Genomic DNA, 106,355 nt, shown 5'->3' on the forward strand with positions numbered 1-106,355 from the left:
ACCCCGAGGCATATGGATGCATCTTCTGTAGCTTTGTATTTCTTCTTCATTCAGAGGGAGCAGCAGGGTGGCACTGGGGTACTGAATATTTTCTGACTTCTGTCCCACAATAGGGACTATCCGTTTCGAAAATACTCGTTTTTCGCGTTCCTTCAGTAGTGCATGTACGTTACCATCTCATTCCTTCCCCACTTGAAGACCAAAAGCTTCTGTGCCGTCACCTTTTGCATTAGGGCGATATACAAGATTCTGAATCCTCGAATGTGGAAACTGCGTGAACATTGAAAAATAAGGTCTTTGGTAATTATATAAACCTCCCAAGGGTCATCCCCTGGTTGATTGCTAGGGGAATGGATCTGCCCGATACCACTTCTCTTCGCCTTCTACAGGACAGACCACACCTAGAACCAGACTGTTAAGTATGTCTATTTCTCCTCCATGAAAAGAGTGAGTTCAACCTCCACTCTTTCTTGTCATATACACAGTGATGATTGTTCACAGAGAGACAGTATTGTATTCAGAGGTAGCTGAAAGTGGGTCCCTTGGTATTGCTGGGACTATATTTCTACTTCTCTTGTTTTTCGACTTTTGGAAATTTCTCTCTACTTATGCATAGATTACTCTTTAACTAGTTAATGCTGTATTTTTCTCTCTTTCCTGTTGTTTGGCTCTCCTGTAATCCTATTCACTATCGTGGTCTCATTGATGTTTTTTTCCAGCTTGCAGCGGTCTAACTTACTTTGTCAGGGAGACGTTCAACTTGCCTTTGTCCCACTGAATTACATTGGACCCAAGAAAACCACTAGGCGCAAACTGATTACAATTGCGACTTGTGCTGACTCCGCCTATCTTGGACAGATTTTTTTCACAGGAACTGCAAGTTTTCTTTTGGGTTTTATCCCATTGACTTACATTGGCTTTTGCAAACAATCTGAAAACCCTAAGCAAAACACTGCATTCTGAACTCTAAACCACTTTACTTACCTGAATATCTACTGACGTCTTGTAGACAATCTCCTATAGTGGTTTTATGGCTCTTTTTCTGGACTTTAGGACTTTTTAATTTAAACCCTGGAGTGAGTGAGCCTTTTTTCTCTCTCTCATGTGTTTTGACCTGATTTGGATTATGTGTGTCCTTTGTTTTTGGAGTCTGACAAACTGCATAGGCATCTACTTTTTGTATGGTGATACACAGCACCTTCAGTGCAGTGTCACAGAGAAATCCTTTAGATATCTCTGAAGGTTTAAATACCTTTTCTTGTGTGAACTACTACCTTTTCTCTTTGTAGGTCCAGAACACACCATCCTGTGTGGAGTGCTGGGGGGTTACTTAGTAGCCCCTCATCCTACCCTACTCGTAACCCTACTTGTAACATTTTTTATGTTATCCTCACTACTTTAAATGGCTGGTGGCAGTGGTTTAATTTTCCTACCATGGTGCTTTTCTACCACAGGCTGAATCCTCAGCTGCAGTATAGCACCCATGGGGGACCATTTTGTCAAAATCACCACAGTCTTTTTTGCCATTTTCCAGTTGTGAGGTCTTTCTTGGGTTTTACTCTGCGCACCAAGCCAGGTTTAAGCCCTTTGCTCGATTTGCCTTTGGCGGGCAGCAGTACTGAAATCTGCCTCTGGCTCCAGTGTGTCTGGAAGGGCAGGAAGTGAGGGAGGTTCCCGAATATGTCCTGTCCTTTGTCGTTAGGAATGCCTGAATGCACATAGTCCTAATTGGCTGGCTGACTGTCTTTTCAGGACAGCCACCCTGCGGTTTGAGTGACAGCTAGGCTGTGCATAAATGGGAGAAACCTGCTTAAAAGGCGAGGGTTTTGGGACTGAAGACACTGGGAAGAACAACCCGATGAAGAAACTGAACGAAGTTTGCTGCATCCTCCTGGTCCTTTGAATTGCCCGGTGAAGCCCTGCTGCTGTGCAAAACTCCTTTTTCTGATCAACAAGATAAGCTCCGGAAGGGCCTTCTTCCCTTGGGTTACTGAACCAACTAACCATGAGACGAACTCCACTGGACCACCTTTCCCGACTGGCTGTACTTCTTTGCTGCGGCAGGAACTTAGTGCCAGGGGTCGAGAAATCCATAGTCCAGTGCAAGGTCTGCAATCCGGCCATAAACTCCAGGAGTCTCCTAAGGAACCTCTAGAAGCAGGACGACCAGCACTCGAGTCCCCTCACCAGAGTGCAGGACTCAGCCCCAAAAGGACGCCAATATGACACTAAAGTGTCGTAGATTTCCTAAGGAAAACGCTTTTTAAAAAAAAGACTGGGGGTTCCAAGCCTGACAACAGGGAGTATTCTAAGCATGTGAATCCATGAAAGACCCAATGCTGGAGAAGCGAAGGAAGCCAAACCGGTATCCAAGATCCACGGTGGTGCTGTTTACCAAGCGCTGAAACCGCAAAATGCCGCTGATCCGACAAATAACCCGTAGCTGCCGCAGATTTCTGAATTGCTGCCACAGGAGTCCTCCAGACGTCCTATCTCTTGACCCTGCGACTGAGGTCCAGGAACCCAAGATCACTGCAACTAGACAGACGCCAGCTGGACTACTCTTCTTCTAACCAAAGGTACTGTACTGACTTGGGGTATGATGATATTTTATTTATATCACGCTCGTACACAAGTGTTTCAGAGCGCGACCAAGCAAAGGGAGGGGAACAAGGGAGAACAAAAAATAAAAACAACAATCTTACTAGGCCCAGTGACATTAAGAACACTCAAGTACATGGAGAAGGAAAAGGGGGAAAGTGCGTGGAAGGGGGAAAGGTGGAAAGTGCAGAACAGAGGAGAGAAAAGAATAAGTTAAATAAATGAATAAATACAGGCAATGAAAAAGTGGTAGTGCAGCCAGCTGGGGACAAGAGGGGCAAAGGCAGAAGCGAAGAGGAAGGTCATGAGGTGCGCCTGGAACCGGAGATGGTTCTCCTCAAGTTTCAAGGTGGCCGGTAGGCTGTTCCAAAGGGAGGCCCCAGCCGAAGACAGAGATCTGCCCCCTGCTCGTTTCTTTGGAAAACTTACATCAGTGTCCTTAGCTTTGCTCTTCTCAGTTGAGACTTGCAGTAGCTACTTTGCTAGAGTTGATGTCAGCTCTACCCTTAACAAGTGTACCAGCTTGTGACCCTACAAGTGATTTTCCTTCAACAAACTCTCTAACTTTGTGCATGACTTTGTTATCTAAGAAGTGCCTCAACTCCATAGACTGCTCCAATTGACCTTGGCTGTCCTGGCTCCCTGCAGACTCTTTCTAGTCCATTTGACTTTGATATTTACTGTCCCTCAGAGGTGATAACGTGTTTTATTTTAACTACTATTGCTGGGAAAGGTTTTTGTCTAGACTTCATTGGAAGATTTAAGTGCTCACATGCTCTGAGAACCTGTTTAACCGTTTTCCTTCCTCTACCTTTTCCTTTCTGCAAACCTCAGAATCATCTGCAAAGTGTACTAGTGATAAATGCCATTACTGTCTTTATTAGTGAAGTCACCTCAGGGTTTAGGCAGTGTTTAAAAAGCATCTCTAAAGAGTATCTACTAGCTTTGTGTTGATTCTGGAAAGGTATATTTAATTGTTACCTATATTGCCCTTTTTAAAGAATATTTAAAAAAGGATGTTAAATAAATAAATAACTATAACTAAAACCTTGAGTCCATGTGTTACTTGCCCTTTTTAAAGAATATTTAAAAAAGGATGTTAAATAAATAAATAACTATAACTAAAACCTTGAGTCCATGTGTTACTTGGCTACTTGTATTTGTGAATTTCATTGCTACAGCTCTACAACTCACATTTACCCCTCTTGAGATAAGCCTGGCTGCTCAGTCACACTACCAACTTGTGTAGTACAGGCCTATAACAAAAGGTGGGTTACCTAATACCAAGTGGACAAGGGTTGTGTAGTCTGCCACAGGGTTACTACATCAATTCTTGCCTAACACTCCCAAGGAGCCAAATGTATATAGAGAAGACCTGCAACATAGGTATGCATTGATCTTCCTAAAATCAGGGTCTAGGAAAATACTTCTATTACTTCCTAAGACCTAAACGGGAGATGACACTTCAAGGCTGATGGAGGGTGCTGTATCATGGTGGATGCTGCCCCTGTCCAAAATTGCACCACTGTGGCAGAAGTGGACAGCAGTGAATGTCTACAGTTTAAGCCCTAGGGGTGGACAAAGCCAGCACTGGACATCTCAGTTGCTAAACTGTATGTAGCTGCCAAGCAGCTCCCCAGAGAAAGCCCCAGAATAGTCAGTGAATAAGGCCCAAAGGGCACCCTGGAATTGCCTCTAGCAGCTCTTTTAGAGATTCTGAGGCAGAAGGTCCTGTAAAACAGCCAACAGTGGGGGGAAGACATGGGGAATGTGGCACCCACTGCTGGGTGCCCACGATGAAACAAAGGAAGACTTACCTTTCACCCTTGCATGGTCATTAGCTGTGTTCACTCAATCACAAACAAGGGCAGCAAAGTACAGTTGCCAGGCTACTGTATTTCACAACACTAGACACTCAGTTTTGGCAGCCTCCGGGAAAAACTGGAAACTCTTCGCCAAAATGGCTACAACATGTGCAGCCGCTATAAAATACACTGCCATCAACCAGACCCAGTACAACTGTGTTGATGCACGTTTGGTGTAACCACACCTTTATAGGCCATGAGGCTCCCCAAAGGGGCCACACATATAAAAGAGCTACATCCCCACACATCCCCAGTGCGATCAGGTTGCAAATGACGGGATAATGGTCACAGTATCAAAGAACACAAGAAGAAAATGCAATAAACCCCAATAATGGGAAACACGTAGACTTTCCATTTTACCCATGTAGTCTAGCACCCATCCTTACAGAAATAAATCTGTACTATAGATGTTCTGATAACTAGTTTTACATCGCGTTTGCTTCCTTGCCAATTGGTAGCATTGTAAATAAGAGTTATCATTATAGAAATCAATTGAACTTTATTTATCAACTTTGCGGGGGTGACATGCAGAGTTAGCCCTGCATAAAATGTGAACATGTGACTTGTATCCTGGACACACATAAGAGCAGCATGTACCTCAAGGTGGTGACTGAACATAGGTGTGAGTGGGGAGAAACATTCAGGGTTCTAAGCTTAACTTCGTGAGATAAGACTGCAGCTGAGAAAACGCAAGGCAAATAGGGAGTTAGCTTACCAAAGACATGATATGAGAGACAGGGTGAGGGTTGAGTACTGTAGTGCGGGAAGAGAAAAGAGTTGTCAATTCACAAAAATATGCTTATGGGCTACCAAGACACTTTGTCGGGGTGATTTCAACAGAAGAGGTGAGTACAAGAATACCTTTTTACTGCTCATCTTCCTTTCTCATCCTTCTGACCCACTCCCTTTTTCTGTACCACCGCAGCTACCTGAAATGGCCTTTAGACAGCATGAGTCACAGTCCCACTGTGAATCATGTCATGTCCCTCCTTTTCACTTCTATATGCCAAGAGAGCATTTTAAAGGTCCTCTAGAGTAGAGTAGGCATTATATGAAGTTACCAACATAATCTCCTGGATGGGTAGTCTACGCAGGTATTTGCTATCCAGATAAGAATCTACTACACTAGCAGTGGCATAATTTTTCATCCAATCTGTGGTATTCTTATTTGCAAACAAGTTAACTTAAAGAGCTTGTGATAGTTTCATTCATACACATTGGACCTTATTACGGTCTTGGCAGTAAGCCTGCCGGAGCTACTGGCGGGTTGTCGCCGGACCTGTAATATTTTACTGGTGCCTGATTTCCTGGTGCCACCAGGAGATTACAACTGCGGTGGCCCGGGAAGTCAGGCACTGGTAAACTGTAAGACCCCATTCCCATAAAGACCCATAGTTGCTAACGGTGCCAGTGCTTACGTGACCAGTCTGCCTACCTGGCCACAGTGCCCTGCAGGGTCAGACCTGTCGAGCTAAGTGGCCACGGCAGGCAGACTCAAGAGTTTACCGATCCGGAAACAAGGGTGCCGGTGAGCGTACCCACACACTTGTTTCCGGACCAGCAAATTCTTAATGAGGCCCAATTATCTGCAACGTGCAACGATTCTTAGCTCTCAGCTGTAACAAAACACCAACTTCTCTTGTTTATCATTTGAATTCTGTAATTGATCTGCTGAAACATGAAGCGTATAGACAAATGCGCCATTCAGCAAATCTAGATAACCCAGAATGTGGTGAGACTGCTAATCATACCATCAAAAGACTAGCGTATTCAGTAAATAAAGCCATGCATGAAGAGCTAGTTTATCGAACTGATTACGAATACCAGATTGGATGGTTGCTTCAAGTAATTATGGTTTGTTTGCAACTAAAGCTTAATTAAATCTTGCTGGGATCGCCCTTGGGGCATTGGCAATCCTATAGCAGGTGCCTTATGTGACATTTAATGGAGCTACCATTAACATCCCCAGTCAAGAACAGAACTCGCTCAATTGCATAAATAACTGATTCCATTTAATCTATTGAACAGTGGAGACACTAAGGGCCTGATTCTCAACTGGGTGGCAATTGCCAAAAATGTTGTTAAAAGGGCTAATGACATTTTCGGTAATTACACCCTATTCTAAAGGTGGCACAATATTCCGAAGTCGGAATGATTGCGCCACTTTAGGAATATGGGTGCCGGTTGCTAGGAAGGGCTGGAAATCAACCTAGCAACCGGCACTCTCGTTAACTATGCATTTGATTGGTTATTCTTGTGGCACTTCTCCAATTTCGCAAGCGCTTGAAATTGGCCCTGAACTACAGTACACAATTGGTGCCTTACGGAGGAGTCCTACAAGAAGGCCTTGTTTGGTGTGAATGGAAGTGTCCATATACACCCGTGTTGTATATGGACACTTTCATGTACACCAAAGCAAGCAGCTTCAACGTTGCTGCAACGTTGAAGCTGATTTCTTTGGTGTACATGAAAGTGTTCATATACACCCGTGTTGTATATGAACACTTTCATTTACACCAAAGCGAGCAGCTTCAACGTTGCAGGATGCAATGTTGAAGCTTCTCGCTTTAAATGAAAGTGTTCATATATACTGCAGGGGTGTATATGAACACTTATTTAAACCAATGCCAGCAGCTTCAACGTTACATTCTGCAACGTTGAAGCTGCTGGCTTTGATGTAAATGAAAGTGTTCATGTGGGTGTATATGAACACTTTCATTTACACCAAAGCTAGCAGCTTCAACGTTGCAGAATGCAACGTTGAAGCTGCTTGCTTTAAATGAAAGTATTCATATACACCCACATGAACACTTTCATTTACATCAAAGCCAGCAGCTTCAACATCCTGCAATGGTGAAGCTGCTCACTTTGGTATCAGCAGCATTTTTGTTAAATAACGATTCCCTCGTTATGTAACGAAAGAATGCTGCCGAGATTCTGCAATCGGCCTGCTTCCATTAGAAACAGGTGGATTACAGCGAAAGCACTGTCGTGCTTTGCGAAGACGCCCAGTCCCACATGAGAATAGCAGTGGTGCCTGGGCGCCAAGATGAGAATCGGCCCTAAGAGACAAACAGCCTCACTTTTATGGGGCAGAGTGGTAAACCGGAGCATAGAAGAACAGTGTAATGCTTTTACGCCTCTGCCCCATTTAGCAGCAGTGACAAGACGGAGGAGGAGCACAGACTTGAGAAAAGATCTGCGATGTTCATTCCTCCTCTGCATGCCAGTGCATTTCCTTTCAAGCCGTATGGCATTTTCATGCAGGCCTGAAACGAATGAATTCCTATGGAAAATGCCTAGCTGTAGCACCTGCTAAATGTCAGGTGGATTCCATAGGAATCCATTCATAAATGTCCCCAGGCCAAGCGAAATTTGCAGGAATACTACTGGTTTTACTCTTTAGTGTTTCACTCAGTCTCGGGAACTTTTACAATTGCATGCAGGGCACCAAGCAATACGTTAGTGCAAACATTTGTGGGCCCACCATGTAATTTATATTTTTTAATAAATTGACCCTGAAGGTGATGCCACCTAACCACGGCCCTTATAATTATGGCTTGCACCACACTCCTCATAAAAGGCAATTTGCTGCAATCCTCTCTGCAGAGAAACAGAGTCATAGATACTCACTGCCATCTGTGCCCTGGAGCATATCACCAGCCTGTACATCTTGCAGACCTCCTTTGCCAAAGGCAGTAACAGGACATGCTCCGGTGGGATTCATCACGGTTACAAAAGTAAAAATTTGAAGGAACTGTGCAACAAAGGGGTGGACCAGAGTTGGTTTCAAACTTTTTTTAATGCAGCGTCATGAAAGCAAAATAAAAATGGTACAATCTATTTATCACTTCCAATACAGAACGATGGAATACAGTTGATCATTATTAAAAAAAGAACAGTCAGAAGGTGGCTTCAGAGCAGTTTTAAGGAAAAAAGATAGTGAACATTAAAATGTCTTTAGATATACCAATGAGGTAGGACTTATTACGTAAGTGTACCTAGGCTGCAACTCCTACTTTTCTGCACTAATGGAAAAGTTATAAAATGCTTTAAAACTACTGTTGGCTTCCAGTGAAGAATTACAATGCATGATAATGTAAAAAACAAAATCTCAAGTTCTCCTTCTAGCGAACAGGCCAGATTCTCACTAGAAGCTGGGCTGTCCGACAAGTTGAAATCAGATTAGCAGTATGAAAATACTCATATGAACTACTCAGCGGTGCTCCAAATATCTTTTTAAAGTCGGCCATTGGAAGGATGATCTTGAACCAGGAAGGACAGTTACTCGTGAGCTGAGGACAAGAAGCAGGCACAACATGTAAAGGTACTTTAAGGAAACATTGTTCTAGCATCCACTCCGAATTAGGCTGTAGAGCAGAAGACCCCAAAGCGTGCAGGTATAGGGTGCCACACTATCCAGTATCAGATCATACAGAGAAAGTAAGGCGAGTGGCGTCTGAGTTACACCAACTGAAGATAAAACAATGTGGGCATCCCAATAAGGTAATGTTCACTCAAAATGTTTTGCTCCCCTTCCTGTTACGAATAAGCAATGTTACTGCACAAGATCAATTTGAAAAGGTCTGGTTATCCCAGTGGGTGACCTATTTAAATGATCTAGCAGTTTACGTTAATAAATCTCTAGAAAGCATTAAAGAAATCCAATCATGGGGTGGGCCATAATATTTAAAATATGTGTATTTTAACAAAGTGATTGCCCTTTCCTGCACACCTGTGCAGGAGAATAAGGCATATGAAAAAGGAGACAGCATATATTAGCAGCTTCAAGGAAAAATGCCTAAAGTGTATATGGTGCAGTAAAATAGCGTTCACTTACCATTAGTTGTAACTATCTCTGTAGGATCCTCCTCCAGACTGGTCATAACCGCCACTCCTGCTAATGTAGAAATAGTTTTAGACTGTTAAAAGCAGCCACTTTCAAGTAGGACACTCAAAAAACCAATTCCTGCCTCATTCATGGGACTACTAATGAGCAAGGTAGATCTTCCCCTCAAATGTCAGGGGGCTCTTGTTGTGAGTGTTTACCCGTTGGATTTGTGCTCTTGGATGTTTGTGCTGGTAGCATGCCAATTCAATATCAATGGAGCCATGTCTTTTAAGGTACTCTACAGCACTCCATTCCAACATGTTGTGCAAGGAGGCTGAAGTTGCTTTGATGCAAAATGTTGGGGTCAATGTAAAACACCGGATCAAGTCTCCAAGAACTACATTAGTATACAGAAAACCTTTGACAGACATCAATTAAAAAAGAACAGGATTGTACCAATGGGTATGCGGCTTTAATGAGCAGTTCACACTGATGGGCAACAAATGCAGATCACCAAACAGAGCTACTCAAATGATGTTATGCTCACTCATCTACTGGCTTCACGACAGGTGTGCCACTGCATCACATTCCCTTTATTAGAGAAGAGGATCGTTTTGTTGTCACCATTCACACAGAACCAAGCTTTTTACTCCTTCCTGGTTGCAGTTGGACTAACATTTTGACTAAAGTGATGTTTGTTGTTGGTCCTTCATATTTACAGGTTATTAAAAAGCCAGCATCACTTGGCCAAGAATAATTTTGTCTTCAGACGTACTTCTACTGGAGAAAAGCCATCTTTTATTTTGATGCTCTAGATTACAACAAATCATTAAGTGTTGGGATCTCTGTGCATCAATCTGATTGTGTTGTTTTTTCCACTGAACATGCGTGCAGTAGTTATGTATAATTTCAAGTAAATGTAGCACTTGTTTGAAAGGCGTGCAAAGAGGTTCTTCAGGTAGCAGAAGCCAAGAGACCACGCGGGGGCTACAGTGCCTGGTATAAGAAACTTTAACATAACATAAGTACCAAAAACCACTGACATCATGGTAACGTTGCATTCTTTTGTATAACATGGCTACATTTCACGAGAAGGGTTTATATATGTAAACACTTCTAACAAGTCCTCTAACCATGAGTCATACTGCTATATGAAGAAAATGATTCTATCAGACCCTTAAACATATGTTGCATTTCCTATGCTGCTATGTTCTTAAGTAGGTACAATAAACAAATTAAACCTATAGCAGCAAGGGTTTCAGCAGGCACTTGCCAATTGGCCCTGTATTACAAAAAATACAAATACTTTTTTAGTTCATAATGGCAACAAAAACAGTTGCCAGGTCAATAGGTTAACAGTAAGATGCGAGTTTATGTAACTGAAAGTCAACTACTATTGGGTGCCAGGAGTAAAGTAACTAATTCTTCAAAAATGTTTCAAAACTTTGCAGTTGTAGAACGTGTTAGGGACAATTCTTATTTCTGTGCTAATTCCCTTCAACCTTAGAGACCCCCAGCTATTTTGCTGGACTGGAGTGAGTGAGCCCTTTTTCTCCCTTTTACCATGTATTTTGATCTAATTTGGATTATTTCCTTTGTTTTTGGAGTCTGAGAAACTCCATAGGAATCTACTCTTTGTATGGCGACACACAGCACCCTCAGTGCAGTTTCAGAGAAAACCTTTAGATTTCTCTTAAGGTTTAAATACCTTTTCTTGGGTAAACTACAGTTCCCAAGAATAGTGAAGTGAAATTGACTTTACTTACTTTTTCTCTTCGTAGGTCCAGCACACACCGTCTTATGTGGAGTGCTGGGGGGTTCCTTGGTAGCCCCTTATTCCTACTTACTCACGTAACATTTTTTATGTTACCCTTACGACTTGTTATGGCTGGTGGCAGTGGTTTAATTTTCCTACTATTGTGCTTTTCTACTGCAGACTGAATCCTCAGCTGCAGTGTAGCACCCATGGGCGACCATTTTGTCAAAATGGCCCCAATCTTCTTTTTTCGCCATTTCTTGCTTGTGAGGTCATTCATGGGTTTTACTCTGCACGCCAAACCAGGTTTAACCCTTTTGTCCGGTTTCCCTTTGACAGGCTTCAGTACTGAAACCTGCCTCTGGCACCAGTGTGTCTGGCAGGGCAGGAAGCGAGGGAGGTGCTTGAAACTCCTTGTCCTTAGTCTCCTTGGTAACATGAATTCACCCAGTCATGATTGGCTGGCTGGCTACCAGCCACCCTGCTGTGTGAGTGACAGCTTGGCTGTGCATGAATGGGAGAAACCTGCATAAAAGGCGAGCCTTCTTGAACTTAAGACAGATTTGACCACTGGAAGAAACATCCGATGAAGGCATCCTGACAAGAAGCTTGCTGCATCCTCCTGGACCGTTGAACTGCCCGGTGAAGCCCTGCTTCTGTGCTGAAACACCTTTTCCGAATCGACTAGAGAAGTTCCAGAGAAGGCGACTTCTTCCCTTGGGTTGGTGGGACCAACTAACCCCAAGACGAACTTTGCTGGAAGACCTTCCCCAACTGGCCGTACTTCTTTGCTGCTGCTGGAACCAAGTGCCAGGGGTCGAGACATCCGTAGTCGAGTGCATCGTCTTTAAGCTGGACCAAAGCTCCAGGAAGATCCTGAGGACCCTCCCGAAGTAGGACGACTGAAGCTCGAGTCACCTCATCAGAGTGCTGGACTCAAGGAGTGAAGAAAGCCCATCTTGCGTCCAAAATGCGCGGTGGTGCTATTTGCCGGGAGCTGAAACCGCAAAGCGCCACTGAACTGAAAAGGGCCCGTAGATGCCGCCAACCTCTGAACTGCTGTGCAGATGTACTCCCTCTTGTCCCCACGACTGAGGCCCAGGAACACAGGATCTGCAAGTCTGCAACCAGGATAATAATCAGCTGGAGCCACTTCTTATAATCTAAAGTACTGTTCTGACTAAGGGCCCTCTTTGTCTGTAGCTTGCTTGTCTCCGTTCAGATTTGCAGTAGCTGCCTTTCTAGAGTTAGTCTAGCTCTAACCTTTCACAAGTGTAACAGCTTGTGGCCCAACAGTGATTTTCTACAACAAACTCTCTAACTTTGTGCAAGACCTTTTGCCTCAGCCCCATAGACTTCGCTCCAAATTGACTTTGGCTGTCCTGGCTCCCTGCAGACACTTCTAACCCATTGACTTTGATTCTTACTGTCCCTCATAGGTGATACATTGGTTTTTAACTAATATTGCTGGGAAAAGTTTTTATCTAGACTTCATTGGGAGATTTAAAAGTGCTCACATACTCTGAGAACCTGTTAACCGTTTTCCTTCCATTAATCTTGCATTGTTCCAACCTCAGTATTTGACCAAGTACAAAAGTGATAGATAAATGCCAATACCGCCCTAGTTAGTGAAGTCACCTCACGGTGTAGGAAGTGTATATGAAGCATCTCTAAAGCTTTGGCTTGATTCTGAGAACGTATTGTGAAGTGGATTTATATTGTTGCACATGGCCCTTTTTAAAGAATGCTTATGCTTATTTAAAACTGACTGTTAAATAAATAATTATTTTACTCGGAATCCTTGAGTTTAAGTGTTAAAGGAATACTTGTATTTATAGATTTCGATGATACAGCTCACATTTACCCCTCTTGAGATACGTCTGGCTGCTCAGTCACACTACAAACTTGTGTAGTACAGACCTATACCAATAGGTGGGTTACCTAATACCAAGAGGACAAGACTAGTGTAGTCTCCCACAGGGTTACTGCATACAATCTTGCTTAACAGAATCAGTTATTTTAACCGTATTGGTTTTCAGACATTTCCATCTCCATTTTGGAATACGTATTGTTTAAAAGTAGTATCTGTTTTTTTCACTAGTATTGTCCTGCTTTTCTTTTTAGAGACACCAAAAAAATGCCAGTCAAAGCATTTTTACATATTAACCAAGGAAGCATGCTCATTTGAGTGTGCCCTTTCATGTTAGGCTGACTGCACTGCAGGTTTTTCTGCAGTCTAGAAAGGGTGATCACCTTCCTGCTCACTGCCTATTCGGGCCTGGTAGGGCATCACTGCCACCTCATAGTGCATACTCAGGTCTTGCCCTTTGTTTATCCTGTCCTGCCCTTGTACTTTTGTGAATACAGAGAAGGAAACAACTTATCTCGGTCTTTACTGGACTGAATTCAATTGTAAAAAAAAAAAAAAAAAAGTAATCCATGAAGCCCTATTTATAACTGCAACCGTTTGGGTAGGGCAGTTCCCAAAGGGAGGAAAGGGCACTGCTGCAGTAACAGTAGACTCTGCTCTCAGACCCAGAGATACATCAGTGTCACTTCACCCAGCAAATAAGCACTGTGCTTACATTAGAAACAGTGGGCCCATCGTGTGGGCCTGTATGTAATTCTTTCTCCCCCATTGACATCCTCCTACAGAACAAATGATGATGACAAGCCATGATGCGGGATCAACATTGAACGAGTAAGGTAAAGCAAGACTGGGGCAGAGAAAATAAGTAGGAAGCAGAGGTGGGTGCAGGAACTGTATTTTAGAGAGGGAAGGGAACAAAACGGAAAATATAATCAAGAGAGATTTAAGGAAAGCCTAGTTGTGTGCCTGGTTGGAGATAATAAAAGGGACACTTTCGCGAAGAAGAAACAGAGGGTGCAAGAGAAAGAACGCATATCTGGAAAAGCAGATTCACAAACGGTAGGGAGAACGTGTAAAGAGGGAGGTGGGAACCTGAAAAACTTGGAAAGGGGAAAGAAGAATACCAGAGAAAGCATAAATGGCGAAAGATTGAGAAACAGAAAAAGAGAATTCAGACAACAAAGGGAAAGTGGGAAAATATGGGAAGGAGGGAGAAAGATTAAAAGTAGTAATATAAAGAACAAAGTAGTATCCATAATGAGTGAGACAGTAGGAGTGAGAAAAGAAAGATATAAGGGAGTGTGCCAGAGAGCGTAGTCCATGATGAAACCTGGCCTATCAACTCCAAAAATGCCTATCCCTTAACCATACTAGGTAGGAGACTGCCAGCTATCGCCAAAGTTTGGCTCTCATAACATGGTGGTTTGTACATTAATCAACTTACAATAGCTATTGTAGATTGTGCAGAGGTATTTCTCATGTTAGAAAGGACTCATCGCCTTATCACAGATGCAACAAAATAAAACCCAAGTTTCATAAACTAATTAATCTGAGCCTTCAAGTCTGCAAAATGCCTTTAGCTGTATGAGTGGGAGGGAGATGTCATGCCGGAGGGATCGAAAAACAACTCGAAGCCAGGCTCAAAAGGTTATTTAGTTGTTATTAAACAACACAAAAGGCAAAGGGATTAGGCAAAACTGAAAATAAGGTACTGAGGAACATTGAATTGTGACTAACAAATCCGGCTTTCTAGAGGACTGTACTCAGTCCTTCCATCTCTTCCTTACACTCTGCCAATTGGCAGTGATTGGTCACACACAATCTCTGGAGTTGAAGTTTTCTGGCACCCCTTTGTCTTGCGGTTTGAAGCTTGTGTTTTGCATAGGTTGTCATGATGTAATTCTCCTCTGTAGGGGCAACCACCATCTCTGATGCTTAGGGTCTTTTGGATGTGAGCAAGACATCAAGTCTCCTTGCGATCTTAGACAAGACTGCGGCGAGTCCTCAGACTGTCAAGCATAACCCTTTTGGTGATGGTGGCAGGCACTAACACAGCAGCCACCAGCACTCAGGCGTCAGCCTCTGCCTTGACTCTTCTCTCTGAAACCACCACTTGAACTCTCTGCCTTTATCCTCAGGCTGCTCATTTTTGTTCTCCCCGGTGATTCAAAATGCTGTGCCCCTTCTCTCTTCCTCCTGGTCAAACCAACTAGCGTGCCCCCTTTTCAGGCTTTATGCTAATACCTCTGTTTTCGTCCTCCTCTCCACTCCATGTTTTCTTTCCCACCTCCACCTACACATGATGTGTTCTCATCTTTTCCTACACTGTGCTCTACACCTCTTTCACCACCTTCTCTGCCACCTCTTTACCACTTCTAACCTCATTGCTGCTCCACCATGCCCTCTCCTACTCTCTACAAATCCAACACAGGACTCCCACACCTGTCCCAACCTTTTGTGGCCTATAATGGTAAAGTAGTTTGGTTCATGAATGTCCTGATTGGTCAATTAATTTCAAGGTAGGCTTCCGGGCTCAGCAGGCGTGATTTGAGTACTCACTTCTGTAGTATGAGGCCCAAGCTGTTCTCCATTGCATTACTTATGACAGCACGGCCCCACAGTTTCATAGCGGTAGGCCGTAAATCTTGACATGCTGCCCACTGGTTGCTCTAAGCCTGTAGACAATCTTCTTTCATGGGATTTGGTGAGTGTTCACGTCACTTTCTATGGTCATCTGTAAACCACAGTTACAGGCACCTGCACAGACAGCATATGGAATGCCTTTCGCCACCACTCAAACCATCTGCTATTTGCTGTGTTTGTCTGGCTCCCGGGACTCCAGCGGTCCAATCGGTGTATGCACTTGGAAGTTTCTAGATTGTTTAAATGTATTCTCTCACTAACTCCAGCTCCCCATGGAGATAATGTTAATACGAGCTGGTCGTCTAACACATACGCCATACTTTGTAACAAGGCAGACAGTTACCTTCTGCAGAAAGGGAGAGGACCCCACATTAAAGGGCGGGGGAGTTCCCTGGATTAGGGATTGATTAAGGAGACAGAGCTCGATGCAATATTTCCTCCAAACTACTGACAACTATATGCGCCCCCTTTTTCCCTGTTGCCAGTTAGCTGAGGGGAGCAGGAACATTCTCTTCCCGTGTTACATATTAAGATATCAGTTTTATGGTATCTTTTCTGTCTGCTTCTACCCATATTTCTTTGGTTGGTCATTGTATCTATTTTTATCCACATTTATTTCCAATTAAAAATATATATATAAATTTCCAAAAATAACAACATCACTGTGACAGCGACAGCCCTCCAATATTCCAAATAAGATGCTCGACTCAAATAACTGAGTAGGTTTAAAAATGTATGTTATTAGAAAAGCGGTATGCTAGAAGAAATACACCATGAAAGACGCATTTCGCACCAATCTTGGTGCTTGTTCACATACACGTGTGATTTGTTAATTCAACTCTAAATAAAATGTAGTTCCAGATGTGACACATATCAAAGAGGTTAAGAGATGTTTTATGGCGGCCATCTTGGAGTGGCTATACTCATCACCCACGTGCTTCATGCAACAAAATAAAATGCTCTACAAATGACATGAAATTACTTGTTAAGCGCTTAGTGTGAAAAGAGTATTACATTCTGTGTAAACAATTTTAGTATAGAGATCAATTAGCTTCTAGGTGAACTGAAATTCTGTTCATCCCAGTTTGCATTGTGAAATATTCTAGCATAGCGCTTATCACAATGTAGGTATATATAAAAATGAAAGATTGTTGCAAATAGCTAATTAAAAGACATACATTGGGCCTCATTACAAAGTGGGCGGTAAGGGATTGCCGGCAACGGTAAGGGCACCGGTGCCGGTATTCCCTTAGTGCCCTACTACGAGGTTGGTTTTACCAGGCGTTATGGAAGGGACCCGTTAAGGGACTTCAGAGCTAATAATGGTACCGCAATTTGCGGTACCGTTATTAGCACCTTCCCCTTTGTCCCCTATGGGGGCTGAAATGGGAATGGGGAATGGCTTTTTCAATGGGGATTTACTGGTCCCGCAAAGGTCGGAATAGACCGGTAAGTCCCCATTGAACGAGACCTGATACGGTACCGGTATTGGAGGTAGTCATGGCGCTAATAGTGCCAAGACTACCTCCAACCTCGTAATGAGGCCCACTGTCATGTAGAATGAATGGGACGCATTATCAAAAACCTTAAATCTTACCAAATATAAAATTCCTACACTGGGGTTACAGAACTTTGCATGAAGTGTTCGCACAGTGCAAAACCTAATAAGGCTGGACATATTCCCTACTGTCACAAGATAAAAGGTTATATAATGCCATACCTATGAGAGCAGTGAGTATGTTACAACTATCTAACATAGAGCATGTAAAAATAGTAAATTGCAAGAGTATACATTATACAAATATTGCACGACAAGAGCCTGTTTCTAGTACAAGCGAAACAAGGAACAAGTTACTTACCTGTAACTGTTGTTCTCCAGCATGGGTCTGGCATGGATTCACATGCTCATGAATATTCCCCGTCGTCAGGCTGGGAATCCTCGGTAAAGAAAAAACCAGTATCAGTTTCGTTTCTGATCTGTCTTTCGTAGTAATAACCAATCACTGGTCTCTGCGTCATACTGACCACAGCCAATGACTGCCCTCTACCTAAGCACCGCCTCTGGCAGCCATCTTCAGATTTGGAAGCACGTAAAGTGGCAGTATGACCAAGTGAAGAGCCGCAGAGGGGTAGGCGGGAGGGTTCGCATGTGAATCCATGCCAGACCCATGCTGGAGAACAACAGTTACAGGTAAGTAACTTGTTCCTTCTCCAGCATGGGGTCTGGCATGGATTCACATGCTCATGAATAAAGAATACATAGCAGTACACACATGCACAACCACGGGAGGTGGCAAAGGCTCAACATTAAGCATTACATCAAACTCAACATTAAGCATCTTACCTCCTCACCAGGCTCACCTCAGGCGAACAGGTTGCGCAGCACTGCTTGGCCGACCCTGGACTCCTCCCTGGAATCCCGGTCGACGCAGTAGAATTTCGTGAAGGTGTGCGTCGACCTCCACGTAGCAGCCCTGCATATGTCCAGCAGGGGCACACCAGAAGGAACGCCGAGTAGCTGCGATCGCTCTGGTGGAATGGGCTCTCGGACGGCCAGGCAGCGGTCGGTTTGCCAACCGATGACAGTACATGATACAGCCGGAGAGCCATCTGGAAATGGAAGCCTTCGAGAGAGCCTTCCCCTGATTGACAGGTCCAAAGTTCACAAAGAGTTGTGACGTCTTCCGAAAACACTTCGTGCGGTCCACGTAGAACTTCAGCGCTCTAGCCACATCCAGCGAGTTCAAAGTCCTCTCAGCCGGCGACGAAGGCGACGGGAAGAACACAGGCAACACCAAGGGTTCGTTGAGATGGAAGTCCGACGGTACCTTGGGCATGAAGGAGGGGTGCGTCCTGAGCACTACCCTCGTGTCGTGGAAAGTCAAGTACGGGGCCTTGCAGGAAAGGGCCTGGATCTCTCCCACTCGTCGTGCGGAGGTGATGGCCACAAGAAAAGCTGTTTTCCACGATAGAAACTTCAACGGGGCCGAGTGCAGAGGCTCGAACGGAGGTCCCATGAGCTTGGTCAGCACCACGTTGAGCTCCCACGCCGGGGCCGGAGCCTTCACCGGCGGGAACGATCTGAACAGTCCCTTCATGAACTCTTTCACCAGACGATGAGACCACAAGGACGTCCGCCCCGTGGTTCTGGTGTATCGGGAGATCGCAGCAAGATGAATCTTGATGGACGCGTGTGCCAGACCAGCTTTGGCCAGCGTCAGCAGGTACGGCAGTACTTGGGGAGCCGTAATCCGTAGAGGGTTAATCTTCTGTGCGTGGCACCAGACAGAGAACCTCTTCCATTTGTGTCCGTAGCATTTAAGAGTCGAGGACGCCCTGGCCTTTGCAAGAACCTCTCTGCAATCGGCCGGTATGTCGTATCCTCCAAACTCTAGCGCTGCAGGAGCCAGGCCTGCAAGTTCAGCGACTTCGGGTCGTGGTGGAGGATGGCGCCTCCTTCCCTGGAGAGTAGATCCGCGTCCGCCGGCAGCTTGATCGGCGGGGACGCTGACAAGTCCAGCAAGTCCGGGAACCATATCTGCCTCGGCCACGCAGGTGCGACGAGGATCATCCTGCACCGTGACCTCTTGAGCTGGTTGACGAGCCGGATTAGCAGAGGCAAGGGAGGGAACGCGTAGAGGAACAGGCCCTCCCAGGGGAACGAGAAAGCATCGCCCATGCTCCTCGTCTGGGGAAACCTGCTGGCGAACCTCCGGCACTTGGTGTTCGTCGCCGTCGCAAACAGGTCGATCTGGGGTGTGCCCCACCGTCGGAAGAGGCGATCCACCAGATCCTGCCGTAGTTCCCACTCGTGGCACGAGCGCAGCTCCCTGCTGAGTGAGTCGGCGATGGTGTTTTTTATCCCTGCCAGATGAAACGGCACCAGAAAAATCCCTTGGGCGACGGCCCAATGCCACAGGTCCTGCGCCTCCTTGGACAGCGCTGGGGACCTGGTTCCGCCCTGTTTCCTGATGTAAAACATGGTGGTGGTGTTGTCGGTGAAGATCCTCACCACCTTGCCCTTGAGGGACGGAAGGAAGGACCTGAGGGCCCAAAACACTGCACGGAGCTCCAGGACGTTGATATGCAGGGACTTCTCCGTCGGGAGCCAGAGTCCCCTTGCGTGCAGATTTTCGGTGTGTGCTCCCCACCCTTCCAGGGAGGCATCCGTGGTCACAGTCTCCTGGTGGGCTGGGGTCTGGAAGTCCATGCCCGCCGTCAGATGCGCGCGGGTGCCCCACCACCGTATCGCTCGTCGGAAACTCTCGTCGAGCTTGATCCTTTCCTCGAAGCTGCCCGTCGTCTGGATCCAGCGCGCATCCAGGAATTCTTGCAACGGGCGCATCCGGAGCCTGCACATGGGAATGAGGTAGATGCAGGAAGACATCATCCCGAGGAGGGACTTGATGGACCTCACTTTGGCCGCGTCGGCCACCAACATCCGTTGCACCTTGCCCAAGATGGTCCTGGTCCTCTCCTCCGACGGGGAGGCCAGAAGGGACACTGTGTCGAGCCTCGCTCCCAGAAACAGTGCGACTTGCGCGGGCACCAGGTGGGATTTGGCGTAATTCACGGAGAATCCCAGGTCCGTGAGGAGTTGGACGGTCCTTGCCGTGTGGACCACGGCGAGCTCCCTCGTCTTGGCGCGGATGAGCCAGTCGTCCAGGTAGGGGAAGACGTGAATCCCCTCGCGGCGCAGCTGCGCCGCCACCGGTGCGAGGCACTTGGTGAATACCCTGGGTGCCGACCGTAGTCCGAAGGGAAGGGCTTTGAACTGGTAATGACGCCCCTGGACCACGAACCTGAGGAATTTTCGGTGCCCCTTTAGGATGGGAATGTGGAAGTAGGCATCCTCCAAATCCAACGACGATAGGAAGTCTCCTTCCTCCAGCTGCCCCAGGACGTGCTGGAGGGTGACCATCCGGAACTTCTGCGCCTTGATGAACTTGTTCAGACGTCGCAGGTCTAGGATGGGGCGCCATCCTCCCGTCTTCTTCTTCACGAGGAAGTATCTCGAGTAGACTCCGGAGCCCCGAAGCCTCTTTGGGACGAGTTCGATGGCGCCCTTTCTGAGCATCGCCTTTACCTCCAGGAGAAGTTGAGGGACGTGAAGTTCTTTCCTGGCCACGGGGGGGACGCGCGGGCACCTTCTTTGAAACTCGAGCGCGTGGCCCCGGGCCAGGGCGTCCAGCACCCAACGGTCGGTGGAGATGGACTCCCACACGCTGACGAAGCCCGCCAGCCGGCCTCCCACCGGGGTGCTTCGGTGGGGGCCCGACCCCACGGCCGGTTCAATCCTGCTTGGACGCGGCCTTGCCGCCTTGACCTCCTTGGCGACGACGGCGGGGTCCGCTAGACTTGCCTCGTCCTCTGTAGGCCTCTTGCGACGACGAGCGGGCCGATTGACGGTAGGAAGCGAAACCGCCGCCGGAACCTTTGGAGGCGCCCTTGCCTCCGCCGCTCCGAAAGGGCGTCCGTCGTTGCTGCAGAACTCCAAGGGCCCGGGCCGTCTCAGTATCCGCCTTGATGGCCTGAAGGGAATCGTCCACTGTCTTCCCAAACAGGTTGTTCCCGTCGAAGGGCATGTCCAGGACTCTGGTCTGGACGTCCTGCCGGAAGTCCGTAGCTTTGAGCCATCCACGACGTCGAAGGCAAACGCCGTTGCCCAGCTGGCGGAACCCAGTGTCGGCGATGTCCGTCGCCACGGTGATGGCGTGGTCCGAGGCCACCTCACCTTCCTGCAGGATCTCCAGGGCCTCCGCCCTCTTGTCGTCCGGCAGAAAATCCAGCAGGGGAGCTATCTTGTACCACAGCTCCCTGTCGTAGCGAGCCACGATAGCCAAGGCGTTGGCCGCTTTAATCGTCGTCGCTGCCGACGAGATGACTCTACGTCCCATAGCATCCAATTTCTTTCCCTCGCCGTACGGCGGGGAAGTCGATGTGGAGGCCGCACCCCCCCCCGCTTTCTTCCTGGCTGCCGCGGAGACGACGGAATCCGGGATAGGCTGCGCCCGGAGGCATAGGGGGGCCGTGTCCGGGACCCGGTACTTTTTCTCGTACCGGTCTCTTCTAGCTGGCGTCGTGGAAGGGTTCTTGAGGAGGGAAAGGCCCTCATCCCAAATGTCGTCCAACAGAGGCACTGCGAGGACCGTCTTCCTCTTGGCCTCGCGCCGCTGATAAAGGAAGCCTTCCTTTTTCTTCTCCTCAGGGCAGAGTTGGAAAAGCTCGGAAGCCCTGGAGATCATGGAGTGGAAAGATCCGATCTCGTCGGGCGGAGAAGCCCTGGTGGGAGGCGACGACGGAATATCCTCGTCGTATGCCTCGTCGTCCGTACCCGTCGCTGCCGTGTCAGTCCCCGTATCATCCCCTCGGGTGGACGGGGAGGAGGGCTGGACGGGGCGCGACGGTTGAAAAGGAGGTGGTGGATGGATCCTTCTTTTCTTGGTAGGGGGAACACCAGAAGGTCCCGGTTCTGGATCCCCCGACGGGAGAGGTTCCTCCGTCGGTAACGGTAGCCTCGTCCTTATCTCGGAGCATAAGGACTGTATGGCCAACAAAATGGCCGCCGAGTTGTCTTGCGGCGCTGGCAGAGGGGAATCCGACGGGCGAGCAGGGGCCCCGTCGGTATCCTCGACGATGTCGTCGTCGTCACCTGCGTCGGGGTCCATTCCGACGGGCTGGCCTTCTTCCACGCCTAGGCCGTGGCTTAAGACCTCGATCAGCTCCTCTTCTGAGGTTGAGGCCGAATCTACGACGACGCCCTGCCCCCCCTTCTTCTTCCCCACGGAGGGTTTCACGGGGGTCCTATCGATGGGCACAAAAGAATACTCCCTCCGAGGAGGCAGGGAGATTCTGGGCCCTGAGGTCGCCACCACTGGTGCAGCCTCCACAGGCTGAGCCAGGGCCGCCGCGACCGTTTCGATAGAGGGCTTGGTCGGATGGATCAAGGCCTTCACCACCTTAGGTGCGCTCACCGCCTTATCCTTGAGGGAGGGGGCACTGCCACGCTCCTCCTCTGCCTTAGAGCTCGACCGGGGCCTCTCCAGGAGCTTCGCCGGGTGCTCGGCCTTCCTCTTACCCGACCCAGAGCGTTGGCTCGTGGTTGATGGTGCCGGGGAGGGTGCGCCCTGCCTGGCGCCCGTAGAGCCCGACCGTTCGGCGCTCCCGGTGCCAGCGGACTCGCGGTGCTTGGCCTTATGTTGGGCCCCCGTCGCCGGGGCGCCCTGAAAGGTCTTAGAAGACCGCTCGGATTTCTTCTTCTTCTCGCCAGACGGGCTCTTACCCTCCAGCCAGTTGGCGAGACGTTGATGGCGGTCCTTCATGGTCCGTTCCGACATGTTGCCGCAAAACGCACAGTCCTTCTCCACGTGCGTCTTGTCCTCATGAAGGCAGTAAAGGCAGAAAGAGTGTTCGTCCTCCTTAAAGACGTTCTGCAGCTGGCATCCAGGGCAGACCCTGAACAGCTTTCCGGGCGTCGAGCTTCCCTTCTCCTGGGCCATCTCCGAGACCGGGCCTGAGAAGCTTCTGGAGTCCTCCGAAGTGTAGCTCGACGAAATCTTCACCCTTGAGGGGCGCAGACGAATCCGACACGGGTCCCCTTTGATCGGATGTAGGATCGGTGGAGCTTGAGGCTCTTTTGACCGAAAGAATCGAAGTTTTTGTGAAAAAAGCGCGAAAAATAGCACTAACGCTCGAGAGCAATAGCACGAGGATCCCAACACATGAACGTGCGGTAAAAATCTGAAGATGGCTGCCAGAGGCGGTGCTTAGGTAGAGGGCAGTCATTGGCTGTGGTCAGTATGACGCAGAGACCAGTGATTGGTTATTACTACGAAAGACAGATCAGAAACGAAACTGATACTGGTTTTTTCTTTACCAAGGATTCCCAGCCTGACGACGGGGAATATTCATGAGCATGTGAATCCATGCCAGACCCCATGCTGGAGAAATAAAATGCCTCTTGTCCATGTGCGCTGGGGGGGTTCCAGTCCATACCACCACCATAACCCCGACCCCTGAGTGTGCAATGTATATATCTGCTGGTACCGCTGTCTCTTCCACGGCACCTGTGAGGCTCTCGTCTGACCTGTGTGCAACCAAGAAAACTCAAATCTCACAACTGGAGCCAGGGGAACGGATTGGAAAACAGACATGAAAAGGACTGGGATTTTTCCTGTCCAAAAGAGATGAGACACCCAGCACCGACCTACCAACCTGTAGGCTGCACGCACAGAGGGTAAATACATAAATAGATTTTACTGAGTAAAGATTAACATAATAAATAGAGGGGTGGGTAAATCAAGTTGCTGTGATGTGAGCCCCACTGGACGTGGCTCTCTTCACCCGCTCAGCGCTAACCGCTGACTCCTTGTTTACATTCCAACGCCACCTCCTCACTCCTGGCGCGTGTCGGCTTCTTGTGGCATGTAATATGAAGCTGATACTACATATCCTCCCTTCTTCACAGTGATTCCCGAACACTTGGATGCACTCTTCTCAGTCAAATAAGTACTCAGCAAGTCGTTGAGGTCTGCGATAGGATCTTCCGCACTTCGGGCGACGAACGCTTGCTGTGTTTTCCCCAGGAAAGGAAAAATCGGAACTCCGTTCCCTTCCCCAATCACTACACATGTCCAACACTCTGTTTCCTTACAGGTGGTACATTCGGGTCACTCACAGCTAAGTTCTTGTTTGACTCTTCAACTGAGGCACCTGACACACCCTTCACCGCACATACTCTTTCCATGTTCCATACACGTCCATCATCTACCCTCAGAGCGTGTTTGAACATTTCCACCACTGCTGTAGGTTTGGGCCATCCCTAAGAGCAAGGGGTAGCTTGATTCTCACTGTGTCTCCTACAACGGGTGAAATGTTTTTAGACCTCGTTACACCCGTACTATCATGTGCCAATTTATTTTTAACTTGAACACTCCTGATGCGTTCCTTGACACATCCAGGTCTCACGTTTGTCCCTGTACTTCTTCCTAACCAGGGCAGTATCAGCTTGGTATTGATCTTTGGTCGTACATTCAAAGGTGGGATGATTTTGTCTCCACGCATCAACAAACCCTTGTGGACACTCAATTCGCTTTTGACGTTCCAATAAGGTGCTAGGCCTGCTTCTCAAAGACAGCTTCTTTTTTTTTTTGTTTCCACTACTGTCTCGTATTATTTCTTACAACTTGTTCAGAGACTCATCTTCCCTCATCGCCCTCTCCCACTCTTCTTGTGGGAATCAGTGCGGTATTTATGTTGAAACCTACTTCCTCATCAAGGTCTTCCTTGTCAAGATTCCATTACATTTGTGAGTATGGATAGACAATCAGCTGACCTATTCATGATGCTGGGTACATATCTGACCACGTAATTCAATTCTTGCATCTGTGTGACCCACCTTCTGAGTCGTCCAGACACCTTATCCAAACCCTTCGATGTGAATATTTCTACTAGGGGTTTGTGGTCAGTGTGGAACTCGAAATCTGTACCCCATATGAAATTTCTAAATTTGTCAGCTGCCCATTTAATGACGAAGGCTTCCTTTTCGATGGTGGCATATGTTCTTTCGGCATTCTTCAATAACCTAGACGCAAATGCTAGAGGAATTCCTTGCCACTGCTTTTTTGAATGAGGACGGCACCTAACCCTACGTTGCTGGCGTCGGTGGTGACAATGGTCTTACAATCACTTCTGAAATATTGCAGAACGGAAGCTTTGGCTAAGGCTGACTTGGGACCCTGCAAACATGTATTTCCGCTTGATAAGTTCGCGCATACACACAGTATGTTCTGCAAAGTTTTGAATGAACTTTGAATAATATTTGGCCATCCCAATAAAAGTGCGGACTTCCTCTTTGGAAGTAGGCCTGGGCATCTTCTCAATTGCGTCGAATAATTGCTTCTTAGGACGTACGCCCTCTGCTGAAATAATGTGACCCAAATATTCATTTCATCTCTGTACTGTTGATTTTGCACTTCTCTCTGCTTAGTCATACCTGCACCGTCTAGTCTTTGAAACACATATTTCAGCCTCTCATTGTGGCGTTCCAGATTGTCGGCATGCACAAGTATATCCTCTTGGAAACATATAATTCCATCTATGCCATCGAACAACCCGTGCATTATCTTCTGAAAGACCAACGCCGCGGAAACTAAGCCAAAAAGCATTCTCTTGTATTGCAACAATCCATCCGGCATTATGAATGCAGTGAGGGTTCTTGATTCTCGATGCAGTTTAACTTGATGGCAGGCAGACATTAGATCTAACGTGAATATTGGGAAGCAGGTGTCTCTCTGGAATCACACATTTGTTTAATTCACGCATGTCAACACATATTCTGAGTTTCCCTGTTTTCTTTCTTAGGGCGACCAAAGGCAAGAGACCCATTTGCTTGCATCTATTCTCTCGATGATGCCTTTTGATTCCAATTTTCTCAATTCGATTTTAACTTCATCTCTCATGGACAGGCGAATGCCTCATAGCTTTTGCACAACGGGTTGATGAACCTCCTTCATCTGAATCTTGTGGACAAATCCATGCAGGCATCCAATTTCATTTTGAAATACTCCTTCAATTGCGCTCTGCATCACATCATTTGCATCTTATTGGGTTCTGCATCTCTCCACAGGAAATACCGACTCCTCTGCGTTGGGATCCAGTCTGACTTTGAGTTTTTGTTGGTGAGTCCAACTCAATAAGGAGTCCTCCCTTTTCATGTAACATCGATTTTTCCTTTAGCTGTTCTCCCTTTGAATTTCAGATCACCCAACCGATTATATTGATCGCCTCTGTATGCTTTAGGGTTGATGTCAGTTTCATGAAGATACTTCTGTTTAGACTGGTCCCAATGGCTTTTTGGTAGCAATGTGTATTTCTATCATCATATCTATCTCAGTGCCGTCTATGATTATTGGGGATTTAGGACCTTCGATTTCCTGTTCATCTTCATCCTTATGCACATTCTTCTTCCTCTCCCTCGCTGTGCTCATCACCAATATAATTTGTGGTTGCCTTCTTTACTTTGCAACACTTTGATAGATGTCCTCTTCCTTTGCATAACTTGCAAATAATTTTCAGGGCCGGGCTTTCGAGGTCATCCGCCCAGTGGCCTATGTTGTCACACCTGTAACACCTGCTAGGACTGCTCATAAGCCCTCGAAATGATGCTTTATCTCTTCTCTTTTCTGCGACCTGCTCTGCGTCCCCTTTCATGGTACCTTCTTCCTAAGGAGTCGTCCACAGGCATAATATTATCGCTGGTACTTGTGACGTGTGCATGCATGGTTTTTTGTTTGGCGTCGTTGTTGGGGATGTTCATGTTTTTCACTCTGCCTTTTAACATCTTGATGCAGATATCAGTGTGCTCCACTTCCTTTGCCACTCGTAATACTACATCCAGCGACATCCCCCGACCAAAGTCTCTCTTACTTTAGGGTTATTGCACTCAAGCGTAAATTGGTCCCTAAGATGCTCATCTAGTCGGTCGTTGAAATTGCATGTTCTTGCCAATTTCCTTAAACTTGTAATATACTGCTCCATACTCTCGTACTGAGCTTTTTATCATAGTGCTTGGCAATCTTCTTCACAGTTTTCTCATATTCATTGATGTTAGCTCCTTCCTCTTCAGTGAGATCTGGTAAGTCTTCGAACAACTTTTCCTGACCTGCTGGCTCCAAACAGTGTAGTAGGAGGGATTTCCGCCTTTCTATACTGCAGTTTTGTCCGCAAACTATGTTTGCGTATTGTTCAAATTACTTTATCCACCTTTTCCATTGGATGGTGGGTTCACCAACTTCGGGCAAGAAAAATACTGGGGGCGGCACACTGCTAAAAGCCATATTGAGCTGGGGTCATCAGGGATGTCCGTGCTGGGATTATGATACTGAAAATGTATGTATAGAGTCTTTGCCAGTTCTGGAGAAGATTGCAGGTATTGGTAAAGCTGTGGCTTGCAGTGGAGCCTGTTTGTGTTGGTCTGTTATGGTTCCAAAATCAGATGCAGACTGTTGAAATTGGCTTCAGTCACGTGCTTGGTTCGTTGATCATAGGTATCTTTCTTGTTGGGTGGGCACATGAAAGGCGTTCAGCACAGTGTAAAGTCTCTATTAGTATTGGGCTCTTACTACGTGCGGCGGTAACCCCTTTACAGTGGAGGTTTTAATGTGACTCCTTTTCCAGTGCACTTCTATTATGTGGAGGTGGTAATCCTCATGTTTGGTACGTGAACGTATTGCGTAAGTGTGGGCAGGGTGGCGGCAGCATTATTTGAGGTGAGGTTTGAGGGAACTTCTCGATGCCGCACCATCGCTTCTGCTAGGCGGCACCGTGGAGGAAGATATATGTCTCAGCCCGACAAGGGTAAGATGTGCGTGGCTGGCTGCAGTGGGCTCTCTGAAGCGATTTGTGAATCCTCGTCGCCACTTGTAGGATGCACGCGCAGAGGGTCAATACATAAATAGACTTTATTGAGTAAAGATTAACATAATTAATAGAGGGGTGGGTAAATGAAGTTGCTGTGATATGAGCCCCACTGGACATGGCTCTCTTCATCCGCCCTGCGCTAACCGCAGACTCCTTGTTTACATTCCAACGCCGCCTCCTCGTGGCATGTAATATGAAGCTGATACTACACAACCCTAGACGGATCCCATGGGAATTGTGGGAAAACAGAAAACGAACTGGGTGTGAGAAGAGCCTGCAGGGAAGTCACAGAAATCATCCCCAAACACAAATAGAAAACGCCCTCACCCGTGCATGGTGAATGCAACAAGGAAAACAAGCAGCATAGGTGCATGGCTGTCACGCTGCAAATGGTGATTGTGAAGGGGTGAAGGGGTGGGCCTTTTTAAAGCAGCTTAGCCAGAGATTGGCCAATGGGAGCATTTCACCAGTGGGACCTGTGGGCGCCGGGAGAAGTGTTGGAAGAGGGAAGGCTGGGCTATAAAAGCACAGCCAGCACAGAGGAGATTAAAAGATGTTCAGGTGGGGCAAGTGAAATGGTGGTGGATCAAGAGACCAAGCAGAGGGCGGACGATGGAGAAGTGTGCTGAGGCGACTGTGACAGTGTTTTGTGTGAGTGCAGGTATGGTATTGTGTGTTTATTTATTTACCTACACATTAAGGCTTTGTATATCATATAACATCAAGTCTAAAAACACACAAAATCTAAAACAGTTCACTCTATATATTTACACAGTTAAAAAGGGCTATAGTGCCTACAGACAAGTTGCTAAGAATACTCGGACATAAATCCTAAAATGTCATCATGTGAAAGATTAAATTCACATCATTTCCATTTAAAAAGTTTGGTCCACATTTCGTCAACATGTACAGGATCACATGAGTTGTCATATGCTTTCAAATATTTCCAACGTAATTGATTCAGACTCTCAACAGTGACATAAAATGTGTTCTGCAGTTTAAATTTTCGCAACACCACATAGTCTACATCATCGGTATTGTGTGTGCGAGAGGTACCAATTGTGTGTAGTGAAGTGAGGTTGTGTGTGAAAGCAGAGTGAAGATAGAGAGGGAGAAAGAAAGCATAGATGGGATTTGAGAGAGACTGAGTGATCGAAAGAAGGTATGATTATAAGGTGTGAAGAGAGTGCAAGGAGGAAGTGGGGTAGTTGTAAGGGCAATGCAATTCATTGTCTACCTTCCCCTGTCCCCACCCTGTTTGCCGTGTGGGTGCCATGAAACAGTTTTGCTAATTGCATAAGAACCTAACAATTGACCAAAAAATAAATAAAATGAAACAGGAAGAGGAAGCATAGTTGGAGGAGAGTGGTGGAGAGTTTGACAAGATGTCTTTCCTTCAATGTTCTTATTCAGCCCACTTGATGAGTCTGTTTTCTCTGTTAACCACTCAGGAGGCGTTCACACTTAAAAACACTGACCTGGTGCGGAGCACGCGCGGTTTGCGGTCAGTGGGTTTGGTACTGGCGGTGTTGGCAGAGAACGCCTACAACGTTATTACATTTTGCCCAGAAATAACGTGTTGGCTTCAGGAGTCTTTGCTTCAATTTTCTTATTCAGTCCATTTGAGGAGTCTGTTCTCTCTGCTAACCACTGAGGAGGTGTGCACACTTCAACACTGACCCGAGGCAGAGCACGGGCAGTGTGTTTGGCATGAGGCGATGGCAGCTGGCTCTTCAACCGGGGAATAAAAAACTTTGGAACTTTGCAACAAATTTTGGCGAATAGATTATTTCTGTGTACAAAATGGCGTGATCCCACAACACTTTGGTCTCCCCTCCGCCGCACAAGACAGCGGTGAGAAATGTGACTTAGACATTGTGGTGGATTAATCTACTGTATGGCATACACTTTATGCACCAACATGCCAAGTAGAAGAGTGATATCTATGACTAATAAGCCAACTGGTAATATAATTAAAGACACTCTGACAGGCGCAGTACGAGATACTATGGACCAACGGGAGGAAGCCAATGATATTATTAACTTGGATGAAACACTATTGATGATTAAAGAATGGAGTAATCCAAATCCAACATGCTCCTTGACCCAGGTGGTAGTAGGAGGGAAACAACCAGAGACCTATGTTCAGCAACAATATATACCGAGTAAAAATGTGGGTGTAAGCTCAATGGTCATTAAGGGTACAGATCAAGAGATAGGTACGACTATAAAAACCTTATCAACCACTGTGCAACAAACACTGATACAAATCAAAGAGTCACTTCCTAATCTCTATACGCCAGTTGAAAACTGAATGCCTAATGACCCGGAAGACTCTTGCTCCTTGGATCACTTAGATCCAGAAGACTTGGAGAATTGCCCACATAAAGACCTTATATTGAATGTGTCTCTACTAGCGCCAACTGAATCCCGAGCATTAGCAAAACAAGTGCGCCTCTCATTGGAACTTGAGACGGCCCACTCATGTAATCGGGACAGAAGAGAGAGCGTATGTCTGCAATGGACTTGGATCGGACTCAGACATTATTTCTGGCCTAATCATCCCCGACAGACCCTACAATAAGAAAAGATTATACTGGGGCCCTTAAACAACAAAATATGAAGCACAACACCTCTACACAAACTATGGGCCAAGAGGGGAATGCTCCATTAGGGTCCGAATTAAGTCATCAGAACACACAAGTAAATGCAATAAACAAAGAGGTAGTCGATATATTGTCCTTCCCTAGATTGCCAAGGATCTTGGACACAATGGATAAAGGCCATGATACCTTACAATATGAATTACGAGAAGTAAGGTGGACTTTGAAAGACCCCACATCCAAAATGTTTGTTTATTTGTTTTATTACTTGTAATGCACGCCAGACCCGAGGGCATCAGGGCGCAGGAGGCAACAAGAGGAGAATTTTCAGCTTGGGTTACATTGCAGTGTAGTCATATATAGGTATAAATTATACAGTCAAAGGAACAAGGAGTCATGTACAGGTATAAGATATGCAGGTAGAGTATACAGCAAAACAATTGCAGGATATTTACAGACATATTTACAGACAGGAAGTTAGGGAGGGGTGGGCAAAGAGGGTGTCGTGGGTAGTGAGTCAAGGTGTTACAGTCATTTTCCTTGAGCCGGTGGATGAGGTTGAGTCTAAATTGTAGTTATGATTGATTAGCCCTAAGGGCAGGGGGGAGGGTGTTCCAGTGTTGTGCCGCTTTTACTGGGAAGCTACTTCCCCCAGTTTTGACACGTTTGAATCTAGGCACCGTCAAGAGGTTCAAATTGGCAGTTTTAGTGGGTCGGTTAGAGGACTGTCTCTGAAATCTATTAATGAGTTATTGCGGGGCGGTGTTGTTGAGGCATTTATGGATGAGGGATGCTATTTTGAGTGAGATTTTGTGTTTTGTGGTGAGCCAGTTGTGGGCTCTCCTTATGTCAGATATATGGGCTTTTTTAGGGATGCTCAGTGCTGCTTTGAGAGCATTTTTTTGTAAAATCTGGATGTTGTTGGTGATGTATTTTTTGCTCCCTAGATATAGGGCGTTACAATAATCCAGTTTTGACAAAATTAGAGCTCCTGCCAGGGTGGTACAGCTGTTAGAGGAGAGGAAAGGTTTAGCTGCTCTGATTAATTTGCATGTGTAGGCTGTTGAGGACACAGAGTTGACCTGTTTGTTGAGTGTGAGGGTGGCATCTAGATAGTAGCCTAGAGTTTTAACTTCTTTGACTACCCTAATGGTATTGCCACATATAATGAAGCTAGAGTAGTTGGGACCGAGTTTGTTGATGGTGGGGGTGGTGCCAAAGATTATGAGTTCCGTCTTGTCATCATTCAGGAATTGACCATGAGGGGCCATCCATGCCTGGATGATGAGGTCCTCTCTGTTCACCAAGGCCAAATCCTTGTTGTGATCTCCCGGCAACGGTAGGTGGATCTGGGTATCATCGGCATAGTTAGTGTAGGTGATACCGAGACCATCGAGATCATCAAAAAGGGGCTTTGTTAATATGTTGTACAAGATGGGGGAGACGCACAAGCTCTGGGGCACTCCGCAGGTGATGGGTATGGGGTCAGCGGACGCAGCTAAAGAAAAGACATGCATAGTCCTGTTGTTTAGGAAAGATTGAATCCAGCCTATTGTCTCCTCGCTGGCCCAAGAGGTGGCAGGGGGTACCGACGGGGAAGCAGGGGTCTGTTGGAGCCACAGCGTACCCTGTCCATATGAACCCACAGGAAAGTTGCCCTGCGCAAATGAAGGGTAGACTGTAGGCCACGTATCTGGTTGTAACCAGTCCCACCTTGACACTCGTTCTTCACGGAATTCGTGGAATGGAGTCGGACGGGTGCCCCTGTCTGGTGCGGCGGCCATTTTGCCGAGCTGCCTGCCACGTTCCTGCGATGTGTTGCCCAGCCAACTGGGTCCGGCCTCGTCCAAGACTCTCGCTTGTGGATCACGAGGCCTACCCTGCTCCTCGGGTCTCAGCCCGGTAGGTGTGACACTCTGAACCCGGGGGTCAGTAGAGATGCGTTTAGGCACCCCATCGGACGTATTGCCAGTATTAGGGTGTAGCCCCTCGGACATATTGCCGGAGTTAGGGCATAGCCCCTCAGCCATTGCGCCTGTAAAAGGGCGTAGCGCCTCAAGTGTAGACCCGGTACAAAAACCTTCCGGTCCCTCACCACTGCTCCCGGGAGGATCCGAGGACCCCTCGACCCGAAGGCCGGTAGCTGTAGCAGCCTCGGTGCATGTGCCGGTAGAAGGACCTGGCCGGTTCCTCCCGCGCGGTGAAGTCTCTGGGAAGCAGTCTCCCTTGCGGAGTGCGCTGGAAAATATCGGCTCTGAGGACAGCGAGTCACACGCCGAACATGATTGCCAACTGTGGTCTGGGCCAAGGCAACGTAGGCATAGGGCATGGGGGTCTGAAGTGGGGGAAGAGCCTGTTGCAGGATGGACACCTTCTGAACCCTGTAGAGGTTGACATGCGCCGCAGAGGAGCGTGACGCCAGAGGACCGAGTACCTGAATGATAGAAAAGACAAAAAAGACAAAGAGAAGAAGTATCCGCGCGTGGAATTACATGGCCGAAGCCAAACCCAGGAGCGCTGGTGAATTGGGCCCGTTCCCGTCGACGCAGAAAAGGGGACTGAGGTGTGGCGCTGGAGGGCCGATTCAAGGCAGCGCATGCTCCTTGGGCAGCGCCCCAGCACGCCTCTAGATTTAAAGGGGTAGAAGGTTTTTTCTGGTGAAAAAGGTTCAGTCTCCCGTCCCTTGGAAGGGACGCCCATACAGTATGAAGGAAAGGGGATGGGACGTAGGAATAAATCATTGATAGCGAGATGATGTGATGATGATTTTTAATTACTTGATTGTGATGCTTTATGTGTTTTTTTAAACATTTGGTCACCATGTGAAAAGTTTATAAATAAACTGTAAAACAAAAAATAAATGTTTAATAACGCACAGTAAAACTACTCTCTTCATCTCTGAAATAGGACAGCCCAGCAGAATAATATTAATAATTTATTTTTTAGATAGAGCTTTTATCTAAAGTGCTTCACATAGGACATATTTACATACATTAATATTATTACCCAATCGAAATTGGTACTCATTTATTGACCTCGGAAGGATAAAATGCTGAGTTGGTCTTGCCAGGATTGGGACTTGCGACCTGCAGGTCAAACACAGATCACAGCAACAAGCGTTTAACCTGCTGCGCCATCTTACCTGTCAGCAACTAACCCTGTCATGAACTCTTGAATTCATGAGGAACAAGAGGGGGCTTATCTGCAGTGTGTGATAGGACAATCTAGGCCTTGTAGATACCTGACGAAGATGTTCAGTTCATTGCTCTGAACACTTTCCTGCTGCTCCTCTCTTCTATTTTCGTCCGATCTATCAACATTTCTAATCAATCTGTTTTGCAGTCTGGGACAAAATCTAGGTCGGTCACTCTTGGTCCTACAGCAGATAAATATACCTTACTTTTAAGTCCCTCTTGCCCCGTTAACCTGTACAATAGCTTCTGTGCAAGCTAAACTGTACCATAAACTGCACACCCAATTAAATATTTTTAGATGTTCTGCAAGAGGGACTACTTACACCGGGAGCCTCAAAATGTGTAAACTTCAGCAAGAACCTTATTATTTGTTATCCCAGGTTCAAGTCTGCCTTTGGTCCCAGCATGATAATGAAATGATCACATACACAAAATATAGCCCCTTAGATCGTGCCAAACCCCCTTCCACAGAACCCCATGGAACATGTTGGGAAGTCAGGAATATATATCCTGTTTGAGTGCCCATTTTCATATTTTCTGTGCTAGCTTGGACACATTTGGAGAATGTGTGCCCCCCTGCTTGTTGATATAGAACATTGCAGTGGTGCTGTCTGTGAGAATTTGTACCGACTGATTTGTGAGGAGTGCTTTGAAGGCTTGGAGCCCTCTGAAAACAGATGTTCCAGCAAGTTGATGTGGTTCTGTGCTGTGATGTGAGTCCATAGACCATGTGCTGTGAGATGAAGGTGATGGGCCCGCCACCCGGAGAGTTATGCGTCTGTTGTAACTACCGCTTGCACCGCCGGGTCGTGGAAGGGTTTTCCCTTCAACAGATTCTTCATTGTCCACCAGTGTAGAGCTTGTACTAGTGTTGGCGAAAAGACCACTGCATCTGGCGTATGCGCAATCGTGAATGTGGGACAAGATGCCATCATGCCGAGCAAACGCATAGCTTTGCGTACGCTTAGCTGGTGACCGGCTTGATACTGAGGTATTTGCAGCAGTATGTTTTGGATTCTTTCCTTTGATGGAAAGACTAGCCCTTCCTCTGTGTTTATGACAGCTCCTAAGAACTGTTTGGTCTTGTTTTGTGCAAGGCTTGATTTTTTCTCGTTTATCGAGAAGCCCAATTGGAAAAGAAGGTTGATCGTTCTTTGTGTATTTTGCTTACAAATTTGGGGTGTCTCCCCCGTGATTAGCCAGTCGTCCCAGTACCTTGGTGAGTACCCTTGGAGCAGATGCTATGTCGAAGGGTAGGACCTTGGATTGGTAGTGCTGGTTTGCTATCTTGAAACGCAAGAATTTTCTGTGCACTGGGAACATTGAAATATGAAAATAGCCATCTTTCATATCCAAGGTTGCCATGTAGTCCCCTGTAGTCCCCTTGATTTAGCAGTGGGATTACTTTCTGTAGCATTGTCATGCTGAACTTTTGTGGCTTTGCAAAGTATTTTTTAGGGCACAGATCTAATACGGGGCGCATTGTAAGATCTTTTTTGGGCACAATGAAGTACATTGAATAGAAACCCTTGTTTACCAGGTTCGCCAGGACGATTCCGAAGGTGTCCTTTAACAGCAGCGCTGCAACCTCTTCCAGAGGTATGCACTGTTCCTCCTTTGTGGTGGTTCATTTTCGCAGGGGATGATAGGAGGGTCATTGCAGTAGCTCCATGCAATAACTGCCCGCTACGGTAGAAAGCACCCACTTGTCCAAGGTGATTCCCTCCCATGCATGGGTGAAGTGTGTTATGCATCCTCCTACTGGAGTGACATGGGAGGGGACCTGAATCTGGTGGTCATTGCTTTGAGGGTGTGGATCCACCACTGCAAGAGGTGGATCTGCCCCGGCCGCGAGATCTCCACTGGCCCCTCTGGAAGCCTTGTGAGGATTGGCCTTGATTGGAACCCCAGGATGAACCCTGACTTTGGTTGTACCCGAAACCCCTCTGAGAGTTGTGTCCCCTGACGCGACGAAAATTAAATCCGCCCCTTTGACCAGAGGGTTTGTTGGTGAGCTGGCCCAAAGACTTTAGTGCATCCTTTACTGCCTTGCCGAATAGAACATTAGGCTCGATCTGGATATTGAGGAGGGTTGCTTGTGTCTCTAATTTAAAGCCTGACTGGCGCAGTGATGCGTGGTGCTTTATAAGTGTGCCCTCTGTGATAATTCTTCCAGCATTATCCGCTGCATCTAAATTATTTTATAAAATGCAGTTAGACACAGCCTTCCCTTACGCTACTGCAAGGGACAGTTGGGATTTTAATGGCTCTGGGGCTGAGGACATTAATGTGGCTATTCTCCCACTTGTGGCAGTTGTAGCTGGCCAGTAGAGTGCTGTTGTTGGCAATTCTTGCCTGATATGCTGCAGAGGTGGCCATTTTCTTACAGAAAGTGTATATTTTTTTGCTCTCTTTATCGGGTGGTGCCTCTGCTGAAGCGAGAGGTGTTCCCACCCTTTTCCTTGTCGTGTTAACGACCAATGAGTCTGGCTTTAATTGACTCCTGATGTAGAGGGGGTGCAAGGGCGCGGGACAGAATATTTTTTCAATGCAGGGGTTTACTGCCCGCCTTAGGTTAGGGGTTACTAGAGGGGGTTGTATTCTTGTGTGTACGGATTGCAATAAGGGGATAAAGTGGGCTACTGCTTTCTTTTCACCCAATATGTCTTTGACAAAATCTTTGTCGACCTGTGTTTCCTGTGTCTGAATTTGAAAGTGATCAGCTACATTTAGTAGCCTTTAGTTGAATTGGAGTTGGTTATCCACCGGTAAGTCTGCCACCGACGGGTCTACATGATCTGGAGAAGGTAAGACGTAAAAGTCTTCTTCGTCGTCATCATAATAATGATCTACCTCCCCTATGTCCCCCTGATCCTCGGAATCTGTATTGGGGTCATAGAGATCAAATTGGTCTGGGTCATGCTGAGGGATGTCTGCTTGAAGGGTGTCTGGCCGGGCTCTTTTTGCAGGGTGTTGTGACAGTGTCGCTCCTCTAGCTGGTGGCGTGACCTGTACGTTTCCTATGGCTTGAGGTTTTTCTCGAATAAAATCGGCCAAAAAGGACATGCGTCTCATTACTCTGTATATATCTTCAGTAGACCACTGTGACGAACTTGGGATAGTTGCAGGAGTGGAAGGTAGCTCAGGTGTAGGCTGCCTCTTGTGTTTCATAGTTTCAGACATAGTCCCCTCCACTTGGTTAACACTCTCTTTCTCCCTATGGGATACACTATCTTTCTCCCTATGGGATTTGTGGCTCTTCGATGTGTGGTCTTTCAAAGTCCGCCCTTTCAGCAGTGTTTCAGGGACATGTTTTTTTACAAGATGAGACCATTTCAAAGTCTCCAGGGATTTAGCCGATTTCGACGTGAATGTCGAGTGTCATTTTTCGGCGGATGAACAAGCCGGGGCCACGTCTCTCGACGTTCGGTCTTCGGCGATAGTATTGGACACAGCGTCCATATCGGATCTATCTCTCGACTTTGGCGGCATGTCATGAGGCGAACGCTATCGCGAATGCCCGAGGACAGGGTACTGGTGGACCTTCCCCTCGACGCTGTGTGTGGCCGTGTAGCTGGTGTTGACTTCGATTTATGGCCTTGGGTTGTGTGCTTTGTGTGGGATGACTTGTCTGTGCTGATGCCGCTGGGTGTTGTCCCCGTAACAGCGCCGTCAGCCTGTCTGGTGGGGTCGGGGGCTTGCACGTGGGAATCCAATGGTTCCCTTTCGCCTTCGTCGTCACTGAAGACGCTGATGCTGCCGTCGCTAGAAGCACCCTCAACGTCTATGGCGGCCTCGGCCTGCATGGCATGGTGGGCCCAGCGCTTTGTTTTTCGGGCCTTTAGGGAGTTGGGCTTAAAAAGCTTGCAAGCTTTACAGTGGCCTTCGTGATCCCTCGGAAAATAGATGTTGCAAATGTTTTGTTACAAGTGCGACAAAATTTAAAAGGTGTATTTTCCATGTCTAATTGGAAGTGCAGCTTGGCGATTAGAAAAGGGAGAAGGGGAAATATGCATTCTCTTAGTTAGCTAAGATATGTACCACCCCCACTCGCCCTACTGTATGGGCTGAGGCCCAGACAGGTCTTCCAAGGCTGTGTGGAGGGTTGTCGAGGCAAGTTCTGCGTCCAACACAGTTTGTCCTCGAAACCGTTGTCAAAGTTCAGTTGTCGAGGAACCGCTATAACAGGACAGAAAGAGTAACTAGCTCTAATTTCTTTGATAATAAATGGAGTTAGCCGAAAAGGAACTCCGCTTTTAGCGTCCGACAATGATGGCAGAAAAAAACAATCTGAGGGACCTCGACGCATGCAGGACCATAGGTACAGTGGACGTCACACTAGGGATAGTATTAGGCCCTGTCGATGCCGCTTTTCAAGTTTCGAAAACAACAACTGTAATACTCTGCAGCTTCCACTAGATGTCGGCCTATGCATAGCATGTGATCTAAGCAGGTTCCACAAGCCTCAGAAATATATATATATACATATATATATACACACAACAGGGAATAAATTACTTGGTGTAATTGTACAAATTAAGTAAAGAAATCAAATGTATTTTGTGAAATGGAAATGTCATGTTATAAGTTGTTGTTGTAAATACCATGTAAATCTTCCTGCGGAAAAATGTGTGTAAAAAGTACCAAAACTCTTTCTATCTTTTATTAGAGAACTAACCTCCTCAACTTCCAGCCTGGAGGTGAGAGTGGAGTCCAGTGAGAACCCCAGGGACCTGGAAAGGAAGAAAGAAAGGGGGTGCTGTGCCACGCCCTCCAACCCAAAGATGGAAGGGGAGGCTGGAGTGCCCACTCCCAAAAGAAGGAAGAAAAGAGGGTGCCATGCCATACCCCCAACCCTGAAATGGAAGGAGACAGGAGTGCCCACTCCCTGATGAAGGATATTACGCCCAATGAAACCCCACTTTGCCGTGCTCTTTTTCTTCCCCAACAAAGAGTCATGGAAGAACACGGGGGGCGGCATGTGGGGTGCATTTAAAGGCCCCACACAGAAGTCCCTTTCACATGAGTAGCAAGATTTGAAAGACTGAAACAAATACAGCCTGGCCTTTGTTTTTGCTTTTCAAGTAAAATTAAAGAGCCATGTGGAAAGGGGCCTACCTGTCATTACCAATGGATAAACAGCATTTTAATTTACAAAAGAAGGAGGAATCAAAGATCCCTGTCACATGGAAAACAGGATTTTTAAACATTGAAAACAAAAATGGCCTGCACATGTGTGTGCACATAAAAACGTTTTTAAAAAGCAAAAGTGAAAAAAATATCACTGCTCACAGGAAAATAAATGTCAGGAAAACAAAACATGATGTGCAGGTTGACCAAAAGCAATGTATATTATGTTTCACCTACCAAAACCTCCAGTGAAGAGCTACTTTGTCTTCATGGAAAACGGTAGCCCAAGGCAGACTCTTTTGCTGGCTGTGGGAAAACGTCACAAGAAAAACTCCCACTCTCAGCCTGGATGTCACATCTCCCATTTAATGACCAAATGCAATAAATGTCCTGCTAAAGGTGTCGAAATTCAGTGCTCTCCAGACCTATTAGCTCTGAAAGCATTGACTTCAAGAAAAAGTCACCCTTGGCTGGAGCACGAATAATATGTGTGAAAATGGAGGCACCCACTTCAAAGAGCAAACTTCCAACACAAAGGAGATTGATAAAAAAAAAAAAAAACTGTGGGCACAGGCTGGCCCAGTGAAAACAAATGGCCGGAAGGCAGGAGTCTGGGCCATTTGTCCCACATGAAGAATCACAATTCATTTAAAAGGATTATTATCTTTTAGGCCTTTTTCTCAGCCATCATAAGGCGATGGATTTCATCTATGTACCATTTTTATGTCATTTCCAGGCGATTTTGGGGATATAAAATTCATCCACGTGCGACTCATGGAACTGTAATGGCTATGATGTGCTTCTGGCTGATATGAACATGTTCCAAATGTGAGAGTTGGTGAGCGGGTGAAAATGAAATTAGGGATATGCTTAATAACTTACATATTCATATCTGTTGTGCTTTTTATGGAAATGGCAGAAAGATGCTAAATGGCCGTGGTCAGCTTATCTAATTCCCCATGATTAGCAGATACAGAAAATATGTTTAGTCTGGCAGTTGCTTGTAAAATTATGAAGTTGTGATACATAACTAGTTTTTTGCCAAAGATTTGAAAGGACAACAAAGGATGATGACAAATGGAAATTGCCATATGTTGCTCCAGACCCCTAAATCGATCCCGATTTGGAGGCTGTTTTTGGGAGGAGAGAGATGGGTAACGGTCCAATCCTAGTGGCAAGGATTATTGCAGGGTACTTCCCCAAGATTGTATAATTGGTGGTCTCATCGCTGCTATATAAGGGGGACTGCACTAGGACAAAGGGACAGAAAAAGGAGAACGACAGGAAGGAAAAAGGAGAAGGAGGGGAACAGACAGACAAGAGACAGGCCATCAGAAAGGCTGCTGAAATCTACCATCTGACAGCTGAAAGGAGACACCAGAGGAGATTGCTGAGAGTGCTGGGTCCTATGGTGGAGCAGGAGGACATCTTTGAGAGTGGAGTGACCAGACCCCTACCCTATTTTTCCACAGTGTCCTGAGATGCATCTGGCTTTCCTCAACCTTAAACAGAAGCTTGCTATGTAAGTAGTACTGAGCCCTGAGAAATCAAAAGGTGGGGGAGTCTGCTTGCCTTGAATCCCTTCCCTTTATAATGGGCAGGGGGGGCAACACTGTGTAGATCCTTAGCATATTTAACCAAAAGTATTAATTTAATTAATTTCCCATTTGGCAGAACACTACAGGGTGAATTTTGTTAAAATTCTTAATTAATAAAGCTCACTTCCCAGTGTGCACTAAAAACGATAGCCTATACATTAATTGGCTAATCCTTGTTGTCCAGCTGACCCCGACATCTTTAAGGAAGAGGGGTATCTTTGTGCTTAAATCAGTCCAACCTTTTTATCCAGCTTCCCCAACACAGACGCTGTTCAGTAAGGGGGGGTCTGAAATCCAAAATGCACCAAATCATTCCAATATTTCTGTCTGACTTCCAACATAGCCCAAAGCAAGGGGGGTCTGAAAAACAAACTGCTAAATCACCCTGTGTTTATTTCCAACCAAAAGTGTGGGTGAAATCATAATTGCCATTTGAATTTGAACCAATCTTGAAATCCTACCGCTAGCCTTTTAAGCCGGCAGGAAAATCAAAATCGCACAACATCACATGATAACTGCCTTTGTGACTGATCAGTGTAATTATTTCAGGTATTGAAATTTGCAGAAAGGGAAGAATTGTGATTGTGTTCTTTTTAACCCACTTTTGTGATTTATTTATGCTCAGGCAAGTTGATTGTGCTGTGCCACGAATAAAGTGGTTTTTGTCATTTTCGTGCTAATTTCTATTACTTTTAATTTAAATAAATACCAATATTTCCCGTGCACCAGCCTGGTTCTTGGCTCATTGTTAGCTCAGGGGAGAGGGATCCATGGGGCATGATATGTGTCTGAGAGAAGGAACTCACTGTGTTGAGGGTGGCTTCTCAATAAAGCGTTACACTCCCTTAGCTGATTGGTAGGAAAGAGGGACTCCACCTGAAGGCAAGACATCATTCGAATGTCTGCGATGCGCCAACGTTTAAAATTAAAAGGCAATTGGCCTGCTGATGATAGAAGCCACCACTACTTAGCTCAGGCACTCTTTGCAGCCTTTTTCTAGAACTAATATATTTCCTTCTGAACTATTTCAAGTGCTACATTGATGTGGTAAGTCCATCTACAGCATCTTCTGATTATGTAATTTGGATGTGATTGGTTTGTTCTAAAGGAAATGAGCGCATACAGGTCAAGTTAACACTTTATTTTTTTTTATTTGGGTCTTTAGAGGGCACTACATCCTGCAGACATCGAGGCGCTATAGCAGAGTTTAAGAAGGCTTTATTTAGGGTTACAAAGAAGCCGCCCAATGAAAGACTTGTTACAGTGCAGAGTCAATGGTTACTTAGTAGCCGAAATACATGTTATACAATCAGACAAAGAGATTTGTTTTGATGGCATTGCGAAAGGCAGAGTGTGATTCAATAAGCCTGATTTGGGGTTGCAAGGAGTTCCAGAGTGTGGGGGTCACCGTCGGGAAACTGGAGCCGCCTGCACAAACTTTTTGTGTTCTGGGAACGGATAACAGGTTGGAATAAGGAGTTCTGGATGGTCTAAGAGTGGTGGGTTTGGTGATCCTTTGCGCAAGGTATGGGGGGCCAAGTCATGGAGACACTTCTGAGTAAGGGCGAGAGCCTTAAAGATGATCCTTTCCTTAACTGGAAGCCAGTGGACCTGTCTTCGGAGCTCTGAGATGTGTTCTCTACACGAGAGACCAGTGGCGGCTCTGGGCACGGTGTTTTGTACAATTTGGAGCTTGGCAACATTCTTGACTGGTGTGCCTACGAGCAGAGCGTTACAGTAATCAAGCCTGGAGCGGATTATGGCCCTGGCGATGGTGAGGCAATTTTGTTGGGACAGGAAAGGTCTAACTGAGTTGATGAGTTTGGCGTGGTAGGCGGAGGTGGATGCTGTGGCGTTAACCTGTCAAGTCAGGTTCCAGGTAGAAACCTAAGGTTTTAATGGATGGTGATACGGCGATGGGGATATTGTCAATGGTGAAGGAGGAGTATTGGTTGTCCAACTTGCTCAAGGTGGAGGGGGAGTCAGTTTTCTGCCATCCATGATTGGATTGTTGTGTATATAGAGTCCAGTGTGTTCTGGTCGGACAGGTAGTCACACAATAGGGGGATGAGTACCTGGGTGTCATCCGCATAGTTTGTATATGAGAGACCCAGGGAGTCCAAGATTTTAAACAGTGGCCTTGTGAAGAGGTTGTAGAGGGTGGGGGCAGTGCATGAGCCTTGCAGAACCCCACATTTGATGGTGCTGGCGTCAGCGCACGAAGAGTCAGAGAAGACTTTCATTACTCTGGCCTTGAGGAAGGAGGCAATCCAGTTGCAAGCACGGTCGGAGAAGTTGGCTACTGAGGAGAGGTGCTGGCATAGAGTTTTGTGGTTGACCAGATCAAAGGCCGCCGACATGTCCAGGAGCAGAAGGAGCGCAGGTTTGCCTGCGTCTCTGAGGTCATCAATCTGTTTTTTTAGGTCAAGGAGAGCCGTTTCAGTCCCATGACGTGGCCTGAACCCTGATAGTCTTAAGTCCTAGGAGATGATTGTCTTCTAGGAATTTCTGTATTTGCAGGTAAGCTACTTTATCCAAAATTTTTAATAGGAAGGGGACGGTGGTGATGGGCCTGTAATTAACTGGGATGGAGTGGTCAAGTGAGGGCTTTTTAAGGAGTGGACAAACCCACGCTTCCTTTAGTCCCAATGGGACGTAGCCAGATCGAAAAGAGGCATTAATAAATGTGGTGATGATAGGGGCTAGGGAAGGTGCACAGTCCTTGATGGCTTGTGCTGGGCAGGCATCGCCTTTGCAATTGGAAGGTTTGATGGAGCGGAGGAGTGTGATGACCTGCGTCTCACTCATGTCTTGAAAGTCAAACAGGGGGGAGTTAGTAGAGCTGGCTGCTGGGTTACCTTGACTGCTGGCGACCAGTTTGGTGAGATTACCGTTGGTGGGCAAGGATTTTGGCCTGCAAAGTTTCCAGTTTGTTTAGCATGGCGGAATGGATGGAGTTGCACCAAGTTTCATTCCTCACGATAAGTGACGGAGGGGAGGAGTGGGTCTCAAGCTCTCTGAATATGGCAAAGATTTTTCTAGTTCCATATTTAACATTGGCTATCCTTGTATTGAAGGGGGCGACATTGGCATTGGTGATGGCGATTTTGTATTGTTTAGAGATAAATTTGAAGGCGATTCTGGTAGCCTCTGTGGGGTTGTTAATCCAGTGGTGAGTGCTGCCCTTTTTCTCCCACGCATCTGTAGGAGATCCTGGGTGAACCAGGCATTGGAATGCTTAATTCTTTTGGCTTTTTCGGGGGTGAGTTGGGAATCATTTTGGAAGGGAAGGTTTTAGTACTGTCAACATGGGAGCATTTGAGAGGTAATCCCTTAGCAGGGTCATTCACCTCGTTGGCAGTGGCAATTTGACAGTGATGATTTTACATTCTGGTGGTATAATTTCATGAAAGACTGGCATGCAATCATCCCTCAGACATCACCTATTTATAAAAAGGAAGCCAATTTCACTTCCAACCAAGGTATCCAGCTGGGTCCGCTACAAATCTGGTGTTAAGATATACATATTTATAGTTAGGCCTCAAGGGTGGAAAGAGGTTGAGTAATATTTTCAAGGTTCCAAAGAGTACCCAATCCGGTTATAAAAAGGCCATATGTAGTGACCCCTGCCAAGTCCTAGTCTTGGATGGGCACAAGGTGTGTCTTCGCCCACCATTGGGGCACCCGGGGCAAGATTGCAAAGTGGGGGTTTAACCCTCCCACCCCCAAGTTCGATCACAGTTAAAAATAGCAGCACTAGTAGATTTAGAAATATTTTGCAGAGACAACTGAAAAAAATAGGTAGATTCCCATTTTCAAACCACCAAAAAGTAAACATACAAAATCTATCCATAAAAGCCTAATGGCTACAGGGCACATATCACTCGTCAGACACAAATTCATACATTACCAGATTAGAACAAGCAAAGTCTTAATATGCAAGCATGTGTTGCTAGCCACTAAGAAAAGGTTCAGAATGTATAGAAATTATGCACTGGTTCAGGTATTCATATACCTGCTGTAATAGTCCCTGGATCCACCGCTATAACCACCTCTCCTGGATTCGAACCGGCTACTACCATAACTGTCACCATCTAAAAGCAAATTGGAGAATTAAAAGAGTAAGAATTAAGCCCATAAAAATATAACACTGCTGTGTCCTTGAATCCTAGGCCATAACCGTTCAGTAGAAATTGCCAGCAAATCAGACATGCGCCCCTTAGTGAGCAACAATGCTTCTCTGCTGGTGGAAGTCAACCAGACTGCTTCATGTATCATTACAAAATGTTAAAAGGAAATTACTCCGTACCCTTACCCCCACCATACCCTTCTACAGTGAGATCATCTGCACTACCTACAAACCCGCCACCCCAAGCCATACCCACCTAATATCCTCCACCGGCACCATGAAGCATCTTGCCGCTAAGGGTTTAATATAAATCACCAATAAAAAAAAGTCTTGCCTCTTCCACTGCCGCCACGGTAGTAGCCTCTGCCACCACCAGATCCTCCTCTGTAGCCACCACGGCTTCTGTCTGGCGTTTTTCCTGCCTGATCAACTCTGATCTGACGCCCATCAATAGTCTGTGGAAGGCCAAACATATTTGTATATTATATGAGAACAGTAAAATATTAAGAAACATGTTTCAAATTCTGAGCATGCACTCCATTTCAATGGAACTAATTAGCAGCTGGAAAAAGCCTGCCAGAAAACTTAACAGATGAGAAGGTTATTTCTGTCACTACTGTGAGGATGATCAACGAGTCAGTGCTTGGGTGTGGGGACACCCCATTTCGAGACACTGACACTTATGGATTTCTCATGACACCTCTGCTATGTAGAAGGCCCAGAAAATGTCATATTGCAGAGAGGTGTAATATATGCCACCATTGTAAGCCCTCACCAATGCATTTTTACAGATTGTGCCTTAGTTCATCACACCCAATGCCTCTTTCACCAACACTGCCTTCTCCAGCTTCCAATCCCTACTAAATGACTGATTCTCCTCTCACTTCCCACTGCTTACTTTCACCCCTAAGTCTCAGCATCCTCACCCATGGGTCACTCCATTCTTACGCTCTCTCTGCAGAGACATGTGTCAGCTGCTGTGCAAATTGAGGGGGACCCACTCGCATGAGGACCTGCACCTCTACCTCTGCCCTGAACTCTCTTGATAGAGCAAAAAGGAAACTCTACCTAGCCTCTCACTCCAACCATCCTCCCGGCTACAGGGCACCCTTAACCCACTCCTCCTAAGTCTATGACTATCAACTATACTCTCACAGCTAATGGCCTAGCTAAATATTTTTCTGTAAACATTTCCAGAATAAGACACTCTCCTGATCTTGCACGTGCTCCCTCCTCCTACATTTTACACTCTGCCTACTCTACCATCATCCTCTGCCTTAGTCACACTAATACTGACATAGTCCTATCTCTTCTTGTGCCCCATTAGACCCTCTTTCTCCTCAGTTAGTCAACCCTATTGCCCCTTCAGTGGCCTCTCACCTCGCTAAACTCTTCGATCTGTCCTTCGACTCTACTTGCTTTCCCTCTGTTGTCAAAAAAGCCAGTAATCCCTATCCTAAAAAGCAAGGGCGGACCCGAACATACCGGATATCTTTCGCCCTGTGTCTCTCCATCCACACTACTCTAAAGTGATTGTAATATAATTGTAAAGTAATGACCTTTCATTATAATTTTTTGCAGTGAGCGCATCCTAAGTAGGGAGGTAACAGCAGACCCCCTTCCTGAATCAGGTGATTACGTATCACTAGAATCATGTACAAGGTAAGACAGAGTGTCTGTTTACTCTGCATTGTTTTTGAAATATCTAGCAGTTTGGGAATAGAGGTACACTGCACCATATGGACAATATTTAGATACACATCATTTTATTGTAGATTCTCCTGTACACATGATTGAAAAACAATAAATAGTGGAGCACCTCACTGAGTATTCACAATTTCTTGCAATTACCACATGGTAAGACCTCCTCATGTTTCCTATTAGTCTTTAGCCGCAGCATATACATAACATACAGGTGGTGCTTAGCTAAATACTATTATGTTTCTGAAAAATTCAGTGAACCATTTTGCTTTCAGAAAGGCACTGAAAACATATTTGTTTTAGGATTATGGTTGTTGGGTATGCTGATCTCTCTCCTTTCCCAGCGCCATGATGCCCTAGGGAGAACGAGTCTTAGAACAATATTGTCCCCAATTAGAGGCAAATCCACTTTCAACCGAAGCAGAGCATTCGGGGAACGCTGCGGTAATGAGAGTAAGTTCATTAAAAACGTATTGTTCACAGTTTCTAAGGGCACATGTCTCGAAATGCCCCCAGATGTCTACACCATACAAGGCTACTGCTTTTGCCTGTTTTTGGTACATTTCAAAGGCAGGTGAAACAGCACCCTTACCATACGTATAGTAAATGTTATTCACACCCCGACTGTATTTATCCAGAGTAGCTTGAGACTTGTCCACCTGGACACACCAGGAGCTAGACTCAGAAAACTGGATACCCAAATAAACAAAGTATATGCTTGCCTGAACAACAAATCTGTGATTCAGTTGCCTTTTCGATATCATGGGGGCATTGAAGTTGAATAATTTAGATAGATGTCATTCGAGAACTGAAAGGCAAGAGTAAGTCAAAAGAGATCAGAAACACCGAGGATCACCACAAATTCAGTAAATTACTGAAAACCTGGCTCTTCAAAACCACAGACTCAACCTGAAAATCGAAACAACAGGGAAAAAAAAGAATGACGGAACTGGAAAGGACACTAACATCCCTAGAAATGATAGGGAACCTCCCGCAATGCCGGACAGGTGACACAGAAAAGACAGAAACACAGGTGACACCCACTGAGACAGTCAACTACTCCAGCCAATCCCTTCACTCTACCTCAGTTGCTACCATGTACCAAAATATCAATTGGATTGCAGGGGCACTGGCAATCGCCACACTAGCTGATAGTTGGACATTGGCAGGTGAGGAGGACAGGAGGGGTTATGATGGAGGCTGATGCAGTTTAGATGCAGGCTTACCTGCACTGGCCACAATTGCAGGTAAGGAGGACAGGAGGGGTTATGATGGAGGCTGGTTGAGGTGGGGGCCAGATGTGAAAGAGAGCATAGTGCAAGATGGACCCAGATAAGGACAGAATAGCATCAGCAAAGACTTCTAAAGATGCCAACTAACAAATGTTACTAACAATTTCCACCTCTGAACACACCTCTCAAACACCTAACCAAACACAAACACAAACCTACAGCACAACAAACCGCACAAACCTCACTACACTGCAACTACAAAACAAAAACACATAGACCTCCACAACAGTACACGACGACTACCGGCTGCAAACACCCCAGGCCCAGCCAACGGACCCACCGGGCTGTGGCCGTCAACAGCACATCACTGCTCTCTTGCCCTTTTCCTGCATCCTCCCACTAACTCACCCTCCCATCCTTTTCCAGAGCTGCCAGTGCGCCAGGGGACCACTCCGGTGGTGATAGTGCGCGGTACAAATGTCCTTTAACATTAACATTAACACTTAGGGCTCATGGCCTTGATATGTTGGCTCCTATTACCATAAAAGTCAATCCCAAGATATGAGCACTGTGACGAATCCTGAGGTATAATCAATGCTTTATGTGGGGAAGCCCTATCCCATGAGGCCAGGGAGGTGAGACAACAACCCTATAGTCCCCCTGGGGGTGGTACACAGCAGGAGGATCTCATGGGGAGTAGGGCCACATTGAGAGTAGTAACAATTCTGGGAAAAGGCGGTACCACTTTGACCCTAACACCTCACCTCATAAACCCTCCATTTCCACACTACCTTGTGCCCCCATGTATTTTTGTTGAATATCCCAAGTAGGGACCACTGGAATGAGGAAGAGGCCTAGAGCAATGAAGATCATGAATGCGAACAAACACACCCGCTCTTGTCTCTTGAATGATCCCATTGGCAAGCTGTCCTCCAAACCAGAAGGGAAGCGAACAATGGTGTCTTCGGCTCGGAACGGACAAGAGAGCTTGGCAGGCTATGCACAGAGGAGCAGAGCAGAGAAGCAGACAGTGTCGGGGAGAGAGGCGCACTCACGGGAGACCCACGATGCAGAAGGCAGACCGGAGAAGAGGGAAAATACTTGCCGGTGAACGAGGGTGCTACAGTGCAGTGAAATCACTGCGGAACTGCAGAGATGCGCAGAAGACCGGGGAAGGTCCCGTTGAACCAGAGAAGTTGCAGAATATCCTGGGAGACCAACGAACAACCAGAGGGTGATGGCCAAGACCCTTAAAAGTGCTAGGGTGGCTAAGCCCGGGGTTGGAGACACCAAGAGGATACACAAGGTCCAAAAGTACTGAACACATCTTTACCGGGACAGAGTAACAAGTTGAAGGGGGTCTGGGACCCATTTTGAGGGAAACGCTTCCCGAACAGAAGTAAAGAAGAATACGGATGGTACTCATAGACCTTAGCAGGAGTGTAAACCAAGGCTGTGGTTTGAAGAGAAGTCAGATAAAGAGAACTTGTGAGAGTAACCAAGTGAGGAGGGTCTGGGACCCATACTGGGGAAATGCAACCCTAACAGCAATAAAGAGGAATACAAATCTTGCATGTACTGGCAGGAGAGTAAACCAACGATGTGGCTCGAAGCAAAGTCAGAGAAAGAAAACTGTGAGAACGAAAACACAGAGAACCCTATTTGGCAGGAGAGTGGACCAGGGGGGTAGGGGGGGGGGGGGGGGGCGGGTGGGCGGTCTACTGAGAACAGGGTCTGGAACCAGTGGCAATTGAGAGGAAGATCTGAAGCTATTATTATTCGTCGCAGTACCTGGAAGTCGGGTCTGCTCACAAAGAGTCTGGGATCCTCAACACTAACTAACTAACTAAATAAAGAGGTTCTTGTATAGCGCAATCACCCACCCAAAGGTCTCAGGGCGCTTACATAACAACACAAACAGATAACATAAATTGGAAAATAAATGGAAAAAAGAAACGGCCGCGATGGCGATTAACACATCCTGAGAGAAAGCCAGAGATCTTTAGGGCAAACGGTGGTGATTAGATATCAAAAAGAAAGGTTTTAAGACGTTTTCTGAATTGTTGCAATGTGGTGGACTGTTTAAGGTGGAGAGGGATTATGTTCCAATTCTTAGGGCCCCAGGCCCCAAAGCTTGCTTCACCCACTTTCTTCAGAAGGGTACGAGGTTGTGCCAATAGCAAGAGACTGTTTGAGCGTAGCGTGCGCTTTGGAATCGCTGTCTGTAGCCTAGTTTTTAGATATTCCGGGGCTTTGCCTGAAAGACATTTAAAAACTATAACTAGTCCTTTGAATTTAAGCCATTGCTCTATAGAGAGCCAGTGTAACTTTCTTCGATGTTCTGAGATGTGCGTTTGGCGACTTAGGCCACATACAGCTCAAACAGCTCCGTTCTGTATAGTTTGGAGACTCCTAATGTTTCTTTTTGAGGTGCCTATCAGGAGGCTGTTGCAGTAATCCAGCTTGGTGTTAATTATGGCTGCTGCAATGGATGCTCTATTACCTTCGGACAGATATGGTCTTATTTGCCATAAGAGATGTGTGAAAAAGCTGCAAGATGACTTGAGGTAGGATACGTGCTTCTGAAAGTATCAAAATATACTCACAGCGTTTTTACAGAATCTGATACATGAATGTTGTTACCGCCAATTACGAAGGCTGTGTAGTCTGTGTCTATGTTTTTGTGCCTAAAAGGTGTACTGATAATCTGTTTTTTTATCATTGAGTGTGAGAGAGTTAAGAGCCATCCATTTTTGAATGGTATCATAAATTTCATTTACAGTAGCCAAATCATCCTTGTAGACACCAGATAGATTAATCACTATCTGCGTGTCGTCGGCGTAGTTAGCAAATTGTATGCCCATTGATTTCAGTAAATCACATAGGCATTTGATGTAGATATTAAAAAGTAGTGGGGATAAGCAAGATCCCTGTGGGACACCACAGGTCACAGGAATTTTTTGAGATTTAAAAGATCCCTTCGAGACACAAGCATTCCTAGGACCCAGGAAGGATTTTAGCCACCATACCGCTTCGGGAGAGCATAGGCCGGTTTTTTGGAGTCTATCAGCAAGTAATTCATGGTCGACTAGGTCGAAGGCAGAGGAGAGATCCAGCAGGAGCAGTAAAGCAGAGTTACCCTCCTCAAGTATCTCCGTTATATTGGCCTTAAGATCCAATAACGCCGTCTCAGTTCCATGGTTGGCTCTAAAACCAGACTGTTCCCTTGCAAGAATGTTATTATTTTCGACAAATTTCTCCAGCTGGATATAGGCTATTTTGTCCAGTATTTTAAGTATAAAGGGAACATTTGTGGTGGTATGATAGTTCTCGGGTAGCAAAGGATCAAGATTGTCCTTCACAGCTTGGAAAAGGCATCCAGGCTATTCTTACTTATCGCAGGGCGTCAGAGCCAGGTCTACCAAGCAAAGACAAGGATCAATCTCATAAACCAAAGACACAGAGACAATATGGATAAAACATGGAAAGACTCAGGGGAAAAGAATCAACCCCTTGAGCCTTGGTGAAATTGATTTCTTTTCTGCACCTTTTTCGAACTTTTATTTGAAACTACAAAGCGCGGCTGCAGTTGGCCAGCCAAAAGACATTTCCCTTTTCGCCTTATGTTGAGTTTAGCTTGTGAGGGTAGATTAGGATTCGGACACAGGACGGCAAACTTTTCTTTGGGCATTCTGACACAGACATTTTCATTAGCTAGTTTTGTTGAGGCTGGGAAACACCTCCTAGAGGGAGGGTTAGTTAGGATTTCCTCCAACCTCCCCCCCCCCCGTTTTTGTTATTAATAAAGTCTTTGCCAATCAACATGCCACCCTTGTGTCCGAGTCTTACTCCTGTACCCTCACAGCACATATTTTGTATAATTTGTTTAATGAAATCTTGTGGTCAAGATGTCTGCCTCCTTACATGGAAATGTTCCTATATCATTCTGATTTTTAAAAAGGGGAGCGGTCGGATCCTACCAACTATAGACGATGCTGCAAGTACAATCTTTGCATCTGTATTGTTGCGAGAGTTGGAATTGTGGGTCAAGAAACTCAATATTTTGAGTGTTTTCTAGGTATGTTTCTGTTAGAGATTGGGCAAATCTCTCAATGGACTCACTTACGAGTCTCAGCTTTGAAGTATACCATAGGAGCAGTGTATGTAGCCTCTACGGATCGGTCTCGTGCATTCAACAGGGTCAACTGGCAAAGACTCTGGTAGAAATTACTCATGTGGGGAGTGCCTGGTCCGTTGTTAAAGGCAATTTCCCTACTTTCTTCTGACACCTATGTGCCGATTAGATTGGCAAGGGAGGGGGAATTGACTTGCCCCATTAATACATTGGTGGGGCTTAGACAAGGGTGCGTGATGGACCCTCTACTTTAAATTTCCTATATCTCTGATATCAAGTTCCCGTGGGAGTTACTGAACTCCTTTCCGGTAAGATTGGGTACTCTAAAATTACATTGGCTTGCTTTCACTGATGATATCATGCTTTCAGATCAAACCCCGATCGGATTTCAGAGAAAGCTGTCGCCATTTGCTCGATATGCAGAGGATAACAACCTATTGGTGAATGCAAAATAATTCCAGATGGTCATCTTCACCTGCAAGCATAAGCCAAAGACTATGTCCTGGGCTATGGATACAGCAAGCCTTGAGCGTGCTTATCATATAAATTATTTGAGATTTGATATTGCAAATAATAATTCCTAATAAAATATTTGCCCTTAATAGCACACATGAAACCGATCAGTTTGGCCGTGTGTAATTTCACACGAATTTGGGTTGTTTGCCTGTAACGGAAATGTTTGCGGCCAAAAAAACTGTAGCTAACTTGCCCGTTACGGTCAAACAACCCATCAATTAGGAATACTCTCCCCCCATCCCCAACAACTTACCTATTTGCTGCACGCCCCCTTGGGTGCTGCCGCCAACTCCCCTGACTCCCTGCGACACCGGTAATCTGCAGTCTGCTAGTAGGGGCAGTGAACGACGGGCAGACGCCACCTGCCTGGAGTTCAGGCCTCTACCGGCAGAGTAATCACTGAAGCACCCGGCAACATTAATAACGGTCGCACCGGCGGGTTAACGTTAGACTCGTAATGAGGATCTATGTCTTTATCTGATAGAAATTGTCCTCTCTACAATAATAAAAGTTTAGAAACATTAAAATATATTTTACTTTATTGTAAAGTTACAACATCAATTAAGCATAAGCACTTTAGAATCCTAGATAATTCCCATACTGTTTTGGGGAAGAAACGTTATGGGCCAATTGGATGATAGGGGGCAGTATTTCACGGTTGTTAAGCTTATATTGGATGTTATTAGAGATATTTAAGATGCTGCAAGTTAAGATTTAGTTTTCTAATTTACTAACATGTATTCTTCATTTTTTCTTTTTTTAGCTTTTACATTCTGATGACTTGATGAAATTAAAATTTCCATTTGATTGTGTATTTTCTAAACATTTTATGTGTGACATTATGGAATGGAACTACGTGAAAAGGTTTAATTTTGTAAACCAACTCACTAATAAATTGTTTTAAAAACAATGTTTTTGACACTGGATTTGAGTGCCTCTGGTGGTTTGTTGCAGCCTATGTGTGAAAAGATTCTTAAAGCTAGCAGAGTAACAGTGTTTTTCATACCACAATCTCAGACATAGGGCCTCATTACACGGATGGCGGTAAGGATTTACCGGTACCAGTAAAATACTGGTACCGGTAAATCCTTACCGCCTTACTACGAGGTCCCTTTGCGGGTTGGGGGATTTAACGCCTGCTTTTTGCAGGCGTTAAAAACCAACCCGCAAAGGGACCCAGGGAGCTAATTACGGTACCGCAATTTGCGGCACCGTAATTAGCGCCTTCCCCATTCCCATTATGCCCTATGGGGCAAAAATGGGAATGGGGAAGGGCAATGGTGGAAGGGGGAATTACCGCCCCGCCAACCTTGGAATGGGGCGGTAATTCCCCTTTCCGCCAAGGCAGTGCCGGTATTTTACCGGCATGAACAATGGCGCTAATAGCGCCATGGTTCTCCGCCATCCGTGTAATGAGGCCCTTAGACTTTTTAAGTGTTATCACATTTGATTCAAAATATTACAACTGTGTACCCCAGCAGCCCTGAGGCAGATTAAGATGTAAATATAAGCCATGTCTTGATATGCCATTGTGGCTTCTGAAATTATTTTCTTGCCTCCAGAACTTGGCAGCAACATCCTTGTGCCCCTGATCCACCGGAGGAGGCAGGGTCCATCTAAGAGACAGGTCAGGTCCTTCCTGTCTGACCCGGTCTGGGCCTTGAAGGCTATGGGCCCGCTAACACTTCTCTGGTTCTGGCCGTCACTGCTGCTCTGCAGCGCTCCTTTGATCTTTCATCCCGGTCTAGTGCTCCTAAGGTAAGAGCAACAACGAGTGTTATTCTCTCAAACTGCTTCCTGATCTGCCTTGCACCGGGTATACCCCACCCTTACTACTGCTGCACACACTCTGTTGCCTCTGCTCTTCACCCGCCTGAGTCCCAGCACACCCTCAGCTAGTAGCATGTTCCTGGTGCGCATTCCACTCCACTTGGCCGCTGCAGCTTCCCTCACATGCACTCCACCTTGGTGGTAACCCCTCCAATACCCATGCCCGGGTCTGGAGCCCTCCCTCCCCAACTACATTCCATGATTTCATGTGCCCCCCCCCCGGTCGGAGCCTGTCCTTTTTCCTTGTACTTTCCCCCTCTGCAACTCATGTCCGCACTACTCGCACGATGCTCCGATGACTGTCAGTCTACCTTGGTCTTGTAACCCCCGACTGCAATTTGAACTCTTGTGCGTTTCCATCTCTGCACCCTCCACTGTGCACTGCACTTTGTGCTCTCTGGGATTCGAACTCTGGTGTATTTTGTTCTACATCAACTTCAACTGAACACCTCGCCCCCCGTTTTTCATTGCACTTTGCACTTGTGTGCTGTCTGGGCCATTTAGAATCTAGGTGCCTTTCCATCTCTGCATCCTTCAGTTTGGTACTGCATATGTGTGCCTCTTTCGGTTTTCCGCTTTTCTATCTCGCTATCTTGTCCGTCCCTTCTCCCCTTCCTCTCATTTATATCATTGTCATTTATATAACAGCACTCTCTGAAATGCCGTCATGCCTAGTACGACAGTTTTGTTTTATGTTTACTTCGTCATCTTGTCTGCCCTTCACCCTCCCTAGCGCTTTGCACTCTCTGAAATCCCATCAGGCCTAGTACGACAGTTTTGTTTTATGTTTTGTAAAACAGTCTCTCGTGTTCTGTGGCCGTGCCATTATTAACACTTATAGCACTTGCCCATTCCGAGTGACTCAAGGCCCAATAAGAACATTTTATTGCATTTACCCCTTGTTCCCTCCCCTGCCTTGAAGCGCTTTGAAACACTGTTTATGTGTATAGGTGCTATAAAAATGACCAATAAATAAATAAATATACAGCCACAAGCATTGCATGTCATTATTGTTAGCTTGGTGAGTAGAAACTCATTCTTGACTGGTCCTGGTGTGCATTAACTGTCTGGCCTGGGTGTACCCACAACCACATGTTGGTTCCTGCCCAGTAAGTCTCTTTTATCCCCGTAAGAGGGTTGACACCTACCTCCAGGGAACAGAAACCACCCATGGGAGATTTGCCCGTAATCAAGTGCTTTAAAGACAGTCCTGTCAATAGCCACCTCACACCAGGATGCAGATTGCTGGATTCCTTTTGATGTAGGCAGACATGAGGAGCGATTCAGTCCACAAAGGGATCTCAGCATCTTGGATTTTGTTAAGGCTCCCAAACTTCCTGTGACCCACCTTGTCCCCCAGACTTCTTGCAGTTAAGGCACTCTGGATATGAAATCGCAAGACAGGGGACACATGTTACAGCAGCCAGGAGTTGACCAAGTGGTGGCTGCTGAGTTTTTTCATTGGTGGGGCGTAAACGTTTCCCATGAATATGTGAGAGTGACTAAGCCTAGCAAGGGAGACGGAACCAACCAAGGGTATCCAGTGATTTTAACGAAAACCTTTTATTCGAGGCATGTTTTACCGAAAAGAGTACCGGAACAATACTGCATTTAAAATATATGTATAGGGGTAGTGTTATAAGGGGATAAAACAGGTGAGGAGGGAGTTTGGGGGGTTAAAAACACGGGGAAACGGAAAGGCTTGCGGTGGTAAGCCCCCCAAATAAAAAAATAAAATGTAAAAAAATTGGTTTTTTTCAGTAAATTAGCTTTGGTAAAAAATGGTTTGAATAAAAAGTTGTAGGTAAAATCACAAAGAACCCCAACCAATAGAGGCTCTGGGAGGGGTCCCCCAGAAGACAATTTTAAATATTGGGTTAAAATCATGCATTTTCAGCAAACTTTCTGTGAGAAATTGGGTAAAAAGCCACAGTTGTCAATCAGTTTTGTAGGTGAACACACGAAAAAATGCAATATATTCAAATCACCAGCAGTGCACAGAAGTATTTTCCAACTCATTTTCATGATGCCATTGACCACAATATATGCCAGTTCAAAAACCTATTTGATGCTGCCTGTGCCCAAACGTGCCCATAGAGGCTGCGCCAATAAATGCGAGTATTTACAAATAAGAACATACTCCTGTTGAATTTACCACTATAAAAGACCATGCCACGGTAAATGGCATTTTATAGTGACGAACTACGTGTGGCCCGCACTGGCCAGTCCAGACTAGAGCCACCAATGTGAGCCAGGACCAGATACAAACACTTATCATGTTGCCTTCACCTGTAATGCCCACTAGAAAATGCCATGCCACAGCAAAGAAATGTGTCTATGAGTCATCAAGACTCAAAGGTCAGGGAACATTGCGGACTGCAGTCTAAGCTCCCCCCTCGTCAATGCCCATACGTGAAACCGGCCATGTCAGTGCTGGGCAGGTACATGTGAGTGACTTAAGACCAGGACCAGAAGAGGTAAGGGAAATGACGCGTACATCTATAGCTCATCTCCCCTGCGAGACAGTGGTAAAACAGCAGCATATTTAGAGAGAGAGAACTGCACAGGGATATAGAGAGACACCGCGAGATTGGGCCACAGTTAGAGGGAGAACAGGAGAGACACAGGGGCAGAGGGTAATGAGAGCGAGGCAAAGAAATACAAATCATAGTCATTGGTTGATAGGGAAATAAAGATGAAAATAGCAAGTGAGGAGGGCACTGAAAGAGACGGAGAAGTTGGGAAAACAAGAAACTATTTGAAACCGGGTACAAAAACCGAGCAGTATGAAAGTAGGAGACAAAAGAGACATAGTACTTCCAGTTTTATTCCTTCAATTGCATGAATGCCGAGACTGTGCGTGTTTTCAGCATGCTAAAACAGGATTCGAACATAGGTTGTTAGGTTGCCAGTACTCCACACAGACCATGACCACATGGAACGTCAATGAACCTGACTAATATTTCTGGCCTTGACATTTTTTTTTGTTGAAAAGGACGATTCCTATAAAATTGCTGTCAAAATGAAGGGTTTTCAGCTTTTAATATGGTCTTTGCAACGCAAATGCCAAAACGAGATATTTTACACAGGTTCAGTGCAATTCCTAAGCTGGCAAATTGACGATTCTGAGCTACCACTCTTAAAACACGTAAAGCCATTCATACAACTGACGGGAAAAAGGTCAACTTTATCAAAAAAAGTGTTGTAACCCGGCCCTCTAAACTCACGTGCGTAGGCTCAACTTGTCGGCACGAGAATGATAAAGGCTGGGACTAGGCAGGGAAGAGTGTGTCAAGTAAGGGTCCATTAGGGCCGGGAATGAGAAATTAATGGAAGGATTCATGAAGGGAGGTCTGGGAACTCCCTGCAAGTATTACAATTAGTCTGCAAGAGGGGTAGAAGGAGGTGGAGAGGTATGACGGAACTGCAAAGTGGTGCAACTTGCAAAGAAAGGTAGGGATCAGCAGGTGAACAAGAAATGCAGAGAGTCAGAGCAGTACACAATCAGTAGGTTTCAAAGACTATTGAGAGAATAGGAGAGAGGATGTTGGTTTCCGCGGAGGCCATCGGCTCGAACGGTTTGTGCGCCAGGGACCCAACACTATGTTGAAGTCCCACACCGGGTGCAGCCTCTTGACATGCGGGTAAAGCCTTGCAAGCCCATTCAGATGTTTTTTGACAATAGGATTGGAGGAGGAGAAGATACCCTCCTCCGAGTTCCTGTAAGCTCCGATGGTTACAAGGTATGTGCGGCAGGTGTCAACCTGCACACCCGAGTGGGCGAGGCATGCCGAGAAGGAGAGCATGTCGTCCAAAGTGCATGCCAGGGGATCCATTCCCTTAGAGTCTGCCCAGTGGCAGAATCTGGTCCACTTGCTTTAATACTGGGCCCTGGTAGCCTTGCTCCTTGCGCCCTGTATGATCTCCAGATTAGCCTGTGAGAGGCTGAGGTGCCGCAGTGTTACCTGCTCAGGTACCACACTGTGAGAGCTAGTTTCTGTGGCACTGGGTGAATGACTCTGCCCCCCTGCTGCGCCAAAAGATGTACAGAGCCTGTCGGGGGCATCTCAGATAGGCTGAGCAGCTCCGAAAACCATGGCCTGACTGGCCACCATGGAGCTATTAGAATGATGTTGAGTTGGCGAGACTCCTTGATTTTGCAAATTACTCTGTGAATCAGCAGCTTGGGCGGGAAGGCGTAAGCCAATAATGCCGTTCCACTGAAGCCGAAATGCGTCGCCCAGAGAGCCGGGGCCCTGTCCCGGCCAGGAGGTGCACTGAGGGCACTTCTTGTTGTGCCAGGTGGAAAAGAGATCCACCTGGGGATGACCCCACCTGTTGAATATCTCCTGAATAACGGGTTGTTTAGCTGCCACTCATAATTGTCAGTTCCCAGCCTGCTGAGCCTGTCCGCCTTCAGGTTGGATTCCCTCGGGAGGTGGACTGCCTTGAGGTAGATGTCATTTTCCAGGGCACACTCCCACATGCTGATTGCCAGTCTGCACAGAGGAGGGGATCTGGTGCCTTCCTGCTTGTTGACATAGTACATGCTGTTCGAGTTGTCTGTCTGGATGGGGACAAACTTCCCCTTCAGAAGTGGTAGGAATGCCTTGAGCGCTAGCCAGATGGCGCTCAGCTCTAGCCAAATGATGTGTAATTCCCGCTCCTGTCGAGTCCAGGTGCTGTGGACCGAGAGATCGTCCAGGATCGTCCTCGAGCGAGGAATCCGTGGTGACGGTGGCCTGTGGAGGGGGCGGCCGGAAGGGCTTGTCCGTCCGTAGGTTGCAGTCCGTGAACCACCATGTTAGTTCCGGGTGGAAAGATGGAGGAACGTTGATTATCTCGGATTGAGAGCCCCGTTCTTGGTTCCATGAGGCCGCGAAGTGCAGCTGAATCCTCCTCAGCCTCAGTCTTGTATGCGGAACAGCTATTAGGACTTCTGCCAATAGACCCAGGAGATGTTGGTACCACCATGCCGAGGTCACCTCTCTGCTGAGGAAGTGAATGGTGGCTCTCTTGATGTCTGAAATACCGTCTCTGAGTGTGTTTCCCAGATGAGGCCCAAGAATGTGAGAGTCTGCGTGGGCTGCAACTGTGACTTCTTGAGATGGAGTGTGAATCCCAGATCGTGAAGTGTGTTCATAAGGGCATGAGAAGAGTGGTGAACCACTTCCAGAGATGTAGCCCTGACGAGCCAGTCGTCGAGGTATCGGTAGATGTGGAGGCCCTGCACTCTGAAGAGGGCCGCCACCGTATTCATGAGCCTGGTAAAGACCCTGGCGACCGAGTTGAGGCCAAAAGGAAGGACGATGGTAGCCCATGATCCTGAACCGTAGGAAAGAACGATGTGGCTTCCAAAACGGGATGTGTAAGTACGCGTCCTTCAGATCCAGGGAGCATATCCAGCCTCCCTTGCACAATGTCTCTGCTAGGACAGCTGGCGTAACCATCTTGAATTTTTGCAGGGGTAAGGAGAGGTTGAGGGTGGAAAGGCCCGCCTGATTCTTCTTCTGAATGGCAAAAATCCTGGAGTAAAAGCCCAAGCCTCGCTGAGAGGCTGGGACTTCCTCCACTGCCTGGCTCTCTACGAGCAACTGGATCTCCGCCAAAAGAGTTGCTGTCCCAACATATGGGAGTGGAGCGCATGAGAGGCTGGGATAAGGAAGCGGTACCAAGTGGATACTACGAAGAGAATCCAGCGGTCCGTGAAATTCTGGCGCCAGAAATGTGCGTGGAGAGCAAGCCTGCCCCCGACTGGAGACACGTGGACTGGAAGGCGCGTGTCATGCTTTCTTTCCCACAGAGGCTGTCGCGGAGTAGGGTAACTGGAAAAAGCCTTTACCCCCCCCCTTTTTGTTGCTTGCGCCAGTTCTGAGACGGCGAGCGGTCCAGCTGCCTGGATCTCCGTTCCTGGTAGCCGCAGAACCCTCCGTATGTACGTCCTGTCGGAGCGCTGCTGAGATTGGGTGTACTATTTGGGCGTGGTCTTTGTCAGGATGGATAAAGACTTGGCCGTTTGTGAGCTGTTTTTCTTCTTGCCCAGCTCTTCGTCCGTGGAGGAGTGGAAGAGGTCTCCCCCCTCGAACGGTAGATCTAATATGCGTTCCTGGACGTCCAGGTTGAATTTTGTTGCCCGGAGCCAAGCTGTCCTTCTCATGTCCGTGGCGATACAGATGGCACGGCCAGAGGTGTCAATATGGACCACAGTGGATTCTATGAGGTTGTGCGCCACCAGCTTGACCTCGGCCAGCCCCGCCTTAAAGCGTGATTGGCTCTGCATAGGGAGTTCTGGGAGAAAGTCTGCAATTTCCCGCCATAACCTTTGGTTGGCGGCAGCCAGCATGGCATCGGTGTTGACCTGACGAAGATGCAAGGACGCGTTGGAATATAGCTTCTTCCCATAAGCCTTCAAGATCTGTCATGATGCCTACCTCCAAGGAGCCAGGTCCGACCCAGCAACCCCAGAGGCAGGCATAATTTCCCCCATGGGAGTGCCAGCAGGCCCAAGCTGGGGCCCTTTGGACTCAGTCCTGGCGCCTTAGGTGCCAGGCTCATGTTGGACCTCTGTCCTGGCGCCTTAGGCGCGAGGCTCATAAAGCTGGACATGTGTTCAAGTGTTTTAATGTGCACTTACCTGATGCAGACCATGCTGCCACATCCAGGCCCTCTTGAGGCCTGAATAGGAACTACTTTACCTGTTGGACTACTTTCCACCCGGGTGTGGTCGGGGAAGGATACATACCTGATCGGAGGAAGGATACACACTTGGAACTTCTTCCAAAGCTATTTAAACCACACCCGATCAGCAACTCACGCTTCGCATTGTTCTGCTCCTCGCAGCTGGACGCTCACCGTGTCAGCTCCTGCATCTGGACTTCAGCCACGCCTGTCAGCATCCTGGGTCACCTGCAAAGGGAGACAAGAGACCTACCAGCTAATCTGCACCACAGAGACATCACCGACGATCCTGAAAGGGAAGACAGCATTTTTAAAAGCATTTTGTTACGATCCCTGCAGCGCTGCATTTCACTCACCTTTCCTGGGTTCCTCCATCTTCAGCAGCGATCATCCGGATACACAGCCACTTCCCAGAGCCTAGAGAAAAAGACAAGAATAAGAGGTGAGAGAAGGAAGGGAATAGGAAAAGCTCTGTTTCCTTCTAAGACTTACCTGTTGGGTCATTCCCATTTCATTTCGGGTCTTGCTGCTTCCAAGCAGGACCCCGGCCCCTATGGGGAAAAAAGACAAAGACATTAGATGAGCGAATGCAAAAACATTACCTGAGCGCTCATCTAGGACTTACCAGATCTTTACTGGAACTGCACGTTTCACTTCGGGTCGGCGCCATATCTCCGGCATTCCGAACCCCGGCCCCTATGGGGAAAAGACATCAACATCAGCGCTTTGTTGCAAGAAGTCTCCAAAGGAATCTTCATTCATCACCTGAAAAAAGACAACAAACATTATTATTTAAAGCTTGAACTTTTGAACTTGCAACAGAACTTTTACAGCGCCTTACCAGTATAATCAAGCTTACCTAAACTCCCATCCAACCTCAATCCAGTGAAGTAACTGGGTTCAACGCGCCCCTGCGTCAGAAGCAGGATGGAGAGCTCGTCCTTTCAGACCCTAAGGTGAGACTTCACGGGGAATCGTGGAAGGGTATCATGGAGGGTTGGAAGAGAGTGGGAGGCTTGAGCGTAACTCAGTCAGTAGGTAATACTCCCTTTTCACGCACAGGGGAATATTCCTGCGAGCCGGAGAAGCCAGAGTAGAGGGCCCTTCCTGTCCATCTTCAGAGTCCTGCGCTTCACCATTGAAGAAGCATCAGCACTCGAAGCCAGACCTGCGCCTCCGTGGGAATCAGGTGAGCGTTACAAGATCTTCTCCTCTTTGCCTAGCAGCTCTGCAGAGGAGGAGGCTGAGGACGACTGAGGCTTGAAGTATAGTGATGCTGCAGCGATCACTGAGGAGTGTGGTTGAGGATGGGCAGAGAGCAAGAGTGTATCCCGCTCCATCTGCCTGTGCTTTGCGTCCAGGCGTCGACTGACCGGCTGTGCCGAGCGGGGCTTGAGCCAACCCTTCTTGGTGAGGGAGGTTTGCAGTGAAATCTCCGTTTTGGCAGAGGGGCGTCATGTGAGGACTTCAGCCAGGACCCCCTCTGCCAGCTACTCGACCTTGGCCGGGGAGGAGTGTGACGTCTGAGGACCGAGTACCTAAATGATAAAAAAGACAAAAAAGACCAAGAGAAGTATCCGTGCGTGGAATTACATGGCCGAAGCCAAACCCAGGAGCGCTGGTGAATTTGTCCCGTTCCCGTCGATGCGGAAAAGGGGCTGAGGTGTGGCGCCGGAGGGCAGAGTCAGGGCAGTGCATGCTCCCTGGGCCTCTAAATTTAAAGGGGAAGAAGGTTTTTTCTGGTGAAAAAGGTTCCGTCTCCCGTCCCTTACGCCCAAGCATTATGGAGGAAAGGGGACGGGGCGTAAGAGTACTGGCAATTTATAAGTAACCTGTGAAGTGGTTTGGCAAAACAAAACACATTCTGTTCACTGCTTTACTTCAAAATGAAAAGGTAAAGCAGACAGCATATTAAAGATGACTCTTAATTTTAAACACAATAAATGGGCAGATAGTTTGCATTTCAGATTGCTTTCCTGCTGACCACTGGGGTGGTGGCAATTGGCACTTTGTGCGTGGCTATGTTTGAACCTGATAGAGTGAGGGGCCTGGAGCTAGGATGGGGCCAGGACACAAGAATGTGAGAGCCAGAGAGACAGGGATGACTGACATGGAGAGCAAGCACGAGACAGTGCGGGTCACAGGGTGACTAAGGGGCATTAGAGAGGCTCAGGATAGGGACAGAATAGCTCGGATGATGGGCACTACGAGAAAGTGAGGGTCAGGGAGAACCAGGGATAGAGTGAGGGGCTTGAGGCAGGGGGGAAGCATGGGGAGGAAGAGTGGCAGAGTCACCATGACTTGCCATGAACTTACCTCCTCGAGGCGAGTAGGTCCATGGGTGCTTGGTTTCTTGCATAGCCACTTGCTGAGCTCAACTGGGCTCAGACTACTCCACACCCGCCCAGTCACAGCAGCTCCACACACCCCTGTTCCCCGTACATATCACATTTCAAAACAGCCAATAAAATGTGAGGATGTTTCACTAACATTGAGTCAAAACGAAAGTGACAAAAGAAGCTGTGCTATTTGAGCATGAATCAGACTGGTATGGCCACACCTCTGGCACACCGCCAGACGCCTGATCTAAATATTATAGGAACACTTACAATATCTGCACAACGCTTTTGAGCATCATGCAAGATGTGGAAAACGCGATTATAATGGGATGCGCCCCTGCGCCTGCACACCATAACCAGGCCCACCCACAATTATTTATTTAATTTAGAAAGAATAAACCTGCAGCATGGACTGACGAGTGCTTACCTGCAGTGTGCAGTCAGATTCAGTGCACACTGCAGAGGCTATCTGCATTATGGGGAACGGTGCCCCCGCCCTAAACAACCCCATGCCACTCATTGGACCCTTAACTACAGGGTTGTTGTTTACCAATCCTCTTGAGCCTTTGTCTTTACAACGGTTGGGGGGGGAGGAGGGTGGAGAGCTCCTCGTTAGCAGATTCATCTTTGGAAACTGCTTGAAGAAAGACTTACTGGAACCTGAATGGCAATACAGTCTACTCCAAAATCCTCTGCCAGAGAAATCGAGACCAGGAGCTCCAAGGAAATTGTCTTCCCAATCATCCGCACGGGCGTATTTGGGATGACAAACTTCCTGGACAAGGGTTTCTGAGACACTGACACCCAGTACCCTGCCCGCTGGAGTGGCAGAACCATGCAGGTGCTCTATATAAACCTGGGAAAGGTTGATTGGGAAGGGCAGAAAAAAGGACTTACTTTGGCACACTGAGTCCCTAGAATGGGTTTCCCAGCAACCAAAGAAGCGAGAAAGCAATCCTCGTCTCCCCCTGTATCTCTGAACCGCCTCCAAGCCATTTTGGAAAACTTCGGCACGGTCCAGGCTGCAGCAAGGGAACAACCAGTCATCTTAGACCTAGACTCTAAACCACAACTGCTTCTCTGAGTTCTCTTGATGCCATCTCTACATCTGAGACCCACCAAGTCTTCTAGTATCCCCAACTCTACACCGCCTGCTGGCTACCAGCATCTCTGAGCTCCAAACAACAATGCAGTCCCCCAACACTGTTGAGCCTGTCAAGCTGCTTGCTGCCAATGGCAGGTTTTCCCTTCTATGCATCCGAGTCCACTGCGTATACAAGTGCTGCAGACTCGCCTGTCATCTACCAGCTTCTTCGACCCTCAAGCAATCATTGCTGCTGAACTGAACCAAATCGTTGGAACCTTTCGCCAATGCTCCTAGAGTGGACCCTCAAAGCTCCCTGACTCAAGGTTTGATAATGAAAATCCTGGCTGGCTGCTGATGAGACCCAAAGACAGGACATCATGTATTTGAAGAGGCCCTTTCCCAGTGGTCCACCTTAAAGGACCCCAGTGTCTAGCTAGTGTCAGACATACTCAAACACTTTGACTTTTGCTGCTGAAATCTTTGCCTGAGCACTCCTATTTACAAACCCAGAATGCCCTTGTATTCTGAAAATCTACTTCTCTGTTTTCCCTTTACAGGGTTGGGCCATGGTGTTTTTATTAGTTGTGTGCATTTTTGCTACTTTATTTAAAGATCCTAATTTTAAAGAACCTTTGTTGAACATTCCTTTATTTTGGTAACACCCCACAGTGTTTGGATTGCTTCTGTCGCAGCTCATAAACCTTCTGAAAAGTACAGCCTGCCCTCAGTTGGCACTACAGAGACAAAGGTATACCTATTGGGCTATGCCGGTTTCAGCTTTATGATGGCGATTGCTGCTGGTTTAGTTGTAGTGTGGGGCTAAGTTGCCACTTTAGCCACTCCTTATCCCTGTACTCCTGCAGAGCAGTTGTCCTTTCGTCACACATCTGGGCTGGCAAGACCTGTGCAGAACGAAGAAAAGGCCTTAATGCCCTCTTCAGTACAATAATACTCCTGTCTTGGTTGAAGGGGCAAGGGATTCCAGCACTGAAGCATTGGCAGTAGCTACAACAAGTGCATTGGTAGGCCTGAAGGATAACAGAGTGCCAGAAGAAACCAAACTGACTGTCACTAAACAAACCCGCAGCAAGTTCATAATCCTGGAGAGCAGCTTTGGGGTCTGCAGGGGGGACAGCCGGGACATGTGCAACACACATGACACCTTCTCTTTTGGATGCCATATCAGACACATTTGTATACCTTACATCAAACATTATAACCAAAAATGCGACTTAAAAACCACACATCACAAAGGACAATAAATCATCTAATACGGACAGGTGGTCCAGGCGGACCACGCCCTGCGCCCTTCAGGAAAGTGCATGGTGGTGAAGCCCTATTCCCTCCCCACCATGCCCCGTTGTGTGGGGGGGGCGATCCAAGGAGGCCGACTATTTGTTACAAAACTTGCCTCTTAACCCCACCCCACACCCTCTCCCCTGCCGGGACCGCCGGCAGCAGTCCATGAATTCTGCACAGCGGCATACTGCGCCATCCACTACCCATAATTCCAGCTCCGGAGTCTAATGTCTCTGTGGTCCTCCTCATTCCCCTCCTACCCCCCCTCCGAACTGCGACATTCAGGGTGGGTGGGATGGAAAAGTACTCTGGTGGAGGCAGGGCGCCAGCACGGGCCCGGACGCAGGAACACAGCAGCATGAAATCCCCCAGGGTAAGGCAGAGAACTGTGCTCCTTTGCACTCTTGCCCCCCCTGTCATGGGGCATTTTGCGCCACTGTGCGCCTCTGCCAGGCTACAACCCACGAAACCTGCCTGTCCTCCAACTGCGGAGCTGGTTCCACTTGGCGCCTCCAGCTTCCTGTCCGCCCCAGCCCCTCCCACGACTTCCAGCCGTCCCCCGAATCGCCCAACCCGGCTACTTTTACCATTCCACCACCCACACGGGGCCTAGTACACACATTCCCTTACCTATCTCAGAGGTCAGCGGTTGAGGAAAAATGCCACTGTAGACTGTGGCTCTGGACCCCTTCCTTTTGCCTGCATGTGCTGAAGACAACTCTATAGGGACACAATTGCAATTCCAGCAATGAAAACACAAATGCACCATATGTGAGACAGACTGTACGGGTCTGCAGCTGAGAGGGTGCATGTGCACCGCCATTATGCTTTGAAACCAGTGACATGCATCATGCGACCTCTGGTGGTAAGAGAAAGGAATTTAGAAAAAGTTTAATATAGTTATGAAAAAAACTAAAACATTTGGTTTAAAAAAACAGTAGTCTGCAGGGCAAGGCCTTAAAAAGAAAAAACACAAAACTAGTCACAAAACACAAAATGGTACAGAGAGAGTGGAAGATTGCACCCAAAATAGCAGAAAAGACTGCTAGATAGGAAAAAAGAAACGGACCGTTAAACATGTCATTCTATTTGATAAGGTACCCTTAGTGCTTCAAAACAAATTAAACATTTTCCATGAGTACTGTGTTCTGAACAATATGACAATCAATTCAGCTAAATCTCATATTATAGCCTTTTTTTTTTTTATTTGCATTTAGTTCATTTACAAGAATAATTTCGAGTAGAACCTTTGCAAAAGAACAAGTTAAAATCCATGTAAAAAAGAAAAAGAAAATTTTAAACATTTGAAATTACACATTTTTTTTGCATTAGTACACAATACTTTAAAATACTTCAAGATACAATTTAAAATACAGGTGCAAGAGAAAATATATCAATCAATTTACCAACTAGACATTTCATTCTCCAGTCAAAATAAGTTCTTTTTCTATATGCTTACAAAAACTTACTAATTCATAAATTAAACGGTTGTGAGTTCCTTGCATCATGCGAGACCATAAAGATCATAAAATCGACCAACTATAATCATAATTCAAGAGTCGATGAAAACAGAACCACTACTTATCCCTGGTTATGTTACTTTTAACTCATTAGCTAAGAGACATCTATCAGGCCGCCCATCTGGGGGCTTATCGATTGCAATAAATACTTAATTTAAAGCCCAACCTAATCTAGTTTGGAACTCTCCGAGTTTACTAGGGGTTCATCTTAATATACCCTCAATCAGATATCCATCATTAATTATCATCTCACTATATTGGAACCCTGCCAATTTAACTATTGAAGAGATGTTTGATGATCTTGAAGCAGAACTGTGAGATCATCCTTGGTGGCGATTTTAATTGTGACTGTAGAAATGTGAATGAAACTAGCCTATCTAAACTCGCAACCCTAGCATGCATTAGAGGAGCCAAGTTTAGAGAACTCTTAACTGATTGGGACATGGATCTCTTGGCAACACACGATATGAAATCAAAAATTACATGGGAAAGAGGAGTTAAGAAGTCAATGATAGATTTTATCTTTGTATCTCGTAATCTTATAGCTTACATGGCCCCATTAGTAATAGAGCCTATATTGATCGGTGATCATGCACAACTTATAACATCATTGAAATTGAAATGTCAAATGCTAGGGGCAAATAGTTCACTAACAGCAGTAGAAGTTGATCGCCCTCAGCACTCAATCAGGTGGAACAATGCCTTGTGCGATCAGATTGTTAAACACATATCTCGAGAAACACTGCGAGTTGACTAATATGGTGCCAACTTAAGAATAAAATTATCTGATAGGGATTACTCCAAAATAGTTGACACCGTTTTGCTCAAATTTTGTAAAAACCACAGTAGTGTGAAACATACACACATCTACGATCAGAAATGTAAACTGTTGAAAAGGGAAAAAACAAAGCACTAAGACAACTAAAATATAATGTTTTAGGCACTGAAAGTCTCAGAGAAAGGCGGAATCAAATCATCTCACAGTACAAACAAAACTTAAGATTCGCCCGGATCTCGAGACACAATGAAGAGAACTGTACTTTAATCCGTGCCATCACTTCACATGACACTCGAGTTATATGGCGTACTCTAAAAGCTGACCCAAAAAATGTCGTGCCATCTATGCAGAATTGTATTTCTGATCAGACATGGCAGACGTATATAACTGCAAAATATCAACTACCTTATAAGTTCCAATTTCTTCCTGGTATATTGCTAGACTCTACCAGGATCCCTCGGTTTAATTGGAGCATTAGAGACATAATTTGGTCAATCTCGAGGCTGTCGTATTCTAAGGCTGCAGGACCAGACGGGCTTCCCCCTTGTCTCTATAAAGCGGACCCTGCCATGTGGGCAGAAATTATAAATACCAAATTCGAAACCATCTTTAACTCTGGGGAAATTCCACCATCTTGGTTAACTGCAAACATAGTCCCGATATTTAAGAGGGGTGATCCTTCCTGTCCTGAAAATTATCGCCCGATTTCTCTAATCGACACCGAGGCTAAAATCTTTGCGATTCTACTTCTTCACGATTTGGAGAAAATTATTGAGTCCAAGGGTCTTTATTCTAAATTTCAAACGGGTTTCAGAAAGAATACGAGTACCACTCTAAATGCAACTATCCTTGCACACGTTATTGCTGGAGCAAAAAATTATAGCCTTTACGAACAAGAAGAAAACTTTGAGATTTAAGTATGTCGTAAACTCACAACCAATCATGATGAGGGAAGAGATCATGTATTTGGGTTGCCATATATCAAATGGCATGTCTGTCGGCAAGTGGCGCACAGTGCTGGATACCAAGCTTAACCATCTATCTGCCCAGATGCGAATTATTTTCTCTAGGTATTGTAGATACTCCCTTATGCCACTGCTGTACTATTACACCATGAAAGTAGCGCCTATTTTACTCTACACCTTGGATGCCTGTTTGTTGAATATGGGGCCATTATTAAATCTTCTGCAAGGCAGAATTTGGAAAAGGGTCTTAGGTCACCCTGGTTATTTGCCTAATGCAATTCTCCTACATGAATTGGGACTATATCCCCTGGCAGCCAAATATGATTGGCGTATGATAATCTCATTTAATAAAATGATCTCGCCTCCAGCCAATTCTCTTTATGAGGATTTTAGGTTAATGCTTATTGAAGAACACCCGGCATCTATTGTCGAATTTAAGCTACGTATGTCTGCGATTTTGAGAACTTTGAATATGTCGCAGCAGGACCTAATTGACTCTCCGGGGAAAGCCAAAACTAGATTCTTTAGGAATGCATAGGCGCGTAATTCTGACTTAATCTCAGGCTACTCTTCATTTAGCACTTATGCAAAATTTAGCCATGCCATTTCTCCACGCTTGCCCTATGTCTTGCGTTTTCCTGACAAATATGCTAGAAGGACATACATGAGATTCCGCCTGGATCTCATCCATACGGGATCTCGTATCAGGAATTTGTCAGGTTATAAAGAGTTGTGGCAGTGTGAGCGTTGCCAGTTTTGTTCCATAGCTGGGGAATCTGAAGTTTTGGAACATTTTCTTATGTATTGCACACACTTTGAGCAACATAGGATTCGCTGCTTGGGACCTTTTTTGGTTTCATACTCCAGCTTTGAGCGCCATTTGATTTGGCTGCGCTGTATGTGGGGCCAGTCTAATTCCATCATGCTAGCAACTGTACGACTTGTGAACATGATTGAGGAAGACCTCTCGCTATTAAACAAATCCATGTATACTGTGAAGGCCATAGATGCCGTACTGGCACCTAAATCGTATTTATACCATCAATTGCATTATAACTGGCATCATGGAGTTTGGTATCATAAAAGGAGAGACAAGCGTTCCTCTCTATTGATGACCACAGGTGAGATTTTTGAATGTATATGAATATTCTTCTAAATTGACGACTCAGTAAATTTTAATTATAAAGAGTCTACTAGTGTGGTGGAGGAAACTGAAATTATTATGAAAAAAAACTTGGGAAAAAATAAATAATTAGTTTCAGATTGTATTATATTTAAATATATGTTTATGAATTTTAGATTTGTTGTATTATAACCTTTGATGTATAAGTAGTTTTATATCTTGTGTTTTATACAAAAGAATACTTTGATTTTGTTATGAAATGTGTAATTTTATTTTACACATTTTTGTAAAGGTGTAAATTAAATTTTGCTACCAAAAACAAATCAAAAAGAAAAAAAAAAGAAACGGACCGTTGTCGTTCTGGGGCCTATTGTATAGAGGGGGCTCATCACTGGCACATACAGAGAGTTCACATACTGCGATTCCATTTTCCAAATGTTTAGCAACTATGGTCAATTCCTGTGGAGTATTTTTCCAGCTAGACCTGCTGCAGAAGAAGCATGGATAACCAATGGACAAGGAGTTATTAAAGCCACAACTATATGCTGAAGAACCACTTGAAATTAAAAAGGTACTCAACCATGATTCCAAGCAATACTTTTTAAAAAGGGCAGTGTTATGGGCAGTGCTCAAAGCATATCTTTTTGGTGGTCAAAGAGCGTTGCCAATGTAGGTAGGTCAGAGCTTCTGAGATTCCATTAGCTTACCAACTGGGAGCAGTGTGGAGCAGTGTACAGAAAACCAAGACCTACCTTTCAGAGGTGGAGTGGGGCAGACTAGAGAGAGGACAACAGTTATTTTGACTAAATTAAATGTTCACCCAGAGTTTTTTAATGTACTTCATTTATCTTTAAAGGAAGTAAATGTTTTCTGCACAAGGAAAGGCAAGTTTAAACCTAAAAAGTGGTTAAATCTTAGGATGTTCGCTCCTAATCGATATGGTTAGCCACAGGATGACAGGCAATTCTAGGGTTTACTCTGTACTAGCGGTTGTACAATGATGGTGTTCCCCATATGAAAGTAGACTGGACCAGTCTCCACTCACGCATAATAACTACTGCACCAGATATATACAAATCTCGCCCCTTTTCCTCTCTATGTTTAAATGGTCCTGGTCATTGTAGCCTGTAACTATTGGCCCTGTGACTCGTTAATGCCCTCGCAGCACAGAGATTATTGCTTAAGTGCTGTTCGGTAGAAGAAATTCCAGCAGATCTGTTAAGGATTCCAAGTCAAGATTGTTCCAGTTTCTTTTCCTTGTGGTGTGTGATATTGCATTTCCGGGTAGTATGCAAGTTTGAAGTTTCATGGAGAATGGTATCAGGTAGTGATTGCTCCATACCATTGGTATCGGTGCGGCAGTTACACAGAGCCCTTCTCTGCAGAAGATTGAATCCAAGGTGTTTGCAGCATTGTGGATTGATCCGTTTACTATTTGCTTAAAGTGAAGGGTTTCAGGAGGGCACACAGTGAGTTAGCTGTGGTTTCATTCTCTCTTTCAAACTAGATGTTGAAGTCTCGCAGGATGATTAGTTTATCCTAGTAGGTAGAAAGGTTGGTGACTGAGTCAGTGAATTTCATTGCATATTTTGGGTTGTAGGACGGCGGCCTGTAGATCAGAAGGAACACTATGTCGATGAGGGTTGATCTTGAAGAGGAGGGATTTGCAGTCTTCTATTTCAGCTGAGGAGAGTGGCGCAGCGCAGATGTGCTCTTTGTGCATCATTGTGATTCCGCCTCCTCTTGGGTTTGCTCTATTGGTATGTTTTAGTTTGAAATTGTCCAGTATGGCTTTCTGCATGATTGTCTTGTAGTTATCTGCTAGCCAGGTTTCTGTGAGGAAACGTATGTCTGCGCCTCCCTCGCTTCGGAGATCTTACATTTCTGTTTTGTGTTTTGCTATAGCACTTACATTGAGTATGCTGCAGTGCAGTTAGTCTCTTGGGCGTTGTCTATTTTTTCGTGTGTCCTAGCCGGTGTGGTTTTTGTCAGGTTTTCATTGCTTGGAATTCTCTCTTGGATGGGGCTGTTAGTTGAAATTGTTCTTGGGTGTTCTGTCTCCTCTTTGAATAGTCCAATTAGGTTGATGGCAGGGTTGCTTAGTTTTGGTTTGTGCCAGCTGAGTGGTTATTTGTGTGTGGGCACTTTTTTCCAGTCTTTGGTGATGTAGGGAGTGTTAATAGTTATGGACACGAGCTTGACCCTGATTCTTATTGGGGTATTGTCGAAAGTGTTTTCCGAGTTATTGTGTTTTGCGTTTTGGTATTTATGGTTTGGCGTCCTGGTGGGATCCAGGTTTGTTTAGGTTCTTGCTTGTGGGGTATTTGACGGTTGTCTGATATTTATTGAGTTGGAATCATTGGTGGAGAAGTACCGTGGGATGTATTCTGTGTTTGCTCTTTTCTTGTTCTGTATCCTTAGACCGTTAAGAGGTGTCCCCACTGGGTACCAAGGTGTTCTAAATTGTGGTGGGTTGAGGTTACCCACCTGTTTCTGTTTTCCTTTCTTGCTTCTTTGACTTTCATGTATCGAGGCATGTCCGTGGTATGTGTTTATTATTTGGGTTAAGTTTGTGATGTATGTTGTTTTCCTGGGCCGTGTGCCCTCTTGGGTAGGTTATTTCCTTGTCTCCAGTTATGTTTCTATGCTTTCCCAGCTTCCTTTAGGCTGGTGTGTGCCATGCTGTATATAAATCTGCTTCACTGTGGTGCAGGCCTCTATATTCTCTGTATTGAGTCGGGTACATAAGGGCAAGGCCTCTGTGTGTTGTTCCAGTATTGCTTCACAGTGGCAAAGGCCTCTCTGCGGTCGTTGGTTTTTGTGCTGGTGTCGGGTTCACACAGATGAAGATTCCTTGTGGTCACCCTGGGCTGCCTTGTGGTGGCGAAGGTCTCTCTGTGGTTGTTGGGTTTTGTGCTAGAGTGTGGGTGCCCAGGGTTGATGACCGGTCAATGGTGATCAAGTGCTAGGTTGTGGGTTGTAGATGGACTAATGTCAGGTCTGCCCTATGGGGAAATGTACAACGCACTGTAATTGGGCGTAGTAACGGCCCGTAGGGTTTGGGTCTGAAGTCGTGTTGGGAATTGAGCTGTGGAGTGTAGATTCAAACAGTGGCTGGGACCAACCTTTGTGCACATCAAGTATTAAACAGTCACAACATCTAGATGCAGCAAGAATTAAACAGCGAGGCAGACCATGAGGCTAAGTAAGAGTGCAGCAGAATTGAAAGCAGTCACGCTGTGTAGTTTGAGTGTAGCAAGGTTCAAACAGTGGCTATGTCAGAATAGTAACTCAAACCACTGTTTGCAGCAAGAATTAGAGCAGTCACAATGTGTACTTCAGAATGCAGCAAGCATATCGGCGAGAGGAATCACCAGCATGTTAACCTTTGGGTGCAGCAGAATTTAAAGCAGTCACGGTGTGTGGTTTGAGTGTAGCAAGATTTAAACAGTTGCACGGTGCAACAGTGACTTAAACCTTTGTGCGCAGCAAAGAGTTGAACAGTCACAATGAGTAATTCTGAATGTGGCAAAATTAAACAGCGAGAGGAGTCAACATGAGATTAAAGCTTCGGGCGCAGCAGAATTTTCAGAAGATACAATGTGTTGTTTGGCATAGCCTTAAATACGTCTCACTTTAAGAGTGTGAATTCTGTGACTCTTCAACTTCACACATGCTTCTATAACAATTAAAAATGATATCCAAATGTTTCTTTGCCTTTTGGAGATATGTGTGAATCTTATTTTATACAATCATGTCAAAAGCTGAATGAGCCAGGGTTATGAATACATTGTAAGTGAGATGATGGTGCCTTCAATTAGGATGATACTAATCTAAATTGTTTTATATACACAAATATATATTATATATGCCCAATGCAGAGGTTCTGCCACACTTCTGCCATCCACCCATTCGCATAGGCTCACACACTACATATGCACATTAAAGAGAAACAGAGAGATTATGGAGGACAGCTCTGGATTCTTGCAATTGCCGATATGCTGCTGCAGATAGCCCTCCGAGGCAGGAAGCAGGAGGTGGTATTAAGCACCTCTCCCTTCCCGATTCCTGATATTTCTGGTGGCTCCGGTGCACCAACTTGCAGACCCAGGCTCTCAAAGCACAGGGAAACGCTGGAGCACCCCTTCACACTTTTTTGAAAGCAGTAAGCCTGTCTCTGTAAGCCTACTGGGCCATCCAGTGCTCGAGAAGCAAAAGGCCCTCGGCCTTGCATGGCGCATTGCCCATGGACGCCCCAATATTGTAATCTGAAGGAAACCACCTTTCCCTAACAATATAAAACCAGCCCAGGAGCGCATCCGCAGCTCCTCGCTGCAGCTGGGGAGCCCATAGTATTTTCAAGGGGTTGGCTTCAATAACGAATAGCATGTCAGCGCCTCGTCGCCCATTATAAACCAGCCGTCCACTGGAGTTTTGGAATGTGTATTGAGTAGCATTAGGAAACAGCTAGACATGTAAAAGCATAAATGGTCATATAAAAAAAAGATAAAAAATAATGATTTGAATTTCATTTGGAAGTTACATTTATGGCACACTATTCAATTGCTCCTGCTTCCACAGGGGTCGTTTCAGCTCGCAGAATGATGCTCGATACCCAGTAGCTGCTTTTAGCTCCTTCTCATTAAATCTTTATTTCGATCCCTGCATTTCCCAACTAGTCTAAAATTCACAGTAAAACTATGTATTTTCATTTTACCAAGCAAAGGTTAAAAAACAAAGCTCACCTTTCCATTCATAGCCTGCAATGCATCCATGGCGTCATCTTTACACTCAAAAGTGATAAAACCAAACCCTCTGGACTTGCCTGTCTCCCGGTCTTTTACTACCACAACTGAAAGAAGAAAAGAAAAGGGGGGAAATGTTATTATGAACCATCTGTTATGCCAGCCAGCCTAGTAGTGGAATGATTATTTTACGATATACTCCATACAAGGCTAATAGGAGGAGTCACTTCGGGAGACAATTGACAGTTTTATAATTATGAACTACTACGTTACGCCCCCTTTGCTCCATGCTTGTGGAAGGTTGCCTCGAAAGGGGTTGGAACTGGAGGTTGAGGCAGAGCAGTAAAGAATTCAATATAAAACAAGCATTGGCAATGCCAACAGTTTTGACTTTTGTGTTGGCATGGGAAAGGCACGTGCCGGGCGCTGTCTTAGTGGCATTAACTGGACAGTGATGGTAGCAGTTCCAAAATGGTACAAGTACTTGGGCATCTAATAGCTATGTCTGGCAAATGCCTAATACGTATACAGAAGCCAAAACTGTTGGTTTTGCCAATGCTGTTTTTAACAGGACTATGGTGACGGACGCACAGAGTACTTATAAATCAAGTGGCTGAAGGCAGACCTGGTGAAGAAATTTGTATTACACCAGTAGCAAGTTTACAGCTCCAATTAAGTCACAGGCCTCATTACAAGTTTGCCGGTATCTTGCCAGTAAATCGGGCAGGTCATTGGCAAACAGTAATACCGATACCGGCGCCTGATCTATCTGAATTACTAGCAGATTACAGGTGCTGGCCCTGGTATGTTAATCCCCATTCTATAGGCCTGCATGGGGGGATTGTCAGTATCACCGGAAATACTGGTGCCAGTAATACCAGCTGTTATTTGCCGCTGGGGGGCCTGACTTACCTCCAAGCTCTTGGCTGGAGTCCGAACACCCCACCGGCAAACTTGTAGTTTGCCAGTCTGGAAATGTGCAAGTAACTGGAATTATCAGCACGTTAATTCCAAACTTGTAATGATGCCCAAACAACTCTCACAAGAGTGCTTTGAAAAAACACTGACAAGCGAGTGCAACGTTTGATGGTACGGCTTGATTAAAGCAAGCTCAAAGAATTCCCATGAAGAGATGTTTTAGGTGGGGAGGGGCAGGAACTGGGTGGGAATGGCCATAGGGATTAGCATGACCATGGGCAATAAATGGTTGGCAAATAACCAAACAGCACCTACAAGCTGTGTGTGCCTCTCCATATGCCATTTCTCCCTATTTGTACTCTGATGCAATAGTTTTGGTTTATAGACAATCGCCACCTAATAGCCCAAACTAAAATGAATGCAGGTGTGACATGTACAGAACCCTCTGTTGACATGCTCCCTGCTCTAAACACCAATCCGTGTGTACATAACATAACGTGTATTTGTGGAGCACGCGTTCACCCTCAGAGGGGCATCTTGGGGCTATTGACAGATAACATATGTTTATTAGCAGGAGCTTTTTGTGGAGCAGTGTACGTTTTTCATGTGACACACCTACATTTTCTCATTAGTAACCAGCTCTATGGCCAGGGTTAAGGATTTTATAGAGTGCAGTCCTGTGGTAGACATTTTTCTGCAGTGGACATGCATTCACATGTGAATCTATAAAAGATACTGATGCTGGGGAACAGGTGAAACATCTAAGTAACCTTTTCCTTCTCCAGCATTGGATTTTTCCTAAATTCACATGTTTCAATACAATACATAGCAGTACATAAACATACTTCGCTGCATATAATGCAAAACGTGAGGATGATAGATCTCTCCTTTGGGTGACAAAACGTGAGGAGGATAAAGCTCTCCTTTAGGTGAAAACATGTCAAAGGACTGCTTGTCCAACTTTGGACTCCTCCATTGAGTTTCTTTTGTTGGTACAGTAAAACATGGTATAGGTATGAAGGGACCTCCAGAGGAGCATCGGAGAAGAAGGCAGCAGTAGATGAGACAGCCCTTGTGGAATGTACCTTAGGCTGACCTGGAAGCGGCCTGTTAGCAACTTGGTGGCAAAAGGAAATGTAAGAAGAAAGACATCTGAAGATGGAAGACTTAGACTTTTCCCATAGCAGTCTGACCAATTGCCACAAACAGTTGTGAGGTCTTCCATAATGGCTCGGTATGGGCAGCATAGTACCTAAGAACTCACATGACACCCAGAGAGGAAGCATTCAGCAGGCTTAGAAGGACAGACGAAGAACACTGGCACCACCAGAGGCTCCTTCTGGTTAAACAAAGACGGTACTTTAGGCATGAACGTAAGGGTCATCATCATAAGGACTGTGCATCTGGGGAAAACAAAATAGGGTGGTTTGGAGGATAGAGCCTGGACTTCGCCAACCCTCCTGGCTGAGGTGATGGCGACCAAGGCATCTGTTTTCCATGAAAGGAACTTAAAGTCCGGCCTTATGTAAAAAGCTCAAATGGATGGTCCATTCATTTGAAGAGTATGAAATTAAGTTCCCCTGCAGTAGCGGGTGCATGCATTGGTGGAAAGGCACTAAAGGGTCCCATAAGAAATTCCTTGATGGATCGATGGGACCACATTGATTGCATTAGCTGAGGAGTGCGTGAAACGAGATATCGTGGCCAAGTAAACCCGATAGAGGCATGGGCTCTTGAGTAAGTACTCCAGAACATGTTGCGTTTGGAAGTGGAGAGCATCCACCCCAAGAGCAGCACACCACACAGTGAAGCCTTTCCATTTACTGTTATAGCATGAGAGGGCAACAGGCGCTCGAGCCTTCGCCAAGATGTCTCTGCAGTTCTGGGGCATGTCAATGTGGGCGACCTCTAGGGATGCAGGAGATAGCAATATAAGAGTTTTGGTATGAGCGGGAACGGGGCAAAAAGTCCATAGGAACTGGTCTCTCCTCCGAAACATGAAGGCATCGCCCAGGCTGCCCGGTAGCAGGAACCTGCTAACGAATGCAGGCAACTTTAACCTGTCCTTGGTGCCAAAGAGATCTATGTCTGGTGTCTCCTATATCTGGAATGGTCTCACGTTGTTACCATAAAGTAAATTACTATGTGGTAATTTACTTTGTGAACATTACATTGGCAGCTTACTTTCTAATGTATTTTTTTGTGGGTTAAAGGGCTAAAGGGGTAGTGGGCAGAGGTTTGGAGTAAGGGTTATAGTGAAATGGGGTGGGGCTTTGAGGGGACCTTACATTTCGAAGTAAACTGCAGAAGTTATTTCCACAAAGTAAATTACCACAAGTAATTTACTTTGTGGAAATGACATGGAACCGTCTGGAATAGAAGTAGAACTTGACTGCGGGGGTGTTCCCACCACTCATGGCAAGAACGGAGTTCACTTCTGAGGGGATTTGCCATGAAATTGTGGATATCTGGCAGGTGGAACAGGGATAGGAACATCCCATGCAAAATGGTCTACTTCCATAGAGACTGGCTATGGGTGGCAGGAAAGGAGATCTGGTGCCGCCCTGTTCCCAAATATAGAACATGGTGTCTGTGTTTTCTGTGAACACACGAACCACCTTCCCTTGGCATGTGGGGTAGGAAGTACTTCAAAGCCCAGAAGGATGCCCTTAGTCGAGGACTGATGTGCAGGGACTTTTTCTCTAACTATCAGAGGCCCCTGGCATGAAGATTTGTGGTGTGGGCTCCCCACCCTTCCATGGACGCATCTGTTGTCACTGTTACTTAGTGAGCAGGGATGATGAACAGAGCTCCCTCTGGAAGTTGAGTGATATCCGACCACCAACTCAGGGTATCGTAGACTGGACCTGAGGAATATTTTGCTGTCCCAATGGCCAGAGATTTGTTGCCAGTCGGCATCCAGGAGCTCCTGATCATCGGAAAGGACTGGAAGTGAAGAAACTTGGACTTATAATATGGGCCCCCAACCACCTGATTTCTTCTTGACAAGAAAAAAGCATGGGTTAGAGCCCTGGTTCCACTAAGCACTGAGGACCAGCTCTGCTGCTCCTGTTGAAAAAAGTTCAAACCGTCTTGCTGGAGCGTGTGAAGCTGTTTTTTCCGTTTTCTTGGTGGATAGGCTGGTGGGAAGTTGGTGGAAAATTCCAGTATATGGCCCTGGGCTATGCGTGAAAGCAGCCATTCGGCCATCGTAATGTGTTTCCATTGATGACAGAACAAGGAGAGTCACCCTCCCACTAGGGTTGAGAAGTGGAGGGGAGGTGCTATGTCAGAGTCAAGATTGCTTGCTGGGTTGGCCCTTGCCCTGTGAAGATCATCAGTGCCGTTGATGGCCTCTGTATGACTGTCACCTGATTTTGAAGTAGTCATCTGATGAATAGGTCACTCCTTTGTAGGACTGAGAGTGGTCCATAATCACGGCCCGAACTGAAGCAATGGATCTGTTTGCACCAAAAGGACTGGTAAGTGAAACATTGTTGCAAAGCGCCCGTCGGATCAGGGAGTATTGGTGTCCGTTTTAAAGGCCTGTAGGGTATCATCTACTTTCTCCATCGAAAGGCATATCTACAACCTGGGCCTGGACATCTGGGCGGATGTTGATGGCTTTCAGCCAACTTTGCGACGTAGCACCACTCCATTGCCATTTGACAGAAACCAGTATCAGCAATGTTCACAGCCACAGAGATAGCATGATCTGATGCAGATTCACCATTATGAAGTAACGCAAAGGCTTCCTCCTTATCATCGGGCAGGGAATCAAGGATGGGGCCCGATTCATGCCATAGTTCCTGATCATAACTGGCCAAAAATGGCGAGATAATTGATAGTTTGGATGGTATTGGCTGCAGCTGAAATAATCTGTTTGCTGAAGGCGTCCAGCTGTCTTCCTTCCCTGTCCCTGAAAAAACAGCCAAGTCAGGACTGGGCTGGACGCTGAGACATTTGGGGGAATTGGCTGGTTCCCTATATTTTTCGACAAAATGGTCTGTGCTGTTAACAGATTCTTCATAGTAAGTAAGCTGTCCCCCCAGATGTCATCTAGAGCAGGACTAGACTAGACATTACAGTTTTGTAAGCCTGTTCATGTCATTGATAGAGGAAGGAGGGTTTCCTCTGTTCTGTGGGGTGATCAAACATTTTTGCTTTTTTATCTGGAGGAGTGACCCTGATCGGGCGCTCCTCTGGTTTGCCATCTGCGGGCAACAAATCATCGAAGGCATCCAGGGTTAACAGTGAGTGGAAGCAGCGTCCACAGGAGGAGCCGCGTCAGAATCTGACAGAGGCTCTGGAGAAGGCGGTGCTAATGAAAGACCACATACTCGCACCAGCTGGAAAGCAGTTCTCAACTCCAGCGCTTAAATGTTAGATTTTAAGCATGGCCCAGTTATTCACACATTGTTTTGCATGTAAGGTTTAATGTGCTCACACATTTAAATAAAACAAGTCTAATCAATGGGACAAAGTATTCAAAAAAATGTATGTTATTGTAGGGCTTCCATAATGCAATATTAAAAAGGCACAGTGTTTCAGACATTCCTCCTAGTCTAAAGAATTTCAACATGTTCAGTAGGCTTAATATTCCCTGTTTTAACAAGCCTCCAGTTTAGATCTTCCTAGCAATCACACCCAAAACAGTTTAGTTACCTGTAGTGATAGCAATGCCCAAACAATTGACAAAGATACACCACACCAGTGTTTTGAAACGAAACATTTTCAGTGGCAATTGCATGTTTCTGCCGGCTCCATGCTGCCTTAAGGCCGTACAGTGGGCAGCAAGCGCTATTTATGCTTACTACTAATCTGCAATTGATGGAGCAATTCAGAAGTGTTCCCATAGTTTACATGGTTCAATGACAGATTTCATCTCAGCGTGCCTCATGCTCGCCTATGCCTTAATGGCTTACATACAAAGTGGCAAACTCGAACCTGAACAAATAACTTCTAGTTAAGAGGGCAAAAAGGAAAAAAAAAAATGGTTCTACGTTATTTCGTCAACCACTTTTTCATCGTGGGACTTTTCATCGCCTACATTTTTATTTTTTTATTTATGGGGGCTGCACCCCCCCAAACCCCCCTTACTTAAATAATCATACCCCAACTCGCACAAACAACCCCCCTAAACATTTTTTTTTTTAAATGTTGGCGATGAAAGGGTCGGGGATGAAAAGTCCCACAATGAAAAAGTGGCTGACGAAATGCGTGTATACCAAAAAAAATACATGATGGGCCAACTGGTGAACTCGATGAACCAGCATTCCAGTAACCTTTGAGGGCACAGACAATCAAAGAACAGTGAAAGCTGAAGTTAAATGTCACTAATTTTGTAAAAATTGGTCAGTCAATTAAATTCAAATTAAAAAATAAAGTGGCAAATAAAAAATACATTATTACTGTTAGAATTGTGCAATGTCCGCTATTGCTCGACAATGACCAATTATTTGAGCATAGACATACGCATGCTGTGTACTCAGTCATTTGGGGTCCTGAAAGAATCATTTTCAACAGCTGTATGTGGGAGGATGTAATGGGAAGCTGTCTTCTGGCAAAGTTAAAATGATTGCCTCAACATTTGCCATAAGTGTGTCATAAATCATATGACCATGGTCAGGTAGTGGTTTATCTTAGGTTCAGCATCTTCAAGTACTTAAATATATGGGAGCGACCTACAATGACCAAACAGGTCTGTGGACATGAATATTAGCACTATCCCCACCTGGTCAAATAGGATAAATTAAATATGCAAACGTTTCAATGTGAGGGTTTACAAGTGTAGTTTAAACTGTCGGTTCAGACCTGTGTGCAGGTTGCAGAGAAAGAGGGCACATAAAGAAAATGGAAGAGAAATCACAAAGGTTACAGAACTCGAGCAAGTCAAACTCCACAGCCACAAATGACTTGTGTACCTTAAAGAAATGATAATACAAGAAAAGGGATTGCCTTTCGTCACGAGGTAACGTAATAATAAATTTCACATTGAGCATCAGATACGTGTAAGGAAAATCAAACTGAAATTGCATTTCAAAGATATCCAGTTAGATTATCCTTACAAAAGAATTTAGGTAAAGAACAAGCCTATACCGACTGTTTTAAATATAGCACTTGATACATTTTTGTTAAACAGCAGAGAAGGAAGGTATCTACTTCACCTGGACCCGTCCAAGGAGAAACTTAGATTGTACTATCATAAATTAAGTTACAGATAATGGCAAATAAATTGATATCATGGAACAGAGACCCTACCGCTAAAATCAAGCAACTAATTCTGAACAGAATCTAAATGGATTTAATCATTTCATAACAAGCGACTGGACATTTTTTTACAAGCAGAACATCCGACTACACCTGACTACGTTTGACCCAAAACGTATAACAACCTACGCACAATGCTGCCCTATCACATCCTACTGGAATGGCTAACTTGAACCCACTTCCAAATAGATGGATTACTTTTTATAACATTTAACAACTAAAGATGAGCATTGCATAAAAGATTTAACAGATTTCCCTAGACAACATCATGTAATTATCAACCTAGACAAAACTTCAACTCTGGGGAAAAGTGCATACAGGGACAAGTCTTTCTAAGAACCAATAAAAGCTCCACAGAAATCATTGGAGACAGTAGCTCGTGGTTGTGTAACGTTTTTATTAGATTGAGTGTTACACAACTAAATAAAACAAGGTTCTCATCTTGCACCAGGCTGAGAGAATATCTAGAGAAAAACGTTACCAATCAAGAGCGACAAAAAGGGGCCATGTACTTGTTTCGTGACATTTGACACTAGAGAAATTACTTAATTTCTTAAAATAGGTCCATACTATCCACCCATCAACAACATTTTCCATTTAGTTACTCTGCAGACAAAATACCTTCCCTAGCAAGCAATGTTAACCATATAAACAGATAGAAATACATTGCTTTCAGCAACTCTATGTCATCCTGAAACTTTATAATCTGCCTTAGCTAGTTGCTAAGTGTTTGAAGAATAAAAGTGGAAGAATTTAAACAATCAGCTAGTCATATGACTGATCTATTTAAAGTGCAAACACATTAAAATGAAAACTGTTCCAGGCTCATTGGCTAAAGGTGGAGCAAATCAATTTCTGAGAATAAGCAAAATTTGATTTGCGTATAAACGCATGGTCCAATAAGTGCAAGATTTAAACAATAATAATTCTTAAACATTGTAACATATTGCAACATAAAGATATGGAAACAATAGCGAAACAATTGCATAAAAAAGGATAAGCAATCTGGCAGCTATATCAGTAAAACTAGTTTCTATACAGTTCAAAATAACAACAATGTACACAACCTCTCCCTTCGATGAACACATATGTGTGCTCATCCTGTAACAAAGCATTGAAAGGATCGGCATGTCCATACCTACAAACTGGCTAAGTTTGACTTATAATAATTTAACAACCTACAGCATGCATGTCATTATTTGCTCATGCGGACTTGGAGCAACTAAACACGGACTGCACACATTATCAGTAGCCTTTCCAATCTGTGGCCACATGGTGGCGCAGTTGCATTTTACCATCCTCACATTTTCAGTAGGTACACCCTCTTTTGATGCTGCTGTTTCGACGCTGGCCGTTTCGCCCACTTCACCGCAGCGGTCGATTTGACGGGCCCATTTTGGCGCAGGAGCCTTTCTGGCGCGGCCGATTTGGCGAGAGGGACGTTTGGGAGTCCACCAGGGCACAAGATGCAGTCATGCTTGTGTGGAGCATGGGGTAGCAACCAGGCGGTGCCAGGCAGCTAACCCACCCAGCTCAAAACCCATGCCCATTTCGGCGCCAAAACATCCCAGCAGCGAAATGGTTGCGCCGAAATGGGCATGCCAAAACGGGTTCTGCGGCCAATCGGCTGGCACCGATATGGCTGCGCCAAATCGACCTGCTATTTTCACCTCATCCCCAGAAAAAAGACAGAATTAATATTAAATCCTCACGTTTTAGATATTTTATTCAAAATGTTTAATGGGTGCTAAGTGAAGATTTTTCATTCGAAGTTCATCTCTAAAATGTGTACACGAATATGACCTAACAGGACCTTAAGACGTGGTTCTTCTAATATGTCTGACGATTTATTTACAACCATAATGGGGGATACCAATACCAGGGAACCTTCTGGTTCTGGCTGAGAATGAATAGCCAGCTCGAAGACAGCTGAAAAAACGTGCAATATGAACAGGTGATTGTACATCAAATTGTGTACATTTATTGTACAATATCATTAGACGATTCACAAATGAGCAATGTTTGCTATTGTTTTAAAGCTCAACTTAAAATAAATGTCTTCCCTGCCTGAGTGTTGTCAGAAAAGCTAGTCGCGAATGTAATTTTAAATCTATACAAAAACTAAAATACAATCGAGGAGTAACTGCAACTCAGTTAGTGTGATAGATGTCTTCATGTGGTATAACAATGAACCCCAGGGAGGAGGAGTTCAAAATTCATCACAATTTCTATATAGTATGTTAGTTACTGTTACTCAGTGCAATCTTCCAGAGCTCCAACATCAATAGGAGCCCGCAGCGCGTGAGCACTGTAGGGGACATGGGCCAAGCCAGCGCCATTTCGTACCATAGAATTTGACACAAGAAGGGGAAGGGATTAGGGTGACCAGACGTCTCAAGAGCATTTTTCAATTTGAAGAGCCGGTCAGTGGTGCAGGTTTTTGGTAGTAGGTCTTCAATAGCTGCTGCCAGCAGGCAGGAATGCACAACCCCACACAGCAGAAATGCTGTATCTTACAAGTTAAGATAGTGTTCGTTTGCGATAGAATGGGCACATATATTATAATTCATTTAGCAGTAACACCCTAAAGGTAAACAACCCCCTGGCTACGAACCACCAAACTTCTAGTTACATGCTGTAGCACTTAGCGGGTACATGTGATGTTAACGAATGAATAAACAAAGAATGCATTTTTAACAAACCCAAAACAACGAAAAAATAACATTTTTATTTTTATTTGCGCCCCCAACTCCCCGTTTCCCAGTGTTTAAAACCCCGCCCCCAACACCTGCCCACCCATTTTAACACCTTACCCCACACCCATATATATTTTTTAATTCGAGATTTTTTTGTTTTTGCATTCGTTAAAATTTCATTCTTTGTTTTCAATGCGACAAAATCACTGCATACAACACTAACCAACTGCACCACAGAAGCTGCTTGTTGAACTTGTTCAGACATGCCTGCAATAACAATCAGAAGACAAGCTCTATTTGTTGTATTATTATCATTATCTGCACAAATTGAATATACTAGGGCCAAACCTTATATTAAGATAATGTATGCACGGCAAGGCACGTTGTTATATATCCTAGGTGATGGTTTGAGGGGCGGAAATATGGTGGCTCTGTATACCTTCCAAAAGAAAAATCAGGATCTCTTTGAGAAATGCGTTTACCCCAAAATGGGAATATGGTGAGGGGGTGGTTTTTAAGGCCCTGAAAAACTCACTAGAAAAGTGGGATTGGGTTAGAAGCAATGATAGGGTTGAGGAAATATAGCTCCCCATCAACATAAGCTAAATTACCCTTTCTCTATAAGAAACCACAGTTCTATTTAAAATTGCTGCCTTCAAAGGTAAATAGAAAAATATTCTAGGACATGAGGCTGAATCCTCTTAATGTTCTGGGCGTTCAGCAATCTTGATTCAAATACCGGCTGAAAGGCGGCTGTGTAGATTGTGCTGTGATGAAATGGAGGTTGAAACCATTAGCTTACCTGCTGTATAAGTATGAGACCTGTATATGAGAAATATTTTGCTAAGTATGATTATGATATGACTTACAAACTTTTGGCTCCGATGTTTAGCAGGCTGGAATAGGAGCCCAATTATTGCCACTACTCAGATATGGAAGATCGTGAATTCTCGTCTTAGGGACGTTGAAGAACGTGTTAAGCTATTAGCTGAACTATGAGTACAGTGTGATCATTTTCCTTTGCTTGCCCTATGTGGAAAAAAAGGAACATTAAGTGTTTATTTATTAAGATTTGTATGTTCCTTCTACGGTGCTGTTTTAATATGTTTTTAGACATGAGGATTTTTTCTTTTTTATACATTATTGTGGAACGAATTCACAAAGATATTATTCTCCTTTGTTATCATTATCTTTGTAAATATCTGTTTTTTAATAATTCTTATTTGAAATCTGTAATTGTATCATTGCTGATGTCTGTATGTTTTCTTCTTTTCTATACGATTAGTGAAAATTTCTTTGAACTATAACACAATAAAAAAAAATATATATATTATGGAGAATGCATGACACAAACCCCCCCTTCTTCCCCAAACGCAGAGGTGTAGTGCCTTGACAGCCACTGTCGAAAGTTATTCCTACTTTTTATGTTAGTTGTCCTGTCTCAGTTTTTTTTATCTTGAAAATCTGGTCACCCTAGGAAGGAGAGAACTGTCAAAAAATCAAGAGGCATAACATGTTTCTGTGAAGTAAATAAACATGTAAAAAAAAAAAGGACCTGTCACTTTGGGGAGAGGTTGAAGAGTGAAGGAATTGGGCAACTTGGCAGTGTTAATATATAGGGGCTCATTACATCTGTAACGGTGCATAAAAAAAGTGCTGTTATTTCTGTAGAATGGCAGTTTTCCGGACCGGCAGAGTACACGTTTGCCGGTGATCTGCTTTACCTCCAGCTCCAGGCCCCCACCGGCAAATAAAGTCAGTATTACCGGCACTGGTATTACTGGGGCCGGTAATACCAGCATGCCCCTCCATGGCGTCCTATTGGACTTCATTGAATGTGGATTTACCACCCTTCCCGCCACCTGTAATATCCCAGTAATTTCGGGATATCGGGCGGCAGAAACGTTAATACTGTTTGGTGGTATCCTGCCGGATTTGGATACCACCAAACTAATAATGACACCCATAGTACGGCCAACTGAACGCACATAGTAACATCATACTTGGGCAGTGATATGGGACAACTAGGTCAAGGAAGGATAACAATGGGTAGAGGGAGAATAAGCGGGGAACAGGGCAGGTACTTGGAAAATAAAATAAATGGGGAGAGTCTGTGAGATTTGGTCAGGAAGGGTCCATGCCTGACACATAGGAAAAGTGGTAAAAGTGGAAAATAACCTCCGTGTTTAATATTGCTACCTATATACTGTAGTCCACAGACCTTTCATGCAGTACATTGGCGCTACATAAATCGTCTAAAAACCTCACGTCAGGCACTACCACTTACCATCTTTGATTGCTCCATGACATTGAAACGCATCTGACAATCCATCTTCGCTTGTCGAAAAATTGAGGCCCCCTACGAAGAGTTTTGCTTCATCGGAAGACATGGCGACTGTTCTGAAAATTAAGCAAATCTTCCATTAAACCGTAATCACTTGACCACCGTCATTGCGAGCGGTCACCTAAGAAAACTGTCAGGAACATCCCCTTCTACTGTTGGTCACCAGATCAGCCGAGGCTGGGGAACCAGTCAACAGGACACTTGCATAAAGAGACAATGCGCAACGTCGTAAATGTGACACTTGCCTCACCACCTCAGCGTTAGCCACCAGCAAAGCCCTGTGGAAACTTTCTGCGCCACAACATGCATAAGGAGCAGGTCATTTGAAGAGCCACGCCCACAACTTCAGATCGGGAGTCGGACACTCATGCCATTTGCAGAGCAGCCTTAGTTGTGAACCGGACAGCGCCGCCTCCCTCAGCGAAGACTAACAGAGCCAAGAAGACCGCCCAATATGTCCGCCGCTGGTCGCGATCGACGCCATTTCGTGAGCTCGAGACACTACAAGTGTGCGTACATTCACAATCGCAACAGCCGTGAGCTCGTCCACACCAGATCGCGCCTATACTCATGACTCGAGCCCAAACTGCGCTAATAGTTCTAAGCGTCCTACGACTTCAGAAGTTACCCGCTGGCTGCTGGGACTCCAGTGTACAAAAATAACACCACGCCCTAACCATAGATCCCAACCTTTTTTGTCACTAAGGCAGGTGAAAACACCCGGTTTTCTTTTTGGCGGGTAAGAGGCCCATAAAAGTGAATGGGCGTATGAGGGACTTGTCGGGTGATTCGTCTGCTTTGAAGGAGGGTGACAACCGCGGGTGAGTTAACAGCTATGCCTAAACTGCTTTACAGCCGTGCGCCCCGCCCCCCCTTCACCCGCTCTCGCCCGCTCACAATCATATACTTAGTACCTGTTAAGGAAAGACGGAACAGCAGCGACGGAATGGGACGTTCAAAGAGGTTGTGCTGAGCCCGCTCGCTAGTTTATATATGTTCTGCTCATTAATATTCACTCTGACTTCAGAAAGCTTGTTTGCGCATGATTTTAACACCCACCTTAAAGGCAGAGCCAGTGGAAGAACCCCGGGCGTGGCATCGCACATTTGGCAATGCCAACTGTCCCCGAGCAAGACGCCCTCCTTTGTAGGCACGCCCACACAGTCAGTCTGGTGTTGGAAGAACTCTGAGGAGAATGAGAACTTATTTTTTTAGTTACCAAGAAATCTGCAGTTCTAAAATATACAAGTAATAATAGGTGTTATGGTCATGCGGTCACACATTTTCGAGGTTATACCATCGTGTGCCCCCTGTGGTCTAGCTTGTGACCCCTGTATTGACAAATATATATATATATATATATTCTATGTCAAGACTCGGAGGCTCAGATTATGCTCTGAACTTCTCTTTACTAAACTCGAGCAGCAACCAAAACAAACAATATGGAAAACAGGAAAACTACAAATCCCAACAACACCCAGAACATTTTGTAGTCCGTTTTCCATAGGCAATAACATGTGATCCATTCTACCAATCAGCATCTCTTCTCTCCTATAATTGTCCATGTTCCTGAAGTCCTTCCTCTTTCTTTGCTGCTCGAGAAGCCGAGATAAGTACTGTTTATTTTTTCTTCATAAATGTTGGTTTATTGAGTGTTTAGACAGGTTTCATAGCGCGCCCCTAGCAACGAGCGCGCAGGGATTGGCGGAGCATATCCACGGGGTATACGCGACGGGACTCTCGTTCCGGCGTCAATCTCTCGTTAGGAGGCACTGTGGACTCGGAAGTTCGCAACGGCGCGACGGGACCTTGGGAGTTCCGGCGCCATTGCGAACTTGCGAGTCAGGAGCGCGGTGCCTCACGGAGTGTTTTTTCAGAATCCTGCCATTCCCTGCATATTAAGGGCCCGTTGTTCGGAGCGGACAGCTCCGTATTATGAAACATCAGGGCTCCAACATCTTTTAGCCCGGCACGCCACCTAGTGGCCATAACGAATAACGCAGACTTCAGATCTGCTTAAAGACTGCACGTTGGGAAGGCAGTTAAATACACATCAACCCCTCATTCTGCTACTGGGGAGGAGGTGAAGGAGGCTACAGTCTCTAGTAACGGGCTCAGTCCCAGGTAAGACTGCTATCATTTACGTGGACTCGCCTAGCTACCTAATTGATATTTTGACGGGGGCAGCCCAAGCAAAGTCGGCAATATGAGCGACTACACCGACGATTCAGATGGCCCGCATGTCAGCGGCCGCCGCATGAGTGAAGCAATGCAGATGCTGCAGAGTGCCGAGAAGCCCCGGGAAGAGAGGGGTATTTTGCGAAGCCTGGCAGCTTTGTCTCAGGGCAAGGCTCGCAAGAGAGGGGGTAGCAAACATAAAACCCGTAGGGACCGTAGCGCCCACACCCCCCCGGGTTCTTCCCGCAGTTCGGGGAAAAGAAAGGTGAGATCCCAGGAGAGACATTTTACTACCTCGAGCGAGTCAGACGAGGACTACTGCAAAAGCAGCTCGAGATCTGAGTTTTCCACCTCCTCGGAAGCCCAATCCTCCCCGGAGGAGGAGGCAAGCCACCCTAAGAAAAAAAGCAGGAGGGAAGAAGAGGATCTGCTCAAGGAGGAGTTCGATCCCGATGACCTTATCCACCCCAGGTCCAATGAATGGGACCCGCCGGCGAAGATCACAGAATACCTCAGAAGGCGCCTGCGGGCTCCGTTAAGCAGACAAGCCAGGTCCAAACTGAAATCAGAATGCCCTAGACCAAGGGTCCCGGACGGAGTAGCGGAGATCGACGAAAGGATCTTGACGTTCCTGGGCCGGTATAGCAGTGACGTAAAGAGGGGCATCAATAGATCATGGCGGTCCTGTCAGGACAAGGTGCTTGACATGCTAGGACCGGTCACCAAGATCTGGCAGCTGGCCGAGGAAGCGAAGGCCAAGAAAGAGTCCATGGACCCGGATATTATATCTGGCTGGGCTCAGAGAATTATCTGTCTGCTGGGTAACGCGAACACAGCGCTAGCGACCGAAAGGAGAAGGTCGATCCTGATGAAGCTGGACTCCAGACTGGGAGAGATGGCGACGTCAGAACAGGCCGCAGCCGCGAGAGGCAAGCTCTTCGGGGACCTGTTCATCAAGGACATGGCTAAATTCGCCAGTACTTATGTATCGATGGACAGGGCCCAATCTTCCTTGAAGAAGATTTTCGGCCAAAGGGTTTTCGATAAGGCTGGAGGAGGAAGGGGCCGCTCGTCCAGCCGTGGCTAGCACAGAGGGTCCTACAAGGACAGAGCCTGGAGACAGGAAGACCGGAGGTCCAACCCCTTCTTCCCTTCCAGGGGAAGAGGCAGGGGTAGGGGCTGGAGAAACAACGGCAGACAGCAGCACCAAGGTACCTCAGGTGAGAGACATGGTAGTCACGGAAGGGCAGGTGGCAGGTATCCCTCCAGTAGGAGGGAGAGTGAGATTGTGTGTCAAAAATTGGGAAAAATTGTCTTCAGATGCTTGGATAAGGCAAACCGTAAGAGGGTTTCTGTTAGAGTTCTGGCAAGAGCCTTATCAGAAAGCGTGGCCGAGGCAGATAAAGTTCAGCAGAGAAGACGAGGATCTCCTAGACAAGGAGGTAGAGTTGCTAAGGGTAAAAAAGGCAATCGGTCCAGCTTCAGAAGGCCCAGGGGGTTTCATCAGCAATCTGTTTTTAGTCAAGAAGCGACACAAGATCAGACCAGTAATAAACCTGAGGGGTTTGAATTTCTTTCTGGTGTACAGACACTTCAAGATGGAGGGCATCCATCTCCTGAGGGATGTTCTCCAGCAAGGAGACTGGTTGGCGAGGATAGATCTCAGGGATGCATATCTAACGATTCCAATTCGGTCAGAACAGACCAGGCTCCTCCAGTTCCTTTGGAAGGGACGGAGGTGGGAGTTCAAGTGTCTTCCCTTTGGGTTAGCGTCGGCGCCTTGGGCTTTCACCAAACTTCTGAGGCCAGTGGTAGCACGCCTGAGAGAGCAGGGGATCAGACTGATTATTTACCTGGACGACATATGTCTGATGTGCCAGGACAGGGAAGTCCTAGTCCAGCAGGTCCACCTAGCCACGGGGTTGCTTCAACAGTTGGGTTTCCTAATAAACTGGGAGAAATCTCAATTAGAACCAACTCAGGATATGGAAGTTTTGGGGTTCAATTTAGAGACAACCCAGGGCATTCTCAAGTTACCGCTGGTCAAGGTCAATTCTGTCAAGAAGGACATAAAAGGGATGATCACGAAGTTTCCTTAAGGGAAATAGCGAGGCTTATAGGACGCCTGTCATCATCGATACAGGCGATTTTCCCAGGGCCCCTACATTACAGAGCCCTGCAGAGGCTGAAAATCAGCCATCTCAGGAGAGGTTTTTCTTACGAACAGAAAGTCAAACTATCCCAAGAGGCGAAGCTGGAGTTAGAATGGTGGTATTGCCACATGGAAGCCTGGAATGGCCGGGCGATATTCGGCTCATCCCCGGATCTGGTCATAGAGTCCGATGCCAGCCGTTGGGGGTGGGGAGCCAGATGTGGGGATCAATCGACAGGAGGGAGATGGTCCAGAGAAGAGTTGGGTCTCCACATCAATTGCCTGGAGCTTCTAGCAGGCTCCTTCGCGATTCAGTGCTGGACACAGGAAGGTACAAAATCGTCCATCCTCTTGAAGATGGACAACGTTTCGGCAGTCAGATATATAGCGCGCACAGTGGCGCAGGTCAGACGTCAACTAGCAACAGCGATTCTGATAACACCAGATTGGAAAGGTCAGGCTTCGGTTCCGGACCTTCTGGAATTGTCGTTCGAAACCCTTATCCGGTTGCCAGTCAGGGAGGACATTTTGGTAAATCCGGCAGGAGAGTTTCACCCGTTAGTCAGGTCAGGGAGTTTGAGGCTTCTGGCTTGGACGATTTCAGGAAGAACTGGTCTAAGCCAGGACTTTCAGGCCCGGCTCAGGAGTTCATCAGGGAGTCATGGGCTCCGGCAACAGGAAAAGCATATAGAGTGGCATGGCATAGATGGAGTGATTGGTGTCTGGAGAGACAAGTTGATCCCGTATGTACAGATGTAGTACACGTAGTAAATTTCTTGGCAGCTCAGGCAGCGCAGGCGAAGGCTTACAGAACCATCAATAATTATAGGTCGGCGATCTCTGCGGGACATGTTTACATAGACAATAAGCCGGTGGGTGAACATCCTTGGTGTGCAGGCTTTTGAAGGGCATCAGGTGTATGAGACCTCCGACTCCCAAATACTCGCGTTTATGGGATGTGAACGTGGTCTTAAGGATGTTCGAAGCTTGGCCGGACAATGAATTCTTGTCTCGGAAGGCGTTGTGGGCCAAGCTGACTACCCTTCTGTGTCTTATTTCTTGTAAAAGGGTCTCTGATGTGAGAGCACTGGATGTGAACAGGAAATCTTTTTCACCTTCAGGGGTAGTATTTTTCATAGCAAGGAGAACTAAGACGAATATTAAATCTGTGGAGTACATGGCTTTTCCTAACAAGCCTAAGTTGTGCCCAGTTAGGTGTCTGAAGGCATATGAACGGAAAGCGGATGAACGGAGGCCAGGAGGAGAGAATCAACTATTAATAGCAATTAGAAAGCCTTTTAGGGCAGTAGCGTCAGCCACCCTAGCTAGATGGGTCAGGTGGTGCATGTCAGAGGCAGGGATAGATGTACAGCAGTTTGGAGCACATTCTACAAGAGGAGCTATGGCATCGTCTGCCTTCTTGGCAGGGGCTCGCTTGGAGGACGTTCTGATGGCGGCAGATTGGTCTAACGAGGAGACCTTTAAGAATTTCTATTTTAGACCAGTGGAGCGAGTGGCATCGTTGGTGGTAGGTAAGCTTTAAACGAGCATAATCTGAGCCTCCGAGTCTTGACATAGAATACAGATTTTCCACACATTCGTTACAGAAAGTCATGATTCTATTAAAGACTCGGAGGCGAAAGATTATTCCACCCAATGTCAATCGCTATTGTATAAGTTATGTTGCCATGTTGTAAATAATGCAGTTTATTTAAATAATGCAGTCTTGTTTTGCGATGATAATAGTATTGCTATGCGATTGCCCACCCATCCATGATGGGGTTTTCTAATTGGTTTATATCTGTTTTTGGAACGGAGCAGAAAGGGACAACTTAAGGAGATTACGGAATTCTAGTTGCCTACCGGTTGGGGCAGGAGTTTACCAGATCAGCGAAAGAAAGAGGAAGGACTTCAGGAACATGGACAATTATAGGAGAGAAGAGATGCTGATTGGTAGAATGGATCACATGTTATTGCCTATGGAAAACAGACTACAAAATTTTCTGGGTGTTGTTGGGATTTGTAGTTTTCCTGTTTTCCATATTGTTTGTTTTGGTTGCTGCTCGAGTTTAGTAAAGAGAAGTTCAAAGCATAATCTTTCGCCTCCGAGTCTTTAATAGAATCATGACTTTCTGTAACAAATGTGTGGAAAATCTGTATTATTCGACCGAAAGCCAGCGAAGAGGATGTGGAGCTTCACTGCTGGTGGGAAGTGCCTGTTGGGCTTGAGGGACATGTAACTGCCTTCACCACTGCTGTGGGCCGGCCGAGCCAGACCTCTGCTGCCAAATTTCGCAGAGAGCAAGTGTCAGTGTCGCCCGGCGCCACTGAATGAGTAAACGTCCCTGCACAGACCGTGACATGAAACTGCAACAATTAAAAATCCTGAGAGGGGAGGCGTGAATCCCCGTCGTGCCCGGCTCATTTATCTCCTCGCAGTCTGTAGCAAGTTAGATATTCACACAAAAAAGGGTAATTAAATTAAGCACGGGCAGACTTGCAATGAATTTCCTTTGCAGGACCAAGCTCCAAGGACACACAGTGTGCTGCAGCAGGCATTGTTAACTTGCATTGCTTCATTAAGTACCCTGGTTGTTGTATCTTTTAATACTATTAAATCGAACTGATACAAGGTTGTCACATCCAATACAATTGGAGGGTCTTCTGTTTTATCATCAGTAAGCACTCACTGGTCCCCCGGATGTGGCGTCCCGCTCTCGAGGCACCAGAGCGGGACACATAGTGCACCGGGATCACTGAGTGCCAAATCTGCCGACAGGATAGCTGCGCTCACGCAGCAGATCACACTACTGGGGTCACCCTGTGGGGGTTGGGAGCACCCAACCTTATGCCAGTACTGGGGTCACCCAGCATACGTGATCCTCGGCTCTGAGGTCACACAGGCCATGGGCACACGGAAAGCACACAATAAGCACAGACAGGGAGATAGAGATGCTACTTCCTGGGTCTCTGCTACAGGGCCCACACGTGCACACAGAGGCCCCTTTTATTGCCTTGAGCCATGACTCCTGTTCTTAATGGGGCAACACGCCACAGTTAAAGGGGCGACACACCACATCCCTCCTTTATCATAACCAAACAAAACAGTCACATTGGCCCTACAACTGAGCGCAAAACTTTGGTGCATTCCGGTATGCACACCACTACTATTATGCATGTATCTAACCACAGCAAACCTCGGTGCTTTCCAGTCCGTGCACCCACACGGTTAATGTCTTTAGCAGACCCGCCCCCCCCCCCACAACCCACTTGAATCACAGCAGCTCTATATGCCTCGATCAAAATGTCCACCTCGGGAATCATGCTCCGGTCATCCTTCCTTTGCTGGAGACGCCCAGAGGCTTAGGCAGGGTAGGGCCTGAGGGGCAAGGCCCACCCAAAATCTGTAAATGCCCACTCGGCAGCACTGTGTGGGCATTTACAGATATTTTTGTCAGCGCAGTGGGCCCAACTACATTAGCATCAGGCCCCATTTGCTAGACAATCCTGGCTACGCCTCTGGAGACGCCCCTGGCTACTTGTATTGCTGCAGGACAGGAAGAATACATCCTCGTCTTCGTCATCCTCAGCAAAGTCAAACTGCATTCTCTGTTGCTCTGCCAGCTGGATCGCGGCTGTTTTGGGCGCTTTCCTACCCGTTGTTTGTCTCATCTCCTCCCTGGAGGTGCTCCCTGCTGCTGGCCCCACTGGGCTGGCTGGTGATGGGGCTGGGCAAACCCTTGCGGAATGATCTTCTTTCCCGCACCTCCCGCAACTATTTCCTTTGATTGGGTACTCATGTGCGTGTGGCAGGCCTCATCCACACTGAGGGCATAACATTGCGCCCGTCTCCTTTCGCGGGCACTCCCCTTTTCTTGCCAGCTTACTTCCCTGTCACTTGCCCAGGACACACATGTCCTCCAGGGATGTCATTTCACCAAAAGTCCAGGGGTAGCAGAAGTGACATCACACAACCCTTGAACCCCTGATGACATCACAGGAAGTGATGTCATTTGACCTCGCCCCGAAGTGATATCGCGGGAAGCGATGGAACACAACCTTTCACCCGTTGACAAAACAGGAAGTGGCATCACATAGCATTGTACACTACGGAAAATATGGTTACAACATCACTATAATGTGATGTACATTTCATACAAGAATGGATCGCCATTTGTATCATTAAGATCAGTGTATATAGGCCAATATTACTAAATTACTGTGAATGCAAGCAGACGTCCATGACCAAATGATAATGATGTATTATTATATAGCCCTTACGCTTAAGCGCTTTATATAGAAAAAATGTACACCCATTATCACAACACCTGTGTTGGTACTCATTTATCGACCTCAGAAGGATGAAAGACTGAGTTGAGGCATTTAAGAACAGACTAAATCAGTGACTCTCCCCCCGAAGTGTGCCTGAAATAAACCTTTGATGAGTCTAGGAATTATTGTATAGAATTCCAGAAAGACACATTATTTGGTTATTCCTATTCTTTCTTATTTAGGGTCAGTGCTGAAAGTGTTAGACTTGTGCCACTCCTGTTCTTATTTTTTTTTTTATTTTTTAAAGGGGCCAGAACAAGAAAAACTTTTTTTTTCTTTTTTTTTTTAAGACAGAGGTCGCAAGGGAGACCTCAGCAGTCACAGTTTCGACCTCTGGCAACCCCTAAATGATGTCCCTGACGTCCTCCAACTTCACCCGCTGCACAGGAGCTTGCAGCTTGAACTGCTGGAGATGTCCATGGCCGAGGCACGCTCCTCCGCCAACTTCTGGCCGCGTCCCAGTTCCAGGATTCAGTCCAGAGTTAATCCTGGCTCCTTGAGGACTTGCGTCCGCAGCTTGGCAGAGCTGCATCCATACACTATTTGAGCCCTGACCTCGTCATCCTCAAAGTTACCCAGAGCGCAGGACAGCGCATTGTTCCGAAGTTTGCCATGAAACGCATCTAAGCTCTCCCCTTCCTCTTGTCTCGTGCATCTCATCCTGAACCGCTCATAGTCTCGATTGATCATGGGCATAAAATGTTAATTCAGTGTGGCAATCGATGCGGCATATGTCTGGTCTCTGGGCCGCAAAGTCTTGTTTCTGCGCTGCTGGGCCTGCTGAGTATAGCAGAGTTGTCAGTTTCGCCCTTTCCTTGATCTCAACTGCCTCAAAATACAGCTCAAGGTTCTCAACCCACTGTGATGCTAGAAATGCATTGGAGAGTCAGGGCCTCCATGTCCTTGCCCTGTACTCCTTTTATCATGTGTGTTCTTTGTTATTTTTTGCACAGAAGTCCATGCGGGACTCCTGGCAGTGCAGCTCTTCCTCTTTTTGGTTTGGTGAACAGACCCTTGGGATACCCTTATGGCACCCATGGGTAGGGGTATAACCCTGTATGCCTAGTGTATGTTTTCGGGCACCTGTGTGTGGCCCACAGAGCAAGGTATGGGCTGGTGGCAGCTCCATGCTGAATTAGACAGGTGCTCCGAGTATCCTCCATTTTGGGATACCCAGGGCCCTGCCATTGGAATCAGTTGATTCCTGATAGGAAACAAGATGGCCCCTGTGGCCTCTAGCTTTCTATTGCTTGTTACCTTGTTTTCCCCTGACTCTGTCCCTTCCCCTGACTGGCTGTTGGGTGGAAGTTTCATATATGGTAGTGTGGGGAAGTCCAGGCCAGACTGGCTGGATCCTTCCCAATGACTGTATTTTGTGCGTACGCCCGTGGGGTGGGACCTGGGTGAATGGAGTGTGTGACCAATATAAACTTCATGTTATGGGTGTCTGGTTTCTAGTATGTAACACAATGAATAAGACAGCCCTGCCTGAAACTGGTATGAATACAGTGTGGAGTGCTGATTGGCTGGGTGCTTGTCCCAATCCACATTCCTTGTTGTGAGTGTCTGGACTGAGAAGAATGGCCTGAATGCACTGTGAGCCCGATTGGCTGCCTGACTGCCCTTCTGAATGATTGGTTGTCTGAGTGTGACCCAGCAGACTGAATGAGAGACCAAACAGTATATCTGGGGACCTCTCACTGATGGAAATCGTGCAGCAAGCTGAAGTCGAAAACTTGATGCATACCTTGAAGCCCAGCTGGAAGAAGAAGGCTTTGCTGCTGCTTTCCTTCTCCACAATCCAAAGGCTGTTGTGTCTCCAAGAAGTGATCCAAGAGAGGACCTGGCTAGGAGACCTCTTCCTGATCTACGAGAGAACATCATGCACCAGCTAACCTTCACCAAGGCTCCCTGGAAGTCAGTCATCGAAAGGTTGCAGACCAGAGACGGGGGCCACCGAGGAATCTCAAGCGAAGCGCCCCGACATTGAAGTCCATCACTGTCGACGACCATCATCGCCGATGGGAGCCGCAATGCTCCATTGCCTAAGACATTTGAATCAAGGACTCCCTTGCTCATCACCATCGACTGCTTTGTCCCGCCGGTGAAAGTTAAGGTCGCCACCAAACTGAGGAGAATCCACCAGTGGGTTTCCCACCACCCCAAGTACACAAAGCCACAGACGAAGATCCGAAAGCCAGCCGTGGTCGAGTCCCACCAACCGCCCATGACCCGACGCCCTTGCCGGACCTACGGTCTACTTTGACTCTTTATGGCAACAAACTATCGTCGTTGAGGTGCACCACATGCCTCATCTTCGCAGGACGTCCACGACTGATCGTCGACGAGCACCGCAAGGGCCGAAGCTGCTGCCTCAACAACATTGTTCCCCCTTTCTTCGAGAAATCTCGAGGATACGTGGCTCCTGCCTTAAAGGGAGTTCACTCAAGAAGGATCTGTCGATGACCCGTCGTCAAACTATGCTAAAACAGGTACTTTGGGGTAGTAAAACATTTGTAGAAGGAAATGAGACTCTGCTAAACAATATATGGTCTGGGCTTGTCAGTATATCTTTATTTACAGGTTGCCCAAGTGGGGGGATCCACACACAGAACTGTGTCTAGGTAACGAGGCAAGTATTCTGCAAATTGTTTAACCAACTTGTTTTTCTCCCAAGTCTATGGTTGATACCTTTTGCTATTAAGTTGTATGCCATTTGAAACTGTCAGCAGTTGGTACATTTTAATGGAGTCAAAGAGTAATTGTGGTACCACATAGAAATTGTACATTTATCATTATTGTATTGCCTGAGCACAAAGTGTGTTATTGTACGCGTATATAACTTGAACGCTATTTATATAAAGATCTGTGTTATCAGTAACATAGTGTGTGGACAATCCTGTGTGGGGGCTTGAGGACTACACTGTACTTAAGAACCAGCCCGCTTCACCTCCTGAGAGGTTAAGCCTTGATTGCTCGCCCATAGCTACCAAAAAGAGAATCTTGGCTGGGTTGCTCTGTGCTTCTACTCTGCCATATAGAGGGCTTGAGTAGAGATAACCAGTCTTTACACCCACACTGTCCAACAGGGTCCCAGACTGGCAGGTGCTTCTACCACATGAAAGGCGTACAGTGGCGTCAGCTGTCCATTCTCCACATGTTTAGGATTGTCAGAATGCATGTAACTTGTTTACTGTACTAGCAGGCTCGGACACCCACTCATCACCTCATGTGTTTATTGTATTCCTCTGTAACTAAGCTTGCCACAAGAAACTGCGCTGCAATGCCTTTGGGCTGTATGTGCGCTATACAAATGTAAAAAAGAAAAATAAATAGAATTCTGTCGATACGCCCCTTGGGCGTCATTCTCCTCATCCCCCATGATCAAGGCCGAAGTTGCACTGAGCCCTGTCATAAGAGTGCCCAAGCACTCACTGGGAACCACTACCATGTGGTGTCCACTCACCCGCGTATCACCTCACTCGCACTGCCTCCAGGATCCCTGGGCCCCTCCATGTAATCACTTCACTTGGATGTCCCAGAGGTCTCCTGCTACTTGAGCGGGCAGAGCACAATCATCCACGGTGCCCATGCACTAAGATCAGGCCTGCATGTGCCCCTCTGACCGCACCCCCACCAGGAAGGAACATGTTCACCCTCCCTCTCAGATCTGGGGCTGCGGGGGTCTTCTCCCCTTCAGGGTTGTCCAACGCAGAGCACAGTGAATCTCACCTCTGGGCAGCCCAGTCAAGAGGCTGTATATGGTGTCCTTTTTCTGTTTTCCTGCTCCAGGTACAGCCAATACTGGGCACGGGCATCCACGTGATTCTTGCCTTCCCCTTCTTACCGGGATTGCTGGCAACTGCAGACGAAAGGCTCCAGCACAAGGCATCCATACACCCCTTCACCGCCGCTCGGCTCAGGCTTGGTTGGGGTGGGCTCAAACAAACACGTGGCTCCTCCACCCCCGCTTCACAGGGACATGTCAGTGCTTGGTCCAGGCTTGGTGGGGATGGCCACAAGCGAACACTCAGCTCCTCCACACTCCACTGCGCAGGGAAATTGGCCCACTTTGACTGACAAAATTTCCCTGTTGGGGGTGGGGGGGTGGCGATTGGCATCCAGCCAGCCCCGCGGGGTGTTATGGGACAGAAATCAAGGGGTTGCCGTGGAACACCTGCACTTAAGTGGGGGCAGGGCGGGCCATACCCGGACCATGCAGACCCTTGCCACCTTGCTGGCACCAGGGTCCCACGGCATCATGGCTTGTAGGCCTGTGCTCACACGGTGCGGGCTTGCAGGCCTAAATGAGACACAGGATCAGTCATTCCCCTATGGAGTCTGCAGCCGACCTGACGCATGTTCCTGCAGTTGCTCCTTTTATTGGCTTGGGCCATGACACAGTTATACACGTGGGAGGGCCACACATAACACTAAGCCTCTTAAAAGGGCAACACACTTGGGAGGGTTACACACCACAGGTCCCACACTGGCATTTTGTGTTTTTGGTTCGGGCATTGCCATGTAGGCCAGTCCGAGCCTGACACTGCACTTGCACATGATGTAAAGAGCTTGGCTCTCTGGGGCAGACGGCTGCTTGAATATCCTCATTAATTTGGCTGTTCCATTTAAGTATCATGCACAGTCACTTTCCCGAAGCCTGCCACTGTTTGGTAATTTCCCTTGTTCTATCAACATTAGACCAGAAGTTCTAAGTAATTGTGTGTCGTGTTCTCAAGAGACCAGTCCTGAAATAAGGAAGTATTTATTTTTATACTGATTTTGACAGTGCAACATCATCCCATTGACTTCCATGTACGTTCCTCAATTTTTCACATGCCACAAAGGCATTTTTTGAGGTAGCTCCTTCGTCAAAATCTATAAATGGCTTTCTCTCACATAAGTCGCTTATCAGGAAAGTCGCTTACTAGGAAGTTTAAAAGTCAACAGTTAAATGAAAAGGGAAACCTTTGGTACTGTTGTGGTGGTCAGAGAACACAGTCACATGCCATTTGGCTCTGAGTAAATGGTGTCTCCACTCCAAAAGCATTTTTGACTGCAAGTATCTCCTTCTCAGTGACCCTATGATGCAACTCAGATGGTGAAAACGTGTGAAAGTGGTAAGCCACCGGATGTAGTAGTCCAGAGTTCGAGCATGCTTTAGACAGGACTGCACCTAGGACAAAAGAAGAGGTGTCGGCCCCCCCAACAAACAGAATATCTACATTGAGGTGCTGTACTATCGGGGCAGAGGTAAATGCAGTCTGAATTGTGTCGAATGTGGGGCGCTGTTGCACGGCTGGGAAAATGGCTGCTGCCTGAGAGAGCTCTGACACAGGCCGAACAAATCCTGTTTATTATCCTGCATTGCGACTGTACTGGATAATATAATCCTGAGTGCGGTGCACTGGAAGACGTGGTGCTGCAGTGGAGAGGTTCCCTGTCTCCTACGAACCTGCTTTTCTGTGAGTGGGCCTTGTCCCTCCCAGGAGCGCAACTCTCTGGATTGAAAGCAGGAACCCAACGTTTTCAATTCGCCCCTGCACGTCAACCCTTCTCCGCCCACTCATACACAGTGACTCTGCCTCTGAGCAGACCACACCACCCAAGAGCCCTGGGCGAGAGAAAGAGTCTGCCGAGCTGATCTGCTACTGACTTCCGAAGCCCAGATCGGCTCCACCGACCTAACGGTCCATGCGCCCTGATATAAATCTCCTACAGCTGCAAGTGTGGATTGCGGCACCCGTCAGCCACGGGCGGGATTCCATCCTGCGCTGCTCTGCTCCGAGCAGCTTCGGGCCTGGCTGGCTCAGGTGACCCAGCGACTCTTGCGCCCGCCCTCACATAGTGACTTTGCCTCCGAGCAGACCCACCGTCCAACAGACTAGGGCGTGAGAAGAAGCCAGCTGCTCCTGATTTCTGAAGCCCTCTGATCGGCTCCACCGACCTGTTGGGGGTCTGTCCTTGGGCCCCCTATGCGTGCCCGTGAGCCCCCAACCCAACAGAGCTCAGACGCACACGTCCGTTAGGTTCGGGCTCCCCGGTCGCTCTGCGGTTCCGGGAACGCCCCGTTTATTTAAGCCGCACGCGGCGACGTGCAACGTCACGCCGCCGCGTGCGCAGCCCTTACGGGGCAACGCCACACTCCTCCTTTTTCAGGAGGACACACAATTACTTAATTAGAGAAACATAACATATCACACATCAGACAACTTGCCCATCCTGGACCCAGGCCTCTTTTACTGTCAGCCCCCTCACCCCGGATGACTCTCCAGCTGTCCCAACACATACTCACTGAGGTAAGCGGGTTTCCCTCGCCCAGTCCTCTGGGGGTACCTCCCGCTCACCTCCGGCACCGACAGTCCGTCACCAGTAGCCTCCCGACACGGAGAGCCCGGGGCACCGAGAGGGGGGCCATCTTCCTCAGGGGTCTCGGCAACACCAGGGTCCAGAGGGGGTTCAGTTCTCGAGTCCCCCAACTTCTTGAAGAAGCTGACGTTGCGGGTGACAGCCGTCCGCCCATCGGAGGCCGTCACCATTGACCCCTTCACAGCGACCACATCGAGGGGCGCCGGTTCATAAGGCAGTGACAACTTCCCGTGAGGATGGCGGTTCCGGATGAGCACCTCATCCCCGGGTTCCAGCCGCTGGGGCCGCAGGCCCCGTCGCACGTTCTCTTGGCTGATCCTGGCCAGTCGGTCGGCCTCCACCTGCTGGTCGTTGATAACCCCAGGCTCTCTCTCCTGTACCTCCGGCAGTAGACCCCGGGGGCATCGCCGTAACAGCACTTCCGCCGGGGCGACACCAGTGGAGGCATGGGGGGGTGGTGCGATACACTCGCAGGAATTGATACAAAGCCCGTTGGAGGGACTGGCCTTGTCCTTGCGCAATCCGAAATGTCTTGTTTAGTGTTCGCATCAGCCTCTCTGCATCGCCGTTGGCCCTCGGCCACAGCGGGGATATCTTTCGATGTTGGACTCCACAGCTGGCCAGGAACTCCGAGAAACGTTCGCTTTGATATGGCGACCCATTGTCCGAGCACAGTGTCAGGGGAAACCCATGGGTTGCAAAGATCTTTTCCACGCCGACCACTACATGCTCGAATGCCACCGATTCCACAACTCCACCTCGGGGTATCGGGAGTACTCATCGACTATGGCCAGAAAATGGGTGCCCACGGACGTGGACCCAAAATCGGCATGTACGACCTCCCAGGGCCTGGTCCCCCGAGGCATTGCCTCGATAGCCGGTTCCCTCTGCACCGGGGAGGCGGCCTGGCACCATACGCAGACCGCCACAAAGTCATCGACCCTTCTCTCTAGCTCCGGGAACCAGACCTTCATCCGCAGCCTCACCTTCGTCTTGGCAGCACCCTGATGTCCGTGATGGGCCAAAGCGATCACCTCACCCACTTTGGAGTGGGGGACCACTATGCGATCCCCCCGGAGCAGGAGCCCCGACTCAGAGAAGGACAGCTCATCTTTCACCTTCCATAGCTGTTCAAGGGCGGTCTTCGCCTCATGGGTCCGCCCTGCGAGCGCCTCCAGGACGAGCTTCCACGACCCGCTCTGCATCGACTGTTTCAGTATCTGGAAGCACCAATCCTCGGCTGCCGCGGCCTCCAGCTCCGACAGGGGCAGTGCATTTGGTGTTGCTCCCTCCACCACCATCCTGACATGGTCGTCCGCTTCTTCTGCACAGGTGTCTCCTGCCACTCCCCCACCTACTCCGGGATGCCGGGAAAGGAAGTCCGCTGCATTGTTGGCCCCTGGCCGGTATACCAGCGTGACCCCGTATTCCAGCAATGCAAGCATCCATCTTTCAATTCTGGCCGGGGGCTTAGATGACGAGCCCGCCAGAATCGGGAGCAGGGGTTTATGATCAGTCACCACCGTCACCGGACGTCCCAGCACATATAGGCGAAAATAACGGCATCCCCACAAGACCGCCAGGGCCTCCCTCTCGATCTGGGAGTATCGCTGCTCCGTTTCCGAGAGCGCCTTACTGGCGTATGCAACGGGCCGGAGGTTTCCTTCACGGTCCACCTGGGTCAGGACCGCCCCCAGGCCAAACGGACTGGCGTCGACCACGATCTCCGAGGGTAGCGCCGGGTCGAAGAACGCCATGGTGTCCTCCGCTGTTAGGGCGCCTTTGATGTCCTCGAACGCCGACTGTTCCAGTGGACCCCAGTGCCAGGCAGTATCTTTCTTGGTCAGAGCTCTGAGCGGCTCAGACCTCGAGGCCAGGTTTTGGATAAACCGACCACAGTAGGTCACCATGCCCAGAAAACTCCTCACTTCTGACACGGATTCCGGGGGCTGTGCACTCTTAATGTCCTGAACCTTCCGTGGGTCGGGTGACACCCCACCCTCCTTGAACACGAACCCAAAGAATTCTATTGACGGGCGCAGGAATTCGCATTTGTCCCTGTGGAGGGTGAGACCCAACGATTGCAGCCTCTCGAAGGTTTTGGCCAGGCGCTTCAGATGGATCACCTCCGTGTTGGCAAACACCAAAATGTCATCACTGATGTTGAGCACCCCTTCAAGATCAGCAAGTGCACCCCGGATAATGTTCTGAAACACTTCGGCAGCCGACGAGGCCCCAAAACTCAACCGCTTGTACCTGTAGAGTCCCCGGTGGGTGGTGAAAGTCGTTATATACCGGGACTCAGGATGGAGGACAACTTGATGGTACCCTGCTCTGAGGTCGAGTTTAGAGAAGAACCTGGCCCCCTGTACCTCAGCAATTATGTCATCGATGGTCGGGGTCAGGTGTCGCTCCCTTTTTATGGCCTTGTTGGGCAGCCTCATGTCTACACAGATGCGAACGGAGTCCGGCTGTTTTGGTTTCCTGGCCACGACAATGGGGGACACCCATGGAGTTGGGCCTTCCACCTTCTCGATGATGTCCAAGGCCACCAGGTTGTCCAGTTCCTTGTCGACTTGCTCTCTCAGATGAAAAGGAACTCTCCGGTGTTTCAGGGCGATAGGTTGTACTGAGTCGTCAATGTGTAGCCGGACTGGATCACCGGTCATTCTCCCAATGCCATTGAACAGGGCTGCGTACTTGTCCAGTAGGTCGTTGATGTCTTCCAGGTATACTGAGTACGCAAAACTCACTATCCCGAGCGCCTCCGCAGCCGCGCAGCTTAGCAGGGTGTTATTGCTTACAGGGGTGACGTAGAATCGTGCTCTGATCTTCGATCCTTCATGCTCCACCTTCGCCACGAACGCTCCGTCCAGCGGTATGGGCTTGAGTCCACTGAAGGCGAAGATGCGAGCTCTTGGCGCAGCCAGGCTCGGCAATGGGTCAAGAGCGTCATAATGTCCCCTGGCCATAACATTGACCGATGCTCCTGTGTCCACCAGCACGGGGACAGGCGAGTGATTCACCTCCACTACGCATCTTGGCTGCCTCCTGCTTTTGCCTTTTAGGACCCCCATGCTTGAGACGAAGAAGATGTTTTCCTCCTCCTCCGTTTCAGCCTCCTCTGCCTGAGCCTCCTCTTCCGCTTGATCCACCTGGGCCACGTTGGATGGCCGGGTTTGACGCGGAGTCCAGACCCGGGCAGGACCTCTGGGTACCATGACAGGTAGCGCCGACTTGCACACTCTCGCGAAGTGAATCGGCAGGCCACATCGGCCACATGTTCTTCCTGCGGCTGGGCACTCTGTGGGGTGGGGGAGGTCATAGCCACATTTCTGGCAGGATTCCCCCGACCTTCCTGCCCTGTCTCGGGGGGGCTCCGCCAGGCCTTCTCGTTCCTCTGCCGCCCCGCCACACAGTGCACACCTCTTCGGCTTTGATCGAGCGTGATCCTGCTTCCATCTTGCTCGCCCGTGCCTCAGCCACTTCGTGACATCGACCCAGCTCTAGTATACGGTGCAGAGTGATTCCCGGCTTCCTGAGGACCTGTCTCCTCAGTTTGCCGGAAGAGCATGCTTGGATCAGCATTGTCCGTATCATGTCCTCCGCGTCCCCCCACGCGCACCCCTGGGAGAGGCGGCGTAGGCGGCCGTAAAACATGTCCAAAGTCTCATCCTCCTTCTGCTTGGCCGACAGCATCACAAATCTCTCGAAGTCCACGTTGGCAAGTGGAAGGAAGTGCGCAAGGAGAGGCGCTTTCGCAGCACCATAGGTCTGGTCCGCCGGAGTCAGCGACTCGAAGATCTCCTGAACCGCGGCTCCCGCCGAATACAGCATGGTGGCTACCATGCTGTCATCATCATCCACTCGAGCAGCCCTGAAGTACATGTCCAGGCGGGCCACCCACCTCCTCCATCGGGGCCCCAAACTGGATGGAGGGCCCGTAGGATCGAATTCTGGTATCGGTTGCAGGGCCGCCTGGGCTCTAGCTTGAGCCATGATGGGGCCGACAGGCTGTGCCCCCTGACCTTCTTCCTGAGATTCCTCCCCAGGATCCGCGGTGTCGCCGTCCTGTTCACTGTCGGACATGGGACTGAGCGCACAGGCACCCCACTACCAGACCTGAGGCCGCAACTCAGATTCCCATCACCACCATGCGACAAAATGAAGATGCTGAAGGATGCAGAAGACCTCTGAAAACTGCCACCACCTTGTGATGATGAAGAGGATCAAAATAGTGTCCTGATGATGAAGGGGGCGAGGAAGTGCCTTGTTGCCACCTTGCAGCAAAGCACTGCTGTGTAGAGGTCCCAAAAATTGAGCCACATGGATGGACTAGGCTAAGCAGGCCCTGCCATTATAGCCCTCGTCCTGGCTACCACTCGACGTAGCGATCCCAAAATTTAATGAAAACTCACAAAATGGGCATGGGCGTGTGGATCATGTCCTCAGCACCCACACGATCCAAAAATTAGACCCGGATCACCTTCTCGGCCCGAACCGGAGCA

The 106,355-nt window shown here is 46.8% G+C and overlaps 1 protein-coding gene across 4 annotated transcripts; it reads right to left on the reverse strand.

The window, feature by feature from the left end:
* Positions 1–8,249: 8,249 nt before the first annotated feature.
* On the reverse strand, positions 8,250–87,898 carry LOC138569217 (cold-inducible RNA-binding protein A-like). 4 transcript variants are annotated; one of them, XM_069647005.1, is made up of 7 exons: positions 87,731–87,898; positions 86,760–86,872; positions 74,589–74,695; positions 44,975–45,095; positions 44,527–44,605; positions 9,307–9,366; positions 8,250–8,761 (listed from the first exon to the last, which is right to left on the reverse strand). In XM_069647005.1, the coding sequence occupies exons 2-6, from the start codon at positions 86,860–86,862 to the stop codon at positions 9,309–9,311; spliced, it is 468 nt and encodes a 155-aa protein (XP_069503106.1). In that variant the 5' UTR covers positions 86,863–86,872; positions 87,731–87,898; the 3' UTR covers positions 8,250–8,761; positions 9,307–9,308. The 4 variants fall into 4 exon arrangements, with proteins under 4 accessions (XP_069503106.1, XP_069503135.1, XP_069503117.1 ...); XM_069647034.1 differs by having other exon boundaries at positions 9,307–9,363; positions 87,731–87,887; XM_069647016.1 differs by lacking the exon at positions 87,731–87,898 and adding an exon at positions 87,062–87,320.
* Positions 87,899–106,355: the final 18,457 nt, after the last annotated feature.

Source organism: Ambystoma mexicanum, chromosome 1p (genome assembly GCF_040938575.1).
Source record: "Ambystoma mexicanum isolate Mex_15411 chromosome 1p, UKY_AmexF1_1, whole genome shotgun sequence".
Classification (NCBI taxonomy): domain Eukaryota; kingdom Metazoa; phylum Chordata; class Amphibia; order Caudata; family Ambystomatidae; genus Ambystoma; species Ambystoma mexicanum.

Bases quoted from the DNA above. Each gene is read 5' to 3' on its own strand.
- LOC138569217 (XM_069647005.1), bottom strand. From the start codon at position 86,862: ATGTCTTCCGATGAAGCAAAACTCTTCGTAGGGGGCCTCAATTTTTCG. The intron at 45,096-74,588 runs GTGAGCTTTGTT...GGCCTTCCACAG, and splicing joins TGCAGGCTATGAATGGAAAG to ACTATTGATGGGCGTCAGAT. The intron at 44,606-44,974 runs GCAAGACTTTTT...ATTTGCTTTTAG, and splicing joins CCGTGGCGGCAGTGGAAGAG to ATGGTGACAGTTATGGTAGT.